The following is a 123135-nucleotide window of genomic DNA, read 5'->3' as shown; positions in this document are numbered from 1 at the left end:
CTTTATGATATATGGTTTATTTAACATGTATACAACCTGAGCCTTCGTTGGAGGGGTTCACAGCATTAACACCCCAAGAGGGGTCTTGCTTCTCCTATAGCCACAGAAGCCTTGGATTCAAACATGAATCCACCATTGTGCTCTTTCCCTCTCCAGCTTGCTGTGTTTAACAAACTGCAACCTCTTACCCCTAGGTCACATCACCACCACTGCAATCCTAAACTCAACTCTGCTATCTCAGAGCTGAGGGAGGGGTACCTTCCATTTTCCACAGGGCACAGAAAGCCATCTCTCTGACTTTCCTTTGTCTTTGGTTAATGACTGATTTACCAGGTGATTTCCTGAATATGGGAAGTTAGTTCAATGGCTTAGCCTGTATCTTAACACTTGGCTAAATCCACCTATTAGACCCAGGAAATTAGGGAAATCTGACACTCCCAATCCCTGGCACCCCCAACTCATAACAGTACATAATAAAACAAAGCAGTATAAAAACATAAATAAAACTGAGGATTTAAACACCTTTTTAAAAAAAAAGTAATTTATCCTGCCTGACTGGAAATCCTGTGTACAGTCAAAGTGTGGAAAAAGTGGTAGCTTTTTAGCAGGGAAGAGAAAAATAACTACACATGCTCACTGACTTTATCATCACTTCAGCTGTTCCAGGAGTTTTTTTCTGGTGCTTGAGAACAGTAATGGGGCACAGTCACATCAAATTTGTCACGGTAGACCCCTTCCCTGCCTCTATGGGTGATGCAGACACACTGCTGAGCTATGAGCTATGAGCACACACTGAGGGCACTGGAAAACCATGGGCACAAAAAATATTTAAAAAAAAAATTGGAAAGAATTTGACACTTGATCTTTCGAAAGAAGCGCTGAAGGAGGCATCGTGGCAGAAACAAGAACTTGGTTCGACTTTCGACTTCCTCCCCTGCACACTCTTCCTTCATTTCCCCGTTCTTTTTATGACTTATCCCCACCTAAACCAGGGGGCGCCCCACCGACAGCAGATCAAAATAACGCCAGGAAGAAGGAAGAGCCCTGACAGTGTGTATGCACGCGTGCACATCTCGCCGTACATGCAAGTTTTGCGTCCTTGCAAAAAAACCCAAAACAAAACACCAGCAACGCGGCTTGCTTTTTTTGAATTGCATCGCCACCAATATCCTCATGTTGTTATTTGCATCCCTCCCACCTCACTGGCGTTCCTTCAGACGCATATTTTGCTTTTCCCCGGGGGTTGGTGGGGGGAGCACCCCAGTTTGCCCGTCTCTAGGGACCTTTCCAGGTCCGGCTCTGCGCACGACTCGTGCCAAGGAGGAGCGTGGGCGAGGACCAAGGAGCGCGCAAAGGCGCCCTCGCGCAAAGTCACCGCGCTTGACCCTGGCGGGGTGGCGGGCGGGACCAAGAGAAGGAGAAGGAGGAGCGCCGTCTGACATTTCCTGCCCAGGCTACCTTGCGAAGGGACTCCTGAGCCCGCCTCCCGCTCGCGAAAGCAAGGTGGGTTGGCCCCGGCCGGGCGCTTTTAGCCCTCCCGCCGTTGCCATACTGCTGCTGCTGCTGCAAGCCAAAGCCAGGCACCCGGGGTCTCCACCATGGAGCGCAGCTCGGCCGCCGTGGGTGCCGTGAGGCGCCTCCGCACGCATCCTGCTCAGCAGCACCAGCAGCACCCCCCTCGCCCAAACCAGCAGCAGCAGCCGCCGTGGCGCCCGGACCAGGAGCCCGACGGACTGGACGGGAAGAAGCCGGCGGGCAGCCGGGGAGGAGGAGGAGCGAGGGGCCTCCCGCTGCTGCCGGAGGCGCGCACGGCCCTGCTGCTGCTGCTCTACTTGCTGGCGCTGCGCGGGATCGCGCACCTCTCCCTGCGGAGGCTGGTGCAGCCGGCGGAGCGCCGCCCCGGCGAGGATTTCAGCGCCCCGCGCGCCAGGTAACCGCAGGTAGCGGCGGCGGCGGCGGCTCTCTCTCTCGCGCTTGCCGGGTCCCAGGTCCCTTCTTCCGTGGGGTGCGTGGGTGGGAAGGGTCCAGGGACAGATGCCCCCCCCATCAAGTACATAACTAACTGAGGTTCTGGCCCCCACCCCAACATAAAGTCTGCCCACCCCCTCGAACGTGAATCCTAGCTACACCCGTGGTTCCTTCCCCCGTCCTCACCGCGCACCTGCATCTCTGGGAGAGGGAGACATGGGCGTAGTCGGGGAGCGGGAAGACGGAGCCACAATACTATTGAAAAGCACTGAAAGTACACAATTATCTGAGGTCCTGTGTGCCCTCCCCTCCCAGCAGAAGCCCCCCCTCCAATGTCCTCAACAACTTAGGAGGATCCCCTAAAAAAAGCTTTGGCTGCCCCCCTCCCCAACAAAAATCTTGGCTCTGCCCATGGAGAGAGAGGTGGAATGCTCTCCTCCGGGAGGGCCAACTTGGCCCCACGCCCATGGGTGCCCAGGGCCATGGGTTCCATACAGTGTCTGGCCCCGGGGTGTTGGCTCCTACGCCTTCCTCCTGGACTAATTTACTGATGTACCCTGATGTACTTTGAATCTGATCTAGGTAGGAGTTTCAAATGTTGTGTCATTGTGTTCCCTATGTTCTTTTTGATTGTAGTAGCTAGCAATAAAGGATAGCTGCAGGGCCTGTGTACATGGGGGCGTGTTATACATGGAAAAATACAGTATGTCTTTTTTAGCTATTAAGGTGCCTTTAATGTGTAGGTAGGAACGAACAGGGAGCACTCGTGTTTTCAGAATCTCTGTGGTTTAATTGAACTGTGGCAAAGCCCCAGTCCCAGTTTCTGTAATAACAGTAATTTTATTATTTATATCCCGTCCGTCTGGCTGGGTTTCCCAAGCCACTCTGAACAGCTTCCAAACATATGTTAAAACATAATAAATAATCAAACATTAAAAACCTCCCGATACAAGGCTTCAGATGTCTTCTGAAAGTCAGATAGTTTTTTATTTCCTTGACATCTGATGGGAGGGCGTTCCACAGGGAGGTGCCACCGACAAGAAGGCCCTCTGCCTGGTTCCCTGTAACTTGGCTTCTCGCAGTGAGGGAACTGCCAGAAGGCCTTCGGAGCTGGACCTCATTGTCTGGGCTGAATGATGGGGGTGGAGATGCTCCTTCAGGTATACTGGACCAAGGCTGTTTAGGGCTTTAAAGGTCAGCACCAACACTTTGAATTGTGCTCAGGAACATACTGGGAGCCAGTGTAGATCCTTTAGGACTGGTGTTATATGGTCTCGGCGGCCGCTCCAAGTCACCAGTCTAGCTGCCGCATTCTGGATTAGTTGTAGTTTCTGAGTCACCTTCAAAGGTAGCCCCACGTAGAGTGCATTGCAGTAGTCCAAGTGGGAGATAACCAGAGCATGCACCACTCTGGCGAGACAGTCAGCGGGCAGGTAGGGTCTCAGCCTGCGTACCAGATGGAGCTAGTAGACAGCTGCCCTGGACACAGAATTGACCTACGCCTCTATGGACAGCTGTGAGTCCAAAATGATTCCCAGGCTGCACACCTGGTCCTTCAGGGGCACAGTTACCCCATTCACACCCAGGATCAGTTGCCCCAAAACAGTACTTCTGTCTTGTCAGTATTCAGCCTCCATTCTGTTAGCCACCATCCGTCTTCCAGCTGCCTCCAGACACACACTGCCTTCACTGGTTCCAATTTAAAGGAGAGGTAGAGCTGGGTATCATCAGCATACTGATGAACACCAGCCCAGACTCTGTATGATCTCTCCCAGCGGCTTCATATAGATGTTAAAAAGCATGGCAGAGAGGACACCCCACAAGTGAGCGCCATGGGGTCTGAACGCTCCCAACACAAGGGCTAGGATGTATGAGGTTAGTGGACAACCACAGCAGAAGATAAATTCCACTGAATGAAGTCGGACAAATCCTGCCTTGGCTTCCTAGAATTTGCTACCAGGCTCAGGTTAAGTTACTGACTTTGGTATACAGAGCTCTCTATACCCTGGGTTGCAAGTATTTGAAGAAGTGCATCTCCTGCTACCTGCTAACCCACACCTTAAGATCAGTGGAAGAGGCCTTCCTTTTGCCTCCATCAGGGGCTGTTTGCTGTATAACATCATGGAGCAAGCAAGGCCTTCTGTGCTATGGCCCCCTGTATGTTAAGCTCCCTCCCATTAGACCTGTGGTTGCCTACAGCTTTCAGATATCTGCTCAGGATATAGCTCCCCGCCTGCTCCTGCCTTCCTGTGGAAGTGGCTGGTCTTGTGACCGCCCGCTTTATTATTTTATTATATTTATTGTTTTAAGATGCTGCTAATGTTTACTGGTTTTATGGTTTTCATTTTAATCCTTGTAGTGCGTTTTATTTGATGAAGCGTTGTATACCACTACAGTGGTACCTCTACTTACGTGCACCTCTGGTTATGTATCCTTTGGACACGTACGCAGAAAACCTGGAAGTATTTTTCCGGGTTTCCTGCATGCGCAGAAGTGCTCTACTGTGTGCATGCGCAGAACAGGCACCTTCGGTTGTGAAAAACTCAGGATCCGACCGGAGCTCCGGAACGGATCGCTTCCGCAACTGGAGGTACTACTTTATTGGAGTCGAAAGGTATGTTATAAATACAATGCGTAATATCTGAGGGGTCACCACTGACTACCGAGAAGATTTGGGATGAAGCGGGCTGTACAGTGGGACCTCAGGTTACAGACGCTTCAGGTTACAGACTCCACTAACCCAGAAATATTACCTTGGGTTAAGAACTTCGCTTCAGGATGAGAACAGAAATCGTGCTCCGGCGGCATGGCAGCAGTGGAAGACTCCATTAGCTAAAGTGGTGCTTCAGGTTAAGAACAGTTTCAGGTTAAGAACGGACCTCCGGAATGAATTAAGTACTTAACTCGAGGTACCACTGTATCTCGCTTAGTTTGGGAGTTTTGCAGAAGTAGCATGAGGAATTGAGAAGGGAGCAGACAAGATCTTTTGCGCTACTATTTGGAGAGGAAAAGAAGCCGTACAAGAGCCTTTCATTACTTCACCTTTGGCAAAAAAAACAACAACTAGTCAGGCTGTATTTTTTCCGGCTGGTTAGTCATCCTAGCAAACGCTTCTGAGTAGGACACCTTGGGGGCATATTTCTGCTAGAACCTCTCTTTCCACATTCAGAAGATGTTAGATAGCAGGTGCATATCTGTGCAGACACAGTGTTAGAAACTCAGATATATAAGCTGGGGCCAAATGGCTCCTTGCACCAAGGTTGCAGTCTCCAAAATGGAATGTCTGTTTGCCATTTTGGGACAAGACGGCTGTAAAGTCTTATTTTTCAAATGGTGGACTGACTGTGATTGATTATCAGTTAGACAGCTGGCTAGCTCAGAAGACCTTGAGCTAGGTTAAGAACTTAAGAGAACTCCAAGAAGAAAAGTCACTTGATCCAAGGACTGTCCACATATATATTGGCTTATTCTGACCTTTTTTTCTTCCTGGTGACATTGCATTCGTAACGTAGGAATATTCTTCACAACGATGAGCAGGGCAGTGGGACGGAGCAAGCAAAGTCAAGCTATAACAGTTAGCTGTAACGGCATTCACTCCCCTTCTCAGGCTGTGCAGAAAAAGCGCTTTGGTTCCCAAAGTTCATTCCAATTGTGCGGATAAAATACAGTTGTACCACGGGTTACATACGCTTCAGGTTGCATTCGCTTCAGGTTACAGACTCCGCTAACCCAGAAATTAACCCAGGTTAAGAACTTTGCTTCAGGATGAGAACAGAAATCGTGCTCCGGTGGCGCGGCAGCATCAGGAGGCCCCATTACCTAAAGTGGTGCTTCAGGTTAAGAACAGTTTCAGGTTAAGTACGGACCTCCGGAACGAATTAAGTACTTAACCTGAGGTACCACTGTATAGCGGATAGAATTCTCCATGGTGGGGTATTAGTGTGTGTAAACAGTCCAGATCCTATTTGTCCCAGGCATGCAACTCCAAATGGTGGAGATCTTCACTTGGTCACAAGTGGCTGATAAGTCAGTTGGAAAATTTGCCTGCGCTTGTCTGGTTTCAAACTCTGACAGTGCAGGTAAATAAGTTTTACTTTGGGTATTTTGAGCCCATTCATGTTGATCATAGTTGAAATAGAGTAAGGCAAGAATCACATTGTTATTAGCCACTGTGGGTAGTTTGTGGGCAGTTCCTTTTATAACCTGCTAATCAGCCTCCAAAAATAGAAAAAGCTGTTATGGGATAAAAACTGGCTTGTGTTCCCACAAGGCTCGTAATTAATCAGAAATAAAAAACATGACTGAGAGCCAAGGGGATGATGATGGGAGGAGGCAATGGTTAGTGTATATTTCTATTCCCAAGGCAGATTACAAGCTGAAACAGACAATAAAATAGACAGCAAAGATCACGCACCTGATCACAATCTAATCCAATACAAAAATAAAATCATAATGAACGCATAACTATAAAATAAACAACTTATATCAAATATTAAATACCAGCAGTTTACACTTAACAGCTTACAGTTTACACTTTACTGCTACAATAAAGAATTACTAAACGACAGTAAAAATTACGAGCAATGCGTAAAATAGCACAAAACATACAAAACCTTGTAAAAGGATCAAATTGAGAGACAAGGGTACACAACTTATAATTTATTCCTTTAAAAAAAACACCTGTTGTTGTCCAATCCAGTGCCTTGTTTCTGTTATGGAAGGTATTTAGCTTAAACTTCTATTCAGAGCAAATCCAAAATATAGACACACAGTTGTGGAGTGTAGACAGAGTTTCAGCTGAAGTGGCTTTTATTTATTTATTTATTTCATAAAAAATTATATTATTTCTTGGTTATAGAAGGAACCTCCAAGTGGTTTACAAAGGCTGCTTTTCTGTAACAATTCAGTATTAGTATAAACAAGGGAAAGTGTCCCAATTTGTATTTATGGGTTCTAGCATTCATTTCATTTTCATTTTTTAATTTGTATACCGCCTTTCTATCTTACAGCACTCAAGGCGGTTTACAAGCTGAAGAAACAAAATGTACATCTTCTAACAATCTAATGCAATACAAAAATGTGATAATAAAACATAACTTTAAAATAGGCAACCTCCATCAAAAAAGTAACATTCAACAATCATTAGAATAGTATAAAATAATAATATCAGCATATAAAAGTTAAACAGAAATCCACTAAACAGTTACAATAATATCAAAACTATAATCAATAAAACAACGGCAAGCCACAGTACATAAAACAATACAATACACATTGAGAAGCGGAGGGTGGAGCAAGGCTTCTGTTAACATTTTCGCGTGGGACCCGTAGAAATGAGTGTGACTGTAAGGAACATGGTATAGAAAAACAACTTTTAAAATATTCTTATCACCTCCTCGTCTCCCCAACACCAACACTTTCCATTCCTTGAGTCAAATTTAGGAGAACCATGTGCTAAAAGTCTGTGTCACTTGTTGCTTCAGTACTCTTGAACCAATCTTGTGCAAGTCACTGCGAATAAATATTTCAGATTCCTAGGTGTATGCTCACATTACGGGCGACTTTTTGAAACCTGATTACAGTGGTACCTCAGGTTACATAAGCTTCAGGTTACAGACTCCGCTAACCCAGAAATAGTACCTCAGGTTAAGAACTTTGCTTCAGGACTTCCGGGTTAGCGCCATCGGCAATGGCAGAGTTCCTCTGACCGAGAGGAACCCGCTCCGCGAAAATCGGGTCTTGCCGCCGCGGCAAAGGCGGAGACCCCTCAAAAATCCCAGGCGGAGGAAGCCTGGGATCGTGGGGTTCGGCTGACATGAAGAGCGCCTCCCCTACTCGCAGGGAAACCCTTTTTCGGGGATCCGAAGCGAAGTGGGGTGAGTGGAAAGATACATATGGTATATTTAATACAGAGTTGGACCTACGGTAGGTTACACCCTCAGTTAAGTATGAAACTCACTGAGTGGGCTTGAGGTAGTCCACATTGGTGTGAGGATAAATCGAATAACCCCACATAGGTGGAAGATTGCCAGATTCCAGTGTTCATGAAATATGAATGGGTTTTAAAAAAATCTCTGGGCATAATCACTGTAAACATTGGGTGACATCCAAGTTTTGTGTGAGCTGATGTCTTCTTCTTCTTCTTCTTCCTCTTCATCTTCTTCCTCTTCTTCCCCCAGCAACCCTACAGCCACAAGATCTTCTCCATAGAGTTGGCAGAGGAGATTCTGGTGTGGGGGCACAGGAGGCTATGGGGCGGCCGAGGAAGAAAGGGAAGACCTATTTGCTCAGGCAGGAATCTGTTGCACAGTTGGGTGGGTGGGCATCACTAGATGTCCCTCTTGTTCCTTTGAAGTATTACAATCAGTAATGTGCCCATATTTGTACTGCTATTTAACATATTTCTAGCCTGTCTTCAGTGGTGCATGGAGACTAAGCTGCTAAACGGACATTTTGTTCTCCTCCTTTGGTAGTCAGTGGAACGTTAAGCCCCATTGGCCCTGTCAGGGGTCAGCAAACTTTTCCAGCAGGGGGCCGGTCCACTGTCCCTCAGATCTTGTGGGGGGCCGGACTATATTTTGGAAAGAAAAAAAAGAGAACGAATTATTATGCCCCACAAATAACCCAGAGATGCATTTTAAATAAAAGGACACATTCTACTCATGTAAAAATACGCTGATTTCCGGACCATCCACGGGCCTGATTTAGAAGGCGATTGAGCCGGATCTGGGCCCCGGGCCTTAGTTTGCCTACCCATGCCCTAATAGCTTAAGGAATGTTCTTGCAATTATGTCATTGTTCACACCAACAGATCTAGCTTTCTCTTCAGTGGCCTGTTAGGAGTAGCTGCTCTTTTGGAGCTGAGTTTGCATGCATTTGTGGGTTTTAATACATTATTCTAATGCCATGTTATGGTCTCCTACAGGACTTACCTAGAAAACATTACTGCAATTGGACCCAGAGCAGTTGGAAGTCCGGAAAACGAAATCTTCACAGTCAACTACCTCTTGGAACAAGTTAAAGCTATTGAAACTCAAAGCAGTCATGTCCATACCATCTCTGTCGATATCCAGAGGCCCACGGGCACCTTCAGTATTGATTTTCTTGGAGGCTTTACCAGTTACTATGACAACATTACTAATGTCGTGGTCAAGCTGGAACCCAGGACTGGAGCAGAGCATTCGGTGCTCTCCAACTGCCACTTTGACTCTGTACCACATACTGTCGGTAGGTAACGTCAGAAAAATTTTGTATAATGGGGGCAGGGGGGCTGCCACTTCGCAAGAAATTTGTGTTTCCCCCTTTCTTTAAGAGGTGGACCCCAGCGAAGGCCCAGATCTTTCTATTCACTGATTCTGGTGGAGAAATTTCTAAGAATTCTCCACAAATGCAATTTATTGAGCTGGCCGAAATATTTTATTTAAAGTTGCTTATGCTTTGTAAAAGGGACGCAAGTGGCGCTGTGGTGTAAACCACTGAGCCTAACGGCCAAGGGTCCCTTTACCTTTACCTTATATGCTTTGTAAGTCTTAGTTGTTGGGTACTTTGTAGACATCGTCAGCTTCACAGCACAATGAGAATATTTTTACTTTTCAAAAGCTTATATTAATGGGGTGAATTTGTATACATCCCCCCCCCCCACTTTTACTTTTTCTGCAGATTTAAAATTAGTTGTAATTTACTGGTTATCCAGCTTAACATTTTATAAAAGGCAAAAGACCTCTTACCTAAACGTAATTTTGTTAACAAGACTTAACCTGCCTACAAAGGCTTATCCCACAGACTTTTCTGAATCGGGGTAATGAAATTTTTGCACAGTAGTTTTTTGTTTGTTTGCTTTTTTGTTTTAAAAAACGCTCAGTAGTTTTATAAAACTATTAAAATGTCAAAGGCCATCCTGGCTCAGAACTCTCTTGATATTTTTGTGCTTTTACACAGTCATTTTCCTTTTGCTTTTTGAAATGCTAGCGAAAGGAAGGACTGCATCTGATTTTATGCCAAGCGCTTTCAAGCACTTACAATTGGCAAGGAGGGAGGAAATTCTTCGTTTCGTTTCCATAATCCTCTTAGGGTGTTTTCATGTAACAATACAAGGCTGAAAGAAAACCTTTTTTTAAGGCGTTTTACTCAAATGAGGTTTTAAAAAATTGTGCAGCAGTTGTGCATCAATACACATAAATTGATTGCGCTCTGTATATTTTCATTTTAAGGGGCCAGTGATGATGCAGTCAGCTGTTCTGTGATGCTTGAGATACTGCACACCCTTTCCAAATCACCCAAACCATTGCAGCATGCTGTCATATTCCTGTTTAATGGTGCAGAAGAGAGTGTCTTGCAGGTAAACGTGGATTTATGAAACAAAAAAATCAGTGAAAAATCAGAAAACAAAACAACTGCATTTCTTTATAGTATTGGTTTATATTTTGCATCTGAAGGTCCTCAGAGTGACTCAACAATGTGTATGAAAACAGTGAGATTGGCTCCCACCTGAAGCCAGTCAGTGAAAAGAATACAGGATGGCATTAGCAGCATCAATGCATTAAAAAAGTTTTCAGAGGAGGGGCAGGAGAAGAAGCAGAGGAAGGGCAAATGCAAGAGCCGCTTACTTTGGCTGCTGCCATGTTTTGCAGTAGCTCTGGTGTCCTCTACATACTGTTGGCACCATAAACCCCAAATCCTTTCCCAGCAGTTTCGTGTAGAGCAGTGATGTCCAATCGGTCGACCGCAATCGACAGGTAGATTCTTGGGCGATTGCGGGACCCTTATCGATTGCGGGAAGAAAAGTAAAGTATTTTGAATGTTTCTGACCCCTGCCTCCTTGCTCTGTCCCTACATAGCGTCGTAAGGTCAATCTTTTGTAGTCTGCTTTGCGCGCATGTTAGCGTTGCAGTTAATTGTTAGCCCCCAAGAAAAGTTGAAAAACTTTTAAGATAAAAAATTGGATTTAAGAATTTTGGATATGCTTTGGGTGAAGAAAGGGTAATTAATCTGCCAACTACAGCCACTGAGGTGCCAAGAGTGACGGGAGGAAGAAAGATGACATCAAAGAATAACATCTAAACTGGTATGTTGGAACGGAAAGGAAAGGAGGGGGGATAAAAGTTTTTCTTTTTCTACTACGATAATAGCTAACAACCCTCCCCCCCAGAAGAACCGTCTACATTACCTATACCAAGTGAGATTGGGAAATATAAACTGTGTGGAAATAATAACATTAACTAAAGCCTTTGCTCTTTGAAATACTTGGAAGAAGATAAAAGACTCTCCTGTGACACGCTATTTAATCGGGATCTGCCATTATGAGACAGATTGAGTTGCAGAGATTAATATTCATAGGGAGAGGCGAGCTCTTACTTTGTTATTATAGCTGTATTTCAAGTCCGATTTGGCAACCTGTCAGAGAAAATTAATGAGCAAACGCCTAGACTTTATTTCATCAGAACTGAGAGAAGATGGCGTCTGCAACCAGAGAAGGACTTTTGGATTGAATCGGCATAAATACCAGCGTGTGAGGACATACTGCAAATAAAAGACTTACCAGCTGCAAAAAAAAAAAAAGGGAGAGTCATACAATGTTCACACAGAAGCATATTATTGTTCCCTTCAGCTCGCCTGTGGGAGCAACTCAGAGGCTATGAAAGAAAGAAGGATAACAGCAGGAAGTTTTAAAGAAGGAACTATTGGAAACTCAAGGCAGTAGAACCTTGAAGCATGGGAAGCCCCAACAAAAATTTATAATTTGGCAAAATATTTGGACTTTATGATATGTATTTGTATAATTTGGAATATTTAATGTGATTTGATTGGATTGTTAAAATGGAAAACTTAATAGAAATTATTCTTAAAAAAAAAAAAGTTGAAAAACTTTGGCCTTCCCCCCTTCAAAAAGCTCAACAATTAATGCCCCCCTAAAAAAAGCTCGGGGCATGGGTGGCGCTGTGGGTTAAACCACAGAGCCTAGGACTTGCCAATCAGAAGGTCGGCGGTTCGAATCCCCGTGACGGGGTGAGCTCCCATTGTTCGGTCCCTGCTCCTGCCAACCTAGCAGTTCGAAAGCATGTCAAAGTGCAAGTAGATAAATAGGTACCGCTCCGGCGGGAAGGTAAACGGTGTTTCCATGTGCTGCTCTGGTTCGACAGAAGCGGCTTAGTCATGCTGGCCACATGACCTGGAAGCTGTACGCCGGCTCCCTTGGCCAATAAAGCGAGATGAGCGCCGCAACCCCAGAGTTGGTCACGACTGCAAATAGAACGTTTTAAGTGTGTGTTAAGTGCACATTGTACAAACGTGACACTAGATGGCGATGGGGAGCTTATGGCAAATTCAAACTATTTTTCAAAACGCTTAAAGCGTTTTCAATGCGAGGCCAAAATTTGATGCCCCCCCCAGCCCTCTTGCTGCCTTCAAAAGGAAGCTCCAGCAGCCAATCGGAAGGCACAGAAGCCCCGTCGGACATTTTGCAGTTTAGCTAGTTCTGTGCTCTTGCGACAAGTTATTTACTTGCCTTACAACACTGTCTCCTAACGTTTTGTGAGAACCAACTATTGCCCAGTCTCAAATCTTCCATTCTTGGGCAAGGTGATTGAGTGAGTGGTTGCTGAACAACTCCAGGCACGCCTCGAAGAAGCAGACCATTTGGATCCCTTCTAGTCGGGATTCAGGCCTCATCATGGGACTGAAACTGCCTTGGTCGCACTGGTTGATGATCTCCAGCGGGCTAGGGACAAAGGTGAGAGCTGTTTCCTAGTTCTGCTGGATCTCTCAGCGGCATTTGATACCATCGACCATAACATCCTTCTGGACAGTCTTGAGGGGCTGGGAGCTGGGGGCACTGTTATACAGTGGTTCTGCTCCTTTCTCCTGGGCCGTGTTCAGAAAGTGGTGGTGGGGGATGAGTGTTCAGACCCCTGGGCCCTCACTTGTGGGGTGCCTCAGGGTTCTGTCCTCTCCCCCATGCTTTTTAACATCTACATGAAGCCGCTGGGAGAGATCATCAGGGGATTTGGGCTGGGTGTTCATCAGTATGCAGATGATACCCAGCTCTACCTCTCTTTCAAATCAGAACCAGTGAAGGCAGTGAAGGTCCTGTGTGAGTGCCTGGAAGCGGTTGGAGGTTGGATGGCGGCTAACAGATTGAGGTTGAATCCTGACAAGACAGAAGTACTGTTTTTGGGGGACAGGAGGCGGGCAGGTGTGGAGGACTCCCTGGTCCTGAATGGGGTAACTGTGCCCCTGAAGGACCAGGTGCGCAGCCTGGGAGTCATTTTGGACTCACAGCTGTCCATGGAGGCACAGGTCAAATCTGTGTCCAGGGCAGCTGTTTACCAGCTTCATCTGGTACGTAGGCTGAGACCCTATATGCCTGCGGACTGTCTCGCCAGAGTGGTGCATGCTCTGGTTATCTCCCGCTTGGACTACTGCAATGCACTCTACGTGGGGCTACCTTTGAAGGTGACTCGGAAACTGCAGCTAATCCAGAATGCGGCAGCTAGACTGGTGACTGGGAGTGGCCGCAGAGACCACATAACACCGGTCTTGAAAGACCTACATTGGCTCCCAATACGTTTCCGAGCACAATTCAAAGTGTTGGTGCTGACCTTTAAAGCCCTAAACGGCCTCGGTCCAGTATACCTGAAGGAGCGTCTCCACCCCCAGCACCGAGGGCCTTCTGGCGGTTCCCTCACTGCGAGAAGCAAAGCTACAGGGAACCAGGCAGAGGGCCTTCTCGGTAGTGGCGCCTTGCCTGTGGAACGCCCACCCACCAGATGTCAAAGAGAACAACAACTACCAGGCTTTTAGAAGACATCTGAAGGCAGCCTAGTTTCGGGAAGCTTTTAATGTTTGATGTATTATAGTATTTTAATATTCTTTTGGAAGCCGCCCAGAGTGGCTGGGGAAGCCCAGCCAGATGGGCGGGGTATAAATAATAAATTATTATTATTATTATTATTATTATTATTATTATTATTATTATAACCAGAATTGCTTTTGTGTGATGAGAGGCTGATTCAAATGTCTTGCCATGTTTGACGTTTCTTGTTTTTGCTTCTCATCAAGGCTAGTCATGGCTTCATTACTCAGCACCCCTGGGCTAAATCAGTTAGAGCATTTATTAATCTGGAGGCTGCTGGAGTAGGAGGGAAGGAACTTGTGTTTCAGACAGGTAAGAGGCTCAATATCCCCTATCATGCTTTTTTTTTTTTAAAGAAAACAAACAAATCCAAAACCAAACTCTACTCGAATACAACTGGTGCAGAATCCATTGTTGTTATTATTATGTTTAAAAGGTTATCATATAGTTGAACTTTCATCGTGGCTCTGGCGAAAGCAAACAGGTGTAAAATTAAAGGTGGGGAAATCAGGTTTTTTTTCCCCCACAGTCAGAATAATTGCTGACTGAATTAGTTATCCTTGTTCTTAAGTCATCTGATCTGATATTCAGAGAAGGTTAATAGTAAACCGTTCAGCCCCTTGATGTTCCAGCTAGCATTTAAACTGGTTTGGCAACTCTAGATGTGCCCGAATTTCTGTATTAAACGGGAACATGTTTGAAAGATCAGCAAAAGTGAATGAATTTCTTACATAAGGCCTGTGTAAAATGGCAGAAATCGAGGCTGGATCTAGACGCGGCAAAGAAGCGTTTCGGTTTAAAGTGTTGTAAATTTAAACAGGGAAAACAGGTAGAGAAAAACCAGGACTCCATGTTGCCACCTGGTGGCACAATATTATCTCGCAATACAATGCATATAAATCGCTTTTTCTTTACCCGTCTAAACACTGGTCATTAATAGAGTTAGTTTCAAGTTCTATTCAGTTCGTATGCTTTTGGCCTGAAAAATCCCCTCCCCCCCTTTTGTTATAGCAGGAATCTACTCCTACATAGTAGATAAACCTGCAGTTGCAGTTTTGTGTATGCTTCTGCCTCGGGGTGATTACAAGAAGTTTAAGTATCAAAGAGTAACCTCTGCACATGCTTAACTTTTTTCTGAGTCTCACTAATAATCTCTGTATCTTTAACTGCAATTTCAAGTATTCTCTTCTCCTGCATAATTACAAGAACAATGTAGGAGGCATATTTACCAGCAGCAATTTGGTTTGGGACGCTTGCCCGTGTTCCACTATGTTAATATTTATTGCTATTCTTGCAAACACTGACTCAAAGAATGACACAAATAGAATTCTAGACACTAGAAATGCGTTCATCTTTCCTCCTCTGCTATTGGATTATTTTATATTGATTGAATTGCTTTTATTGTTTGTTTGTTTGTTTGAATGGATGTATGATTGCTGACTGAACACTGTTGTTTATTTTTATTATTACTGTTTCAGCTGAGCTTGTAAAGCTCTCTGGGGAAGGTTTTTATGGAGAGAGAGAGAAAAAATAGTCAATGTATCAAAACATTGCTCCCATCAGGCAACGACACAAAAGAGCAAGTAGTTCGTTCAGAAGTACTTCTGCCTGTGTTTTTAGTTCCAGTATTGCTAAAGATTAATGCAAATATCCCTGAAATTTGGATTACAAGGAAACAATTTGAGCATCGATACAGTTCACAGTTGATGGGGGGGGTTGCAGCTAAAGGCGTTGGGTTCAGTTCAACCCCTTCTTCAAATAGCAGGATCTGGGGCTCCCTTGGGAGGATCTATATTTAATAAAATAAAAATGAATAAATGAAATGTTTATGGAAGAGGCTGAGATCCAGTGGAAGCTTCTATGCAATTCCCATCTCCATCTGTTCCCAATGGTCTCCCAACCCTCTGAAGCAGATTTTTTTGGGGAAGCACAAAGGGGCTACAATGGGAAGCGGCTGTTGTTCGACCCTTCCTCAAGGTCAAAGGTCTCTGGATCCAGCACAAATTACTTCCTGTAAATCCAAATTTCGGGACTATTTGTATTTGCCTTTAGCTATGCTGGAACTAAAAACACAGGTGTCATCGACGCAGTTTCTTGCTCTGCATAATATCCCCACCTTACGGTTTCAACATTAAGATACGTAAAGGAGGTCCACAAAGGAAATGTTTCCTGACCCAGATTCCCCTGGCTATGACCTCTGAAGACCTTCTCTGGATAATCATCATCATCATCACCACCACCACCATTTATTATTTCTACCCCGACCATCTGGTTGGGTTTCCCCAGCCACTCTGGGCATCTCCCAACAGAATATTAAAAACACGATAAAACATTAAACATTAAAAGCTTCTCTAAACAAGACTGCCTTCAGATGTCTTCTAAAAGTCAGATAGTTGTTTATTTCCTTGGCATCTGATGGGAGGGCGTTCCACAGGGCAGGCGCCACCACCGAGAAGGCCCTCTGCCTGGTTCCCTGTAACTTCACTTCTCGCGGTGAGGGAACCGCCCGAAGGACCTCGGAGCAGAACATTGGGGTGGAGATGCTACTGAGCAATATGGGATCGAGAGGTCCAGGTAAATAAATGTAGCTGTATGAGTCAACCCTGTGTCTTTGTGATAGGTCAAGCTACAGATCAAATACAGAGCGCAAATTTAAAATCGGGCAATTCTTCATTTTTGCAATTGTTTCCTAATTATTCCAGGACCTGAAAACCCCTGGCTGGTGCAAGCATATATCTCTGCTGCAAAGCACCCTTTTGGTTGTGTCGTGGCTCAGGAAGTGTTTCAGAGTGGCATTATCCCCGCAGAAACAGATTTCCGCATTTACAGAGATTTCGGCAACGTTCCAGGTAGGTTGCTTGACCGTTTGGTTGGGCCTTTATTTCTGCTTCCTTGTGTGTGCAGGAGAACGAAAGAAAGAAGGTAGAAAAAGGTGGTTCTCTTCTGTGAGCCGTGCAAACAGAAACGTGTGGTCTGGAGCGTTAGGGTGCAGACTTAGCCATCCAGCGCTCGAAAGAATTTCAGGCATTTCTTTCCTGGGGCGATATAACTAATGGCAAAGGGGCACAGGGTGCACAGATTTCGAAGCAACAGCAATAAACTGCAACTTGAAAGCACTTAGAATCTTGATCCTGTTCCAGGACAATCCAGACCCATTCAGGGCAGTGGTGAGGTGTGATTCTGTGCCAGAGCTGCTGCTGTATCCAGAACCCTGTTGCTCGCACCAACCAGGGTGGAAGGCAGGGAGACATCAGTCAAATAATGACAGTGGGGTCAACTCTGGCTCTAGTGGCTCTGCCACGGGGGACAGAAATTCTGGTGCCTCACTGCAGGCAGAGGCTGGCAGAGCTGGGCAGAGGAACCATCCAGTCAATGCTCCCCCTTCAATTTAATAATAATAATAATAATAATAATAATAATAATAATAATAATAATTTTATTATTTGTACCCCGCCCGTCTGGCTGGGTTTCCCCAGCCACTCTGGGCGGCTTCCAACAAAGATTAAAAATACATTGAAATGTCACACATTAAAAACTTCCCTGAACGGGGCTGCCTTCAGATGTCTTCTAAATGTCAGGCAGTTGTTTATCTCTTTGACATCTGGTGGGAGGGCGTTTCACAGGGCGGGGGCCACTACTGAGAAGGACCTCTGCCTGGTTCCCTGTAGCTTTGCTTCTCACAGTGAGGGAACCGCCAGAAGGCCCTCTGCGCTGGACCTCAGTGTCCGGGTAGAACGATGGGGGTGGAGACGCTCCTTCAGATATATCACTATATCGTCAAAACTGGTTTGAGGTCCATATCGTGATATCAGTTTCTTAATTTTTGACCTGGCAATATATTGCAAATTATGGTGCATGTGTGCTATGCAAAAATCACAATGCAGGGAAAACCGCGAAGCCAGCCAAGGCTTCTCTCGATTCCTGCAGCCCCTGTTGATCTCTGTGCCGGGCACAGGAGAAATGAAGGGGGAGGCCAGAGGTCACGGGTGAACATGCAAATTTGCATTTGGGGAAAGAGATGGGTATATAAGCAATTCATTTCGTTTTGTGGAAAGTTATTTGGTTTAGTTAAATAACACCTTGGCTATTTTTTAGTTTGATCACATTACCATTAAATTATATCGACAGGGATAGACCTGGCTTTCATTGAAAATGGTTACATCTACCACACAAAATACGACACTGCAGACCGAATTCTGACAGATTCTATTCAGAGAGCAGGTTGGTACTCCGAGTTTCTCAGGGATTTTATAGCAATTTAAATCAAAACATTGCTTTGCACGCTGGTTGTTGCAACTCAAAGCCACAGGCGTGCTTTAGTATTCCAAAGAAATCAAACCTGTGGGGAAGGAAATCCAAAATATCACTGGGGTGGGTAGGAATTAATTGGCTCTATGAGTTGGGCAGCTTACACTACGTGGATTGTATACTTTAATCAGTGAAGGCAATTTATAGATTTCACACCCTGATTTTACATACTTTTAGCTATCTCCTGGTTACGCCTTCATCTGCTTTCTTTTATCATCCTTGGCATTGAGTTTCAGTTGGAGAATTATTTTTCCTTTTTGCCTTAGTTTGCTCTACATTTTAGAGAAAATACATAGAGTTTCAGTTTAAGAGTTTCAGTCTGTAATGTTCTTATAGTACTGAGAATGCTTGCATAAAGTCCGGTTATAGGGTCACTTTCCTTTGTTTTTTGTTTTTACTCCTTTTGATCATAAAGTTCCAATTCCTATTTTGTTTTGTGATGCCATGTGTGGAATTTTATGTGAAAACAATGTATGGGGGGGGGCGGGGGGGAGAGAGACGAATTCTAAATATATGCTCATATTTTTCCCCAAAGGTGACAATATTTTGGGTGTGCTAAAGTACTTAGCGGAGTCGGACAAACTGGCCAAATCTCATGAATATCGACATGGAAATGTTGTCTTCTTTGATATCTTTGGCATGTTCGTTATGTCCTACCCAGCTCGTGTCGGCTCCATTATGAACTATATCGTTACAGCCGTTGCGTTTCTTTATCTGGGGAGAAAAACATTGCAACTGAGAAAAAGAGGTACTGGTTATAATTCCATTTATGAACAGGCAAACGGGCCCTTTGAATGATTATAGCTTTCTCTTAAGTCTTTATTTACCATTTTACAGTGGTGCCTCGCAAGACGAAAAGAATCCGTTCTGTGATTCTCTTCGTCTAGCGGTTTTTTCGTCTTGTGAAGCAAGCCCATTGAAGGATTAGCGGATTAGCGCTTTTAGCGGCTTTTAGCGGCTTTTAGCGGCTTATCTGCTGATCGGATCAGCTGATAAGCGGCTTAGCGGCTTAGAAAAGGGGGGGGGAGGAAAAAAACCCAGCAGGAACTTGCAAGACATTGTCGTCTTGCGAAGCAAGCCCATAGGAAATTCGTTTTGCGAAGCACCTCCAAAACGGAAAACTCTTTCGTCTAGCGAGTTTTCCGTCTTGTGAGGCATTCGTCTTGCGGGGCACCACTTTGTTTATTTCCCAGCTTTCCCCCAAGGAGCTCAAGGTCCTATACACACTCCACCTCCCCCCCCCATCTTGTGAGGTAGGTTAGACTAAGGTGGAACCTAGACACATATTTAAAAAGTCTTGAAAATGCTTCTTTGAAAAAGGTTTCGGGAAATGTATGGAATTTGACATAGCTCGCCATCGCCACCTGGTGTCACACCTGTATATTGCACTTTACAACACTCTTAAAACATTTCGTTTGCAGCCATATAGCTGAGTCCTAAGAGGCAGTGAGTATCTCAAGGTCAACCAGCAGGCTTCATGGCTGAGTGGGGATTCAACCCCCTGGACTCCCATCTCCTAGGGCGATGCTGTAATCACTACCCCAAATTGGCTTTTAGTTTTCGTTGCTGCGCTTAACGCATTTTACCAAGAAAGCCGCTAACAAGTTTTAAACTGCAGGAGGTGGAGAGGATGCACTAAAGAGAGAGCATCAGTCAGTCAGTCAGTTTTATTGCACATAGCCAAAGGCTGCCACAATGTACACAGAATCATTCAACAATTAAAAGAAAATATACTGGATTGATACAAAAAAACTTAAAACATTTATGTTATCAAGACATTACCTATTCTAAACAGAGCTATAAAAGTACCTTAATATACAAATTATGACATTAAACAATAAAATTTATAAGCTAAAATTATCACATGGCCACTAATATATTAAAAAATAATGTTAATTAATACAATGTGCAATTATATTCGAAGTTTAGTGATAAAGATAGAATATAGCTTGATGTAGATAGGGTCAAATAAATTCATCTCCTTTACAGTTGGTGGCTACCTTGGCTATATAATTTGCTCTAAGTTTCCTAGCGGCAGTTGCAAAGAGTGCTACATGCCAGGTCACATACTTACCGTATTTTTCTCTCTATAAGACGCACCAGACCACAAGACGCACCTAGTTTTTGGAGAAGGAAAACAAGAAAAAAAAATTCTGAATCTCAGAAGCCAGAACAGCAAGAGGGATCGCTGCGCAGCGAACCCTCTTGCTGTTCTGGCTTCTGGGATAGCTACGCAGCCTGCATTTGCTCCATAAGACGCACACAAATTTCCCCTTACTTTTTAGGAGGGAAAAAGTGAGTCTTATAGAGCAAAAAATACGGTATCTGTGTCTGCAAGGAGATATAAAATCATGTCAGAGGGGTTCTGGCCAGGGGACCTTGTCATGATAGGTGCTAAAAATCTTTCTCTTGCTTCATAATACAAGGGGCAGTGCAAGATATAATGCATAAGGTCCTCTACTTTAGGACATCCCCTAATGTAAACACATTCGTGTGTTGGTTTGCATCAGAGAGAGCATCAGAAGTGTGTTAGCCTCATTTGAAAAGGAAACCAAAACACCTTGGCTGAGATGCAATTGTAGAGTTGGAAGGGACCCCAATGTCATCTAGTCCATTGCCGGAATCTCAGGCAGATCATACATTACAGATGGCCATCCAGTCTCTGCTTAAAAACCTCCAAGGAAGGAGAGTCCATCACCTCTTGTGGGAGTCTGTTCCACTGTCAAACAGCTCTTACTGTCAGAAAGTTCTTCCTGGTGCTGAGTTGGAATTTCATTTCTTGTAACTTGAAGCCATTGGTTCAGGTCCTGCCCTCTGGAGCATTGCGGTTTTGGCATTAAAAAAAAAAGTAAAGGACCCCTGGACTGTTAAGTCCAGTCAAAGGCAACTATGGGGTGTGGTGCTCATCTCGCTTTCAGGCCGTGGGAGCTGGTGTTTGTCCGCAGACAGCAGACAGGACCTTCTCGGTAGTCGCTCCCGCCCTGTGGAACGGAAATAAGCAGCTATCTTATCTTTAGAAGACATCTGAAGGCAGCCCTGTTTAGGGATTTTTTTAAATATTTAATGCTGTATTGTTTTTAACACTCGATTGGAAGCCGCCCAGAGTGGTTGGGGAAACTCAGCCAGATGGTGGGGTATAAATAAATTATTATTATTATTATTATTATTATTATTATTATTATGTGGCCAGCATGATTAAAGCGCTTCTGGTGCAATGGAACACCGTGATGGAAACCAGAGCACACTGAATCACCGTTTACCTTCCCGCCACAGCGGTACCTATTTATCTACTTGCACTGGTGTGCTTTTGAACTGCTAGGTTGGCAGGAGCTGGGACAGAGCAATGGGAGCTCACCCCGTTGGGGATTTGAACCACCGACCTTCTGATCGGCAAGCCCTAGAGCCTCAGTGGTTTAGACCACAGCGCCACCCGTGTCCCCAAGGCTTTTGCATAGCGTACGAATGTACACACACACATACATCAAGATTTCAACATATTACCAAGTCAAAAAATATGAAACTGATACCACAATATGGAAGAGGGGACATGTTTGTTTTCTCCTTCTCTGGAGAATAAATAGCAAAAAGGTGAGGCATGGCCATTTACCACCCAGTTCTGAAAAAGAGAGGTATCATTGTTCCTTTGGTTAGGTGTGCCTAGTTTGGATCCTGTAGCCTTGGCAGTTCCAGCTAGAAGAAATGTATTGATCTGGGCTTCATGTCTTTCTCGTCCTGCAGTGAGTTATCTGAAGGAACTTGCCATCGCCTTTGGCTTCTCAGTCCTCAGTTGGCTTGCTGTCTTGATTGGCGTCCTTATCATAGCTGTGTTCATCTCTCTCCTTGGACGCTCCCTTTTCTGGTACACCCACTTCCATGCCTCCGTTCTTCTGTATGGAACTGCAGCCGTGGCTGGACTGATTCTCTTGCATACATTAGCCAAGACATTCTATTACAAAGTAAGTGTGGCATGAAAAAATGTAGGACTTGAAATAATAGCAGTTCTCTGGTTTTCCTTTAATTATAAACATACAGTGGTACCTCAGCTTACAGACGCTTCAGGTTACAGTCGCTTCAGGTTACAGACTCCGCTAACCCAGAAATATTACCTCAAGTTAAGAACTTTGCTTCAGGATGAGAACAGAAATCGCGCGGCAGCAGCATGGTGGCATTGGGAGGCCCCATTAGCTAAAGTGGTGCTTCAGGTTAAGAACAGTTTCAGGTTAAGAATGGACCTCCGGAATGAATTAAGTTCTTAACCTGAGGTACCACTGTGTAGGCCTAAATCCAGCACAGAGTTAGGCGAACTTACCGTATTTTTTGCACTATAACACTCACTTTTTTCCTCCTAAAAAGTAAGGGGAAATGTCTGTGCGTGTTATGGAGGGAATGCCTATGGGTGGCATGCCTACGGATTTTCCTCCTCTAAAAACTACGTGTGTGTTATGGTCGGGTGCGTGTTATAGAGTGAAAAATACGGTAATCCCATTGAAACATGAGTTTGACCAAACTTCAGGAGGCAGTGGAAGACAGAAGTGCTTGGCGTGCTCTGGTCCATGGCGTCACGAAGAGTCGGACACGACTAAACGGCTGAGCAACAACAAATCCCATTGAAACCAGTGGATTTAAGCCTGCCTAACTGTGTGTTGGATTTAGTCACAAGACTGCCTCATTCTGACTTAGTCTGATGGTCTGTCTAATCCATTATTTCCCACCGACTGGCAGCAGGTCTGCGGGGTCTTTGGCAGTACAGTGGTACCTCGGGTTAAATACTTAATTCGTTCCGGAGGTCCGTACTTAACCTGAAACTGTTCTTAACCTGAAGCACCACTTTAGCTTATGGGGCCTCCTGCTGCTGCCGCGCCGCCGGAGCATGATTTCTGTTCTCATCCTGAAACAAAGTTCTTAACCTGAAGCACTGTTCCTGGGTTAGCGGAGTCTGTAACCTGAAGCATATGTAACCCGAGGTACCACTGTAGTTGTTCCCATCACCTGCTACCTGTTTCTTTTCATGGGAGATTTTTCATGTGCTGCCCTGCTGAGCTGTGCCCCTTCCCTTAAATTGGGCACAGATGCAAAACTCATAGCTTAATTCTGTCGGCTGCGCACTGAACTGCTTTCTTCTCCAGGTTGCAAGATTAGGGAGCCAAGTTCCTTTCTGTCTCCTCTTACACAGATTCAGCAATCGGCCTAATAATTGTTGATCCAAAAACTCCAGGTTTGGCATGCTGCCTCATGTGGGTGGGTATGAGAGAAACTGCAGGCAGTGCATTGGCAGGAGAAGCTCTGTGCTTTAAGCACCATTCATTCTGAAGTGGGGGAGTAAATCTAATTATGCTGTTCCAGTCTGGCTGTGTTGTATTAAATAAATTAGAGCCAGTTACTGTTCATAGAATAACAACTTTGGCAATAAGCATTGTGCAAAAATAAATAAAGACGTTATAAATTGCAACAAATGGGCTGTGCTCTTCATCCCCCTGGCTCAGGAATTCAAGCTTTATATTGGTGGTGTTTGGGGCAGCAGTCTTAATTATGTTCTTTCAATTTTACATTAGCAGAAGCATTTTGGCTTGCTAGGTGGAACAGTCCCCCCCTTTCGTCTCCTTGCACGCTGTTCCAGAAGTTCTCCTGGCCCAGCCCCCCAAAAAGATTTTTTTGAGTGTGTGTCAGAAAAAATAGTGTTTTGCAATTGGACATCCTTGAACTTGAGACTGTTGAATCCTGCCCTGTGTAACATAGCACATTTCTCTAGGCTGTTTAAGTACAAACATTAAGAAAAACACAGAGATGATTATCCGCTTACCTGAGAACAAGCTCCTTTGAACATGGTGGGACTTGACTTTTAAGCAAATATGCACAGAACTGCTCTGCCAGTCTGCTTCTTAAGAAACTTGGAACGTTTGTTGCTGACATTTCATAATGCACAGACATTTAAATTTGTTGCTTACATTTCATAATGCACAGACATTTAAATTTGCCTCTCTTTTCTGTCTGCTTGTTTTGTTTTCCCAGAATACAAGCGAACAGTTCCTGGGAGAGCTCTTCTTTGATGTTCCAGTTGTTTTTTGGTCAATTATGTTGGCTTTGCTTACTTACCTAGGACATTCCTCAGCATTTGTCAGTGCAATATGGATTGTGTTTCCACTGCTCACAAAATTAATGACCTATAAGGAACTGAAAGAAAAAGGTATGGTGATGATATCTCTGAGACTTGCCTTTGAGAGTTCTTGTAAGGATTGCAAAAAGATAATATTTGCAAAGAACTTTACATACTCTTTCTTGGCTTAAGCTTAGGAGACTAAGCCAATCAGTCTCCTAAGCTTAAGCCAAGAAAGAGTATTCTCTATAAGATTGAATATCAATATACGTATCAAGACTTTGAGATTAGAAACCCGGAAAACTACCTGGGGAGTGTGCTACCTGCAAGCCCCAGTAAAAGGGCCCCATCGGGAGCGAACAGCGGCCTCTTGATTACTTGGACTGCCAGGGCGAAACAGGTGCAAGACACCGGCACCCTGTGGTCTACAACTTCGTCTACAACTTCATTAACATCTATCTACAACTCCACTGGCATCTCTCGTTATTGTGAATAACACCGAGCTTACCTTTTGTTGGTATCTTCATGAACTTATCTAAAAGACTGAGTTAAGCATTTGAAAAATCTATTGAAACCAGACATTATAAGTTCATGTTAGGATGGGTAGTTTGAAGGTCTCTGTGGCTTTGTTTAACGTTTTGTATTTTTCTCAGAAGGTTGATAAAGAATATATAATTTACTATTCTGTGTACGGTGGTACCTCTGGTTACATACACTTCAGGTTACATATGCTTCAGGTTACAGACTCCGCTAACCCAGAAATAGTACCTCAGGTTAAGAACTTTGCTTCAGGGTGAGAACAGTAATCGAGTGGCGGCGGCGCGGCGGCAGCGGGAGGCCCCATTAGCTAAAGTGGTGCTTCAGGTTAAGAACAGTTTCAGGTTAAGAACGGACCTCCGGAACGAATTAAGTACGTAACCAGAGGTACCACTGTATATTGATCGCCAACGTGTTGCATGGGTCGCACAACCAATTATGCCGCCAGCTTTGCAAAAGCTTCTGTTAGTGCAACTTGTTGTGCACACAGTTATCTGCAAATTCACTTAGGCAGACATAAGTAATTATGCCCAAACCTCACAATCTACTCCACAGATTCAGACACCCAAAGAGCCAGAGTTTGCCTGTTTCCTTACTTGGTGTTCTTCGCTGGCCAGTGGCAGCCATTTTCAGACCGAAACCACAGAGAAGGGGGGGGGGGAGCAAGACTGGATGAATCAGAGAGCAGGAGAGATTGGACAGATCAGTCCTTCGTCTCTCTTGCTGGTCGGCTTCAGAACATTTTAGGAAGGAACCATGGCAGAAGGGGGAGGGAAATCGGTGGGATTCGTGGACTCATTGAGCGAATGCTTGCTTAACGGACTATTTCCAGGGAACGCTTTGTGGGTGGAACTTTGTATATTTAATTTCATATTCATCATGCTTGCCCATGCTTGCACAGCAGCCCTGGTGTTAGTGGTGAAAGAACATTAAATCTGAAGCAAGGTCTAGAATTCTATATAAAATATAAAATAAATAAAATTTTATTATTATTAAGGCACAGTCTGACCCCCTCCTTTGGTAATCCTCACAGAATGGTTGCCCAGTGGTTGCCATTAATTTGATTTTGAATTGATTTTAAAATGAATTGATTTTAGACTGCTGTGTTAGTTTTATTGTTGTTAGTCGCTCTGAGCCCGTCTTCAGCTGGGGAGGGTAGGATATAAATAAAATTTTATTATTATTTTTATTATATTGCTAGCAACTTCTTCTTTCCCCCCCTCTCTCTCAGTGCAGGTGCCACAATGAAATTTCTATCAGTTTACCTCCTTGGAATGTTTATTCCACATGTCTATTCGTTATACCTCAACTGGATTATATTTGAAATGTTAATTCCCATCTTGGGACGCAGTGGTTCAGAAATTCCACCCGATGTCGTCGTAGCTGCTTTTATCGTTTTGGCGACGATATTTCTGTCTTCCTACTTTGTAAGAATGCTTTCAGAAATACTTTGTGTTCTACTAATTCACCTGATTCACAGTGCAGTCCTAGGCATGCTTTCTCGGAAGCAAGTCTCGTTATATTCATTGCTGCTTACTGCAGAGAAGTAGTGTATAGGGTCCCAGCATTAAGAACCTTTGATCTGTAGGTTAAACAAATGCTGTGACAATTCTTGTGTTTTCAAAAAATAAAAATGCAAATACATATGGCTTCTTTGCGCATGTGACCATGAATTTTCCGAGACCATTTTTCTCAACATCTTTCTGTTTTAAGCTGCGAAACATGTATGGCCCGAGAGCTTGTGCGTGAATTGCAAATTGCCATGGGCTGTGCTTCAATTAGCTGCTTTTTAAGTTTTCCCTCTTGCGAAATAGAGTAATTAACATGTCCACACACAAAAAAAAGTTAGCAAGTTGCTCACGTTCACAAATTTTGGTTTTTTCGGCGGGACACTGGGAGGTCAGCAAATCTGCTGTTTCTGCTGGAATAGATGCAAATTATCTAGATGAATTAGCGTAATGAATTGTGCCCATTAAGTTATGTGGAAGGGGAGGGAACCGTAACCCCAACTTGCAACCCCTGGAAATTCTGCACAGAACTCCTCTAGCATCTTAGATTTCTCCAGTCATCGCCAATACTATCTTCACAACCCTTAAGGAGCAGGAACATTTTCTTATATTTTAACAAAAGCTGATATTTTCAGAATGTTTCTTTCCTCTCACTAGTAAATACCATGCTAGTTTGCTCCCTCCTGACCTTACTAAAGGAGAGTAAAGGCCCTGGTTCAGATCTCTGCTTAAATATGATACTTTATAAGTCAGATATAGGCAGACCAGATTTCTTTTATTTTCTTTCTGCTGGAACCCCAAAGCCCACTGAATGGAACCAGGTTCCTAGCCTTAGAATTAAGAAACAGGAATGATTTCTGCACATGTGCCCAGTAGTTCATTTACAGTACCACTCCTAGTTTTCCCCCAAGCTTTGTTCATTCGAGCGGCCTAATTTAGAGAGAAAAGCCTTTTTTTAAAAAAAAACAGTTGGGAGCTGATTTTTTTTCTTAATTGTCCAGAGATTTGCTGGTAGATCCCTTTCTCCCATCTGCCTGTCCCCTAAACCATGTGGTCCTTGTTACATCACAGGCCCTCATCCAGATTTGCCACGCAGAATTGTGTTTGGGAGAAGTCTTTGCGATTAAATAAACCTAAATTTCAAAAGCTTGCAGGTTCACTAGTTGGCTTTTCTGGATGTGTGTTTATAGATGAAGTATTCTTATCCTTGTTTTTTTCTCCTGTTCTTCAGCTTAAATTCATCTACCTTGCCAAAAGTACAAAGATGTCAATAATAACGTTAGCAACTGTTTCTGCAATCATGTTCGTCCTGGTTTGCAGTGGAATCTTCTTCCCGTTCAGTTCAGATTTTGCAAACCCCAGACCAAAGCGAATCTTTCTTCAGGTAAGGAACCCTTTAATGCTGCAGAGGGCGTATTCATGCAATTGTTAATGAAAGATGTGGTGAATGAGCGAAACTCAGCAAGTCTTTGAAGCTGTTGGCTCATAATGCTCTGTGTAGCCACTGAAATGGACCAGAGATAAACACAGGAAACTTGGGATGATGCTGTAGTAGTGAAACACTTACCTTCCAACCCTTAAAATCTCTTATGTATTTATCATAGCCGTCCATGACTTTTTGTGCAGTTCTGTGTTTGAACTGCAGTAGTTTGAGTTTAGAAACTAACATTTGGTTCCGTTTGGGAACAAGTTGGAATTTCTTCCTTGATATATTCTTCAGAAGTTGATAAATGTACATTTATTGCTCGTTAGAGTCTGAGTAAGTTCCCATTGATCCCCGAAGGGAAAGTATTTATTGACACTTCTCAGACTTATGTTCTCATGACATCTAGTCTGCTATGATTCTTTGGAGCTATATGTCAACCCTGAAGGTTGATTTGTATGTCTTAATTCAATCGTTGGAGTAATAATAATTATTATTTATACCCCACCCGTCTGGCCGGCTCCCAACAGAATGTTAATAATAATAATAATAAAGTGATAAAACATCAAACATTAAAAACTTCCGTAAACAGGGCTGCCTTCGGATGTCTTCTAAAAGTCATATAGTTGCTTATTTCCTTGACATCTGATGGGAGGACGTTCCACAGGGCGGGTGCCACTACTGAGAAGGCCCTTTGCCTGGTTCCCTGTAACCTCACTTCTCGCAGTGAGGGAATCGCCAGAAGGCCCTCGGAGTGATGGGGGTGGAGACGCTCCTTCAGGCATACTGGGCCGAGGCCATTTAGGGCTTTAAAGGTCAGCACCAACACTTGGAATTGTGCTCAGAAATGTACCGGGAGCCAATGTAGGTCTTTCAGGACTGGTGTTATATGGTCTCGGCAGCCGTTCCGAGTCACCAGTCTAGCTGCTGCATTCCGGATTAGTTGTAGTTTCCGATATACCTATAGGGCTCCATAGTGTCTCTGGGTAAACTCCCAAGTACATTCTTAGCTGGCCTTTCGCTCACATTCAGACCCACAGAGCATTCTGTAATGCCCTCTTGCAAAATATTTTGGACGCCACCCAAGTTGGTAGTTGGTTTTCCCTTGAAGATGGAAAGTAAACTCTCGTCTCGCAAAATTGTTGCCTCCATGGTACCACATGGGCTGTGTACACACCATAAACGTAAAGCACACAGCTTTCCCCAGAGAATCCTGGAAACGGCAGTTTACCCCGCACAAGAGCTACAATTCCCAGAAACCTCAACAAACTTCAGTTCCCAGGATTATCTGGGGGAAGTCATGTGCTTTAACTGTATGGTTTGTGCAAATCCTTAAGGCTGGTCTTTGTGGATTGTCATAATAAGTCCACTGAACAGATAACCCGGAATCAAAATTTTATGCTGAGCCTTTTAGGGTCACTTTTCCAGCACATGAGTCGAAGATTTCATAACCTGGACGGGCAGTTGGCGAAAAGTGATTCTGGAATATGGATTAATGGGCTCGACTATGGCGGGATATCTCATATCACTCCTCATATACCTGAACTCAACGATTCCATTAGAACCAAATGCGAGGAAGGCGCACCTCTCTGTGGATTTCCCTGGATCCTTCCCGTGGACTATTTATTCAAGTTGGTAACATCGTCTCCTCAATGTACTATTTAGTGTTTTAATAAGATTGAGAGCGGATGTAATGCTTTTAAAAACAAACAGACAGTGAACTGGTATTTAGGTTAGGTTTACAGTCGTCCCTTGGTTCTCAAACATAATCCGTTCTGGAAGTCAGTTCCAAAACCAAAGTGTTCCAGAACCAAGGCGTGTTTTCCCTAGAAAGTAATGCAAAACGGATTAATCCATAAGCTTTTAGGAAAACTTTGGATTTTTTAAAGTAGAATTCTTTTTTCTTTTGGGCATCTGCCAACCAAAACGTTGATTTATTCCAACACGTTTGGTTTTAAAAGTTTGTTTTTGTTTTTTTATATGACAAAGATAGTCGTTTGGATTTACTTTATGTGTTTGTGGCTGGCTGTAAGGCCATAACTTTAGTTTTCAAACCTATCCGTGTTTGACGCTGTGATATGACCAGTTGTGTTGTGCAGAGTCTTTAAGTTGGACAGATTCAATACCGAGCAGTAATTTAAAGTACTTTAGAAATGCCGTTTTGGAGGGTCACATTAATCTTAAACGCAACCTCTTCTTGCAGGAAAAATTGGTATCTTCCTGCTCCAGCCATCACTCCCAAGAAACCAGCTCACTTTCAGCTTCTCTCCAAAGAGCGAACGCCGTCAGATTCTACAAAGTTCACCTTTGAAATAACCGGTGAGTTGTGTGTGCTATTGTATTTTTATTTGCCGTTTACCGTTGGGGAGATGTTCTGGTTTCTGCAGGTGGCAATGCTAGTCCTAAAATACTGAGAGGAAGGCTGCTGACAAACAATTCCCTGTCACTGGCGGCCTGGATAGGTCAGCATGGTGCTGATAACACAGAGGTTGCAGGTTTGGTCCCCATATGGACAGCTGCATATTCCTGCATTGCAGGAAGTTAGGACTAGATGATCTATGACCCTAACAGTCCAGTTTCCCAGATATAGGAAATTTTGCATGCCACAGTTGCAGTATGCATGAGAGAGCTTCTGCCTGTAATAGGCTCTTGTATATGAAAAGTTATGTCACAATAAATTAGTTGGTCCTTACAGTGCCACAAGACTTTGTCATCTCTGCAGCAAGCAACTAAAGGGCTACCTTCTGGCGATTTGTTTAAATTTTTATGCTGCTTTTTAGGCCTTCAAAGCAGCTTGCAGATTAAAGGCAAATAAGCGATAAGAAGCTCAGTGCACAGCTTTCTATATAAATAAATATGTATATGTATGTTTCTATTAGGGTTTATAAAGAAGAATACAAAGATTGTTGTCAGATATATTTTTTTGTCCAAAACCAAAACATTAAAGGCAAAAAAGAGAAAGAGAATAAGAGGAAGGAAGGGGAAGAGATAGAGAAAAAGGAATAGAAAAAGACTGAAAAGAGAGAGAAAAAAGTTAAGAAACTAAAGGACTTCTGATTCCTTGTCTGTCTACTATATAGCTGAAGTATAACACCTAATAAAGACACTTTCTATAAATCATTATCTTCAATCCTCAAATCCAAACATCATTATTTCTTCTTCTTTTTCATGCAAAAAGTCTGTGAGAGATTTCCCATCTTTAGTAAACGTTTACAATGACTTTTCTCTGATTAAACATGTCGACTTTGCCCTCTCAGCTAAGTCCGTTAGTTTTAACAGCCGCTCTTCCATCGCTGGCAATAATGGGTCATAACATCTTTGAATGCACAACTTCCCGAATAAAACACAGGACCCACATACGCTACTGATTAACACTGGAGCACCTTTGGAGAGAGTTGGATGTGCAAATCCTAGACTCATACAACCAACCTTTCTAGTTGTCCTTTGGCTGAACGAACCAGTTTGTTGTATAAGGAAAGGTAAAGGGACCCCTGACCATTAGGTCCAGTCGTGGCCGACTCTGGGGTTGCGGCGCTCATCTCGCTTTATTGGCCGAGGGAGCCGGCGTACAGCTTCCGGGTCATCTGGCCAGCATGACTAAGCCGCTTCTGGTGAACCAGAGCAGCGCACGGAAACACCGTTTACCTTCCTGCCGGAGCGGTACCTATTTTTCTACTTGCACTTTGACGTTCTTTCGAATTGCTAGGTTGGCAGGAGCAGGGACCGAGCAACGGGAGCTCACCCCGTCCGTCGCGGCAATTCAAACCGCCGACCTTCTGATCAGCAAGTCCTAGGCTCTGTGGTTTAACCCACAGCGCCACCTGTCCCTTACAGTTTGTTGTATAGTCATATGCTAAGTTTCATGGTGAATGGGTTCCTTCTGAGGAACCATGAGCAGCTATTGAGTTCAAGTCTTATTTGTGGACTTCTCAAAGCATGTGGCAGGTCATTGTGGAAATTGAATGCTGGACTGGACTGACTTTTTCAGCTGATCCAGCTTCATTTTTTTGCCTTAAAGCAAGCAATAAGGGACATAAAGAAATTCAGGAGAAAAAAGAAATTCACGATAGTTCTGGGTACACCTGAAAAAGTTCCTGTGCTCTTCATTCTGTGCTCATGTAGAAATCTCTGTCTGCCGTCTACTTTAGGTCCAAGTCACATGTCAGTGTTTCTTCGGCCACATGAAGGTTCAACACTGTCCAGGTGGTCTCTGGGAGATGGAATTCCTCTTGCTAATAATGTAGGCAGAGATTATTTTATATATTATACACATGGACTCCAGGCCTCGCCATGGCGCTTCTGGATAGAAATGAAGGTGAGGCTATATCAAAAACATGCAATCGTACTTCTCAGAACTCTGTTAAAATGATTTGCTTTTTCGGAACACGGTTACCAATGGTTCATCTGTGTGTGTGTGTGTGTGTGTGTGTGTGTTTGTAAAGAAAATACAGGCTTTCTATGCTGTACATTTTCGAACTCAGTTCCCTCCTGCCCCTTGGCTTGTAAGTCTACTCTTCTCCTTTGCACACACCCTAAAAGGTTTGCTTCCAAATGTGCTTCATAGGCAGACCATCTATTTCAGGGATGGCTCACCCATGGGTCACCCGTAGAGCTTTTTTATGGCCCTCCCCAAACCCCTCTAAAATCATCATTAACACCCACTCGCCCACACCTGCCCACAAGGATGCCAGCTTGAAGAGGGGAGCCCTTGCCCCCCAGTTTGATCTCCTGACCATAGCGAAGAGAGCCAATATTATCTGTACACTGGGCCTGACGGTAAAATCCCAAATTATGGCTCTTCTATTTCTTGTTACAAGTAGAGACGCTTTTCTTTCTTTTCTTTCTTTTAAATTTTATTTATACTTTTCAAATACCTTGGTGCTCAAACTTAACCCGTTCCGGAAGTCCATTCCAAAACCAAAGTGTTCCAAAACCAAGGCGCGCTTTCCCATAGAAAGTAATGCAAAACGGATGAATCTGTTCCAGACTTTTAGAAACAACCCCTAAAACAGCAATTTAACATGAATTTCACTAACTGACAAGACCACTGATCCATAAAATGAAAGCGATAAACAATGTACTGCAGTCACACAGTCAATCCATCAGTAGCTGAAATGGGTTCCACACAGTCACAAAAAATTAAACAGAAAATGCTGCAAAAACAAAAACCGCAAAATAAATAGCAAAGATAGACCTCAGCATAACACTGAGAATGGAAGTGTGGCACTCAAATTGGAAGTGTAACACTCAAAATGGAGCACGTTCGGCTTCTGAAAAAAGTTCGCAGATCGGAACACTTACTTCCAGGTTTGCAGTGTTTGGGCTCCAAGTTGTTTGAGTACGAAGGGGTTTAAGAACCAGGGTACTACTGTATAACTGATTTTACATTCATTTCGACATTTTAAAACTTGACTTCCTTCCCACTTTCTGCGGTTCCTTAAATTTATTTTTACTATCTTCTGCATATCCAAATTAACTTAACTTGCTCATTTTTTTATCTTCTACATATATATTTTATACCCTTATATAGCTGCAGGTTATTACAATAATCCTGCCAGTGTTTTTATCTGTTTACAATTTATCCGTAAATATTCAATAAACCATTTCCATTCTTTTATAAAAAGTTTGTGATCTGGATTTCTTATTCTTCCAGTAAGTTTCGCCATTTCTGCATATTCCATAACTTTTCGTATCCATTCTCCCTTTGCTGGGGCTTCTTCTTCTTTCCATTTTTGGGCAAGTAGCGTTCTTGCTGCTGTAGTTGTATACATAAATAAATTTCTATATAATTTAGGTAGTTCTATCATTATAATTCCCATACTTGTGCTTTTCATACCTCTAGCACAATCTGTGTAGTCATAGCTGTTTTGTCCCTCATTTATTAACCTGTTTTGTTTGTTTGTTTGTTTGTTTGTTTGTTTTACTTCTTTTAATTTTCTACCTAGTCTGATATTTAATAGGGAGAAAATTCCTTCTGTATCCCTGCATGGCATAGAATGGCTTCTGTATAGGCTGTTTCTTCATACTGGATTCCCTTTTTAGCAAGCCGCAAAAATGCACATCTGCTGTATATCAGAGGGTGCCTTTGGAAACTTCAGCCCATCCTAGAATGTGCATGTGATTACAAGCCTAGTGTTTCTAATTGTATTAAAAGGTCAAACCCACAATTTTCCTATGAACCAACATTTCTACTTTTGCTTTTTGTGAGCCTTTTTAAAAAATGTGCACAGATTGCTCCACCTCCATATAACTTGTTTGTTGGATATGCTGCATAGCTCCCATTTCAGTATGCTTCCTCGTAACGTGTGTCTTAGTTGTCAAATTGGTTTCAGTATCATTTGTGAGCTTTCAGCCTGCTAAATACCATTTTCCCTTCTTTGTAGTCTCTGTGAAGAGCACACAAGCTTCTGTCCTGTTTGCAGGCCCCGAGTCCTCTGGATCTGACACCCTACCGTATTTTTTGCTCTATAAGACGCACTTTTTCCCTCCTAAAAAGTAAGGGGAAATGTGTGTGCATCTTATGGAGTGAATGCAGGCTGCGCAGCTATCGCTGAAGCCAGAAGAGGAAGAGGGATCGGTGCGCACAGATCCCTCTTGCTGTTCTGGCTTCTGGGATAGCCATGCGAAGCCTCTTCAGGGCAATGGGAGGAATGCTCCTCCTGGGACTGAAGAGGCTTGACACGGCTGTCCCAGAAGCCAGAACGGCAAGAGGGATTGCTGCTTTCGCTGCGCAGCGATCCCTCTTGCTGTTCTGACTTCAGCTGGAGTGGCGCTGCACAGCTTTCCCTCTCTGCGCAACGACCCTTCAGCAAAGCGGGAGGAGAAACGGAGCCCCTTCCATTTCTCCTCCCGCTTTGCTGGAGAGGCGCTGCGCAGAGAGGGAGAGAATTTTTCCCCCCTTGTTCTCCTCCTCTAAAACTAGGTGCGTCTTATGGTCCGGTGCGTCTTATAGAGTGAAAGTAATTGTGCAATGATAATAAGGGACTTAGAAGTTTCTAGAAATCATATTTAGCATGACAGTGATCAAATCTTTGCTTAATCTGGCTTTGCCTTGGCTGATTTTTCAGGCTTCTGAAGAGCCCACTAAAGGAATGGTCACCCTTTCTGTGGTTTCGCAGTATTTATTTGAAGAAGATCACAACTCTCCTCAGTTGCAGGCCTTAGCTGAAAGATTTCCCAACTGGACTTTTACCTCAGGCTGGGTCTCCACCTATGATCAATTTATCTTTTAACCCAGAGATAACACAAAGGTAAATTGTTTCCCATACATTGGATGCAGCTTTCGCTCATAAGGAGTTGGGAAGAATGAGTATTGTTGACAAAATATACTGTGTAAAATACTTCAGCCACAAAGGTATTTCTATGGCAGCTTGAATACGTAAAAGGGGGTAGGGGCATGGGGAGAGAGAAGGAAACCTTTGTGGTTTTTATGCAAAATATCACCTACTTGAAAGCTGCCTTTTAGGAAGTGGTTTTGGAGTTGCCGTCCTGGGCATCTTGCAATAAAAGGGGCTTTGCACAGGCATTCCAAGCACAATGTAAAACCCTCCGCAGGCTTTAAACAACCCGAGTTCTGCCTTCCAGTAACATTTTGATTCGTTGTGTTCTTAATCGGCTAAAGTAAGGCTTTGGGTTGGAGACTTTTAAGACTGTACATCATGGAAGATAAAAGAAGCGCCAGTGATCGTTACAGTTCCAAAGTATTGATGCCCATTTAGAACACCATCTATAATCAAAGCTCTTTAAATTCCTAACCACAGAGACCTTGGCTATTGCTAATTCTTGCCTGCTCTGATTTTACGGTTTTTCTTTCTAAAAACTTCTGTATGTCCCTTTTGGGGCATTGTACTGATGCTCGACTGCAGTGTCTCCGAGTAGAAGTTGGACCAACCCCAAAATGCACTCACTTTTCTATGGGGATCAAGTGGAACGAAGGCCAGGCTGTATCGGTGTAGCACAGTGCTATTGTCTCTTTGGACTTCTAAGCACTGAGCTAGCCACTTTCGCCTTTTGTATGCAGGTGTCTTATCTGTGTGTTGGGTTTTCATTCTTGGCAATGCCAACTATTCAGCAGTTGCTAAAATTGTCAATGGTCAGTTCCTATTCTTTAGTTGCTTCCTTGCAAGTTAGTAAAAACTACACATTTCCACTGTGTTATTAGAAGCTTGCAGGAAATCAAGTTGCACATGCATAAAATGTGCTCCTTTAAAATATGTTGGAATGAGGAAACTCTTGTTCAGAGAGATTTTGAACACAGTATGCTCATCTGTAATTCCTTCCACTTAAGATTACATTGCTCTACTCTGTTTCTATCGAACTCAATGGGACTTGCTTTTGAATAGGTACATGTAGCATTAATGCTATTCATGTTTGGGATTTTGCTATTAATGACTTCAGCTTCCAAAGCCCAAATATTTTAGTGCATCGGGGGGAAAGAAACATGTTCCAAAAGGAAACATGTTGGGAAGAATTTGCCTAGGAGGAGGCTGAGAACAGCCCGCCATAAATTAGAAGCCATTTGCAGGTGAAATAAGCAAAACATGAAGTGATATAAAAAAGAAAATTTGTTTCAGATCCACACAGTAATAACTTCGGACAGAAGGTTGAGGTCCCATCAAACAGTTTTTTGGGGGCAGGTTTTTAGTCAGATCATAGAAAGCACTTCCAGTGGCAACCAATATAGAACCCTTTCCCCTTCCTACCTCTTCTGCTTCATTTGCATAGCGAAGGAAGGGGGGGGGGGGAAATGGCATTTTCATCAAAATGAGTAACATAGGCTGGAGAGTCTCTCTGCTGGAGGACATGTAAAAGTGGCATATGCCAGAATGTTCAGAGAACTTAATTGTATAAAATACTACTTTATTCTCTAGAGCAGGCGTCCCCAAACTTGGCCCTCCATATGTTTTGGGTCTACAATCCCCATCATCCCTGACCACTGGTCGTGTTAGCTAGGGACGATGGGAGTTGTAGTCCCAAAACATCTGGAGGTATGGGTTTGGGGATGCCTGCTCTAGAGAGTATAGGAAGAAAATCAGTGCTGTGGGCAGAAAGCTTCCATTTCCCAGTTAAGCTATAGTAGGAGGCTGTAAGGCTATGTTGCCCCTTTGAGCTCCTCAAGACTCAGGTTTGTGGTGCTGCTGCCAAGATGCCAAATCACACAGCGTACAAAGCATGCCCTGTAGCGGCTTTCACACAGGTGGGGTAGGAACAAAACCATATGCAAAGGCCAAGATGAGAATTAGCTTACTGCAATTCTACCGTGAAGTAAGTTCCGTTTAAGGGAGTTACCTCCCAGTAAAAATAATTAGATCAGGATGCTATTTAAAATCCCTGGTTCTTCAGCTTTACTGTCCAAATATTTTTTGATTTTTTCCATTCAGATGACTTCTCAACATTTCCATTTGCCTCAATTTTTTAAATGCCAGTAATCCTGCATTGCGTTAATATTACCTTATTAATGTCTTGGAAAATGTTGCATAATTATAATTTGAACGTTAAGGTCAACGCCAGCCTAGATGCCTGCGTGCCACTGAAACTAACAGCTGTGCATTTAGCTTCTCCTTTGCTCTCTGTAGCTTCTTGTATAACTTGTGTCATGACATTGTGGGCTGCATTTTCCTCTCTCCGTTCTAAATCACTGAACGGTGATTGGAAGGAAATTGAGAATCCTGTGATATCAGAACACAAGGCGTGTTATACTCCCCGTTACAGAGGGGTGGGGAACCTAAATATTTGGCTGCTCTATTGTGAGAAATGTTTAGTGGAATGAATCAGCTGGTCCTAAGTAACAGCACTGCTTTGTACTTAGAACTCAAATATTTCAAGCAAAGTCCAACACATTGCCTATATTATTACTGTCTTAATTGTTGTAGCTACAAACCTGCATTAATATGTTATATTAAAAAGTGCACAAACTCTTTGCACTAAAAACAACTGGTTTTGCATGTAGTATTTTCCATTCATTAAAAAAAAAAAACTGCTCGCGAAAATATAGTGTTTATCTATCCTAAATCTCTTGCGGATCTTAATGTACTGCATCTCAATGTACTGCTTTTGCAACATGCGTTTAAAATCTCAGTGCACCTTTTGCACATAGTGTGTGTTCTCCAATAAACTGAGATTGGAGAAATTCAGAACTCACCAAGCCTTCCCCCCCAACTGATTTACATTGTGCCTCAAAACTTACATAACGGTTTGAAAATGACTCTGCATGATGTAAATATGGAGTAATGAAAAATACCTACATGTCTCAGAGCATGCTTAGGAACATCAGGGCAAGTAATAACTATTTTGTTCCTTGAAAGAAAAACTTTGCCTAACTCAGGTTGTATATTTTATTAAGTAGCAGAATGAAATAGTGGGATGCCTTTTTTGTGAACTCCTGCCTTTTTTAAAAAAGTACTTAATTGTTCAGCACATGAATTCTCTTGTTGATCATTCTATCTTGTCTTCCCTTGTTCTAGCATTGCACTGAAATCCCCAGTATGGCATTCTTCAGCTTAAAAGTTCTCAAGGATAAATTGAGTGTGTGTGGAACAAAAATCCTGCAGTTATTGCTCCTTGCTAGCCTAACTATGGGCCTGGTTTTTGTCATATACATTACAATATAGCTGATGAGTTGTTAAATGTGTGCTTGGGTGTACCACTTCAGACTGCATTTATGGAGCTCATAGGACTGTCGTATTCTACCACCCCAGAAACACCCCTCTTTGGAGAGGGTGCCTGCCAGGGAGATTGGTCCTAGCTTTGCCTTTTCCCAGCTGTGCTAATCTTCCACGCAAGAATCCTTTCTTCTTCTTCTTTTTAAAGGAAGCAATCTATCTATGAGCCCCTCACCTGCTGCCTAAAGCGGTACATATATGCTTACCTTTGTCTTCTGTTTGAGAACCAGGCCCTGGTTACAGATGTTGGAAGAAACACACAAGAGCTCAGAGAATGGAATGTATGTAAAAGATAACCAATGCTAAATAAATTGATTTTATGAAAAGGTTTTGTTTTCTGGTCTAATCTGTTTAGGTGCCTCTGTAGCTAGAGTCAAGGATGGGTATAGCCAGTAGATTCGTTCTTAGGTTTTCTTCCCAGTTTCAGGGGCCATGGAAGGATAAGGGAAAATACACCTTTCGTCAGCATAAGTCATTGCACAAGCATGACCTTGCTAAGACAGGCTCGTCTTGAGGTCAGTGGTATAAGCAGCAGGGAGCAAACAGAAACCTGGGCGAAGCGTTGAGCAAAATTAAAGGTAAAACCCTGCAGGGGGTGGGTTGGCGCAGTACTCATCAGCATGCCTCTTAATGCAAGAGAGGCTTTAGTGAATGGACATTACATATTAAAAACAGATTAAATATTTCTACCTGGAAAAAATAAAAGCAGATGCTTATTCCCTTCATGTTACACAATGCAGCATGTCAAGCTAAAAAGAAGTATGGATTGTTACCTCATTTCCACCCTTCGTCATTTATTTGAAAGTTATTGCACATGTACCAGTACTAATGGCAAAGTCTAAGCAACAGTAATAAAACTTATCTAGTTACATTTATCCATTAAAAGACCATTTGATCTTGTCCCCTGGAAAAATATACAAAGTTATAATCTGTATTTCTATGCTCCTTCTGAATGTTCATAACACATTACCAGTTCAGAATTCATATAGAGAAATGTATGAACAAACTGAGGTTGTGGCAGACAGTGATGCTTCTGCATAATAAAATGGTTTTGGTCCATATCAGTATTCATTATACCCCACATTATAAAAATAAGTGTTAGTTTTTGTATAAAAAGTAGAAGTGTTGCATTTCTCTTTTTTTCCTGTAACCCCAATTGCACAGTAGAAACCAACCAATGCCTACATTTTAATACTGTTACAGGTATTTAATATTATACATATTGGGGGCAGCAGATAAGGGGAAAAATAAGTACCTCAAAGCAACCATGAGCCTCTGCTGCAGCCAGCTTCTCTTAACATTGTTGTATGAAAGTTAAAATAAACATTTGCAATTAGTTACAAGTATATGCATTATAAAATATTTGCAAGGTGGTAGTTTAAGTATATACACTGTACATTGTCACTAGCCAGCCTTAAGAGTAATAAGGTGGTTCTATTTACATAAAACTAGTCTTGAGAGAGAAAATGTACAAGTGAAATAAATAAGAACCTTCCGTTATTTGTTTAAAATCTGCTTAGGATACACCTGAATAGGTCCGAAAACAAAACGATGTCCCTAGCAACTGTTTCTACTGCTGTGGAAGAGTTCGGTGAAAGTCTCGTTGCATCCTGATGGAAGTGCAACTATGCTTCAATTTTCCTGGAATTAAAGGTCAAAGCATGCAAGAGAGAGAGGGCTCGGCTCCCCTTCACTGCAATACAAGCACCAGAAGCATGAACAGAATATACAGGAATATTCACAAAACATACAATGTATTTTACAATTATTTAATATAAAAAGTCTAGTGATATCAAACAGCATAATCTATAAAACAGACAGAGCCTAGCTCCATCAAGCCATCGTTTCCGGCAATCAAGCTAAGCAGAACATACGAAGTTGTTATCCTAGTTAGCTTCATTGTTGATTTTTTTTAAAGTTTGGGTTCAAAAACCAGGCAAGCTGAACATTAGACAAACACTCCTCTTAAATATTGTCTCGTTTTCCAGAGGGGACCAGTTTAATTTAGAACCTCCGGATATTAGGTCGCATTCTTCTTGCATCCCAAAGGAACTCAACTTGTGCACTGATATATATGTCCTTCTGCATGATCAGTTATCCAAAACAACAGGAAACTTTTTGAGGACAAGAGGGGGGGCAGGGCGGAAAAAACCAAGATCTCCAAAATAAAATTATCTTGGTATGAAAACTACAAATATGATATTCTTGCTTTCCACATAGCGAAGTTTATAGACGAAAGAGCCAAGACTGCTTACTAGGAAGTTTTCAGATTTAAGAAGGTTCTTTAGTTAATGCATTTTTAAAAAAACACACCAAAAAAGCATTAAAAAAAAGAAAAGTTTAACTGTTGAAGGCTTTGATTACTCCCCCCCCCCAAAGCAATGTTCTTAAATGCCATTACTATGATGCTGTGCTCTTATTCATATGATCAGCCAAAAGTTTTCAGGCAGTGTTAGGACACAGTGCAGTCATAACTGCCTTCTGGGAGTGGGTCCTCCTCTTCCTCCTCTCCAATCATGTCCTCATCGTGCCGCGTCATGGTGCTACTGCCAGGGTCAGTTTGAGGACTGACACTGTGGCCAGCTGAACTTCTGTTTTCTTCTGCCCTCGGGCTGGCTTGCTCTGCTGCTCTCGAAAGGTTTGCAGGCTGAAAGGCTTCCTGCTGCACTTGTTCCTCTGCTATCTCGCTCAGTTTCTGGAGCTGGGGCTTGAGGACGGTTAAAAATGGCTTGTACCCAAGGCTAAAGGACATAAAAGAGAAAAGTCATTCCAGTTAATTATCTTAAAACTCCTAATTTGGGCTTTGACCTTCTCCTGGTCATTAAAGTTCAGAACACGATGTACCTCGCACTAAACATACTCAAAACGTTTTGCTCATAAATTAATGGCTGTGGAAACACTTTTAACAGTAAAAGCCTGTATTTACTCATATGGTGTCCCAAGTTTCCCTTATTACCCTGAAGGTGCTCCCACCATATCCCAAGTCACTGTGATTTGAGATATACATGCATACCCTGCTTGTTCTATGGATAGATACAACCTATTCTCACACTACTGTTTAGTTTTTTATATCATGCCGTTTATATCATGCCTATTATTGAGGTCACTGAACAGCTCCTGGTTGAGATAGGTCCAACATTAAAAATTCATCCTTTAATCACCAGTGTATTTCAGTGCTATGTTGAACTGCATGCGGATTTATTTGGCAGACAGTGGGAGGGGATAAGGCTCATGAAACTTACCAGTCTGTAGAGGCCCATCTATCTACTGCCTGCAATCCCATCTTTATGTTCTGCAACATCTCTCCATCAACCTCTGAAGATTGCATTAGGCTAAAAACTTGACTGATTATTGGAGATTCCCGGAGAATAAGGCCTATAATAACGCACCAGTCCAGACATCCTGCTTCCATAAAAATATGAAGCAAATACCTACAGAAGAGCAAAAAGTTGAAGCAAACAGGGTAAGGCAAAACAAACTTTTTAACACCACTGCAAGACTGCTGTCCCCTCTAACCCCAACCTGCTAAGATTGGCTTCAAGGAGACATAGCAAATACTCCTCACCCCTTTACTACAAATTTCAACCTAACTTACCGCAGCTGAACCTGTGATTTATGTGGCCCTTTACTGGCCAGCTCCAAGGAGATATGTTCCAGCTCAGATTGTGTTAAACTCAGTGTTGAGAAGTTCTCATCCACCATCGTCCAGTCTCCGTCCACGATAGAGCTTGTTTCCGTCAGGTCTGTTGCTGAACCAATGCTACATTCATCACCTGTTGAAACACTTTCATTTTAATGCGGAACTTAGAAAATCAGTACAGTACTGATCATGTCTGTTATAGCGAACCCAACAGAATGGCAACCTTGAGATCTGTGGTTTCCAAACTGTTAAAGGGAAGCCTTGGCTTTCCCTTCAATAAGATCAGGAATTAAAACAACAACTCTGAAATAAAGCTTGCCAACCATGGCTGATTTCCACCCGTAATACTGAATAGGTTTTAAAAGTGTGCTCAGACTTCATACAGACTGTTAGTGAGGCCTGTTTAATACCCCAAGTGAAATGAGTGAACATTCTACAATATGCCCTGGAATTCTCCACGGCACACTATGGCAGTCATGCTCTAAGCATTTCTAAGCCATTATTACCAGCACTGTTTTTGCTTAATCCATTTCCTTCTGTTCTTTAAGAATTCCAGAGAAAGACTAGAAAGCAGAAGGGAGCCGCGAGATGTGCCAAGTATTCCCTGCTCCCCTTTTTCCCTCAAGAAAATGTGGAACTTAAATGTATTCTCAAAGGAAGCCGATAGCGGGGATGAAGGATTCACATACCTTTATTTAACAAAGGGGAGAGAAATGCCTCCTGCATGTGAGGACCATGGGAAGATGCTGCATCCATCTCTCTTTGGGAGGAACTAATGGCACCGAGCCAGCTGTGACTTCGTGGCACGTTTGGAATGCCACTGTCCACTTCCATGTTCAGAAAGCTGTCAGCAGACTGGGATTTTAAGAGTTGTTCACCTATTACTGGAAAAGAAAGCACATTAATAAACGATGGCTCCCGTTAGCCAATGAACACGTGTCAAGATTTCATTCTGAGAGCCAGTGTGGTGTAGTGGTTAAGAGAGGTAGTCTCGTAATCTGGGGAACCGGGTTCGCGTCTCCGCTGCTCCACCTGCAGCTGCTGGATGACCTTGGGCCAGTCACACTTCTCTGAAGTATCTCAGCCCCACTCACCTCACAGAGTGTTTGTTGTGGGGGAGGAAGGGAAAGGAGAATGTTAGCCACTTTGAGACTCCTTAGGGTAGTGATAAAGTGGGATATCAAATCCAAATTCTTCTTCTTCTTCATTCATACAATAGGACTTTGAATCTAAGCCAGGTTTTGTGTGTGTGTGTGTGTGTGTGTGTGTGTGTGTGTGTGTGTACACCAAAACAATTAAAATTGCCTATTGTAATTATTTAACTGCAATGTAATTTGTATGGAAACTGATCTCTGAAACTCTCTGAATAGTGAAATCAACTTTTGATTTAACACAAATACAACCAACTTGGGAATACGAAGGAATAAAGAAGCTCTAGGCAATTGCACTTCTGTTCCTTCCAGATGTCGGTCAGGCCTAGAAGCTGCTTTTACTTCCTAGTTGTGGAAACAAAAAAAAACACATTGAGGATACAGTACCTGTCCTGTACTTTCCATTCTTGAGAGGAGAATTTATGGAACAAACTGGAATAATTGGAAACGGCCAGAGAAAGTCGTTGTGCAGTTTCTTCAAAGCTGTTACAAAATCCTCTACACGGGCAGCTCTGGTGCGCTCCTTACACAACCAGCCTATCAGCTCAAAGCCCAGCTGGACAGCAAAGCAACCAAGGTCCTTAAGCCTGATTTCTTCCAGGAGGCGCCGGGCGTGTCGCCATAACATCATATCAATGTACATATTCTCGGCACAGTCGCTGTCTTTACTCCACCTATGGAGAGAATATCAGGGCACATGACTAAAACCCAGTTAATTTGAGATTAGTTTCTACGGTGCTTCTTTGCTGATCTATGCCATGTCTTCCAAGGACCATGTTGGACTACTATTCTCACTGTGAGAATAGGATACTAGGAGGCCCATGAGCTTGATCTAGGATGGACTTCTTAGGTTCTCAAGAGACTAGGAAGAGACCTTGTACATTCCGTTCTACCATCATGAGGATTATAGCCTCTGGTATCACATTACCTTTTGCCGGATGGACCAGAGGGCATGCTCAAGGTTTTCTGCAAGTTAAACTTGCCAGGAGGAAGGCTTTCTCCAGATTGGGACAAACTAATGCTGCGATTTCTGAAGAATTCAAAGCCACCACTTGAACTAGGTTCCTACATGGAAGAAAGCATAAAGAAAAATATTATACAACAGCAGGGTGGGACAGGAGGCATGGCCCGAGAGCTAAGAGAAGACACATCTTTTTTTTAAAAAAATCAGAATTTACAATATTTATTGATTATCTCTTGATCAACAACTATGTAAGCCATATAAAGTTATTACTTCCTTATTTCATTTTAATGTAAATTGCCAATATTAAAATAATATGGTTTGTTCTCTTATACAGCTGTAAAGGTAAAAGGAGGTAAAGGACCCTTGGATGGTTAAGTCCAGTCGTGGCCGACTCTGGGGTTGCGGTGCTCATCTCGCTTTCAGGCCGAGGAAGCCGGCGTTTGTCCGCAGACAGCTTTCCAATTTATGTGGCTAGTATGACTAAACCGCTACTGGCGCAGCAGGACACCGTGACGGAAGCCAGAGCGCACGGAAACGCCGTTTACCTTCCCGCCACAGTGGTACCTATTTATCTACTTGCACTGGTGTGCTTTCGAACTGCTAGGTTGCCAGGAGTTGGGACAGAGCAACAGGAGCTCACCCATTGCGGGGATTCGAACTGCCGACCTTCTGATCAGCAAGCCCAAGAGGCTCAGTGGTTTAGACCACAGCGCCACCTGCGTCCCTGTACAGCTGTAGATTGAACAGATGATACCCTTCAGTGTCACAGGGAGCACATTCTTTCTGCTTTTAAGTATATATTAAATTACTCTTTGAATTAAATTACCCAGTAACATATATGACAGATCTATCGTGTTCATCTAACAAACCTGAGTTGTTGGTGTAGGAGGAGGTGTCTCTGACTCCCCAGAGCCAATGGCTTTCAGAAATCTGATCATGTGACGACAGAGATCCCACTTTCCCTGCTCCAAGGCGGTATTGAATAGCAAAGTTGCATGCTGCCTGCTAACTGCTGGAACTTCCATGTTCTAGAGGCAACACAAAACACTTTTAGATGGGAGCCACTGATGTGAGAGTTCGTATATTATTTCTCTTACAAGGTTCAAGAAATAGCTCCTGTGGAAGAAATCTTTTTTAAAAAATGAGGATTGTGGATGGAAATGCACTTTGGACCATATGTCCTTCATTCACTGTGGAAATCTAATTTTACAAGGACAGGAAGAAACACCAAGGACAGAATAATTGTGACACAGGAAGAACAAGGATATAGCTTGAGTGCCTCACTTATAGTTTTAGAAATCATTTAATGTGTCAACACAAATAGAAGTTACTAATATTGCAGTTGTTGTATAAGGGATTATTATTGTGACCAGACCAGTCAACTGTTGAAAAAACATTAAGGTCTGGGAGGACTCGGCAGCAACCCAGGAGAGGCTCAACAACAGGCCTCCCTGCTTCTTCTGCTGCTGATTCTGCACCACTACACTCAAAACCAAAAGGAATGTTGACAGAAGAGGTTTTAGCGGTTGCATTAAATAAGATAAATGACTCACTGGAACAGCTGAACAAGAAAGTGGATGTTACAACTATTAAATACAGAAAGTATAAATAATCTGAGACAAAAGGTGAACACCAATACAGAAACCATCCAGAAATTGATACAGGAATCTACTTTGACACGGCAGACTGCGGAGGAAGCCAGGGAGAAAGCAGCTGCTGCTGAATGTCCAGCCCTACAGAGGCAACTTGATGAACATAAGTTGACGCTTGCTATGATTGAACCTAAAGAAAAACAGATGAATCTGAGGATTAGAGCCCTACCTGAATTGGAAAAAAGTTTGACAGACTTTCTCACACAGGAATTTGCTGACTTTTGGAATGTGGACTTGGGTCAAGAAGAGTTTAGAATTGTGAGGGCCTTCAGACTTGGAAGAGGAGGAAGAAAAGAGAAGAATAGATTCTTTCACCTTTGGTGGACATGCCCAAGGATTAAGACCTTCTGGGAGATGATATATAACGAAATGAAAAAGGTATTTAAATATACCTTCCTGAAGAAACCAGAGGCCTTTCTCCTGGGCATGGTCGGCCAATTGGTGTCAAGGAAGGATAGAACCTTTTTTTGTTTGTTTGTTTGTTTTTATGTATGCAACAACAGCAGCAAGAATACTCATCGCAAAGTATGGGAAGACACAAGATTTACCCACCCGGGAAGAATGGCAGATGAAGTTGATGGACTATATGGAACTGGCGGAAATGACTGGCAAAATCTGAGACCAGGGAGAAGAGTCGGTGGAAGAAAACTGGAAAAAGTTTCAAGACTATTGACAGAAATACTGTAAAATTAATGAATGTTAGAAAAATGTTGGAATGAAGTTACATGGCTTTAGTAGAAATGTTATAAGGAATTAAGTATAAATAGATTAATAGGGTATTAAAGGAAAAAAATAAGGTTAGAATGTGTTAAGATAATTATAGGATAGAAAACAGAGGAAGATGGAAAGGAATTGCTGAAACAAATTAACAGAAGTGGAATACAAAAAGGGAGACATGAGGAGGTCGTTGAAATAAGTGAATGAAAGATAAGATATTGAAACTGTTTGATGTGTTTTAAACTGTCTTTGTTTTGTTTTGTTAGTCTAATGTGTTAGTGTTATGTGTCCGTGTTAGTTATGTAGTGTTTTTGTATTGTATTGTTATTGTATTGTATTGTCAATTTTTTTTGTAGTGTTTAAATTGTTGGGAAAGTAATAAATATTATTTTCCAAAAAATAAAATAAAATATTATTGTGACCCAAATGTAATTGAAATTAATATTTTGCAATGCAGAAATAAAGAAATAATCAAACCATCAATTCTAGCAAGCGAGGGGGCCACCTAAATTATATAATTCGGTATTTGAATGATTGGTATTAGTAATGGAATTATAAATTGCTTTTGTTATAATGAGGCTATTATTGGATTGTAATTGAAAACTAATAAAAATTATTATCAGGGAATCTAAATCACCACAGCACCATTTAAACACTCCCAGGCCTATCACAGAAGAGTCAGTAGGATGGCCTGGAGGCAACTACTGTAAGGATCAATGCCTCCATATATGGGAACTTCCATAGTTGAGGAATGCATGGGAGCCATTAATCATGTTTGTTCCCTTAAAAAAAATACCACTCATTTCATAGTCCTCCCCCTCCCACCTCAGAAAGCTTTGTTTTAGTTGTTTCTGTTGAATTCAACTCTAGTCATACTCGTGAGTAGACCCTCTGAAATGGGCATGACTTACTTCCATTCACTGCAATGGGTCTATACTCTGAATAGAACTTAAATGGATATAACGCATACTACAACAACAAGTAAAATGGCCCATTGCTTTTGTGCAGCAAGCTCGCAGCATCTCCCTTTGGAATAAAACGAATGAATGCATTTACCTGTAGAATAATAAGGTAAGAAGCAGCTGTGTCTAAGTCCTGGGCCATCAAACACTCTTCAAACAAGTCTTTCGGGTTCCCGACAGCAGCAAAGAGATAATTCCATAGGGCGTATTCTGTCTTCCTAGCACAATGAACAACTGTCTGCAGGAAGAGGGGGAACTCTGTGATGAATTTAGCCACAGTGGGAAGCAGAGGGTCGGGAATGGGATCCCGCGAGGTAGCTTCTTCTTCCAGCACTTCGTGCAGCATCAGTTCGAGCACGTGAGGAAAGTACGGTAACGTGGCACAGGAGTGAGCCAAAAGCAAGGCTTGTTCGCCCAGGTTCCTCACCAAAAGCTGGCGTAAAATGTGATGGAGGTAGATCTGAGATGTTCTCTCGACAATACAGAAAGGGAAGAGAACCTCTAAATGTTCTGCGGCGCTGCTGTGAGTGTATAAACAGTCATAGAGCACAGTGTCATTCACAGCACCAAGAACCAAGGCATCTTCAAACAGGACGGCCAAGGGGTATATGTTAATATGGAAAGGCAACATGATCCGTCTTGAAAGAAAGGAATGCGGTTTGCGGTGGTCCCTGGGAAACAAAGGAAGCCAGACTTTCATACCTGAGCCACCGCAGCTGAGCCACAGAGCCTCCAGTAAGTGTCGTTTCTGTTTGTTAGAACGGCATGTAGTCCAAACATTTTCAACAGACTGGGCAAGAACAACTGGAGCACAAAATGGCAGCTAAAAACAAAAGCACAATTCCTTTAAAAACTACTTTCTTTTTACCTTTTCATACAAGTTTATTCTAAAAGTCTGGTGTGAGCCATTCCTTTCCAGACTCATTTTCTATCTCGTAGTGAATATGTGTAAATATTAGATTACTAGTTCACCCAGATCTCTCCTTAACTAAACAGTTTTTACATTTCTCTTGTTACCCCCTTAATAGTATTATTTTATTTTTAAAAAGCAAGCAAGAGCAGAGTTCTAACCTGGAAAGGTAGCATTCTTTATTATTCACCTTGTTAATCATCAATAGTAACATAACATGGCTATAAGTATACAGAGGTGAAAACACAGTTTGGTAAAGTACTGCAAAACTAATGTCCAATTTGCTAGGAATTCCAGAGGCTCATTTTAGTCGCCCTTTTTCCTCCATTGGCAAAGAGACCAGAGTGTTTCACACAATTATTTATGTTTTGCGACAAAGGAATGTGTGACTATATATACATTAATCAGAGTCAGTCTCCCTAAGTAGCTGTGGTAGGCAGGCATGTGCTATTTAAAAACAAAAAATGAAACAGTTTACAGTGAGAATCTGTGCACAAAGCAATTTTTTAAGATGGTTTGGAAATCAAGTACATACAAAAGATGGAGCTATCCATTCAGAGAGAATCTTAGATGGTTTAACTACACGGTTCATGCTGTGTTATAAACCACTGCTACACATTAACAATGCATATTCTTTATACTGTTTTAGAAAAATATATTCTCATAGGTTAACTCACAAGTTTCCTTTGGTTGGGATTACTCTCCTTCTCTCTTATCTGTGGACCAGATCGATCCCTCTGCACCATAATTAACTGTCCTGCTAAGTTTAACATGATGCTCTCTGCTTCACAGGCCTTAAAAAAGATAAAGCTCTATTACTTCCTTCACCTCTACAGAATCTATCCCCTTTATCCTGAAATGTGAATGGGTTAACACCACAGTAATAATAAAAGCATCTTAATGTAGACTTGTTTATTCATCCTCATCCAGTCCACCACTGATCACGGACATGAAGGACCTCACTGGCTCACCTGGATTAGATGAAAAGTGAAAAGAGAGCTGGGTGTCTTCAGCCCCTGGGTGACACCCATTCCTGTTAGTCCCTCTGACAATCTCTCCCGGTGGTTTTTTTTTGGGGGGGAACCTTTTTGGCCCAGTGGGCCAGGTCCTTATTTGTTTCCACCCCATGGGCCAACTCTGACATTACACCATCAAGTGATAGACAAGTGGGTTGTTCTGCCCACCTGTCAAAGTCCCTTGTGCAGTGCCCCCCAAGTGCCCCAAAGCCAGCTGGAGAAGTGCAGTGCAAGGGGCTCTGCCATCGCTATGCTCTGCATATTCCCATCTAATTGAAGGGGCCAAATGTTAGCTCCCCAAATCAGAAGAAACAGTCATCCCCACCTTTTAGGTGCCTATTGGCCACTTCCTAACTGGCCTTTGATTCTGTGGGGAACACGACTTCACAGCCAAATTCCCGTAGAAGCAGCTTTGCTAGCCCAGCGCTTGGCATTTGGGAGGTGCTGAACACACGCCGTGCCTCCCAAACAGTTCAACATTTTGAAGATTAAAAGCAGCCGTTCAAATTGGGCCCAGTTAAACTGGTACAGAAACAGTGTAATAAGCTCTGATCATCCAGCCCTAACAAGCAAGATTCCAAGTTATCTCCAAAAGCAGCTCTGCTTATGTCTCATGGGTGTCACTAGTGCCTGCCTTTTGCTATGCAGGGTCACAACTAGTGTACCAACCTGAGCTGGTAACACACCCCTGGCTGCCATCACCACTCATGCTTCCACAAGCAGAGCTGAGTACAGAAGAACTCCCAAACTGTTAACATAGCCTTCAGGGAGGGCTGAGTTTGATTCTACCCAGAAATGGTTCCACCCAGATCAAGACTTTTTTCCTACCTACAGCACTTAAATACCCCTTGGCAGATTTAGTGAGCGGTAGGCTTTAGAATCATAGAATCACAGATGCTGAAACTTTGCTTAAAGGTCATGAAATCACATGCTGCTGTAGTAAATAAAATTCAAGCATCTCTCTGGACAGTTTGTTTAGTTTCAAACGATGTCTTAAGCATTGTACCAAGAGTTGTCTCACTGATGAAACAGCCCTCAACCTGTCGCAGTTTACACAGCAGGGTTAGTGTATATTTCCCCTGCAGTCCTCAAAAACTGTACCTGTACATACCTGCTGTGGCATTTTCAAGCTGATGCCGGTCTCTGTTCTCACGGATGTTAAAGTAACAGACACAACAAGGAAAGGGTGAGGGATATATCGTGACATAGAAACCTCCTGAAGAACCTGAATACTGGTAGTAGGATTGGGACTGAAAGGCAAAGGCAAAAATGGTGACAACGCTCCTAGCCGTACAGAATAATAATTTCTGCCATCTGCTGAACTTAAAGATCAGGATAGGGAAACGAGAGCCACCTTCCACCAGGGGCAACTTTCCAAGAGCCATGTTGCTTGTGGTGGGTGGACCTTGAAGCAACAGTGGGTGAGGCCAGAGACTACCTTGGCACAGTCAGAGACATCCCACCTGTGAAAGGTCTGAGGTTTATGCGTTCGCTCCCCCTCCATCCAGGTAAGAAGGATTATTACAGCTCAAGGGCATGTTCCAACTAGGCAAAGGCACTTCCGTAGGACACGGAGCAGGGTAAATGAGGGGTGCAGCCTGGGGATAGGTGTGTGTGATTTGGGGGAAAGAGTCCTGAAAGCCACATTTGGCCTCCAGGCCTGAGGTTCCCTATCACTGTTATAGAGATCCTCCAATATCTTAATTCATCTGTTTGTTAATTTACAGATAATGAAAAAGGCTCCTATAATTAACAATGCTATAAATATTTTAGGTAGCTGTTCCCTATGGGCAGGATTCAACTAAGCAGTTGTGTGCATAGAATGAGATCTACTGGTCTTCTCCCCTGCTAACACCCCCTAAATCTGCTTTGGAGGTTTCAGGAAAAACCCAGGACAGATTTCGGGAAAGGAGATGGGGAGAAACCCCATTGTGTGAGCAGGCCTTGAATTCCACCCCGGGTCTTATTCAAGCAGCAAATAAAATTGAGGAGTGTCTTATTTACTACATTTATGCCCCACCTTTCTTTCAAGGAGTTTAAGGCTGCACACGCGGCTTTTCGTTTTATTCTCACAACAAACCTGTGTGGCAGTTTAGGCTGAGAGAGAGAGAGACTGGCTCAAGGTCACCCCAATGAGCCTCGTGGCTTAGTTATCACTCTCACCACAACTCCACAATAGGCTATAAACTTAGCAACTACCCAAAATTTTAGCTTGGCATGTGAATTTTCTTGGTGCTAATGCTAAGGGGAAATGAGACGTCACGTTTAAAGTCTGCTTCCTTGGGATCTGGTCCTCGAGGGAGTTGCACGGGTGAATGGGGCATGGCGACAGAAATGGACACAAATATTCTTTGTCTCAGTGCTAACTACAGTATACAACTGAGCTTGTAAAAAGCTGCCTGGTTTTCAAGATGTTCCAGGAAGGGTTACTAAATTTTATCCCGCCCACCCCTTTCCTTCTCTTACACACAAACACAAACTAAAAGCAAAAATGGGGGAAAAGGTTATAAATAATTGTTTTCATAATATACTTACCCATTAGGTTTTCTTTTAATACTATAAAGGCAAATAGAACAGTCTGCTCTAAACAAAATTACAATGTCCCGAAAGACACTGAGTAATAATGTTTCTGCCTGCACTTTGGTGATATGGGCAAACGCGTTGTCCAGATTGGCTGTTCGCAAATACACCCTAAGCTGAAATATAGAAAAAAAGCACCCCACTATTATGAATTGCATGATAATGAGTCTAAGCAGAAAATGAATTTACGAATACTCAAGACCCACCCGCAAGAGAAATTTGTTAAGCAGTCTGCTCTTGACCTACAGGTTCATCAACAGAATCCATGGCCTCGTTATTATGAATTGGCATTTCAGGGTGTGTGTGACTGCAAATGTCCCCCTAAGCACCCATTACTTATCCCCCACCTCCATTCTTCTACTATTAGTGGTGGGGCAGGCCAGGTAAGGGGCACATGGCACAGGTAACTCAGAGTACAAACTTTCAGTACAAACTTAAGAACCATGAAGTTAAAAGGAAAAGTTTCCTTAGAAAAGTACAAAATAATACGATTTTCAGGAATTAAGTTTTCAGAGCTTAAGTGAATTCTACTGGTAGATGTAACGAAATCATCCTTCCCTGACTGACAGTACCATTAAGCACAACAACTAGCAAATTGTCAATTAAAAAACCCCATGCCTTACCTCTTCTTGGCGGTCACTTAAGTTATAGCATGCAATAACAACAAAATCATTCCACCAGGCTAAGCCACCAGTCACAGTCATGTTTTGTTCCTTAAAGTTAAAAAAAAGCAAGCATTAAACAACATTTCTTAAAAACAACAACTTTCATTCCCGCAGTTTATCCATAAACGCTAAATGCATTTCTAAACTTGTGTTTGCAACAGGAACATAATTTGTAAACTATGAAGCAATAAAAATCAGGTTCACAAAGGCTCAGCTAAACACTTTACGGTTTCAGCATCCTACATACTGTTGTTGTTCAGTGTGGACATGGCTCACATAAAAAAAAGAGAAGCAGCAACACGTACAGGAAAAAAATGCCTTGTGTTTAATCAGACTTTTTGTCCATTTGGCCTAGTATTGTTTACTCTGACAGCTCTCCAGGGTCTCTTTCGCATCAACTGCTATAAGATCCTTCTGACTGCAGATGCCGCAGGTTGGACCTGAGGCCTTTAGCATACAGAGTATGAACTCTACCAATGACCAGGCAGCATTCCACTCCATCCACAGTATGTGGAATGTGTGATGCTGCTGCCTGGTTAAGAGTCAAACCAGGTGTGTTCATATGGCTTGAAAGTCGTGGTGGGGAATTAACAGAACGCAGAAAAACAGGGAGCAAAGACCTCCCCCTCCTTATGTGATTGCATTCTGCTGCTCTGAGCAGTTTTATTCCCGCCAGCTCATTTCTGGTATCAAAACTGAGCTGAGGAGCAGCAGCTTAAAGCAGAATAATATTGCAAGCAGGAGGGTGGGTGGGAAGAGTTTTACTTCTGCTTTTCTTATGCACTCCACTTAGTATACAAAGTTAAACCTCTATATCCCTACTTTATAGACAAAAGAGACAAGACTGGTTTTGGTAAACGTGCACATTTGCTTTGGCCCCCAGTGGAGAGGTGATCACCCTGTGCCTTCCTTAGTCATCTCTGCACCTCTCTTCCAAACTGAACTCCATCAGAACTGTCTGCTGATTTAAGGTTACAGCAAGAGCAAGTTGCGAGGCATCTTGGCCCTATCAACTGCCCACATCTTCTTTTTGCATCACATATTATCAGCGAGAAGTCTAAAACTGTGCAATCTATTCTGTCAGCGAGAACGGTGACAGCTCCCCTCTTTGCTAGATAAAAACACCACCACTATTGCAGCAGGTAACTGTTCTCTGCTTCTGCAAACAGCTCTGCTGTTTGGATCCTTTAGGAATCACTATAGGAAAGCTCTGTTTTTCCCCTCGAAACATAAATTTTATTTTATTTATTGCATTTATATCCCACCTTCTTCTGCAAGGAGCTCAAGAGTCTTTCCCGCCTCGCTTTACTCCCCACAACAACCCTGTTCAAAATTATGCAGAATGCCTACATTTCACAAAATCTAATTATTCAAAATTATTTGAATTTAGGAAAGCATTTTTTTAACAGTCGCATTTCTTTATTCCTTCACATATATTAAAAAACCCACTACTCACCTGGGTTATGTTTCCAAACAGTTTCCATTTTTTGGAAAGCAAAGAGTAATGTGCAAAACCAAACTTGCCAACTACAGCTACATTCTGCCCCATCTTATCAATAGCTGAAAACTGTTCACAGGAAGGAAGGAAAGAAATAAAACTTTGTTAGAGCCTTAATAGGAACAATGAGACACTGGTTCACTACTTGCTTTCTCTACCCCCACCTCTGTAATGACAGCTAATGTAAATTTCCTCATGCTATATCATTCCTTTAAATTTAATCTTTGCATTTATATATAATCCAAAGTTGCAAAATAAATATTTTAAAACAACTCACCCTTATAGGCCAATTGATCTCTAAGTAAGTATTGTGTATCTTAAAAAGAGAAGGAGGAAAAAGAATTAACAATCATAATAAAAAATTGCTACTATTTAGCATGCTTTTCTTTCAGGTATTTCCAGTTTTCACCTTGTAAAATCCTACATGGCTCAAATGCAAAACTTATTTGCAATTTGCTTTGGAAACAATGGAGGTACCATTCAAGAGCAAGGAAAGACAATGTATATGTACAAGATTAGCAGTTTATTTTTCTTCCAATGTCATAAAATCATTTTTAATTAGGAAGGTACTGTCCAAGTAAGACTTATCATTATCAGATTCTTTGTTCTTAAAGAACAATAGATACCACTGGATAGGATGTTGGATTTTGATATACAAGACTCAGGCTCAAATTCCAACACAGCTAAGCGGCTCATGTTTTCATCTTGGAAAGTCATTAGTTTTCACCTGATCCTCTCCTATTGCATTGCAACAAGCGTATAATAAATAAATAAATGACGAGACGAAGAAAACAGTAACAATGCCAACAAGGCACCTTACCTGTACAACATGCCAATGTCTATGCCCTAATAAAGTGCTTAAACCCTGAGAATCTAAGCTCCCATCTGAAAAATGGCCTCTTTCTCTGACAGCTTTATGTTCAGAGTGTGTTGCAGAATTTCTAGGATTCTGAGCTTGTATTGCATCGCCACAGTTCAAGTACAAGCGATCTTCTCCCTGAAGGAGGACCTGCTCCTGGTTGCTCTACGAATACAGGAATAAATGCTTCAAGTCAGCAAACAATGAACAGTAAGAGAGATCAATAAAATTCCAATTAAAATGGATTAAGTTACTAAAGAAAATTGTTTTAAAATGGAATCACTTTCATTTTTGAAAGGCTTTAGTTGGAGAGTGACTCTTGCATAGTAGTGTTACAAGGGGAAACAAGGAAAACTTTTGTTCTGTAACCAAAACAAGAATAAACCTGGCCAAAAATGCACGAAAAGTTACTTAGAAGTATAATACATTAACAAGAAGATTTAGGCATACTTACTATGCAAGGGTTAACTGTGAGTGCACTCTTGATGAACTGAAACTGTAAGATACCAAAATGCTGGGATTCATTTTTGTCCTCTCTCTCCATCCCAGAGCTATTTGCATCAATCACCCATAGATGATAGCCTTCTGCTCCCCAACTCTGAAATAAATAAATAAAAACGATCAATTATTTAAAACTAATGGGGAAAAAATACTGGAGGGGAAAACATTTTGTAACAATTTCCATGCAATAATCCAGGAGTCTATTTTAAGGCAGTCCAAAAATATGGGTTTGTTGCCTTCCTCCTCCTTCTCCACGACCCCTTTCTTCTGCTGTTCCTATGCTTTCCCATTTGTTACTGTGGTCTCCTCCCGACCCCTCCAATGGCCTAGAGGTGACACATACAAGCTTTCGTCATGCCAGCAGAAATGGCAGATAAGACCACTGCACAAAAGTTAGCCCACCAACCATATTATATAGCACTTGCCTTGCCCATCATGATCACACACTAGAACAGGCATAGGCAAACTCTGGCCCTCCAGATGTTTGGGACTACAATTCCCATCATCCCTGACCACTAGTCCTGTTGGCTAGGGATGATGGGAATTGTAGTCCCAAAAATCTGGAGGGCCGGAGTTTGCCTATGCCTGCACTAGAAACTATACGACCACATTTGCTGCTACTTTTGCTAGAGGAAATGCAAGGTGGTGCCAAGTGGGGCAACAGCTGAAAGATTCACCCAGACAAAAATAATTTTGGGGAAGCCTCAATGGACTGGAATGCAATTCCTTGATTAAACTGGGTGGCAAAAACTGCTAAACTGAAACAGAAAGGGAAAGTGCTAGTCGAATACAATGGGTTAAATCTAGGTAGGTTTATATGGGATGTGCTTAAAATAAAATTTGACCATGCCACATGCATGTGACACAGATAGATGCTCAAACAGTGCTTACCATAGAGCTGATCTTCAGAGGGTCTTTTTTGGTACCATCAGACCGATTACTTAAAATGAAAACAAAACAGATTCAAATGAGGCTTTTTAATGTGTTTATATGCGTGTTACATGCATGTTAACAAGAAGGGATTTTTTTTCTGTACCCAGATATAGTAAACTGAAGGAAAGGCCCTGTCTTTGAGAAAGTACATACCTCCTATTCTATTTTCAGAATATCTATATTTCCTTCTCCCAATTCTAGTGATTCTTAGCAAATGACAAACGTTTTCTCTGATCCACCAGATATTTAAACCAGTGTTTCCCAACCACTGTTCCGCGGCACACTAGTGTGCCGCGAGATGTTGCCTGGTGTGCCGCGGGAAAAATTAAAAAATTCGAAAGATTTGTTTTTTTAAAAAAAGTCAAATTTTCGATTGCGGCGCCGCCACTAGATGACCCCTGGGGTTCCCTCCCTCCCTCCCGCTCTGCGCCTCCCTCCTCCTCCTCCTCCGGGGAGGCCCTTCCTGGCTCTCGGCCAAGGCTTGGCGGCTGCCACTCACTCACTCGCTCGCCCACCCGTCCCTCCATCCCTGCACCCAGCCTCTCCCCCTCCGTCCCCGGCGCGGGGGCTGCCGGGATCCGTAGTCCCCTCGCCCTTGGGCTCCGCGCCCGCGCGGGGTGCGCAAACTACCTTTCCCAGTGTGGCCTGGCGGGCCGGGCGTTTTGTTTGAAGCGCTCTTCTCCCAGCCATGGAATGAGCGCGGCGGCGGCGGTCGGGCGGGCAGGGGCTCTTCCGCGCAGACCCCGCGCAGCCTGCCTGCGCCCCCGCGGAGATCGGGCGGCAGGATGGAGCCCGGGGATCCCCGCGGAGGTGGAGCGGCGGAGGCGGAGGCTGCCCCCCAGGTAGGGCTGCGTCGGGGGGGTTTTATTTTTGCAATGCTGCATCCGCACCGGAGGGGACGCATCGGACTGCGGGGAGACCCCTTGGCGGGCGTGCAAGGCAATGCATGCGTGCAGGCGTTGCATGGAGTGCAGTGCAATGCAATGGCAACGCAGCGCCCTGCATGCATGCATGCAACTTCCACCGGCGCTCCGGACTTGGCAGGTGAGGGGGGTCCCCAGTGGGCGGCAGAGAGAGCCGGGAGGGCGAAGGGGAGCCGGGGGGGAGCAGCGCTGCTCCCCGATCCGAGCCCGGGGGGAAACTTCGGCGTCGTTGCGCCGGGTGTTGGAAGCGGAGGCTGGCAGGGGCCCCTCACCTGCAAAACCTGGTCGCCTCTCATATATTTCGTGCATTGCATTCATCGCCCGCTTTCTCCTCCAAGGAGCTCCCGGGGGCGCGCGTGGTTCTCCCCGTGTTATCCTCGCAACAACAGCCCTGCGAGGTGGGTCAGGCGAGTGGCCCAAGGGAGCACCCAGGGATTGTCCTGGCCAGGTGGGGTGATTTTAACCCTGCTCTCTGCCCGGTCTTCGTCCTCATTTAGCCCCCACATGTGCATGACTGTGCATGACTGAGGTTTTCCCCCCTCGTCTTGGCTATGGTGTGAGTCTGTGCTGTTAATTAATGGGGTTCTGCCTTCGGAGAAGATGAGCCAGCCCTCAAGGAGGTGATTATGTAATTTGCTAGCAATTCATGTCCCTCCCGGCTTGACGCTGCGCGCTGACGTCACGGGGCTGTAATGGTGGTGTGCCTCGAGATTTTTTTCATGAAACAAATGTGCCTTTGCCCCAAAAAGGTTGGGAAACACTGCATTAAAAATCTATTTTAAATGGTTTGTTGAGCTACCAGAAACAACACGACTATGGTCATGGAAGTGTTGCACAAAATACAGAACAATGCACAACAAATAAAATGCTAAACAGGAGATGCGTCGGGCCGTTTTGCTAAGCTTCCTCAGTTACAACATTGCTTAAAAGATACTTACGCAAAGTCTCCTCCTAGAGTACAGATCAGCTGGGCACCAAATACACTCCATAAGGAGAGGCCTCCACATTCCCAAGTCACCATAACAACACAACTATCAGGAGACCATCTGATTAGTTTAACAGCTCCGGTTTTATTCCAAATGTCTATTGAAAAGCAGAAAAATCCACAATGTAAGATCATGAAAAGCTATGCATTTGCTTTTTAATCATTTTTTAGTCATTTATGGTAAATTATTTAGTTATTTAGTCATTTGTGGTAAATTATTGATACTCAAAAGGCACAATCCAGTCAAATCAGGTTCAGCTACGCATAGAGAGCTCCATCTCCCTCCCAATCCCTAACAGTATGAGGACTCAGAAGATGAGTGGCAGATGCATGCCTTTCATATTCCCGTTCTTACAGGACACGCACAGGCTCTTAGCTTTTTGGATCCCTGCCACAATTCCTTTCAGGTTAGTAAAGTAAGTCAATTTTGCAACCAGAAATTTACAGCTGTCGCCCAGGCACATGAGACAGCAAAATGAGACTTCCAACTTTGCATGACACACTTGGTCTAAACACACTGGTGCTAGGTAGCTGCACTGTGCGTATTTTAATCACCAAAACACAAATTCTATGTGCCTGTGCTGTATAAATAGTAGAAGGAAATGAGGTCAGCATGCAGAACTACTAATCTAGAACTGGGAGATTCTATAGAATTCTATGGCAAGATTGTAAGCGTCAATATTTTAAGGCAAAGACCAATGTTCCACTGGTTTTCAACAGCAATGTATAGACAACTAAAGTAGGTTTTTAACAAGGAGTAATTCAGAAGTGATTGGAATAGAGAAAGCATAGTTGTCTATGGGTTAAAAATTACCGGTAACCCATACTTAAATATAGTGCTGCCTTTAAAGGTAAAGGTACCCTTGACCGCCAGGTCCAGTCGCGGACGACTCTAGGTTTGCGGCGCTCATCTCGCTCTATAGGCTGAGGGAGCCGGCGTTTATCCGCAGTTTCCGGGTCATGTGGCCAGCATGACTAAGCCGCTTCTGGTGAACCAGAGCAGTGCACGAAAACACCGTTTACCTTCCCGCCGGAGTAGTACCTATTTATCTACTTGCACTTTGACGTGCTTTCAAACTGCTAGGTGGGCTTATTGCCACTTGCCATCATTTGCCAAATGACGGACTTGCTACATTGAATCAGAATGGGCTATATCAGGGATGGCCAAACTTGGGTCCTCCAGCTGTTTGGGGACTACATTTCCCATCATCCCTGGCCCCGTTAGCTAGGGATGATGGGCGTTGTAGTCCCAAAACAGCTGGAGGGTCAAGTCTGGCCAACAATGAGCTATATTAATAAAAAAAAACCTTTAACATTCCATATCCATCTTGGCATGATCAGACTTACCAGGATATTGTTTTGGTGTTAACTCCAGTTTATGAGACAGCTGCATGGCCCCCGTAGAATGATCAATTGTATAAACTTGCACTGAACCACTGGAAAAGAGCAGTTTTTCAGCATTTAGAAATCTGTATTTTCCATGGAAAATACATTTTCCAGGAAAGTAAGTATTTAAAAATAAATCCATTGTGTTAGTTTGTGCGCAGCATTAGACTGTAAACAGAAGTTGCAATCCTACGTAGAATTACTTGGGAGTCAACTCTGTTGAACTCTGTGACTAAACTGCAATAACCAAATACAAAAGAAAGCAGTAGCAAATTAAAACTGATACACCCCAAGAGCCAGAATTAAACAAAACAATTCTATAAAACTGTTAATCCGAAAGTTCAATGGAAAAGAAAAGCCTTGAGAACTTCCACAGCCTCTCAGACGGAGTTGGTGAACAGATTAGAAGGAATGAATTGCTATGCAGTTTTGCCCCACTAATCAGGTCTAAAGGCAATGAAAGATATTTTAAGGCTGTGTACTAAGTATATGTATATTTATTTTGGGTTTCTCAATATTTATAAATCAAGTGAAACTGCGTCTAACAATAGTCAACCTTCGCATTCCAAAATCCTGTTTATTCTTCAGGGAAGTGTTTACATCTGCTTGCTCTTACCAGCTCATTCACTAGGCATTTCTCACACTGCTTTGCCATTTCCATCGCCTTCAGTAGTATCTCTATATAATCACCTCCCAAGCTACAAAGGGAAGTGCTAGTGCCACAACTGCTGAGCATCTTGTATCTTTAAAACATGGTTTCAATAGGTTGGTAACCCTAATAAGCAAAAGCACTAGGTCCAACCTGTGTACTGAACAACCTGGTAAACCAGGGGTTGGCAACCTAAGGCCCATGGGCCACAAGCAGCCCATGGGGGTCGTTTAACTGGCCCATGGGCACCTGCCACCCGCACAGTCGGCTCCCGTGCGCCACGCTAAACTGACGAGGAGCAGAGCAGGGACCAACTTCTGCGATGCTGGCCAGCTTCCCATTGGCTGTAAGAAGCTCTGCGGAGACAATTCAAACCTGGATCTTGGCAGAGAATAATTAAGTTTTCTCAAGCCGCTTAGAATTGTGGATTCAATGGGAAAGAGTTTTTGTTGCAACTATAAAAACGGTTCCCTCGCCAACTCAGAGAAGGCAATATAGTACGGGGTGGAGAAGCCAATAAAGGAGAAGATCCAGCAGAACTGAGAAAACCAATTCCAATTGGGAAATGGTTTACAATTCCAAGATGACTTAAACAGCAGAAATACAATAACGGCAACACATGTTTACAGGCCTTACCCTTTTCCTATTTTTTGCCTGTTACAAGATCTGTAGCCCAGATCCTTGGTATGTATGTGTGTGAGTGTACTCCTCTGTGTATATTAACTTAGGGTTAGAATGTAAGGTAGTGTAACACCTTAACGATGTTAAGGAAATATAGCTTTGAATCTACATTTGAACACACACAGCAACATTGCTGTTTAAGTTCACTATCCAGTTCCATCCCCAAAACTGAACTGTGACACAAAAAAGCCTTATATGACAGGACTATCTAGACTGTACACATCCTGGGAACACAAATAAAACATCAACCAGCTCAGTTAGGGTTTTAGAGATCCCTTAAAGAATATAACTTTTATATATTCAAGCTAAGAGTTAGCACCTCAGCTTTCTAAAGTGGGACTGTTTCACGTATGTATTTCGAATAACCAACATTCTACCAAAGACACTCAAGTTTTAGGATGTCAAACCATACAGTACTATTAATAATTAGGGCTAAGAATTTCCAGCAACCACCTGTTCCTTAGTTTTCAAAGTTAGTGGAAAGTAGCTTATGATATCCCTCTGTTAAATGTTCCAATAATCAAAATTGGGGAAATAAAAGTGTCTGCCTGCCCCAGAAATGTACAGCATCAATTAATTCTGAAGCAACATTAGGGGTGAGGGAGGATAACGTGGAGAGAGAATGAATATTGGTGGGAAGAAGACCAGACATATGTCATGAACAGCCACATATACGTGCATCGCACAGGCATATTCCTGACAAAACAATCATTTACTTGAAAAGTCCTAAAAAAATTAATAATAAGAAATTCTGGACAAAGCAGAGTACTCTACTAAGTGAACAGGTAAAAACAGGAAGCTATTGCCAGCACTAAAACGGGAATATTTTCCAGATCTGTTATTTTTACATATTTAGACATTCTGAACTATGTAAAGAATGTTAAGCATTTACTTATGGTGGCAAGATTATCTATAGCAAACAACAGAAAGCTCAGTATTTCTCCAATATGGCATGTAATTTCCTAGGTGCTTCATTTCATGAATGTGTCTCAAGATATAGTTTCCCCAAGATATAACATGTTTTGTACTTTTCTTTAAAGAACAATACAACATTTTCTAGGACACCTCAGAAACTGTAAGTGCAGCAACATTTTCTAGGACACCTCAGAAATGTAAGTGCAGCTTTCTTTAAGAGTAGATACTACAGGGGATACTAAGTTCATTCCTTTCAAATTCCACACGAAGACATGCAACTTACTTTGTGCATCCAAACGCCATCAACCTGTATTTGTTATTTACAGCCACACAGGTTCCATCCAAAACATCTTGCGCCCAAACGCCATGGAGCTGCTGCAAGAAACATTACAAAGGATTTTATCCCATAAACCTGTTCAGTGTTGACCACAGGCCATGTTTGTGCAATCATGCAGCCCCAATCCCTACTGCTTTGCTCCTTTATTTGTGTGAGCAAGCAAACCAGCTAGAAAGGTACACTTAACCATAGCATCCTGCTTTGTCTGAACTTGAAACTATGGTTAATATCTTCTACATAAACCATGACCGGGAAGACAACTTTAAACTACAGCTTTCAGATCATGGCTTGGAGGCCATTAACCTTAGTTTCCTGGTTTAGACGTAATGGGAAACCGTGGCTTACAGGCTAGTTTCACCAACTGCACGGAGGGACGAGCAAAGCAGTTGTGGGCTGATTAAGCATTGGCTTAAGAGGTCAGCCATGTGAATGCACTCATAATGTGCTACATTTTGAAGCTATGCATATTGTACACTTGAAAATTAAGTGACAAAGAGCATTCAAATCACTGGGGGTTCAGCATCTAATGGACATGGGAAACCCATGGCCCTCCAGATGCCACTGGACGGTGTAGCTCTTTCAAAAGATATCTAGACTGAATTATTTAGCATAAAAGTCAGCAGCTGAAATAGTTTCCATATTTGCATTTCAAAATGCAGCCAGGCATCACTGATAATAGGAACCCCATAGCCATTCTGCAAGATTTACAAAAAAGGAACATAACAAATAACAAGTTAAAGTAACCAGTAAAAGGGCAGTTTAGTTCAATACAGGACTGAATCCGTATGGTGCTAACTGGCATGCTGCTTTACTTTAAAAGGACAGTATGTACAAAGGATTTGAAAATAATCAGTTCACATAATGCAAAATGTGAGAGGAAAACTATAAATCAAATTTAGGAAGATAATGCAGAATTAATTTTAGAAATTATGTGTAGTAAGATTAACTGTACATCCGAAAGAACTTATTTTAATGTCATACATGAAATATTTTTTCTGCCCAAAGATTCCTCTCAGTTATTTTCATCAATGGCATGTTCAGGGGGGGATGGGACGACACTCTCATACAGCATTCCCTAAACCATTTCGACCATATGAAGTTTCATAATTTCTCAGCTGTGGCTGATTAATACAAAGTCTAATGCATGGCAGCAAACATTTAGCTAAATCTGAAAAATGCAGACAAGTAACTAATCAAATGTTAGAAAATTATACCTCTGCTGTGAATCCACTTGACATTGGTGTAATGAAACCAACTCTGCCATCATTAAAGACAACAGCAAACCCATCAAGAGTAGCACAGTATTCCATGTCTTTGATGTGCACATCTTCAAATCCCAAATATGAACCTGATAGTGAACAAGATCAATTATCAAAAAGGCTATTTGATACTGCAAATTATTTCTTTCTTTCACCAGCACAAGACGTGGTACTATCCACAGCTACAGAATAGGGGAAATGTTCATGTCAGCTGTAAGGACCGAGAAAAGTAGATTTCATTTTAGTGAAGTGTTTCCTTCCCATTTACGCCCAGGCAGAGAAGTAATACCTCTAGAAGAATGCAGATCCACCGAAAACGGGACTGTGCAGAGGTTTATGGCTTTCCTTCCATTCATCATGCCATCCCAGTGAATAAGATGCAGGAAACCATCAATAGTAGCAACAAGGAGATCCTCCAGCATGGACTGTAAGCTACAAGAAAGACACATCATTCCCCAGACACTGAGGCTGAAAGAAATAGGTCCATTCACTCTCTATAAGACGCACCAGACCACAAGACGCACCTAGTTTTTGGAGGAGGAAAACAAGAAAAAAAATATATTCTGAATCTCAGAAGCCAGAACAGCAAGAGGGATCGCTGTGCAGTGAAAGCAGCAATCCCTCTTCCTGTTCTGGCTTCTGGGATAGCTGCGGAGCCTGCATTCGCTCCATAAGACGCACACACATTTCCCCTAACTTTTTAGGAGGGGAAAAAGTGAGTCATATAGAGCAAAAAATACGGTACTTTTCAAGGCTTATTACATTTTTTTTGTTGATTATTCCAGTTTCCTAATGAGAATATTTCTACCAACTTCACCCAGAGTGACAGATAAATTGTTTGTTTTTTACACAGATAAATCTGAAAATAAAAGCAAGCATTCCTCTAATATGGGGAAGATTTGGGGAAAGGAGGCAAACCTTCTCCCCTGCACATTTACCCTCAAGAGCACACAGTTATTACAGTGTTATTTAAAAGACCCCAAAGACAAAAAAGATCCTTTCGGTACTGATTTAATATTGAATGTATCTAAGAGCAAGTCTTTGAACAATGCTATCAGTCTCCTCCAACTGCCATACAAAACCTGAATATCATTTCTTAATTCATTCCAATTTTCCTTTCTAGAGGAGCAGAGTATACCCTCAACTTTTCCAAAGTGCGGGAATGGGCTTTTCGCATAAATATCAGAAAACAGAGGGCTTGCTAAATCATAGAAAATGTACAGTAATAATCCAACAGCTAACTTCATCTAATGGCAGAATAAAATATTCCATAGCTGTCCTCACTTGTCATGCAAAACCATGGTTTAGTGTGGTGTGCATGAGCAAGAATGAGTGGCCGTGAGCCTCTGACTTATGTGTTCTCCACCCCACCCCACATGGCCAGGAAGAGTATGGTTTTAGGATGGTTTGTTATGCTACTCTGACTGACAAATTGTGGTTAATATTACTTAAGTTGAACTTAAAACAAGCCAGATTCAATTATAGCTTATTATTCTAAACAGTTAATGCTGACAACAGTTCTTGGATCAGACTGTAGTTAACCAAAATTTAAAGTAGGAGGGGAAGAGAGTGCATGCATGGTTTGGTGCAATTTCATAACATATCTTATGTATATCACAGCAAGATTCTCCTAGGCCATTTTTCTTTGAGAGCACCACACAGTCCCATATTCTCAAGGCCTCAAGTGTTGCATAAATGATGATTCGCCATACCTGGTTATAGATGCTTGCAAATCCAACACTTGCTTCTTCTCTAGATTTAATGATGGGGCACATTGCTCTTCCTTATAGTGTGGTGTTCCTTTCATATGGGGGCTTCCTCTTTAAAAAACAAACAAACCCAGAACATAGAAATTAAAAAATATATCAAAGTGTGGCATACTGTAAATTTCATATTTTAGGAGAAAAACATGGTGGTGGGACCTAGGGATTTTGAAAGTCTCCCTCTATCTTAAGTAGAAGTTACTTTAAATAGGGACTATTTGCACTAAAGTGAATCACTGCTCAATCAAATGAAGAAAAACAGCCAAAATGATAGTTGCCACAGCAATCTAAACTAAGTTCTGCTGTGTACAAGAACTGAAGGCTCTGTGATCCTGTGGGTAGAATGATCAGGAATGCAGAAATATAGTTCTAGGAGTGGTCCCTCCTAAATAATGAGGGTTTGGTGGAAGAGAGGAACTCTCAAACCTCTCCAAAGCAGGCTTCCAGAGTCTCATTATGTAAATAAGGAAGGAATGCCCACAACAAAGTAAACTTGAAATTTGCCAGCCTCCCTCTCTCACCCCCAACTCCTAAAGCAAAGCTCAGTTTGCTTAAAAAACACTCCCATACACACCCCTTCTCTTCTTTCAGCTCTTCTCTTCTGAAATAAGGCCTAATCCACCCCTCTCTGAAAATGTGCCTCTTTAACAGAGGAGCAAAGCACTGCTGGCTTAAACACAAGCTGCTTTGGAGGGGAAGAGTGGGCTGAAAAATCAGCTGCTTGGGGCAGAAGGACCAAGGCTGCGCTGCAGCTGATGCAAATAGTACCACAATGGGGGTCAGATTCACTCTTTAGTACATCAAAAGGTCTCATGGGGAGGGGCTAGAGGCTCAATAGATGATAACTGCTTTTCAACTTTTGTGCTGCCTCAAGTCAGGGACCTTGCCCTGCCTCTCCCTAGCAAACCTTGCAACAGGAAATCTCCACTAGGTTGCAAGGAGGTGCTCCTGAGTTGCAAAAAGCGATGTGCGACCAGTTAATTTTGAACACTGGGAATAATAATGGGTGTGGTCTACAACACCTGGAAGCTACCCCGGTCCCTGAGTTCTCTGGAATATAATCAAGCTAAGGAGAATATTTCTGGAATGGAGAACCAGTGCCCCCTGCAACTGATATTGTTGGACTACGTCTCCCATCAGCCCGAGGCAGCATGGCCAAAGGACAGGGACATTTGCACTTTTATTGTATGGTTTTTATCTTTTTAATGCTGTAAACTGAAATGATATATTTGTATGATTTAGCAGTAAATATTTTTATAAATAAATTGATTTTTTTTCTAGCAATGTCTGAAAGATCACAGTTTCACCACTCTTCTTGTATCAGTGTAGAAGTATATAATACTAGACTCAGAGGGGTCAGAACAGTACCATTGTAGCACTTTGCTTCCACCCAGTCCCCCCAAATTAGAAAAAGAATCATCATGCATGCTGCAACATGCAAAATGCATTCTAGGCAAAGGCAAAAAAACTAAACAAAATCAGGACCGAAGTCAAGAAAACCTGTTGGGGCGTGTACACTAAGGTCTCCTCAACAAATTTGCCCGTGTGACCTCATCTCAAAGAAGACTAGATAAGCTTGGTTTAACAAGTTTGGTGCACAGCAGAAGAATCATAAAAAATACACAGTCCATGTCAGTTAAGGTAGTCATACACTTTTCAGCTCACAGCATCATCACAAATTCTTGCCCAATATGAACTTATCACAGAGTTTCATTTTGACAGTGACAATGTAAGATAGAACCAACACTGCAAAATACTTAGATATCTGCAGGTAGGAAAGGAATGATCACTGGAAGATGTTTTTAGGATGTCTTGAAGATCTAGATGATGGAAAGGCAGTATATAAAACTGTCAAAGAGCTTCCAAACTGCATAGCTGCTCCTTCAGGGGGAAGTGCAACCCCATCAAGGGCAGACAATTGACTGATTTTTCGGACATGGGAACCACTCATCCACAGTGCCTCCACCCTGTCAAGATTCAAGAGCAGCTTATTTTCCCTCACCCATCCCACCACCGAATCCAGGCATTGGTTCCAGGGCCCACACAGCCTCTTCTGATTCACTTATAGAGGAATAGACCTGTGCCAGCAATATACCTATGCATGTTGCCCCAAAGCTCTTAATGTCCATATAAATATTAAATAGCCCTGGGGACAGAATAGTGCCCTGTCGAAACTCAGAGCACAACCACAAGGGGGATGGAAAGGACTCTCCCAGTGCTACTCTTTGGATTTGGTCCCATAGGTAAAACCAGAAACACTGCAACACAGTGCCCCCAATTCCTAATCTATGGAACTAGCTCAGGAGATTACCATGGGCAATGGTATCGAAAGCCACAGAGAAACTGAGGAGCACTAGAAAAGCCTCTTGTCCCATTCTCTAAAGGTCAACCAAGGCAGACTCAATCCCATGGCCATGCCTAAACCCCTCTTAATCTCTGGTGTCAAATCATTACAATCTTACTAGGGAACAAGAGCTCCTAGGAGGACAAGGGGAGTGGAAACCTCTGGTGCTTCTGGAATCACTAGGCTTGAACCAAGAGGAATCAGAATGCAACCAAGGAAAAGCAGAGATCCAAAATTCTTTCCTGCCCTGTTCTTCCCCCACTCCAGCCTCAGAACCCATTCCACTCTGTTCTTCTCCTCCCCACAAATCCAATTCATTAATCTGCCTTCCCAGATAAAATTCATTCTTCCTCAAAAGAAAACTGCACAGCATTACATTTAAAGTCTTAAATGCCTGAAATGACCAGCCATATTATGGCATTGCTCTCTAGCAGTTGCCTGAAAACTGCTTTATTTCCTGTATAATCTTACTAGGAGGGAAGTGGACCAGAATTCAGCCCCAGGCAGTGGCAGTTCTTGAATATTCAGGCCAGGAAGCAGGACCTCTCAATTTCTATTCTGCCTCCTTTGGCAGCTACAACTGTGAGAGAAACATGTGGCATATGCAAGCAAGGTGCTCACAGAATTGTGAAGTGCTTAAATGTGCCATACAGCCTTGTTGTGAGCCTGTTTCAATATATTGATTGCTTTGACCTTTAATCTATGAATGTATGCTGTGACAGAAAGTGGAAGAATGTTTCATCTGTGCTGCCACATCAGCAATTGCGGCACTTCTGTCCAAATTAGACATCTAAAAGGGCACCAGGAAGGTCAATGGGAAAGGAAGTCATGAGGAAAGTCCTGCTTATAGCGAATAAGAGACCCATACCATGCAACATCTCAGTATGTTCACAGTTTTATTTCATTTATTTAACAGTTAGGTTCTAAGTTCTTAACATCAGCCCAACTGAAGTATAACCGGTATAAAAGTGTCCCTACTGAATTTTCCTGAATAAAATTATGAATTTCCACATGGCATACTCAAAACATTTTTGCCTAACATTAATTTCTAGTGCTATTTTTATTTGGCTTCTTTTACATTTTAATCAGCTTTCCATCACCACATTAAAACTGAACAGTGCTCTTTATGCTCACACTGAACATGGGCTTAAGGCCAACACTGACAATCTTCCAAGTTCCACTCTGAAATGGAAGAAAGACTATGCAGCTGGAGCAGAGCCACTTGGCTTCTTTCAAATATCAACTACTATTCATTTTTCAGTTTTACTCTAATGCAGAATAGCTGAGGAAGTCAACACCCCCCCCCACTTAATGTCAGTTCTGTAATTGCCAGCAAGAACACTCTAGGAAACCAGTTTCTACATAGGACCTTTCTAAACAATCAACCAAAACACTGAATAGGTGACTTTATGTAATTCTTAAACAAGAATGTTACAACGAGAAAGTCTGAAGCGATTCTTAGCCATATACAATGTAAAGAAGTGAAGCATTTATTGGAAGACTTACTTGGGATAAACTGGCTCATAAAGATACTTGTCTCTTGCCAACGGAAGATGAAAAAACATGATGTATCCATTTTCTGTCTGAAAGAGATAAGATATAAAAATCAAAGAAGTACACACGTAAAAGTTCTCACAGGAACTTCGAGCTATTTCAATACACTGTGTGTTCGGTATGTTTTATGGTTTTTCATGTTTTCAACATCTTTGCTTCTATTTTATTTTTGTTTGTCACCCTGGGAGGATGGGATAAAAATCTTATAAATAATAATAGTGAATTAAAGAGATGCCCATGGATGAGACCCGACAGAAGCTCTGATTTCCCATTCCCTTCCTCCCCACAGCAGTCCCAAAAATGCCTCTTCTAGGGATTGGGGACCCTTCTGAATGGAGATGCCTGTGGTGCAGGGGAGCTCTCCAAAGGGACAATGCCCATATAAGTACTTTGATAAATCTCATGAAGTGACATTAATAAGAAATGAAAATATGTTTATTTATGACTGAGACATATTTGCTAAGGATCTGAAATCAACCCTAGGTCCGGAGAAGCTTCTTAGCTAGCGATCAGGGTGCAAGGGAAAAAGTTCATCTTAGCTACTGTTGCAATTTCAGTCATTTAATACTGGCCGAGGATGTTTCTCAAAGCGGCAAGGCTGAAGGAGAAAAATTGAAGGTTTCAAATTTCTTTCCAGGCATGGTTTCCTGTTTTTCAATTAAGGATACAGAAGCAGAAGGAGGCCATGCACTTGTTAGCCTATTTCTTTAGCTGTCCCACCTAGTCACATTTCTTCGGTTTTAGAAGCAAAACCAGTAAAAATCCAAGAGAAATATATTTCTTGAAGTGCAAAGTACGTACAAAATGAAAGTTAACACTATCTATTGCTAACCTGCCTTTACTGCTCGGTCATCTTTAAACAATTTGCACACACTAGCGACAGTATCTTATGCCAGAAGAAAGAGCAGAAAAAACACTATGTAGAACTCTCATTCTAACATTAACTTTCTTGAATTCCATCCTCAATCTTAGTCGATAATGTTACAAGGTTCATTTCTGTTCACACGGCCTTCAAAAACAAAATATAGCTATATTTTGCTACGCAATCACAATTCAATAATGCTCCACAACTCAATGATACTGGGTAGTTTTAGAGTTGCCACCAGTCACTGTGGAATTTGAGTCAAATAGCTAAATTTCACAACTGGCAAAATTCACAAAGATTTCATCTAAACGTGTTCCATCCAAATGAACTGAATATACTCACTTCATTCATCTGTATGAAACAAGGAGAAGAGCTTAAAACTGAGAGTGGAGGCCATGCTTGCATTCTGTCACAGGTCCTTCAGACAACAGAGTCTGTCACCTCAAGTTTCCCCAATTTCAACCCCCTTTCAGAGCCAGCTCCAAGCAACTTTTAGCAATAGCTTGGAGCGTCAAGGGGAAAAAATCCAGCTAGTTCAAACAAGACCCCCCCCAAACTTTTGTTAGTCCAACTGGCAAATAAGCTTCTATTATCAGCTGCCATTTATGCTTTTGTAACCTCAAGATTAGAAAACTGCAATATGCTGTTATGTGGCACAGCACTAAAAATTGTTCAAAAGCTTCCATTCTTGGTAGAGGTAGATCACTGATCACGTATTATTTATTCAGCATGTGACCTGGCTCTGTCTTGTCTTTCAAGCACGATGGAAAAGAGATAGTTTTAATGTATTTAAGACAAATAGGCTGACCACTGCAGAGTTTAACAACCCATTATCATGTTCCACTACACAGCTCATGCCTTATGTATAAGATCACAACTCTGTACTCTCTGAATAGAGCTTGGGTTGCATGCATTAACTAATTTGCCTAGCCATGGTAAATGAACAGCATAACATCTAAGTGCAGCCAGTCTGTGCTTTTATAAGAACAGTAACCACAGGCCAAATAGCAATAGACAAAAATGTTCACTCAAGAGTTACAGCTCAGTTTTGACAATCAAAAGGTTTAAAACATCTGGCCCAAAGGTACTATAACTGATCATGTTATCAGACAATATTGATACCAACATGTTCAAGTTTGCAGTTTGGTTTGGTGCTGCTAATATCATCCCTTTATGGTACATGCAGAGTGGATGTTTAAAGATATCATTGTTTACTATGTTTCAGTGTCTATTTAGTTATCACAAGGATTTCAAATTGTAAGTGGTTTCTGAAGGATATTCATTACCACTTGTTGCCAGCAATTTATTCAAAACCATTATTGAAACAGTACTTTGGAATTTACTAAAGGCCAACTTTGGTTCTAAATAAAGCCTGTGAAGAACCTGACAGTTGCAGGCTTAGATTTTTATTTTTATCTTTTCTAATAAGCATGAGATGTTAGTGCTTAATGTTACTTACAACGCTTAGGAGAACAACTTTCCAAAAGAAATTTACAGTCACAAAGCTAAAAACAGAACTTTGTGAACATGGAGAAGTTCACTGTCTTGTCACCAAAGAACAGAGGGACAATTACACAAAGTAAAAAAGTGAACAATGTAAGCATGTCTACCTTTTTTTAGAAATTCGCTTTAGATGTCAGTACTGCAAGCACAAGGTCTATGTGAAAATAGTTATTTATAAACTGGTTGGGGCAGGAAATCCTTGAAGAATTGAACATTCTTGTTTAGGCAAGTACATACTTGAACAAATTGAAAACATCAATGGTATGTATGAAGCTTTTGCATATTTAAAACATCCATCTTCAGTCAAATCTTCCAAATGATAGTACGTGTTGTTTTGTTTAGGCCTGTCATAAAGCTAACTTTGCTGTAAAAATGAATCTGTTAGAAGGGAAACCTAACCTCCTTGGTGTTTCAGAACTGAGCACAAGAACTGAGCAGTTTCTGGTGGCAGCAGCTAGATGCAGTGCATTAGCAAACACAAGCTACAAAAGAAAGCTAAGCATTTAGCAATTCAGAACTGGGTAAACATGGATTTCCTAAAACATTGCTCTGCAACTCCCAAGTTCTAGGCAGAAACCATGAAAATCTTTAACCAACATCGTTCGGAAGGAGGTGGTTGTGAATTTGAATTTTTCATATAAATAAGTAGGTGTTGTGTAGGGCTGTACGATAAATCCGGCATATCTACTCACAAGCAAGCCCTACTGGATTCAATGAGGCATACTCTCAGGAAAGTAGAAGTTTAGTTGAACTCATTGCGGCTTATGCATGCACAGATTCCACTTAAGACCTCTGAGTGGGGAAGCACATGTAACTTGGCTAGTAAATCACTTAAACTACTCTTAAATGTATTATCGGGAAGTTTATTTAATATTTTTATTAAATCTACTACTTCCTTACATTTTAAGGTCCTCCACCGCCGCAGGGAGCCTCGTCAAGGCCCTCGGCTGCTGTGGGGAAGCATGGTGCATCTTCTGCTGCCATGGGGAGGCCCAGCAAGGCCCTCTGCTGCTGCGGGAAAGCACGGCACACCCTCCGCTGCTGTGGGGAGGTACGGTGGGACCCTCCACTGTCACGGGGAAGTATGGTAGGACTCTCTGTCACAACAGGGAGGCCCAGCGAGGCCCTCTCCTACTGGCGGAAGTGTGGTGCACCCTCTGCTGCTGCAGGTAGGTATGGCAGGACCCTCTGCCACCGCGGGGAGGCCCAGCGAGGCCATCCACTGCCGCAAAAATATATTGTGATATATTGTGATATCGTGATATTTAGCTAGTAATATATCATGATGTTGAAAACCAGATATCGCTCAGCTCCATACTTATGGAAGACCCACTGAAATCAATCAGACTTATTATAAATACCGTATTTTTTGCACCATAACACTCACTTTTTTCCTCCTAAAAAGTAAGGGGAAATGTCTGTGCGTGTTATGGAGGGAATGCCTACGGGTGGCATGTCTACAGATTTTCCTCCTCTAAAAACTATGTGCGTGTTATGGTTGGGTGCGTGTTATAGAGCGAAAAATACGGTAATTTAAATCACAATGAAATCAATGGGGCAAATCTAAGTATAACTATGACAATATCAGGGCACTGAAGGGCAGATTCAATCAGAGTTAGCAACACCAGGTTCACCCTAGCTGATGGAAAGCTCAGCTGAAGATAGCATGAACTGTCACACATATTACCAGCATTGTTTCCTGGCAATAGTAAAATGACACATAATTACAGTAGATAATTATAGTAATTTAAAAACTCAAACAACCCTTAAGAACACAGTAAAGCCTGCTGAATCAGGCCAATGGCCCATCTCAAGATGCCTAATCTCAGGGTGTGGATTGAGCCCCATGTTGGGCAAAAGACACTGTAGGTTGGACTAGATTCCCCTCATGGTCCCTTCCAGCTCTACAATTCTACGATTCTTCTCCAGCATACTATTCTCCCAGTGGCCAACCATATGTCTGTGGGGAAACTTGCAAGCAGGACATGAGAACAGCAGCACCAAACCCACCTGTGATTCCCAGCAACTGGTATTCAGAGGCATACTGCCTCTGATAATGGAGGTAGAACACAACCATTGTGGCTCGTAGCCTTGCACTCCATGAATCTGTCTAATCCTCTTTTAAAGCCAGTCACGTTGGCAGCTATCACTGCCTCTTGTGGGAGTGAACTCCATAGTCTAACTAGAAGAATGTAAGAAAAACTTCCCTCTAGCCACTTTCTCCATGCCATGTATATAGACTTGTATAACGGCACTGAACTATCAACAGCTTTATTTCCAATTTCTTTCCTAATAATATGTAGCATGGAATTTCCCTTTTTCAGAGCTGCTGCATCCTGGGTCAGCAGTTTCACTGAGCTATCCACTACAACCCCAAAGGTCTTGTTCCTGGTCAGTCACTGTCAGTTCAGATCCCATGAGTTTATATAAAAAATTAAGATTTTTTTGCCCAACATATATCACTTCACATGTGTTTACACTGAACTGAATTTGCTATTCTACCACTCATTCAGTCAGTTTGGAGAGGTACTTTTGGAGCACTCCATAATCTCATTTTGTTTTAACAACCCTGAACGACTGAGTATCATCAGCAAACTTCGCCACGTCACGGCTCAGTCCTTACTCTATGTTGTTGGCCTTTGACTGTCTTAAAAGACAGTTTTGGGCAGTAAACTCCCTAAACGATGAGATCAAAGCTTCCCACCTCTCACTTACCTTTCATTTCTACCCTATTGGTTAATAAAGACCACATGTTCTGCTTATGCAGCACTTTCCACCCCCCACCCCTTACTACAAGATTTAGCTCTCCTGCCCAATTTGCACAGCAATTTGCTAACTGCTCAAGATTAGAATGTGGTGGACTTAAATTCTTATCAAGCAAAACATGCTCATTTTACAACATGCATACCTTCCTCAAAAGATTTCTTGAGCACAGACCAGTTTTACATTTAAGCCAAGCTCTCTGTATCACCATTCCCTTCTCACATTGGTAAGAAGCAGCTGGTAATATGAGATATATGCCATTGTAACACAACAGCTCATTTTACTCTTGTAGGTTTCAACTGCTGTACTTGCTGGTGCAAATAACCAGAAACTGTAGGGCCATGTCCACCTGGTCATACATTAAATGTCTTCTCAATCATTCTCTGGGTTTGGCTAATGTCAGACATTCATTTTTAATACATGAATAGGAAAAAGGTAATGTGAATAAATCCCCTTGAGCTGTTTCCACTTAGCAACATTATATCAGCACATATAAATTGTATGTTACTGTAATGCAAAAGCATATAGCATTCGCTACGAAAAAAGGATAATACTAGCATTCATGTAAATATAATTTCTCTTTTTAAAGCATGCTGGACTCCTTTGGACATTAAACCATAATTACCATATCATAAAAACCTCCACAACAGCTCCTTTACTCACCGAAACAGCTATCATGGTGCTGTCAGGCCTCCACTCTGCTTGGTCATAGGGTCCAAATTGCAATGCTGCTTTTGACGATTCTTTGTAGCTTACGATTAACACACTGGGCTGTGGGGAAAAGGAGATCCAGTTAAATTCTCATACATTCCAAAACTAACTTTTAAAACAAAACCAAGCTTATTTTTTTACAGATGCAAGTCTCTAAAATAGCTATAGGAAGTCTCTGGGAGACAGAAACATTATTTAACTGATTCACTTAAGTTTAGCGAGCCACTTTTCAGCAAAGTATTAACGACTGAGGCCAGGAAAAGATTTCAACTTTTCAAAAACTTCAAAATTTAGGATTAAATCCAAATGATTAATGCTTCTTTGGAGGGGGAAGATACCATTTGCCTTGAAGGAGGTGGACCCAGAGCTGTTAAATACTATTGTCCAGTGGCAAATATCTCCTTTCTGGACAAGGTGCTTGAGGTGGTGGTGGTTCAGCTTCAGGGATGCTTGACAGAAGCTGGTTACTTGGACAGATTCAAGTGCGGCTTCAGATCTGGTTATGGCACTGAAATTGCCTTGGTTTCTCTGGCTGATGACATTTATCAGGAGAGAGGTAGGGGGAGGGCAACCCTTCTTGTTCTCTTTGATCTCGCAGTGGCTTTCGATACTGTTGACAACAATATGCTTCTGAGGCATCTCAGGGAGGTAGGGGTTGGGACACTGTTCTACTTCCAGGATCGTTTCCAGAAAGCAGTCATGGGAAGCTACTGTTCAGGACCATGGGAGTTTTCCTGTCGTGTCCCACAGGTTTCCATCTTGCTCCCCTTGCTATTTAACATCTATATGAAGCTCCTAGGATCAGTCACCAAGAGATTTGGAGTGAAGCATCGTCAATACGCAGACGACACTCAGCTTGTCTCTCTGTTCCATCTTAAGTGTTGTGTTTTAATGCTGTTACCTTCCCTGTGACCTTAAAGTGAAGGGCATGTACTAAATACAGCATTTTTCGGCCCATAGGGCGCACCTAGTTTTTTTTGGGAGGGGGAATGAAGGAAAAAGATATTTCGGCATGCAGGCAGCTCTCCGCAAGCCGTGGGAGCCCAGCGGGAACTCCCACGGGCTCCCAAGGCTTGTGGATAGCTTCTTGAAGCCTGGAGAGCGAGAGGGGTCGGTGCACACCGACCCCTCTCGCTCTCCAGACTTCAGTGAAAGCCTGCATTCACCCCATAGGACGCACACACATTTCCCGTTCATTTTTGGAGGGGGAAAAGTGCGTCCTATAGGGCGAAAAATACGGTAAATCATAATTGTGTATGTGTGCTTGCGAGCAGATTTCCCCTTCCTCTCTTCCCCTCTTAGCCTCCTAGAAGCATCCCAAATCCGCTGGGGTGTGTGTGAGATAGAGTGGGAAGGAGAGAAAGGGAAAGTCTGCCTGCCCAATATTTAAATTTTACTCTTAATGTAGACGGGTAACAGTTTGAGCTCATGCCCACTAAACTCCAACTCTATAAAGTACTCATAAGAATACCCACTATAGGTTTTTAACTGCCCTCCAAAAATAGTTTGAGGGTGTTGTAGGTTATGTACCTGGCTCATATTGTTAGGCAGCCTTGTGAATAAATAATACATATTCCAAGGTAATGCTTTTCTTTCTCTATTGATGTTTGAATCAAGATGAAGAGTATCATGACAAGAACTTGATACCAAAGCATTCAAGAAATATATGGATTAGTGTCGTTTTCAAATTGTTAAAGTAATACTCTTTTCAAACCCAACTGAACAAATTTCTACCTTCCCCATTACAGTCCTCTAAACTAAAACCTAGCAAATTTTAATATCCCACAAGCACAGACATGCCCCCTAAGAGGAGCTGAAATGAAAAGAGAAGCTACTGCTGGCAAACATTAATTCTGCTCTAAAACCTGGTGCTCATTTGCATGTAAGAATAATGAAATCACCACAAGGTAACACTTGCATGATAAAGATTCCTTCAAATGCACACTTATGTTGCAATATCTGAGATTCATCCAAGTCTGGAGCATTGTAGCTTTTGATCCTCACATAGCTGTGCATAGCGCAATTCACAACAGAAAAATAACAAGTAAAAGAAAACTCACAGCTATGCTTCAAACATATTTAAAGTAACAGTATGAATCAAGGAGAAGGGAGTCATAATTTACATGCACTTCAAAGCTGAAATTAAGAGCATTTGCATGCCCTGATTATCAGGATAACTATTACTTGCACATGTTATTGTTTCAATCTTGTTTATTATTTTCTACCAGCCTCATAACCAGTCCTCCTCTGGAATTCTGGGAAACAAAAAATCAGTGCAGTTTTGAAAGCCATTAAAGTAATCCGTGCAGTCTGGCATCATAATTCAATATGGTGTCCAACTGTACCCAAACAGATGAAAGCCTGCTCCTTTATCCCAGAAGCCATCATGCAGAATTTGGTTACAGTATCTTTAAAGCTGTCCAAATGCATAGCAAACATATGAACAAGTTTTCAAAATATATAATAATAATAATAATAAATTTTATTTATATCCCGCCCTCCCCAGCCGAAGCCGGGCTCAGGGCGGCTAACAACAATAAAACAGTACAAAGGTACAACATAAACAACATTCTAAAATCATTCATTATAAAAATTAATTAATTCAAGCCACTAGCAACCATTGGGCCAGAGCTCTGCGAAGATTGCCGAGGGAGGGAGTCAGGCTGTGCCCTGGCCAAAGGCCTGGTGGAACAGCTCTGTCTTGCAGGCCCTGCGGAAGGATGTCAAGTCCCGCAGGGCCCTGGTCTCTTGTGACAGAGTGTTCCACCAGATCGGAGCCACAGCCGAAAAAGCCCTGGCTCTAGTTGAGGCCAGCCTAACTTCTCTGTGGCCTGGGACCTTCAAGATGTTTTTATTTGAAGACCGTAGGTTTCTCTGTGGGGCATACCAGGAGAGGCGGTCCCGTAGGTACGAGGGTCCTAGGCCATATAGGGCTTTAAAGGTTAAAACCAGCACCTTAAACCTGATCCTGTACTCCACCGGGAGCCAGTGCAGCTGGTATAGCACCGGGTGAATGTGATCTCGCAGCGAAGACCTCGTAAGGAGTCTCGCTGCAGCATTCTGCACCCGCTGGAGTTTCTGGGTCAGTCTCAAGGGCAGCCCCACGTAGAGCGAGTTACAATAATCCAGTCTGGAGGTGACCGTCGCGTGGATCACAGTGGCTAGGTCAGGGCGAGAGAGGTAAGGAGCCAACTGCTTAGCTTGGCGGAGATGGAAAAATGCCGCCTTTGTTATAGCTGCAATCTGCGCCTCCATGGAAAGGGAGGTGTCGAAGATTACACCCAAACTCTTAACGGACGGTGCTGGCACTAATTGCGCCCCCGCAAGAGATGGGAGTTGCCCCCCCAATCCCATATCGCCCCGTCCCAGCCACAGGACCTCTGTCTTCGAAGGATTTAGCTTCAACCGGCTCCCACGTAACCATCCAGCCACAGCTTCCAAACATCTGGTCAGTGTGTCTGGGGCCGAGTCAGGATGGCCATCCATCAACAGATAGAGTTGGGTGTCATCGGCATACTGATGACAACCCAGCCCAAAACTCCGAACAAGCTGGGCGAGGGGGCGCATAAAGATGTTGAAAAGCATCGGGGAGAGTATCGCGCCCTGAGGTACTCCACACACCAAGGAGTGGCGCGATGACAATTCCCCCCCAAGCGCCACCCTCTGTCCCCGACCAGAGAGAAACGAGCGCAGCCATTGAAGGACTGTGCCCTGGATCCCCACGTCGGTAAGGCGGTGGTCCAAAAGTTCGTGATCGACCATGTCGAAAGCTGCTGATAGATCTAGAAGAATCAGCAGCCCTGACCCGCCTCGATCCAGCTGTCTACGAAGGTCATCTGTTAGGGCGACCAGAGCCGTCTCGGTCCCATGACCAGCGCGGAAGCCAGACTGGAATGGATCCAGAGCCAATGTTTCATCCAGAAACCCACCAAGCTGTTCAGCAACCGCTCTCTCAATCACCTTACCCAGGAACGGAAGATTCGAAACCGGGCGGTAATTGGATAGATCTAAAGGATCTAATGATGTTTTCTTTAAGAGCGGGCGCACCACTGCCTCCTTCAGTTCCCCTGGGAATGTCCCCGTGCCAAGGGACAAATTGATGATATTCCCCAGGGGGGCCCGCACCTCGTCTGGACACGCTCTAATCAGCCAAGACGGGCACGGGTCGAGAGGACAAGTGGTGGGCTTTCCAGCTCGGAGGAGTCTGTCCACATCGGCTGGGGATATCTGGTCGAAGTGGTCCAATACTGGACCCGAGGACAGTCGAGGGGCCTCCAGTTCCTTTATTGTATCCAAATTGGCAGGGAGGTCATGGCGGAGCGACAAGACCTTCTCCGCAAAAAAGCTCGCAAATGCCTCACAGCCGTGTGTCAATTTGTTATTTAAATTTGGCTGTCCCTCAAGGGACGTTAAAGACCTAATAATACTAAATAATTGCGCTGGGCGAGAGCTAGCGGATGCAATGGAGGCCGAGAAGTATGACTTCTTAGCAGCCTTCACCGCCATCTCGTAGGTTTTCATAAAAGCCCTATAAGATGTTCTTGAGGCTCCGTCACGGGCACCCCGCCATACTCGCTCTAGTCGTCTGAGGTCCCGCTTCATTTTCCGAAGCTCCTCGGTAAACCAGGGAGCCCGGTTTCTGCGGGGTCGCAGAGGGCGCTTAGGTGCGATCTCATCGATGGCTGCCAGGAGCTGGGCATTCCAGCCCTCAACAAGCTCAGTCAATGAGTCGCCAGGGGGAGCAAGGTCCCGCAAGGCTTGGCGGAATCTCTCGGGGTCCATCAGCCTCTGCGGGCGAGCCCAAATTGGCTCGCCACCTAAGCAGGGTGGGGGTGGAAAGTCAATCCTGGCTTTCAGAGCGTAGTGATCAGACCATGGCACCTTCGTCGGAGGAGACATGATCACATCTATACCGACGCCAAAGATCAAATCCAGCGTGTGGCCTGCTTGATGTGTGGGGCCCGAAACAAACTGGGAGAGCCCTAGTGTCGCCATGGAAGACACCAGGTCCAGAGCCTGTGAGGAGGGAGTGGCATCGGCATGGATGTTGAAGTCCCCCAATACCAATAGGTTAGGGAACTCCAAGGCCCAGCCGGCCACCGCCTCCAGCAGGCCTGACAGGGTGGCTGCTGGTGCGCTAGGTGGCCGGTACACCAGCCAGACAGCCAAGCTCTCCTCGGAGCCCCACACTAGGCCAACACATTCGATGCCGGGGATCGATGGCGATGGTAGAGCCCTGAAAGGACAATCTTCCCGGATTAATAATGCCACCCCTCCCCCCCGGCCCACAGTCCGCGACTGGTGGAGGACAGAGAAACCCGGGGGCGCCATCTCTCGTAAGGTAACTGTTGCCCCTTCGCGCACCCAGGTCTCCGTCACACAAGCCAGGTCGACCCCCTGCAAGATAAAGAAATCTCGCAGGGTGGCGGTTTTATTGCCTATAGACCTGGCATTGCACAGCACCAGTGACGGAGGTGAGTAATCCTTGCTCACCCTACCCTCGTCCCTCGGGATGGGGCGCAGATTGGAAAGGGTACGAGCGTATCCATATCTCGATCCCCTTCGCCTGTAACATCTGCCCCCACCGCCATACCTCCCTCGCCCCTCCACGGTAGCAATCCCAGGCCTCATAGTGGATTTATTATACTTATATGCTGCCCATAAGCAATTTCTTGAGGTAGCATACAATAAATAAAAATTTCATTTTAAAAACTTACATAAAAATAATAAACATATATTGGGCAACTGAGAATAAGTCAAATACAGCAGAAATCTTCAAACAGCAAAGATTTTTAAATGTCAGAATTCCAAATAAGAGACCCTGTGGAACCCTCAATGCTATAAAAATGCTATAAAAAGTCCTTAATAATCTCTTTCTAAAAGTCAGAGAAAATAAAAAGGCCCCACTAGCACACTGTATTACTGTGGAGTTTAGAAAAATAAATTCAGGTATCAAAATATCACCTAGCAGAAGCTCACCGAAACCTGCTGTGATGATAGGAGAGGAAAAGGACAATGAGAAAACAGGGCTGCCACAACCATGAAACGGAGACAGGAAATTTGCAATATTAACTTCCTGATTTGAGACCACTGCAGTCCTGTTTGTCTATTCCAGGGATGTCCAACCCATCGACCGTGATCAACAGGTCGATCCCCAGGTGATAGCAGTCAATCTTGGTTGATTGGGGCGGGGGGAGAGCAAACACGCACGTGCTGCTGTGACCTGGCTAGAGTCGGTTGTTGCCCGGCTGCCAGCACCAGCCCCTGATATGCTGGCATCCTGGAAGCCCCTGCCAGCAGGCTGCATCAAGTTCACTCTGGCAGGAGACTTCGCCGGCCGTGCCGGTCTACCCATGCGATTGGGCGGTGGTAGAGTGCTCATTGCACCCGTTCTCTGCTTTCCTGCAACAGCCCGACCGGAGGGGAGCACAGAGCAGGAGCGTCACTGTAGACAAAGGCCCACCTAAACGCCATTTTGGATGCGAGCCAAGAGCAGTAGAGTGTTTATTGTTTCATTAGCAATTTATGCCCCCTGAAAATGCAGCAGAAGGGCCCCAAAAAAGCTCCACAACTTTGGCTTGCCCCCCTAAAAAAGCTCCACAAATTTGGGTTCCAACCCCTACTCCCCCAAATGGGTAGATCACTACCAGTTTTTAATTCCTGGAGAAAATTGCAGTCTCTTGAAAGTTGGACGTCCCTGGTCTATTCTTTCCTTCACTGAAGTGAAAGGAGCAGACCAGTTTGAACTCTTCCACTAGTGAAGTAAAATGATAGGATGTAGGATGCAGGGAAGAATCATACATTTTTAAGAGTACAGTGGTACCTCAGGTTAATTACTTAATTCATTCTGGAGGTCCGTACTTAACCTGAAACTGTTCTTAACCTGAAGCACCACTTTAGCTAATGGGGCCTCCTGCTGCCGCCATGCCGCTGGAGCACGATTTCTGTTCTCATCCTGAAGCAAAATACTTAACCTGAAGGACTATTTCTGGGTTAGCGGAGTCTGTAACCTGAAACATATGTAACCTGAAGCGTATGTAACCTGAGGTACCACTGTATATGCATTTTACTAGGGACTGCATTGCCACCCCTCAGCCATTCCCCCACATTAACCACCCAGACTTTTTCCTATGCCACTAAGATCACTTTTCACTCTCCCAACCCAATTTTGAAGCCACTTCCCCTTCCCCTCTTTTTGTGCATCCCCCTCCCTTGAACATAAAGCACCCCGTAGTAACTTTCTGCAATTTCCTCCTCTCTCATGTTGCAACTATTAAGCACCCTTTACCACTCCATCCCATTATGAAGCCACCATGGCCTCCTATTCTGCAGACTTTTCAATGCCCCTGGTTTCATCTTCAACCCTATTTTCATGCCCCCTACTCTCTCCTTTTAGCAACCCCTTTTGCACTTCCATTTTCACATTCACCCCCTTTTTCCTAGCCCCTCCTTACTCTTCTCAACTCTGCACACAGATCACCCACACTTCCATAGCTTCTCTCTATTCTGTAACCCCCTTTGTACACATACCCAGTAATGATGTATGTATGTCACAGTACCATTAAGGAGAACACTATCTTGAAAACAAGCCCATAATGTAGCTTGTTCAGTTAAAGGACGTTAATTTCGGTTGACGGATGTTGTATATCTACAGGTGTTTGCCTGCTGATGAAATACCTGTACTAAATTACTGCATTGAACCTGGAACTTCATGTTGAAGACAGCGCACATGGTACCAGGAGTGAAATACATTGTGTGACGGTACTTAGGAACATTTGAGGCCTCTACATCCTTTATCTCTCTCACGTGAGGAAACAGAAATAGAATAAGTTTGAGTACAATGAGGAGGGAGACAAGCTGAAAGGGGGGAAATTGCAATTTTAAACAATGACAGAAGTTAAAGTGGGAGGGACACTGAGAGGAAAATGGTGTCTTCAAACAACTGCAAACAAACAAGCCAGTTTTAATAAGGAAAAATAGCAGAGATGGGTACAACACAAAAGACAACACCAAAAACCCAGCACAACATAACCTTTCCAAATTCCTTTCTTGCTGCACTCAAACTGTCATTGCTCCCTCTGTGTCACTTTGCCCTACTGAAACATCTGCCATTGTTTAAAACAGGCACTTTCCCCTCTCAGTATCCCTCAATCCTTGTGCACATACAGACTCTCACAACAGAGCATCATGATAATTGTCTACAGTGGTACCTGTAGAACTTAATTCGTTCTGGAGGTCTGTTCTTAACCTGAAACTGTTCTTAACCTGAAGCACCACTTTAGCTAATGGGGCCTCCTGCTGCCGCCACCACGTGATTTCTGTTCTCAACCTGAAGCAAAGTTCTTAACCCAAGGTAATATTTCTGGGTTAGCGGAGTCTGTAACCTGAAGCGTATGTAACCTGAGGTTCCACTGTACTTTGGAAGTTATAAGCCTGTTTGTCCCCCAAAACCTGGGGATTAAATGTATACACTGCATGTGAATGGAAGTCACATTCAACTGTCATAACTAACAGATATTGACAGACCACTGAAACATTTTGCAACATAATAGTAAGCTTCTTTACCCATTAGTAAATCCTACTAAGTTCAACAGGGCTTATTCTCAGGTTAATTGTGTACAGTACTGTACCCTAACCTACTTAAAGTCATCTAAGCTGCTGGCCATCACTACATGCTGTGGCAGTGAATTCCAATTAATTACACCAGGAATGAAGAAGCACTTCTTTTTGCCCATCCTTAACCTACCATTAACTAACTTCACTGGATTACCCCAAGTTCTATTATTTTGCCAGGAAGAGAAACTCTCTCCCCTTGCTGTAATTTTAATAATCTCTCATGAGGTCCCAGAACTATCTTTAATTAAACTAAAAAGTCACAAAGGTTATCTAATCATCTTCATTTTTATTGCCCCTTTCTGCCACTTTTCCAGATCTACAATATCCTTTTTTTTTAATGGAGCAGTGAGAACAATAAAACGTTGCAGTTATGTTCCAAGTAAATAATACTATCACAAATTATTGGCATTAGGACTTTGGTCATAAACGTGTTAAAGGTTTTGAAATATGACAACATCACACAGAGAGAAAGACTGAAGCCGACCTACTTGAAGTCATCACAGGTGACAAAGGGACACTGTAAAACATTGCATCATAGGTATTAGGCACCAGCTGAACTAGAAGCTAAGCAATTCACTAGCATCTGAAACTTGCTTTCCTTTATTGCCATTTTTAAAATTGATAAAAGCTGCTTTGACCAACTTAAAGCAACAGATTGGAGTTTGGTTTTAGTATCCTATCAACGTCTAGACTAGAGGGGGGAAACACATTTCCCTGCAGCCTTTGAAATTTCAACTATAGAGCATTTTGCTAAAGCATGAACACCATATGGCAGAGACAGAAAACCTGTGACCCTCCAAATTGTTCAGTTAAAACTTCCATCATCCATAATCACTGGACCACCTTAAATCTGATCAGAGCTGATCAGAGTTGCAGTTAGTTCCAGTTCCCTGCCATATGGAGAAGCTGGTAGGTAACTATTGTCAGAAGAACTGTCATTGCCAAGCTGTGCTTGAAAGGTACAGACTCACTGTGTAAAATTGAAAGAAAGTATGTCTTTCCAGATCTAATGAATGGTACTTGACTCTTCCTGAATAGAAACCTGTGTAAAAACCGAACATTCAGACTTAAGGTGTATCACCAAAATTGGTCTTTGTGGATTTTCACACTGTATATGTGTAGAAATCATGAAAAAGCAATGATCATTTGGGGTCAGAATGTAGGTATAGGCTGCACTTAATGTTATCCACTGTTTCTTTTAAAAGTTTAGTGGACATATTATTGGAAATATTAATTTATATGTACCAACTATCATTGCTATAGTACAGCAGAAGATAGAACTGAAAAATAGATCAGATGTGCCAACATTTTAAACTGAAATAAGTATTTGAAAAAATAGGGACTTTAGCTTCAGCAACTAATTAACCTACAAGAGAACCAGACAATCAAAACTGTGGGGCACTGCCCCTATAAATAAGCATCATTCAAACCCAACTTTCTCATATTTTTAGAGTTATTTATGTCACTAACGAGCCCCTGGAAATCAATCAATCTGAAGGCTGCAGGCAAGAAGGCGAGGAGAACTATTGGGAGGCGTCCCTGAATTTAGAGGACCCTGCCCTATCGTTCAAAAGACCGCACAACACAATGATACTATGTATTTGCCGTAAGTCTTGCCGGCATTCCCTTTACTAAGGCAAGTTAACATGAAACAACTGTGAAGTAGGCCAATCATTTCCAAATTTGCTGTCAAAGAACAGAGGCTCTAACCAAAGTCACACATTGAAAACCCGACTGTGTAGGGATTTTGAAGTCCAGCTTTTATGCTTAGGGTCAAACCCATTAAAACAACAGCCCTCTGATCTCACTAAGCTCAGTCAAACCAGTGTTCAAAATTTGCCAGGCACATTTTGCACCTAGCTATTGACCACTTGCGACTAAGTGAGGATGACGCCTGACATCACCATCTGGATTCTTGGGGATTCTTGGATCTGGACTGTTTCCACACACTAATACCCCATCCTGTAGAAGTCTATCAGTTATATTTCATATGCACCCTCCCTGTGGAAACGCCCTCCCATCCCATGTCAAGGAGAAAAAGAACTACACAACTTTTAAAAGACACCTGAAGGCAGCACTGGATCGGGAAGTTTTCAATGTTAGACGTTTTACAATGGGGGGTGGGGTGGACTGGGTGCCACAGGGGAACGCTGGGTGCCACGAGGGGGGGCCTGCAGGGCATCCGAGTGTCACGGGGTGGGGTGGGGAGCATTGGAGCTGCATGGGAATTGGTAGGTCAGGCTTCCTCAAACTCGGCCCTCCAGATGTTTGGAGACTACAGTTCCCATCATCCCTGACCACTGCTCCTGCTAGCTTGGGGTCATGGGAGTTGTAGGCCAAAAACATTTGGAGGGCTGAGTTTGAGGAAGCCTGTAGTAGGCATCTCCTAAAAAGAGCTTGACCACTTTGAAGCATCTCCAATAATAATGATAATAATTAATAAATATTCTTTATACCCCACCCATCTGGCTGGGTTTCCCCAGACACTCTGGGCGACTCCCAACAGAATATTAAAAACACGATAAAACATCAAACATTAAAAACTTCCCTAAACAGGGCTGCCTTCAAAAAATCAGACAGTTGCTTATCTTATTTAAACCTCCAACCCCAGGCGTCGGCGGGGGTTGCTACGCCGCTGCGTTTTATTATGTTTTTATATTCTGCTGGAAGCCGCCCGATAATAATAACAACAATAATAATAATTGATAATAATAGAAGCGGGCGACGGCCCAGCGAGGGTTTCCTCCTACTCACCCTGTTGTACCAGATGCCGAGCTGGGAGCGGGACAAGACGGCGAACAGAGTCCGCTGCGGGTCGGCCTGGATGCGGAGCGGGGGCTCCCTGGCCTCGGCGGGGCACAGTAGCCTCTTCGGCCACCCGCTCAGGAAATACATGGCTGGCGAGCAGGCAGGAGGCCGCCTGTCCCGGCGAGGCACTAGCAGGCCGGAGCCAGGAGCTTTCCCCTCATGGGCCTCCTCGGGCGAGGGAGACTCTGCCCCGCGCGGCCTGCGGAGGAGCCGCGGAGGAGGAGCCGCGCATAATCCCCGCCTGAGGGGCGCTGGGAAGAGACTGAGGGGGGGGGGCGGCTCGGAAGAAGGGGCTCCCTCCTCTCCGCTGGGCCGGGTCGCGGGGAAAGGGCCGTTACAGCTCAGGACGGAGCCCTCGCGGCGTCGCCTCAGCCTCCCCCCGGGAGCCCTCGCTCGCTCTCCCCGCCAAGGCTCCCTCCGCCGGCGCCGACATCTCTTCTCCTCAGCCGCGTCAAGGCGTCTGGTCGCCGGAATATGCCGGCGGGTGGGAGGGAGGGAGGGAGGGAGGGAGGGAGAAGAGGCGAACGCGCACGCGCACAAGCCTCGGCAGCCCTCCGTTGGAACGACTCGGCAACCCCGCTGGGGGATAGGAGAGGGCGGGCGGGCTGGCGCGGGGGGAGGTGGGAGGGGAAAGCGGAGACCACACTAAAGGCGTCGCTATTGGTTCAGGCGCCGGTGAAGGGGAGGAGCCGGAAGTGGCGTCGTCGGAGCAATCGCGAGGCGGCCATAGAGAGAGAGCGAGAGAGCGCCGCTCGAAGGCTGGGGCTGGAACGCGCGCGCCCCCTGGCTTCCTGTTCTGAGCGGTGGAGGAAACGCGACGTGTCTCTGCCCGGAGCGGCTGAGCGGGCAGGCGGAGGGTCGCTGGTGGTGGGTTCATAAAGGAAGGTCGATAGCTGGATTCGGTTTATGCAATTCCTTTTCTTTTTTTCGAATAAATTTTTATCATGGCCTCCAATATTTCCCCCATGAAAATAGGGACGTCCTATATAATAATAATAATAATAATAATAATAATAATAATTTTTTATATGCAACCCATTAAACATTAAATAACTTGCCTATACTGGGCTGCCTTCAGATGTCTTCTAAATGTTATATAGTTACTTCTTTCCTTGGCTCGCGGTTGCATCACTCCATACCCTCCAACATTTGTTTGATGAAAATAGGAAAAGCAAGACATTCCGGGTATCATATCAGAAACCGGGATGGCTTCTGTAAATCCGGGACTATCCCTGGAAGATAGGGACACTTCGAGGGTCTGTTTTATTAGGAATACAAAAATTAATATCTTTCCCTTATTTTTTGCCCAAATTAAGACTTTGATCTAAATGCAATAGAAACACAAAGAGAAAGGAATAAATAAAGATAGAAGTAAAGAAAAAGAAATAGGGAATAGGTTAAAAGAAAGTGAGAAATGAAATTCAGAAAATAAGGGACTTCCGATTCTTCGTCCGTCTGCTATATATTGTCCACTATATATTCATTTCATCCACTCCAGTATAACACCCAACAAAACCACTTTCTGTAAACAAATAGGTTCTTCCTTTTCTGAGCTCTGATCTCCATTGTTGCACCGATCTCAGATGGTTATACACACGGGCTGTGCAGGTTCATGTGAAAAAGCTGAATACATGCAATTTTGAAACTCCTTGCTAAGTCTTGATACCGCAGAAGTTTCTGTAGCATTGAATTGGGCACCGGCAGTTTCCTTTTTCCCAATCAGTTTAATTAAAAGTTTTCAGATTTAAAAAACCAAGCCACACAGATCTAATATGAACAAACAATACAAAGAGAAAATGGAGGCAATAAAAGGAAAATGAAAGAAGAAGAACGGAAATTGTGTGTGTGTGCATTATCCCCTTCTATCACCATTCTGTCTTAATCTTCAATTCACATACAGAGAGAGATGTGAGTCCTTGCACCTCCCACCTGGGATAGCTTCCACCTTTCTCAGCCTCTCGCCTTGAGAAATACCACTCTAAGCTGTCTCCCACACAGGTCCCTTTCCCTTCTGTCCATCTTCTCTCTGTATGTATCTTCTTTTATCCCAAATATAAATCTTCATAATTCAAAACATACATGTAAGTGATAATAATAGTGAACTAGAGACCAGTGGATTCCCAACATGTACACTCAGGACTCTGTAAACACTTCTCCCTCCCAAACAAACCATTGACAGTCATTTTCTTGAGGTAAATCAGTTTCATTCTTGATTGAGAACTAGAAATGAAATTGAAACACTAATATGTGCTTAAGATCAGCTGTAGCCCTGTTGTTTGCTTTTAGCTTGAGGAACATTTTTTTAAACTCCCTTGCAGTCTGAAGTCCATCTCACACTTGACCTCTGATCTCCTTTAATGGAAATATGATTGCTCATTTATTAGTTAATTGGTTCTATAAAGAAAATTCTTAACAACTAGTCAAATACAGGTACCCGCAGAAGCATAATAGGTTTGACAATACAGTATCTGCATCTAAAGACATTTTTTCATGTTAGAAATTAAACTTTTGTGGGTTCATGTGTTTTGTAGTAAAGGGTAAAGGGACCCCTGACCATTAGGTCCAGTCATGGATGACACTGGGGTTGTGGCCCTCATCTCGCTTTATTGGCCGAGGGAGCCGTGTACAGCTTCTGGGTCATGTGGCCAGCATGATTAAGCCGCTTCTGGCGAACCAGAGCAGCGCACGGAAACGCTGTTTACCTTCCCGCTGGAGTGGTACCTGTTTATCTACTTGCACTTCGCGCTTTCGAACTGCTAGGTAGACAGGAGCAGGGACCGAGCAACAGGAGCGCACCCCGTTGCAGGGATTCGAACCGCCAACCTTATGATCGGCAAGTCCTAGGCTCTGTGATTTAACCCACAGTGCCACCCGTGTCCCTGTGGTTTGTATTATGCTTATGTAAACCTTGTGTTTGATAAACACAATTAATGTGTTCACATCAATTCAAACAGAAATGAAAAGAAAAAGCAATCCATACCTTTCTTTAAAATAACCAACAAAGATGAATAGAGCAAGAGCAAAGTCTGTACAGTGGTGCCCCGCAAGACGAATGCCTCGCAAGACGGAAAACTCGCTAGACGAAAGAGTTTTCCGTTTTGGAGGTGCTTCGCAAAACGAATTTCCTATGGGCTTGCTTCGCAAGACGACAATGTCTTGCGAGTTCCTGCTGGTTTTTTTTCCTCCCCCCCCTTTTTCTAAGCCGCTAAGCCGCTTATCAGCTGATCCGATCAGCAGATAAGCCGCTAATAGCGCTAATTCGCTAATCCGTCAATGGGCTTGCTTCGCAAGACGAAAAAACCGCTAGACGAAGAGAATCACAGAATGGATTCTTTTCGTCTTGCGAGGCACCACTGTATATACTAACCAGGTTCAACTGGTGCATTTGCATCAAAACAGCCCAAGTCATAAATATTTACTAAAGAAACAGCATTATCAAGTGCCTAAAGGTAGTTTCCAATGCTTGTCAATACAAATTTCCTATTTATTGAAGTTATAAAATGTGGCCACTAATCTGCCTCTTGCAAAAAGCTTACGAAGAAGGAAATCTTCCCACTGCTACAGTTGGTAAAACTGAAAGCTTAGATTGCCAAACCAGTCACTAAAGCGAGTGTTGGCCAATTAGACATGAACAGGTTGCAAAACACTAAGCCTCCATTATATTAGCATTCGGAAAACCTTGTCGTTGTCAAAGCCAAGTTCAGAAAAATACAATTTATGGAAAGAAACATGGCTTTCACATCATACTTTCTATTTTAAACAGGAGATATCACACACTGAAGACTGGAAGCCAATGGTTGTCACTTCTGAACCCTGATGTTGGTTGCGGTTTCTGAAGAACACTGGCAAATGCTCACCATGAGCAGAAAACTTGACTGCCTGTTTAGAAACATGCAAAACAGAAATACTTGGGAGTTGAGAAAATGAGATTTTGTCACATTCCACAAATTTGCACGCATGGCTGAAAAATGCACAAAAGTAAATGAGCGCCCAACCGTTGCAGTTAGTGGGACTGTATCCATTTGGCAAATTCATTCAACAAAATCCTTTGCATCCTCAGAAACAGAAAACTTGTCATAGCAGACTTTGTCTCTTCTGCATCTGCCCTGAGGTTTTGCCACTTAATTTTTTCACAGGCAAATGCATCTTTATTACTAAGAGTAAAAACCAGAACATCATTGCAAAACTTTTCTGTTATGCAGTCTATATTTTCCTCCAGGTACTGTGGTGTGCAGAATATTAGATTGGTGCATAAATCTATCTAGAGTCATTGTCAGACAGTATGTCCTAGAGAGCTGTGAAGTATAGGTATATAAAATTAGGATCATTACATATTCTGATGTAATTTTTTATATTTCTGGTGCAGAACCCCTTTGCTCAGAGAAACTGCTGCTGTGAAAACAGCAAATTGAGTTCCAACTGAACATGCACCCCAGACCTTACTTTGGAGACAAACACTTGTAGTGAATCTTAATGTTATTTTATTTTATTTGCTCAGTCATTTTCCTTGGCTTTAGCTAATGGGGCCTCCTGCTTCCGCTGCTGCACGATTTCTGTTCTCATCCTGAAGCAAAGTTCTTAACCCGAGGTACTATTTCTGGGTTAGCGGAGTTTGTAACCTGAAGTGTCTGTAACCTGAAGCGTCTGTAACCCAAGGTATCACTGTATTTGGTTTACGAACTCCGCAAAACCAGAAGTAGTGTTCTGGTTTGCAAACTTTACCTCGGTCTACAAACGGAAGCCAAATGGTGGAAGGGCACCGGCGGCAGGAGGCCTCATTAGGGAAAGTGCACCTTGGTTTAAGAATGGATTTGGTTTAAGAATGGACTTCAGGAACGGATTAAGTTCGTAAACTGAGGTACCACTATATTTTAAAACATGAGTGTATGATGCTTCAATGTAAATTAAAAAACAAACACAAGGGGGAGCTACAGAGCTTGATGTATTTTTGAGACTAAAATGCGGTTCAAAGCAGACATTGCAGCTGACTCAAAAAGCAGTTGGATATTTGCTTTTACATCCCAGGGCTCCCTGCAGAAGAGTTCAAGCCCGTGCCAGAACAGTAGGTTTGCACATTGAAAGTATATTAAAGTTCTTTGTCACCCTAGCACAACAAACCCACTTAAAAAAATTAAAAAGTGGGTGTTTGCAGTTTGAAAAGTGATGGGGGGATGCATTGGGGAAAAGGCTCTTGCTGTTTCTAAAAATGTAATTTCCATACCAGATTCTGGCTTTCAGGGAAATGTTCACATGTGAAACGGGGGAAATGAGAGGCTCCCTAAAGCCACATGTTTAAAGTTTAGCCTTGTTTTGACACCCAGGCACCATCCTTTATTTAAAGCATTTTAAAGAGTAAACCCTACTCATTCTTAGCCAAAAATACTCCCAGAGAAATTTACAGAAGTCAGTAGTAAGGACAATCCTTGCTCTCGGGATTATAGACATGACACATGAGGGTAAAGGGATGGTAGGGAAGAGGGGGAAGGGATATTTATTATTGTTGTTGTTGTTGTTATTTTATTTTGTATACCACCAATCTTCTGAAGATCACAGCAAGGTTCACAACCTAAAACTACAACGGAAACATTTAAAAGGACATAGAACGCTAATCAGCCGAAGGCCTGGGAGAACAGAAACATTTTTGCCTGGCACCTAAAGATACATAATGAAGATGATAAATGAGCCTCCTTGGGGAGAGCATTCCACAAATGGGGAGCCACTGCAGAAAAGGCCCCGTTCTCGTGTTGTTGCCCTCTGGGCCTCTCATGAAAGAAGGGCCTCAGATGATGATTGCAGAGTCTGGGTCAGTTCATTTGAGCACAGGCGGTCCTTAAAGTATTGTGATCGTCAGCTATTTAAGGCTAGTGGTCCCGGGCCCTAAGGAAGTTAGAATAGCTTCAACCAGAGCCAGGGCCTTTTCAACTCTGGCCCCGGCCTGGTGGAACGCTCTGCCTCATGAGACCAGGGCCCTGCAGGATCTGATTTCTTTCCGCAGGGCCTGTAAGACAGAGTTGTTCCGCCTGGCCTTTGGCTTGGAGCCAATTTGATTCCCTCCCTCTCTTTCTTTTTTCTTTTCCTTCTCCTGCGAAGAGGCTACATTTTAATATTTTAATGTTTCAATATTTTAATGTTGTATTTTAATTTTGTTTTTAAGTTGTAATCATTCAACTTGTTTTTATTATTGCTTGTAAGCCGCTCTGAGCCCGGCCTTGGCTGGGGAGGGCGGGGTATAAATAAAAATTATTATTATTATTATTATTATTATTATTATTATTATTATTAGGTGAAAAACAGCACTCTGATTTGGTCCCGGAATCTAACTGGAAGCCCGTGCAGTTAGGCCAGGATTGATGTCATATGTTCAAGCTGTCTTACCACAGTAACCAACCTGGCTGCTGAATTCTGCACCAGCTGAATTTTCTGAACCATCTTCAGAGGCAGCCCTGCGTGTTGCAGTAATCTAACCTAGAGGTTACCAGATCATAGATGACTGAATTAGGCTATCCCTGTCCAGAGCGGGGCACAGCTGGACCACCAGCCGAAGCTGATGGAAGGCACTCCATGCCACTAAGGCCACTTGAACCTCAAGTAACAGTGATTGCTCTGGAGGTATACCCAAGCTAGGTAACTGCTCTTTCAGAGGGAGTGTAACCCCATCAAAAGCTGAGCACCTCCCAGCCGCTCCCATACAGTTCTTCCTTTGGACAGTATTACATTGTGACGTAGTTTCAGACTACAGTGGTACCTCTGGATGCGAACGGGATCCATTCCGGAGCCCCGTTGGTATCCTGAGTACAACGCAACACGTGACTGCATGTCTGCACATGCGTGGGTCGTCTTTCGGCGTAACACATTCCGTTACTTCTGGGTCGCCGTGGAGCGTAACCCGAAAACGCTCAACCTGAAGTATATTTAACTCGAGGTATGACTGTATCAGCACAGATGTGTGTATCTAGAACAGGGGTAGGCAAACTAAGGCCCAGGGGCAGGAACCGGCCCAATCGCCTTCTCAATCCAGCCCGTGGATGGTCCGGGAATCAGCGTGTGTTTACATGAGTAGAATGTGTGCTTTTATTTAAAACGCATCTCTGGGTTATTTGTGGGGCATAGGAATTCGTTCATTGCCCCCCCCCCAATATAGTCCAGCCCACCACATGGTCTGAGGGATGGGCCGAGGGCTGAGATCTTCTCATCTCAAGTGTTTAACTGTATTTGGAAAATCGATAAGGAGGGACATATTTAATTTATTAAAATCGGGGTGGGGGTGGGGGGAGGGAGTCCTTCAAGGGAAAGGTGTAGGATTATGTTGTAAGCACCGGCACCTACAAATCTAGCCGTCAGATATTGTACAGTTTAAAAACCCGGGGCATTCTAAGCGATGCTGTTTTTGTTCGTTTGGTTTAGTCTTGGGAAATGTAAATACCATTCTTGGAATCATTTAGTCTCCGTCGTCTTGTCTTTGATCATTCTCCCATGGGAAAGAATTCAAGAGAACCGCAGGCTGGCTAACAAGGACGCTTCTTTGTGACCTTGCAGCACTTGGCGCATGGGGAGGAAGGCAAGAGCGATTGGCATGAGAAAAGATGTGCGAGAGAAGGCTATCTCTTACAGTCCACTTGATGGAAACCCATTTGTTGGATTGACGCCATTCTCCTTAAGCAAGAATATAAGAAGAGCCTGGTGGGTCAGGTCAATGGCCTATCTAGTCCAGCCTCCTCCTCCCAGGGCCTGTGGGATTCAAGCCCTCATATCTACGGGACCACCTCTCCTGGTCTGCCGCGCAGAGGACCTTAAGGTCCATGAATAGCCATAGTTTAGAGGTCCCGGGCCCTAAGGAAGTCAGACTATCCTCCACCTGGGCCAGGGCCTTCTTAGCGATGGCTCCGACCTGGTGGAATGCTCTGCCCCATGAGACTAGGGCCCTTCAGGATTTAACCTCCTTCCGTTGGGCCTGTAAGACAGAGCTGTTCCGCCTGGCCTTCAATTTGAATTCAGCCTGATCTTTTATTTCCCTTCTCTTCCCTCCCCCTTCCCTTTTATGAAGATCACCCGCTCTGAGACCCCACAGCTAATTCTCCCTTGGTCTCCTCCTGGCCCAAGTAGGACCAATTCAGCCAGCTAGCCCTGGAGATTATCTAATGCTTAATTCTCCTAAATTGATTTTTGATTTTTATTGTTATTCATGTTTTTATACTGTATTTTATGCTGCTTTTATAATTAAGTGTTTTAAATTTATTGTTAGCAGCCCTGAGCCCGGTTTTTGAATTGGGAAGGGCAGGGTATAAATAATAATAAAAATATTATTATTATTAAGAGCACTCTTCTCCTGTGGTTTCCGCCTGCTGGCATTCAGAAGCATTACAGCCTCTGCGCGTGGTGGCAGAGCAGAACCAATTACACTAGTAGCCACTGGCCCTCCATTAATTTGTCCAATTCCCCTTTAAAGCCACCCCAGTTGGTTCTAATAGTGTGTTGCATGAAGACCTACTTCCTTTTATCTAGCCTGAATCTTCCAACATTCAGCTTCAGTTACAGTGTTATGAGAGAAGCAGTGGTGTAGTGTGGTTTGCTGGCACCCGGGACAGGTGCGTGTAAGCACTGGGACAGCCATGGAGGGTGAATGAAGCCCACCGTACCAGACCAGCCCTTGCCACCGACACCACCGGGGCACCCCCTGGAGCCAAGTGGGGTCACGCTGCGCCGCTTGCCCAACTGCGCAGGGGGGCCCCTGGCCAGCCAAGGCAGCCCTTGGTGGGCAAATCCCCCTGACGCCCACGGGCAGGGTGAGGAGGACACAACAGTCACGCAGCCTTCGATCCCAGCTGCACAAAGCAAGGGTGAGGCTGGGATCGAAAGGTGTGTGGTTGTTGCGTCCTTCTTACGCTGCCCTGCTGGCCCTGTGCCACTTTGCGAGGCTGGGATCTGATCTGAGTGATTTCACCCGGTGAATCATTCCGGTCAGATCTCAGCCGTGCAAAGCAGAGCAGGGCTGGCAGGATGGCGTGTGGAGCCAAATGCGCAGTGTCCCCTTAAAATATGTGCTCAGGGCCATTGCCCCGGCAGCCCCTCCTGCCGGGGGGGGGGCAGACATGGGACTTTTCCTATCTGATTATGCCATGCAAAAAGGCAACGTTTATAAACTTATATCATGCCATCACTCACATTTTCTCCAAACTGAAAAGTCCCAAGTGCTACCAGCTTCCCTGATGCTAAGAAATTTCCTAGTAAGATGTCTGCTACTTCTTACAAGGAATCCAGGGTTTTGATGAAGTAATGAAGGGTGGCGCAAGTCCAGATTGGAGCAATATTTATAGCAGCAATATTTAACTAAAACTTCCTGTGGGAGCAAGGCTTACAAAGGGGCTTCCCAGCTCTCCTCCCCTGTTGAGCCACCGTAATCTGGTCTGGGGTGTTGGAACACCTTGAACAGATTTAGGGGGCAGGCGGAGGGGAGGGGGTGAAGTTCTGTTGCATAAGGAGAAATCCTTCCGCTGGTGTATCTAGTTCCTTAACCCAATATGTTGGTCTAGGGTTTGGGTTTTTCTTGCAAAAAAAGAGGGTTCACTTTCTCCAAGAACTAGGCTTTTGACATAGTTCCCTTTTAAAGCAGAAAGGGACTTTTCGTTAAGAAAAGGGGATAAATGGTTGTAGCAATGCTACTCCTACTCAGAGTAGACTCGGCAAAATTAATTGGCATGGCTAACTGAGGTCCATAGGTTTCCGTGAGTCTATGAACCTCAGGCTTCCAGAACTCAGGGAGGGTGGACCTACCGGAGAGCTCAGGTAGGACGCACACAGAAGTCTGGTAGACTGGAAAACGTGTATCTCATTTTTAAAAAAATGTACAATTTTGTACATACAAGTAAATAAATACATGCACACATGCCTGCAATGGGGTGTGGAAACGCCAGGGATATTTTTTCAGCCGGAACTCACTGGAACTCAATTCTTGTTGTTGTTTAGTCGTGTCCGACTCTTCGTGACCCCCATGGACCAGAGCACGCCAGGAACTCCTGTCTTCCACTGCCTCCCGCAGTTTGGTCAAACTCATGCTGGTAGCTTCGGGAACACTGTCCAACCATCTCGTCCTCTGTCGTCCCCTTTTTCTTGTGCCCTCCATCTTTCCCAACATCAGGGTCTTTTCCAGGGAGTCTGGAGGAGTTTGGATGAGGGGGAAATGACCATCTTGCTGGCCTCTGCTAGCGAGGAACATCCCAATTTGCCTGCCCATAAGGAAGGTGGAAGCTACTGCCAGTGCCATTCTTACTGGTAGCACCAACAGAACAACCCCAAAATGAGGGGTTTCAGGGGAGGGGAGGTTTCAGGGCTGGACTGGACTGACGCAGCATCTGCTACCTGCCATGCTGTCCTTGCTACCGCCACATGATGACAAGGGGCCTGATCCAGGCCCTCTCTGCTGCACCAGCCTAGAAGTGGTGCAGACTAACAAGTCCTCTTGCTGCTGGCCAGGTATTTGGATTGACCCTTGAGTGTATTGCACATCCGTGTTAGACACAGCCTGACATTAGGGAAGTGTGACTGCCTGGAACCAATCCTTATAAATAATGTTTACTGTTCCTCATTGCCCTTATAATTGTGTAAGCTAAGCAGATGGCTGTGGTTCCTTTGAAAAAGACCCTTGGTTAATTTTTGTGTTGCGCATTATTGCTAGAGTCACTAAGTTTGTTGTTCATGGTGTTCCTTTTGGAAAACCCCTGGGCTTTTGAATAAAGGTACACAGAACAGACAACAGGGAAGTCATTGCTTGTCAACAATATGCTTCTCATAGCTGGAAAAAGATGCCGTCAGATCATTGTGCAGCTGCTCATAAAAGCTGACCTTTGAAGTTTCCAAAGGGCCTCAGCCTAATATACCTGAAGGAGCATCTCCACCCCCATCATTCAGCCCAGACACTGAGGTACAGCGCCGAGGGCTTTCTGGTAGTTCCCTCCCTGTGAAAAGTGAGGTTACAGGGAACCAGGCAGAAGACCTTCTCAGTAGTGGCACCCGCCCTGTGGAACGCCCTCCCATCAGATGTCAAGGAAATAAGCAACTATCTGACTTTTAAAAGACATCTGAAGGCGGCCCTGTTTAGGGAACTCTTTAATGTTTGAAGTTTTATTCTGTTTTTAGTGTTCTGTTGGGAGCCACCCAGAGTGGCTGGGGTATAAATATTATTATTATTATTAATCGGTCAGGTGTTTTGGGTTTTTTTAACAGAGAAGTGACCCGTCACCCGAACCCCAACCCTTAAGTTGTGCAGCCTGGTGAAAACTAGGATTCCTTAACCTGGTGTGCTTTCAAAATCCTCTCCTGCTATTGTTGTCTTTCATCTGTGCTGTCCCAAGCCAGAAAATGCTTCCCACAGGTGCTTCGAAGTGTCCGCTTGTGCGAGATTAGGTGAAGCAGAAAGTGCATAAGAAACTTGTGTTGAACGGTTGTATCCACATGCTCAGGCAGAAATGACAGACTCAGAAACGGCTCCAATGAAACAGAAGCCTAGAGAGTTGGCACGCAACTACTTCCAGCTGCTGAGACCTGAGGGCTGCATCCCCCTCCTACAAAGGAGGAACAGCTGGAACAGAGAAGGACTTGGTGGAGAAGAACTTCAGCTCTCCTTCCTCACCTCCCCATGTGCTACTGCTGTTGTTCATCATCATTGCTGCAGGCCAGAAACTGACAAGAAGGGGAGGAAGGGAAAGCGAGGAATTCTTTTCCTCCCTTGGATATTAATCCAAGGAAGCAAAGAATTTGGCCTTTGACAAAGTGCCAGGGAGGGTCAGGAGCCACCGTGGTTCATTGGGTTCACCAGGACTTGAGACATGTGATTTGGCTCTTAGGATTTGTTCCCACGAGATGTCATGATAGCTACCAACTTGGATGGCTTTAAAAGAGGATTAGACAATTCATGAAGGATAAGGGCTTAGCCATGATGGCATTAGGATGGGCGATATATCATCCAAACCGGTTTGAAGTCCATATTGTGATACCTGTTTCGTAATTTTTGTCCTCGCCAATATATGGCGAATCATGATGTGTGTTAGAGCTGGGTGATGTATCATCCAAAACCTGTTTGAAGTCATGACACCGGTTTCATAATTTTGGTCGATATATCGTGAACCGTGGTGTGTGTGTGTATCTACTGTGCAAAAATCGCAATGTGGGGAAAACCATGAAGCCAGCCAATGCTTTTCTCGATTCCTGCAGACCCTGTTAACTCTGCTAGCTCAGCTCTCTCCTGCCTCATGCAGGGGGGCAGCGAATCACAAGACCAGGCACCGGCAAAAATCACGATACAAGGAGAAACCTTATTTCAGACACCTGATATATTGGTATATCACAGTGCTTAGCTGGTGATATATAACTATGTTGAAAACCAGATATCGCCCAGCCCTAGGCTCCAGTCCTGTACACAATAGGCAATATTCTGCCAACTGTTAGCACAACGATTCCCTCCAATACAATGGGACTTCCTCTCTTCCCCATGCATACTCTGTGTGCCCTCCCCAAATCTGCTTGGGGGGGGATTGGAAACCCCGGAAACCAATTTGAGGAGGTCTAGTGGGAGCAGGGGGGGGGGAGTTCTGTATATGCAGAATTCCTTGTACTATCAGAACCTAGTGCTACTTTGAATACAACCCAGTGGCTCTTACTTCTGAGTAAACATGTACAATGAATGCTCAGGTTGCAAACGTGATCCATGCGGGATGCACGTTCACAACCTGCAGTGTTCACAACCCGCGTCTGCACGTCTGCGCATGCACGGGTTGCGATTCAGCGCTTCTGCACATGCGCGACTGCCAAAACCCAGAAGTAATCTGTTCTGGTACTTCTGGGTTTCGGCAGTCCGTAACCTGAAAAAACACAACCTGAAGCATCTATAACCTGAGGTATGACTGTACAAGATTGTGCTGTTAGTCCCCCACATCTGTTCAGTCCAGCAAAAAATAATAATGCATCATGTGACTCCACTCATCATGTTTTTCAGCTGCAAGTTGCATTGGCTGCATTTGGATGGTCACAATCTCGGTTTGATAAGATGAGACATGGTTGAATCTTAAGTGCCCCCATGCAGATGCTTTGCTCTTCCCTTCGAGGAAAAGAGAAGTTAACTCAGCTTTTATAACAACGGGCGTTTAATGCATAAATTGATGTACATATCTATGCATGTACACATACATTTCGAGGAAATTAAGGGCAGGGAGATTCAGAGAAATGGTACACAAAGTCACAGAATGTGTGTGATGTACTCGGATAACCCCTTGAAGTGCTGACCAGCAACACAATTTTCTGTAGTTTTTAAAAAGACAGTGCTGAAGTGCACAAAGACGATCAGCAATTCACATGCTGCAGCGTTGACAAAAACCAGAAGTGTCAGCCCGATTTACCTCCGAAGCACCATTGCTTCCTCATATATTTCTAAAAGCGGAATTAAGTGGAAAGTGCAAAATTGCAGGCAGTTCAGAAGAACAGTTTCCCATCTTCATTTTATCTCTTCAGTCTGTAACAGTCACCTCAGTAAGATCCTTGGTTTGAAGATCCAAATCTCCTTGGAATAGCAGAAAGACAAAGAACTTTAGACAAGTGATAAACGGGAAAAGCCTTTGTCTCCTTTTCTTTAACCAGATGTTCCAGAGTCCCCCAAATTCAAGGTTCCATCTTTGTGTTTGGTACATATGACATTTCATAATTCAGAAACTGACACAGGGAGAACCCCCAGTTTCTCAGATTGATGGACCGTGAGTAATTTCTGGTCACATCTGTAGTTTTCAGGTTTGACACAGGAAATAGCGGGGGTGGGGTGGGAATTGTTCTGAGAGCAGCTTAAATAGTGAAGAGAGATGAGAATTACGATTCCTTTTCACAGACTTAATCACCGATTTGAACACACACTTTCAGTCCTTGAAGTAAATCTACTATGCCTTTCCTTTCTCTCTTGAGAAGGTGAGTGGACTGAACAGATTGATAGTTTGGATGGAAACAATGCCATGGATTTCAGAAGCAATAACATCACCATAGATATATTATGCAACACTTTGCTATACAATGAGGTCCAGCGCTGAGGGCCTTCTGGCGGTTCCCTCACTGCGAGAAGCGAAGTTACAGGGAACCAGGCAGAGGGCCTTCTCGGTGGTGGCACCCGCCCTGTGGAACAGCCTCCCATCAGATGTCAAGGAAATAAGCAACTATCTGACTTTTAGAAGACATCTGAAAGCAGCCCTGTTTAGGGAAGCTTTTAATATTTGTTGAAACATTGTATTTTAATACTCTGCTGGAAGCCTCCCAGAGTGGCTGGAGAAACGCAACCAGATGGGCGGGGTATCAATAATAATTATTGTTGTTGTTGTTGTATGAACTGGCCAGTATGTAAATACTTTTATAAACAGAGAAGCAGCTAAATAGCATTAGGATGGGCCAGACAGTGCTCCTGAAGGTAGGAGTCTATCAATTAATGAAGATGATCATCCAAATGTCATAGACCAAATGGAGCAAACAGCACGCGGACCTAGTGGTGGGAGGAAAAAATCCTTAAATAAGAGACACGGGGGAATGATTAATGGACTTCAATGTCTGTACACTAATGCGCAAAGCATGGGAAATAAACAAGATGAGCTTGAGCTCTTGGTACAGCAAACTAAATATGACATAATAGGCATCACTGAAACCTGGTGGGATAAGTCCCACAATTGGAATGTAATAATGGGGGGATACAATCTATTTCAGAGAAACAGACCAGACAAGAAAGGAGGAGGAGTGGCGTTATATGTCAGGGATGTGTATACCTGTGAAGAGATCCAAGATTTAGATCCTCAAAGCCAAAGTGAGAGCATTTGGGTCAAAATTAAGGGAGAGAAGAATAACAGAGACCTCATTGTGGGAGTTTACTATAGATCCCCAAGCCAAACGGAGGACATAGATGATGCCTTCCTGGAACAGATGGCCAAGCATGCAAAAGGAAGGGAGATAGTAGTAATGGGGGACTTCAATTACCCGGATATTTGTTGGACGTCAAACTCAGCCAAGAGCATAAGGTCAAACAGATTCCTCACTGGCCTTGCAGACAACTTCATTGTCCAGAAAGTGGGAGAAGCAACAAGAGGAACAGCCATTTTAGATCTGGTCCTAACCAATGTTGATGACCTGGTTAGTGGGGTAGAAGTGGAAGGATCATTAGGCGCGAGTGATCATGCTCTTCTGAAGTTTACTATACAGCGGAAAGGAGCAGCCAAGCATACTAGGACTCAATTTCTTGACTTTAAGAAAGCCGACTTCATAAAACTTAGGGAAGTGCTGGGTGAGATCCCATGGACAACAATACTAAAAGGAAAGGGAGTTCATGATGGCTGGGAGTTTGTTAAGAGGGAGATACTAAAAGCACAAAGTCAGGCAATACCAATGAGACGGAAACATGGAAGGTGCCTAAAGAAGCCAGGGTGGCTATCTAAAGAACTTTTAACTGAATTAAGATTAAAAAAGGATGTGTACAAAAAATGGAAAAGGGGGGAAACCACCAAAGCGGAATTCAAACAAATAGCCAGCACGTGTAGACACAAAGTCAGAAAAGCTAAAGCACAGAATGAACTCAGGCTTGCTAGAGAGGTTAAAAGCAACAAAAAAGGCTTTTATGGGTATGTTCGTAGCAAAAGGAAGAACAAAGAAACAATGGGGTCACTCAGAGGAGAAGATGGTGAAATGCAAACAGGGGACACAGAAAGGGCTGAACTACTCAATGCCTTCTTTGCCTCAGTCTTCTCCGATAAAGAAAACAATGCCCGACCTGAAGAATTTGGAGCAAATGATTCAGCAAAGGAAACACAGCCCAGAATAACTAAGGAGATAGTACAAGAATATTTGGCTAGTTTAGATGTATTCAAGTCTCCAGGGCCAGATGAACTGCATCCAAGAGTCTTAAAAGAACTGGCAGATGTGATCTCAGAACCACTGGCAGTCATCTTTGAGAATTCCTGGAGAACAGGCGAAGTCCCGGCAGACTGGAGGAGGGCAAATGTTGTCCCTATTTTCAAAAAGGGGAAAAGAGAGGACCCAAATAATTACCGCCCAGTCAGTCTGACATCAATAGCAGGGAAGATTCTGGAGCAGATCATTAAGCAAACAGTCTGTGAGCACCTAGAAAGGAATGCTGTGATCACCAATAGTCAGCATGGATTTCTGAAAAATAAGTCATGTCAGACTAACCTGATCTCGTTTTTTGACAGAATTACAAGCCTGGTAGATGAAGGGAACGCAGTGGATGTAGCCTACCTTGATTTCAGCAAGGCATTTGACAAGGTGCCCCATGATATTCTTGTAAAGAAGCTGGTAAAATGTGGTCTTGACTATGCTACCACTCAGTGGATTTGTAACTGGCTGACTGACCGAACCCAAAGGGTGCTCATCAATGGTTCCTCTTCATCCTGGAGAAGAGTGACTAGTGGGGTGCCACAGGGTTCTGTCTTGGGCCCGGTCTTATTCAACATCTTTATCAACGACTTGGATGATGGACTCAAGGGCATCCTGATCAAATTTGCAGATGACACCAAACTGGGAGGGGTGGCTAACACCCCAGAGGACAGGATCACACTTCAAAACGACCTTGACAGATTAGAGAACTGGGCAAAAATAAACAAGATGAATTTTAATAGGGAGAAATGTAAAGTATTGCACTTGGGCAAAAAAAATGAGAGGCACAAATACAAGATGGGTGACACCTGCCTTGAGAGCAGTACATGTGAAAAGGATCTAGGAGTCTTGGTTGACCACAAACTTGACATGAGCCAACAGTGTGACGCGGCAGCTAAAAAAGCCAATGCAATTCTGGGCTGCATCAATAGGAGTATAGCATCTAGATCAAGGGAAGTAATAGTGCCACTGTATTCTGCTCTGGTCAGACCACACCTGGAGTACTGTGTCCAGTTCTGGGCACCACAATTCAAGAAGGACACTGACAAACTGGAACGTGTCCAGAGGAGGGCAACCAAAATGGTCAAAGGCCTGGAAACGATGCCTTATGAGGAACGGCTAAGGGAGCTGGGCATGTTTAGCCTGGAGAAGAGGAGGTTAAGGGGTGATATGATAGCCATGTTCAAATATATAAAAGGACGTCACATAGAGGAGGGAGAAAGGTTGTTTTCTGCTGCTCCGGAGAAGCGGACACGGAGCAATGGATCCAAACTACAAGAAAGAAGATTCCACCTAAACATTAGGAAGAACTTCCTGACAGTAAGAGCTGTTCGACAGTGGAATTTGCTGCCAAGGAGTGTGGTGGAGTCTCCTACTTTGGAGGTCTTTAAGCAGAGGCTTGACAACCATATGTCAGGAGTGCTCTGATGGTGTTTCCTGCTTGGCAGGGGGTTGGACTCGATGGCCCTTGTGGTCTCTTCCAACTCTATGATTCTATGATTCTATTCTATGATTCTAGATGGCGATACCAATCTGGCCCATCCTACGGCCAATTTAGGAGGCAAATTCACCTCTGAGTGGGCAATTGAGATTGTGAGAAGGCATATCTCAGTCAAGCGCTTCAGTTCATAAGAATAACTAGGGCCAATTCACACACTTACCAGAAAAGACCCCTTTTTTAGTTTATACAACTTTTTTGCCTCTCAAAGTGGTTCGCATTTTTTAAAAACAACAACAACCACAAAGTGGTGAAATAAAAATTAAAACTCGAATGGAAAAGGAACAGAGTTGAAAACCTTCCATCTTCTTTTAACAACCATTAGAAGCCGTGTGGAATAAGAACATTAGCCTGGCTCAACACCATCAGGGATGGAGCTAGTCTCACCTCCTGAGGGAGTGAATTACACAACTTGGGTTCTGCCACAAAAAAAGGTCCTATCTTACATTTGCGCCCTCCGCAACCAAACATCTTTGGGTGGTGGTGGGATATACAACATGAAGGTGTGGAGAGAGCTTGTAACATGAGATGTGGGTTTCATATGATTTGTGTAATCATTCTGCCCCCAAAAGGGAGAAATAGCACACAAATCCACATGTACACAGCTTGAGTTTCATTTTACCTTATGCACATTCATACCGTAGGGAGGATACATATGGGCATCGCCTGATTCGTGGACCCAAATCCAAATTGAAACCCAAACTTGGAGCTCCACAGTTATTTACAAATAAGCATATACAGGTGCACAACACACAAACTAACACAGGCCTTTTCCTTCCAGTAAGATTCAGTGTGATGCAGTGGAAGCATACTGGATTATGACTGGTTTGAGTGAGATTCAAATCTCCGCTTAGCCGTAAAGTTCACTGGAGATTTGCTTAAAGCTGCAGGTGTGGTTGTTAAATTTTATTTTTTAAAAAATGTACCAGAGAATTATATCAAAATTACATACTCTTTAAAAACTGTCGGGATTTTCTTCGTTTTCCTGGGAAGAAATATGAAAAGCAAACAAAATGTTGGTAGGTGTTTACCTAGAAACATGCAAGATTATACAAAGAGAGCTTCCGAGCTTGGCATTTTGCAAGCAACGCGAGCTAAGGTTACCAGATTTTTTCCAAAGAATTTGGCGACACTTTTTTTTTTAAGGGGGCGGAGTTATTATTATTTTAAGAAGTAATATCTTCTCTTCTGTGGTCTCCTCTGTTGCGTGGCCTTCCTCTGGGCTTTTTTCTTGGAGCACTAGACGCAATGGAGTAGGCTTGGGTCGGGCCTGGGCTCAGCCACATGTCCTTGCCCTCCCAGTGCTCTCCTACCTCTCCTCCTCAGCAGCAGTGGCGCTGCAAGGTCAGGGCTCCCCTCTTTTTTCTCCTTCTCCTTTCTCTCTCTTCTTTCTCCTCTCCTCCTTCTCCCTGCGTCGACTCCAGGGTTTTCCTGGCCCTGGATCATCGCTTTGCAGTTGGCCGGGTGCTCTTGCTCCCGGCTCGATTTGGGTCATAGGGGGATCAGTGGTTCCCCCAGTTGACGCGCCAGGCATCCCCGGTTCCCCCTTGGCAGTGGTGGCGGCAGTGGCAGTCTCAGCAGCCCAGAGCCAGCCTGGTAGCGCAGTTGGCTCTGGCTGGCTTCAGGAGCTGCTCACTGCCATGGCACCCGCCATTTTGCCTCGCCGGAAGTCCCCATATGATGTGTCTTGTGCCGTTGAACCAACCACACAACATTCATTCCCTACTAATAAATCTACTTAAAATATAAGTCCGGGGACATTAAATGAAATCCGGGGACATTCTGGGGATGGATTTTGTCCCGGGGCAGATTTATAAATTCGGGGACTGTCCCCGGGAAACGGGGACGTCTGGTAACCATACGCTAGCAAATCTATCATCGTGCTAAAACATCAGTGAAGCTGTAAATCCCCACAATAGGAAGTATCTGTTCTTAGATATTTCCTGTTATCTATTGCTAGAGAAATCTGGCAATGCCCCAAAGCACTTTCGGTTTTATTAGCACTCCAAGTACTATCGCAAAAAAGGAGAAGGCAGAAGAGGAGGAGGAGGAGATCCTAAAACCAATTGTGGCTAAGAAGTTCCATTGAAAGCCAAGAGTCTGGAAATAGCCATTATTAAGTTGCTTTGTTTATTTCTTCTTGGGCAACCCTTACCAACAGATCCATTGGCTAGCGAGGGTGAGAATGCAGTAGTTGGTGCAGGGCCAGATTAAGGTTTGATGAGGCCCTAAACTACTGAAGGCAATGGGGCCCTTTATATGTCCAGCTGTCCTTTGTCAACAACAAATTGTCACTGTTTTTTGTGTTGAATATATGCCATATGGTAACTTATGGACCTCATAGATATCTAAAGCAATTTGCACATATTGCCCTGCAACCAGTCCATGCAGAATGTAGGCACTCTATATATAGAAATGAGCAAACCAGTGATATTTTAGGGAGCGGGCTAGCAGGCGGGGCCCATTACTCATAGGAGCCTACACAACAGGAAAAAAACTGTTGCTGTATATCAGTTTTATTTTCTTTGTTTTTTATCTTATATTTTGGAAATGCACATCCAGTTTTTCCCCCTTTAATTTTTTTTGGGGCCCCCAAGAGAGTGGGGGCCTAAGCTGTAGCTTGTTTAGCTTATACGTAAATCTGGCACTGAGTTGGTGGCCTGCTGGAAAGGAACACTGACACAACCTCTAGTCCAGGGGTCAGCAACCTAAGGCCCATGGGCCACAAGCGGCCCATGAGGGGTCGTCTAACCGGCCCATGGACCCCGCCGCCCGCTCGGGGACCCCCACCACCCGCTCGGTCGGCTCCCATGTGCCACGCTATACCATAGCTGTCAACTGTCCCTTATTTGGCGGTTATCCCAGCGCCGTGTCCCGCTTCTGTCCTGGACTGATGATGTCCCTTAAATTTCCCGGGTTTCATGCTCGCCCGGCTCGGGAGGGAAGCAGTGGCTCAAGGTCCTCTGCCTCAAGAGAGAGAGCGCACGAGGTGCCACATCTCCATCTCTCCCTTTTCCCCCTCAGGGGTGCGTCGTGAGGAGACGGGTGGCGGCGGGCGGGCAGGCAGCCCCTCTCTTGCGAGACGTCTGCCGTGCTGCCAGGGGAAGCCAGAGGCGACAGCGGCTGCAGCGGCTGAGGAGGTGGCCTGAGGGAGGAGGAAGAGGAGGGGATGGGGAGGGACACAGAAGGGCGGCGCTTTAGCGGCCACCGTGGCGCCGCAACCACCTCATGCGGGGCTCACGGGCGGCGTGGGCGAGAGTGTCTCTCCCTCCCTCTTGGGCGGGGAAGGGCTGATGGAACTCATAAGCTAAGCAAAATCCCTTATTTTGGCTGCTGCTCCCTTATTTTTGAGGCTGCTGGTCCCTTATTTTCAAATCTGTAAGTTGACAGCTATGCGCTAAACTGGTGCGCAGCAGAGCGGGGAATGCCTTCCATGATGCTGGCCAGCACACCTCTGTGCCAGAAGGAGCACCGGAAACAGCGTTTGCGCATGAGTGCACGCGCACTCCCGGCCCCCCGGGGCGTCTGCGGGACTGTGAACCGGCCCAAGCCACAAAAACTTTGCCGAGCCCTGCTCTAGTCAATCCCATTGCGGCTGCTTAGGTAGAAAGGGAGAACGGAGGACGACACAATACAAGTGCCCCAGTGGGAGCACCTGATTGTCTCTGCTTGTCTCTTTACGCTGCCAGCCTTGCCACCCCCTTGCCTCTTGCCCTGGTGTTTTTCTGCTGGGTATTGTGGGCAGTCCTGGGACTGCACCGTGACTCAACAGGAGATCTGACTTCTGAGTCTTTACCTGCAAATGTGTCTGCTTGCAACACAGAGAGACACAGACACAGAGAGATGTCAGCAGGCAGAGAAAGGAGACAGATGCATTTTGATTAAGTTCTCTCTGGGACCAGAGGGAGAACTACTGTATGGAGCTGAGCCATTGCTAGGTTTTGCAATGTATCTTTTTTTTTTTTTTTGGAGTTGTTTTCTAACGTTTAAATATTTAGGACTCCCCCACCCAACCCCCACAGTAAAGCTTTAAAACTCATTTCTTGTGGTAAATAAAATTCATTTCTGCACAAGATCTGGGAGTTTCGTTGTACAACTCTAACAACCAGAAGCAAACAAGGGCTGGCCCATACTTCTGTGTGTCCTACTGCTTCCCTCCAGAGAAACCAGCTCTTTGCTGAATATGGAACCAATGGCAATAGGGTTTTCCACGGAATGCTGTTTGTTCCGATTCAGCGGTAAAGAATGGGTTTTCCCAGGGAAATCTGCGAGGCAAAGGCAAAATCGCTTGGACCTATACTTTCTAGGCAAAGGGACAAGTGGAAGTGTGGACAACCCCCAAATTGGGTGGTGCTCCCCTAATTCATAAACAGAATAGACACATTTAATGTCAGTGTCTGTAGGACTAAAGTTAATTGTTTATTAGCTTTGATGATTTATACTCCACCTTTTGATTGAAATATCTCCAAAGCGGCTTGCAGTGGATTGTAAATATATAGCAAAACCCACACATACGGAAATAACCCCAAGAGCCCGAGTCTTGCCATAGTCTCTCACCTTTTCGGGTACTCAGCTTTGTGCTTGACTTACTCCTTTGGACTTTAATGGCAATTGCTATTAGTAAAAATAATGCCAGCAGACAAATTGGTAGGATGAATGAGAGGGGAGATTTCCCCCTGTTATGTGCTGGAGGTGTTTTATCTGTAAACAAGAAAATTAAATATGTATATTATCCCAAACACAATCTGATACATTCCCCAGTTTGATCAAAGAAGCAGGATATAATTAATTAGGATTTTTTAAAAAAATCCGTTTTCATAATTCTCCCTGCAATTGAAGCTGTTTCTTGTACGGACAGTGAGCTAACACTACAAAAATCACCAGGTGCTGTGATGCTACCAAGAGGATCCATTGGTACATCTTGGTGACAGTGCACATTGGTATTTAACTCACCCTTGGGACCAGCTGATTGTAGGAGCGTGCTACAGATTAATGTGAAACCACACAAGTTTTTACCTTGCAAAACCACTGATTTGTGGGCTGATGTCTCCTGATTCAGTTCCTGATTCCAGAATGCACAGCTGTAGTTTCCAGGAGTGCTTGGTCTGACTCTCAGGATGCTGGTTATGTTGAAAAGTCCATCCCTTGTCATTTCAAATGTAGTGTTTGCATGTATGCTGGCATTCAGATCCCTCTCATAGTGCCAAGAAACTTCAGCCAGAGGGTACCCTTCTGAATGGCAAGCTAAGATCAAGTCTTCTTCCTCTCTTCTTTCCTGTAGATTGATTCTTTTGTAGGGTGCTGCAAGAAGTGGAGGACAGTATCACAGAGCGCTTTGCAGTATTTTGGTGGCACTTTCCCCGTTTCTCTTCCTTTTGGTTGATTTACACAACCATCATATAAGAGAAGACACATGCTTTGAACTAAGCAAGAAGGGACATTGCCTACATCTTGCATTTAATGTGCACATCTTTAAAATACGTTGGAAGAAACAAACCAGGAGATTTAGTTCAGGCATAGCAAGAAGCCGAGGCTTTCTACTTTGCTTATCCTGCCTGGGCCAGGAGGTTAGCAGGGGGTTAGTTTTCCTGACGGGAAACAGGAATGCAAACTCTGCATACTTCTCTCAAACCTAGAGACACATACAGTACTAACGCTGCAATTCCAATAACACACACGTTGAAAGTTGCAGCACATGCAGAAGCCACTCTTTTTTCTTCTCCAAATTCTCACATAAATAACTGCAAATAATTAACTTTTTTAAAAAAGAGAGGAAAGAAGTATAATTAACTTTTTTTAAAAGACAGGAAAGATGTAGATCTAGTGGAACAACCACCATTGCATACAGCTGTATACACATAGGAGCCATTTTCTGTGAGTTCAAAGCTGTGGAAAGTGTTAATCAGTTCCTTTGTTAAGAAACAAAGGATTAAAATGACAGAGTGTGTTCAGCATTCTTGCCTCCAGAGGAAACTAAGGCTGCAAATCATTCTCTTAGATTCTCACTGCTTGGGTGCAATAATACAGTATTACAATATATATATTGTAAGTTCTGCAGCTACCAACCTTCAACTTCCAAAGTAATGTACTTGTAGTCTGCTCCCTCGTATTTAACAACACAGATGTAATCTCCTGCATCTGTGAGCTTTATGTTGGTGATAGACAGCAAAGAAAGTCCTTTGTCTAACTCCTCACGTGACAATGACGCTCTCCCATGATAATCAGAATCCTGATGGGTGAGGTCTTCTTGGCCATTGTTGAGCTTGTAGACTTCTTTGTCCCCCAGTGACAGCTTTCTTTGCCACGAGACACTTAGTCCCATCAAATTTAATGGGGAATGGACTGGAAAGCGACATCCCATAATCACATCACTCCCATACTCCGCAGTGTAACGTGGCTGAAGAACTTTGACTGTGAATAAAGCTGAGAGGTTGAAACAAAGCATGAGTATCTTATCATGCAAGCACCAGGATTTATGCGGAACAGAAGAAGTCCAGTAAGTCTGATACCAACAGTGTGTGGATTTCTGGTTGGTATGTCTTCTTCTTGTTCACAACTTACTGACATGACTGCTTTCTACATGGAGGAATCAAGTAGGGTAGCCCCTTTCCATGCCAATGTCACCACACTACAGTGAAAAGGAAATGAAGAATTGGGCCCTTTAAATGAGTTTCTGTAAAAACATGCCATGATTTGCTGCCATTTTTAAAGAAAGTATTTGAGTAAAGAAAGTATTTTCACACAACCAGGATCAAACTTTAAACTCCCATAAGACCAATTTCATGCATATTCAGTAACTATGCATTTAACACATTTAGGATGCTTATAGAGAGACGGGAGAAGATTGTAGACATCTTCTTTCTTTGTTGGACGCATAGGAGCCAACCTTTCGCCTGCCCTCCCCCCAAAAAGATGATGGGTATTGTCATCCAACAGATGTGCGACATGCTGTGCCATGTGATCGATTTTGCAGGGCAGGGCTCAAGTGGGCCCTCCAAAAAATTAATTCACATTGACACTCCTAGTTGGACGATTGTCTAGCCCAGGGGTCCTTCTCACACCACCTTCCCTAAACCACTCTGCGAGGCTGGGCTCACGTGTATGTCCTGGGCCTCATGAGGACACATTCCATTGCTGTTACTACAGACCAAAGGGACAACCCATTTGGGACACCAAACTGACGGAGACCTGAGTAAGAGCATCTCAGGGCTCAGGAATATTTCCTGCGGACTGCAAAGGTGCAAGGAAAGTGCCCAGCAGCCAAGAATTGCAATCCACCATCCACAATGGCTGAATATTCGTTAATGGTAGACTTTTTCTGACCCTGGCACTCAGGAACGTGTGACCCACCCAACCCTTCCAGGTAGCTCTGAAGCTCTTAGACTTCAAATCCAAAGGGAAATGTACAACTCTTTGAGGATTTCATTGTAAACCTGCCCAAATGAAAGCTCTCACCTGCAATCATATGAAGCTGGATTTCCAGTAGCACAACTGGCAGCAGTTTGGACATTTGCCTAGACATATCTGAAAAGCAATGTTGACATGATAAACATCCTACATTGTGGCATATAAACAACTGCTCTGCCAAAGAATGCATGTCTTTATGATTCAGTAATATACCCCTAAAAGAAGAGAATTCGACAGCTGAGATACATGTTTTGAACCTGACCTTATTCTCTGTTTTAAACTGTACTTTCGATGATGTATTAAGTATTAGTTTTATCTGATTTTAAATTGCCTCATTGCTTTGCTGTAACCCCTTCCGGGTGGGTAAGAAACACAATACACATGGCTCACAATTTGAAAAAGAACTTTTACAAAATATGGATAAACTTTTGTCTAAAATGTATAACTTTCTACTAGAATAGGAAACAAAAGATGAGCTGGTTAAAACTTCAGTGACACACTGGGCAATAGATATAGGACACAATATAGAGTTCAACCTCTAGGAGAAACTCTGGAAAAGCGACCTGAAATTTACTGCATGTTATTCATTGAAAGAGAATTACCTGAAAATGATTAATAGCAGGTACTTAACTCCGAGTAGGTTGGCTAAGATTGATGAAACAGAATCAGATATGTGTTGGAAGTGTAAAGAAACGGAGGAAATGTTTTTTCTCATGTGGTAGACATGTAAATGGTAAAAGTGCATTGGGAAATGATTTATAATGAATTGAAAAAAATGTTTAAAATTACTTTGCTCCCCAAAACAGAGTCCTTTTTGTTGGGGATAACCCAGACTGAAATTCCTAGATGTCAGAGAAAATTATTTATGTATGCAACAACTGCGGCCCATATTTTGTTAGCCACAAAAAGGAAAGTGAGTGAAGTCCCAACTGTTATGTACTGAAGTTCTTACCCTGGGCCAGCAGGGGGATACTGTAGATAGTTATGCAAATAAGGGATCGAAAGTGACGTTCAGTGATTGGATAGTTTTAGAAAATTGTTACAGTTACATTGTACTGGAGCTCTATATAAGCAGGCTGACTGGACCCTTCAGTTCAGTTCTGTCCTGGCCTGTGAATAAGCAAGAGCTGTTTGAAGAATCGCTGTGTCGTCTGATATGTTCACCCACAACCTAACACCAACTGAAGTGGATTGGCAGCTTAAATTGACAGAATTTGCACAACTTGCAGATTTGGCAGATAGAATAAGAGAGCAAGAAGAACATACATATAAAGAAGGGTGGAAAACATTTATTGAATATATGGAAAATAACTGTATACAGCTGAAAGCACTGGCAGCATTGAGATAAATTCAACAGAGCAAATAATTTTTGATGGATGTAAAAGTGGAAAACTGATTTGAAAGGTTATAGTAAAATATGCAGGGATGCATGACAGGTAAAATGAACCATGGAAAGAGAAAAAGGGAAGTCATTGTTCCATAAAATTTGCAATTTAAGTAATAAGGTGCCAAAGTTGCTAGACTCGCCCCCCACCCCCGCCAAGCTCCATGAACACATACTTGGCTAACTCCAAAATTGCATGTATACTTCATGCAGCCTTCCAAGAATAAATGTTCTAGCCAACAGGAACTGATCTAGCTGCATTACAACTGGAGATGTCAGCTAGTATAGGCTGTGACAACAAGGAATGGATGAATCAGCCTATTTTTCATCCATATCACTTGCATATGTGCTTAGTCGTAAGTCTGTCTCATCCCATAGCCACATTAATCACCATGTGTGTGTGATCTCTCTCACACAAAAATCACACTTAAATACATACAGTCGTACCTTGTTTTGCGGCCGGGATCCATTCCGGAGCCCTGGCCGCTAGCCGAAAAGGACGCAGGGCAAAGCGCCGCATCTGCACATGCGCATGGAGCGGTTTAAGCTTCTGCGCATGTGCAAAGTGCGATGTAGCGCTTCTGTGCATGCGTGAGCGGCAAAACCAGAAGTAACCGGTTCCAGTACTTCCGAGTTTGCCGCGAACATTCACTAGAATGGATGTTTGCTGAGATATTACTGTACTTTAAACTTAACTTTCTATATACTATATTTTTCCATATATAAGACACTCCTCCCATGTATAAGACGACCCCTAATTTTCTGGAACCCCAAATTTTAAAATAGTTAGGGTTGCCGTATTTCAAGAGCCAGAACCCGAACCCTTGTGCATTCACCATCCGTGTATAAGACAACTCCCAATTTTTGACTATTTTTTAAGCAAAAAAACCCATCGTTTTATACACGAGGAAATACGATCTTTCTTTCTTTTTTTTTTTTGAAGCATTTCTCTCTCAAAATATACATTTTAAAATGCATTTTGATATTGGTTTTGAGCCAAGAACCAACAACAGTGGTGTGGTCTCGGACAGGGGAGATGCAAAGAAACCAATTTGGAGGCTGAACCCTCACCACCACTGCAAGGGGCACCAATATTCGGGGCCAAAGGATGAGATCTATTTTACATTTTCCACCTTAATGCTACACCCGATATTTGCCATCTGAGGTAGGATCTTCAGAGCACATCCTGATCAGGCTACCTTGCGCTGAAAAGCAAGGAAATGCAGGACTGAGCTACGCTCATTTTCAATAGTTGGCATTAATTAATTAATTAATCTTAATTATATCATGAGCCTGCCCCATATCTTCTCCAGATGCAGCTTCTGCACATGCTGAGAAGCGCACATTCCTTGACTCAAATATGCTGCCATGAATGATAAAAAGAGAGAGAGAGCAGGCCAAGTAAGATTGGAAACTCATTTTTTTTCACCTCGACCGCTGCTTTGAATTGCCCAACCTATGCTTCATGCAAATACCCCACAGAGAACAGAGGGGACAACCCAAAAACAGAATCGATCTCACTCAGCAATTTGCCCACTGTTCTTACTTGTCACTTTTGAGTTTAAGGGTAAAAAGGAGAAAGGAGGAGGAAAGGAGAACTCCAACCAGGAGTTCTGCTGACTTGGCTGCCACCAACTCCCCTGACCTATCCCCATCAGCATAGGTACCCCCATGAAGGAGCCGGGCACCCACAAATTTTGGTGCCAGGGCCATGCATGCTGCATGGCAACCACGGCTGTGGGCACCCACGATCATGGGGCCAAATTGGCACTCCTGCCCATCAGCACAGAACCACTACTGCTTGGAGAATACCACTGCTTCCCCTTCCTTTTCTGAGCTGCTGCTGTGAGGCACCAGATTCCCATGCGCACAGCCCATGCTGCGGCAGATGTGTGCAGCAAGTCTTGAACTGGCCAGGTGGAACATTTAACATGGACAGCGGTCTGCAGCTTTACCTAGATGTATTGTTCTGCACAGCTAGCTTATTAATTTATCACCTTTGTACCTTGCCGTTCCATAAACAATGCTGACAACATGGCCGACAACAATAAAAAACCCAATTAAAAATGTACTCTGTGTGTGTGAGTACACACACATACACACATGACAACAATAAAGCTGACATGAGATAAAGAACTTTTGTTATGGGATAGTCTAAAAACTGGGAAGGAGGGGCAGACTTTGGACTTCGTTGGTTTTTTTGGGACTTCGTTGGGATTTTTTTTTACTACCACCCTGTAGTCTACCAATGGGAAAGAGCAGACATACATTAGGGATTAATGAAGATGCCCTGGGCACAAACTCAGGGCAAAAAGTTGTGACCAGTAGCAGAACCACAGGTCCTTTCCACCGCAGTCTACTCCTGATCATAGGGTTCTGTTGTGGCTGTGTACACCAACTTCAAAGCACATTCCAAATAAGTACACACTATTCTAGGGTTGCCATATTTTGAAGAGCAAAGAAGAGGCCTGGGGCAGGGGGCGGAGAGGGATGTGGGAGAGAAGATGCTTGCCTAGATAGCCCTATAATGCCAGTGTACTGGAAGAAGCAAAGATCACCATGAAGCAATGATTCTTCAACATCAACTTCGTTGGACTGGTCATGTTGTTTGGATGCAATGATTCTTCAACATGGTCATGTTGTTTGGATGTATGATTATCGTCTTCCAAAGCAACTACTCTACTCTGAACTTAAAAATGAAAAGCGTAATGCTGGTGGTCAACAAAAGAGGTTTAAAGACTCTCTCAAGGCAAATCTTTAAAAATGTAGTATAAACACTAACAGCTGGTGAAATATACTCAGAGTCGCAAAGTGATTTCATGCTCTTTATTCAGCTCATAGTGGTGAGGAGGAATGAATGAAAGTCCCCTCACAGTATCTGCTTTATATACATTATTTACACAATGGGCTGCACATGATTGGCTAATTCCGGAATTCTACTGTAAGCCAATCAGGTTGTGGATTCACTTCTATCTGGAGCAGGATTGGGTGGTTCCTGCCAACCAATCAAACTGCTGCATTGTTCCAGGACCAATCAGACTGCTGCATTCTGAATCCTATTGTTCTAGGACTAATCAGACTGCTGCAATTTGGATCCTATTGTTCTAGGACCAATCAGACTGCTTCAGTTTGGATCCTATTGTTCTCAGTACATAACACCCCTCCCCTCTAAGTTCCAGTCCTGCCCGGGAGGTCGCATTCATAGTCCTCAAGGTATGCCGGCGGCCTACGTGTGCGTTGCGGCCTGTGGTGTTCCCTGGTCCGGGCTCCAGGTTCTGGCTCATGTTCCAAGGATGCTGGCTGTGATGGGGTTGTTTGGTCTGGTGCAACCGGCTCGCTCAGTCGTGGTTCTGGTTCTGGTGTCCTTTCGGCCTCACGGGTCCTCTCTGTATTTACTGATTCTGCCTCTCCTGCTGGCCCCTCCTGCTCTATGGGCCTCACTGTCCCGCTGTTCCCTTGGGACTCCTCTGACCTGTCCTCCTCCTGGGTTTCTCCCGGGAATCGTCGCCGTATCTGGTCGCAGTGGCGGCGCCAGCATTGCCCCCCATCCGTTAGCACCTCGTACGACACTGGGCCAGTGACCCTGGTGACTGTGGCGGGTACCCATGCCGGGCCTGCCCCAAAATTCTTTGCGTACACTGGGTCCTGGGCCTCGAAGGTCCGGGGGTTCCTGCCTTCCCCCACCACTACCTCATCCTGAGCTCTATCGGGGTGAAGGCGGTCCAATCTGATTGCAAGGCGCCGACCCATTAGTAGTTCAGCGGGGCTCCGGCCAGTCGTTGAGCTGGGGGTGCTGTGCTGTGCTAGAAGGAATGTGGCAAGGCGGTACTCCCAGTCCCCTTGCGTCATGCGGCGAAGGGTGTCCTTGGTGGTCCGCACCATGCGTTCTGCTTGGCCATTGGTGGCAGGGTGGAACGGCGCTGAACGGATGTGGCGGATGGTGTTCTGTGCTGTGAAGGTTTGGAATTCTCCTGACGTAAATGCAGTCCCGTTGTCTGAGACGAGAGTGTCAGGGAGCCCGTGGGTTGCAAACAGCCTGCGTAGTACCCGGATGGCTGCGGACGTGGAAGTGGACGGTACCAGTGCGACCTCCAGCCATTTGGTGTAGGAATCCACCACTATGAAGAATGTTTTTCCCTGAAAGGGGCCAGCGAAATCCACATGCAGGCGTGACCATGGTGCTCGGGCGGACTCCCAGGACTGGACTGGGGCCCTTGGGGGATCTGGGCGGGATTCTTGGCAGGCCTGGCAGTGTTTGACCCAAGCCTCTATCTCTCCATCGATCCCTGGCCACCACACATAACTCCTGGCAAGGGCCTTCATTCTTACTACCCCTGGATGTGTCTCGTGTAGGGCTGTGAGGACCCTTTTGCGGAGGGGCTGGGGAACAACGACTCTGCTTCCCCATAACAGGCACCCCTTGTGGGCCGACAGTTCATGTTTGCGGGTTGTGTAGCCGGCGAATTCTGGCCCGGGGCTGCTGCTGGGCCATCCCCTCCACACCCAGTCCAGGACCCGGGAGATGACCCTATCTTTCTTGGAATGGTGTGCAACTTCTTGTGCCTGAATGGGGCGGTCAGGAAGCAGCTCCAGGCTCATAACCTCTTGTGCAGGTGCTGGGTCAGGGCCTGTTTCCGGTAGTGGTAGCCTGCTGAGGGCGTCCGCATGGCCCATTGCCTTCCCCGGGCGGTGAATCAGTGCATACTGGTAGCTGGCAAGGAAAATTGACCACCTGAGGACGCGAGGAGACAGCACTTGGGGGGTCTGCTTTTCGGGGGCAAACAAGCCAAGCAACGGCTTGTGGTCAGTCACCACGGTGAAGGGCCGCCCGTACAAGAAATCATGGAATTTTTTTACTCCCTTCATGATTGCCAGACCCTCCTTGTCAATTTGCGAGTAGTTCCGCTCGGTTGCGTTGAGTGTCTGGGAAAAGTACGCCACCGGTACCTCTCTTCCATCCGGGAGTTGGTGCCCCAGGACAGCGCCAATGCCATAGGGTGAGGCATCGCATGCTAGCACCACTGGCAGCCTCTCGTCGAAGTGTGCCAAGACAGAGTTTGAGACAAGCAAGTCCTTGACTGCCTGGAATGCGGCCTCCTGGCGCTGGCCCCACACCCAAGGGGCCCGCTTGTCCAGGAGTCTGTGTAGGGGCTCCGCTACCGCCGCCTTGTGGGGAAGGAAGGAATGGTAAAAGTTCAATAGTCCCAAGAAGGCCTGAAGTTCAGTCTTGCTCTTGGGCGCTGGGGCATCACAAATGGCCCGTACCTTGTCCCCCATCGGGTGGACCCCTTCTGCGTCCACCATAAATCCCAGAAAGTCCACCTGAGGCACTCCTAGTAGACATTTTTCTCGCTTCACCTTGAGACCCGCCGTCTGGAAACGGTGCAGAACGGTGCGGAGGCGGTCCTCAAACTCCTCTGGTGTGGGCCCGGCAATCAACACATCATCGAAGAAGGGGGTGACGCCAGGAATCCCTTTAAGGAGAGAGTCCATTAGATTCTGGAATATGCCTGGTGCCACGCTGACCCTGAATTGCAGTCGCTTTACCCTGAACGCTCCTCTGTGCGTCACAATCGTCTGTGCCTCTGCTGTGGCCTCATCTACTGGCAGCTGTTGATATGCTTGGGCCAAGTCCAGCTTGCCAAAAATTTTCGACCCAGCCAGGGTGGCAAGGACATGGCTGACCACTGGCACTGGGTATGCGTGGGCCGTGAGGGCCTTGTTTATGGTACATTTGTAGTCTGCGCAGATGCGGACCGAACCATTAGGCTTGACGGGTGTGACGATTGGCGTTTCCCAGGGGGCATTAGGCACCGGCTCCAGCACTCCTTGCTCCACGAGTCGGTCCAATTCCTCGTCTATACGGGGTTTCAAGGCGAACGGGACCCGGCGGGCCTTGAGCCTGACCGGTCGTACTGCGGGGTCAAGCTGTAGCGCAATGGGGGGGCCCGTATACTGTCCCAATTTTCCGTCGAAAACCCCTGGAAATTCCTTGCATATGGCGTCCACGTCCACTTGTAAGCTAGTGTGGTTCACCCCGGTGACAGCTAGCCCCAGTGGTCCAAACCATGCCAATCCCAGTAAGCTAATGTAGGGGCCCTTGACCACAAGCAAGGCCAGTTGTCGCGTCCGCCCTCGGTATTGCACCCTGAAGGTCCCCACCCCCATTGTGGGGACCTTACGTTTCTGGAAGTCCCGTAGGGTGAATGGGGCCGGCCTGAGTTTGGGACCCCCAGTAGGACACAGTTTCCTTAAGGTCTTTGCCGAGATTATGGATAGAGTTGAACCCGTGTCAAGCTCCATGCGGCATGGGGCCCCCTCTATCTGTACCTCTACATAAATTTTCTCTACGTTGGGGTGGGGCAACTGGTATACCTGGCAGTCCGTGAGCTCTGTCGAGTTGCCTTGGTGCGTTGGGCCCCGGGACCTGGGGCTCTTGGGTTGGTCATCTGATGCCTGGTGTCGGGTGGGCCGAGCCCGACACACCCGGGCGATGTGTCCCGATTTTCTGCACTGCCTGCACTCTGCGTTGCGGAAACGGCAGGTCCTCCTCTCGTGACTCTCCCCGCAGCTTGCGCAGTTTCCTCCTTCTCGTCGAGGCAGCTGTGGTCTGTGCGCTGCTTGAGTGCGCTGCTGTACTCGGTGCACCTCCTCCCTGTCGGATCCTGAGTGGTCGGTGAGGTCTTCATGGTGGACCCTCGGTTGGGATGGCAGGCTCGGCCGTGCCTCTTGCGTCGACCTCTCGGCAGCTTCCGTTGCCAGGGCCTCCTCCAGAGCGACGTGGAACGTTAGGTCCTTCTTAGCGTAGAGGCGTCGTTGCAGCTTCTCATCCTTCAGGCCACCGACGAGACGGTCACGAAGCATGTTCTCCAGCTCTGAGAAGTTGCAGAACCGGGCGGCTTGGCGGAGAAAGGTCACAAACCCAGTTATGGTTTCCCCAGGGGCTTGTCGCTTTGCGTAGAAGGCATTTCGACGAGCCACCACTGAGGGCTGCGGCGAAAAGTGCCCCTTCAGCTGTTCCATTATTGTTTTGTATGGAACAGTAGCGACGTCTTCAGGCGCAAGGAGAGCCCGGGCGATTTCAAACGTCTCCTCTCCGCAGACGCTGAAGAATATCGCCCTCTTCTTGGCATCTTCTTCGTCGGTGACCCCTTTGGCTTCTAGGAGGAAGGTGAAACGGGAGGCGTACGCTTCCCAGTCTCCAGATGCTGGGTTGAATGGCGAGAAGCTGCTGTTGGCTGCCATTCTGAGTTCCTTGTGTCCCGGAGCTGAAGCCTGGATACACGGTGCGAGGCAGCAGTGCGGCAGGTGGCGGTGCTGCGGTGCTGTGTGTGGCAGTCAGCTCAGCGGGATCCCACCTTCGTCGCCAGTGAAATATACTCAGAGTCGCAAAGTGATTTCATGCTCTTTATTCAGCTCATAGTGGTGAGGAGGAATGAATGAAAGTCCCCTCACAGTATCTGCTTTATATACATTATTTACACAATGGGCTGCACATGATTGGCTAATTCCGGAATTCTACTGTAAGCCAATCAGGTTGTGGATTCACTTCTATCTGGAGCAGGATTGGGTGGTTCCTGCCAACCAATCAAACTGCTGCATTGTTCCAGGACCAATCAGACTGCTGCATTCTGAATCCTATTGTTCTAGGACTAATCAGACTGCTGCAATTTGGATCCTATTGTTCTAGGACCAATCAGACTGCTTCAGTTTGGATCCTATTGTTCTCAGTACATAACAGCTGGGAAACACTGGCCTGCGAACGCACCAATTGGAGAACAGCCTTTACCAAAGGTGCCTTGGACTTTGAAGAAGCTCGAACTCAGGACAAAAGGGAGAAGCGTGCTAAGAGGAAGGCACGTTTGGCAAACCCTCACAGTGATCAACTCCCACCCGGAAACCTACCGGTATGTCCCCACTGTGGAAGGATGTGTGGGTCCAGAACTGGCCTCCACAGTCTCTTACTGACTCACTTTTAAAACCGTGTTTATGGAATGACTATTTTACTCAGCTACGAGTGATCGCCAAAGAAGAAGAAAGATGGCTTGATCCTGGCAGGTTCCTTGTTATGGACCTATGGGCTCAGCCCAGAAGCTTTAACCAGTGTCATGCTGGCTCTCAGCTTCATTATCGAGATAATCCTCTAAGGCCCTGTTCCCCCTCCATCTTAAGCACAGTATGTGTGTCATGGGATGGGGGCTTTCTGATGTTGACGACAAGAAAGGAACTTCAGCCTCACCACAGCACTCATTTTGATGAGCAGGTTCCCCCTCCAGCATATGACTTCGAGTTTATTGTTGTTTTTGCTTTATTGCAGGCATTTGATTGTTTGATATTGTTTTAATTTCCTATCATGTTGTTTGCTACCTTGATTTAGTTTTCTTTTATGGGAAAGAAGGAGACAACTGTTGAAAATAAGTAAAAGAATAACCAAACATGCATGTCTGAATCAGCTCTTGCCCAATTTAACACTCCCGGAATGGCAATTCCCAAGCACACACATGCTCCCTTTAGTACCAAAGAAAAAAATAAGGACGTTTTGGCAAATTCCAAAAATCCACCAGGACAGAAATTTTACTCCTGGAAAAGAGGACATGTCCTGGAAAAAGAGGACATATGGCAACCCTACATCCCCCCCTCCTAGAATACTGGGCACTGTACTTTACCCCTCACAAAGTTAAAATTCCAACCATCCCTTAACAAACTACAGTGCCCATAATTCTTTGAGGGAAATAATGTGTTTTAATGGTATAATGGACACACATCCCTACTTTAGATTGGGGGGAGGCTGTTAGACAACTGGGGGTCTGATCTACTGCAAATCACCTAGAGATCTACCAGTGGATTCTGATCTAGCTTCTGCCCACTGCATAATGTCAATAAACACATAAAAATTTACACACACACACACACACACACACACACACACACACACACACACACGTTGCTTTCCTTGTTTAAAGATTTGGCCATGATAAATCTCCACCAATTCCCTTCACATCTCATGTTTTCCAAGAAAGCTGCCTGACAATCCAGACAAATTATTTGTTCTAGAGCATATTAGAAATACTGATGTTCTGTATCAGAATTATATTCACCTCAAGATTTAAGGCCGATCTCCTTCTCAGTGGAATTTGTTGTCCCAGGCAAAAGCGTGCCCCTCCTTGATGTATGTGCCTTGAGACAGCCAGCGAGGAACAAGGTCTCATGCTTCATTGCCAGAGTCTTCTCTCATGAATAAAATGCTGAACTCCAATAACTAGCTTTTCTGAAGAAAGTGGTTGGATAGATGCCAGCCTTCTTTCGGGAAATGAAGTGCTTGTGGTTTCTCTTTCATTGTTACTGTTGCGGGCTGTACTTTTTTATTTAGTTGTTCTGCATTCTAAAAGCAAAACAAAGCAGCTGCATACTGTACTTCCTTGTGTACTAGGTCATGGCAATACATCTGACCTACATCTTTCTGCAGCAGGAGCACTGCTTTGTTTGAAAATAACAGCAAGCTGACAGCTCTTCAGCACCCGGAATGAAGAAGAAGAAGAAGAAGAAGAGAAGGAGGAAGAGGAAAAGAAACCCAGAGTGCTATAGTTTGTACGAGTTGGTGAAATGGACTGGTTTTAGTTGGATAAGAGTATGTAAACTTCTTCTTCTTTTAAATGGAGCCAAGAGCTCCCTTCTTCAAGTGTCTGAATGCAAATAACTGATGATGCAAATATGCAGACCAAATAATAAATGTATCACCAGAAAATACATCCTGATTCATGAACATGTTGTAATGAGCACACATGTCTGTTATCATCCTACTTTGCTGTCTCTGTCCATCTATGAAGAAAACACCAATAATGTACATATTTATTATTATCTAACAAAATTTATATACTGCTTGATTGTAATAAAACCTCTAAGCGGTTGACAAGAAATCCAGGCAGCTGACAAGAAATAATGATGATGAATCAAACATTCCTGATATAAATCCAGTTTTTCACATTATACACCCAAATTAGGAAGTGCACTGATACATAAATAACCAATCTTTTCGTATACCATAAAATAAGGACTGTGAAGTACAGATTTTCAAAGTCCTGAAAATTTGGACCCTTGTACCTTAAAAAACAACAACAAAGTTCTAGGTCTCATGGTAGCATGCATATATTTGAAAATATAATGGGACACAAAGGATTCTCTGTGGCAAATTTGCAAAAAGCCCAAATCCTTAATGATTCAGCTTTCATAGTTTTGGTCCCCAAAGATTTCTCAAGGGCTCACAAGTGTTTTGAGAAGAAATGTTGTCCCCTCTTTTAACCCAAGTATATTTTGGCAACCTAGCAGTTTGAAAGCACACTAGTGAAAGTAGATAAATAGGTACCACTGCGGCAGGAAGGTAAACGGCGTTTCCGGGCGCTCTGGCTTCCGTCACAGTGTCCCGCTGCACCAGAAGCGGTTTAGTCCTGCTGGCCACATGACCCGGAAAGCTGTCTGTGGACAAACG

At 44.0% G+C, this 123135-nt stretch overlaps 3 protein-coding genes across 9 annotated transcripts; 1 reads left to right on the top strand and 2 right to left on the bottom strand.

Moving 5' to 3' along the window:
- Positions 1 to 1561: 1561 nt before the first annotated feature.
- On the top strand, positions 1562 to 40694 carry ERMP1 (endoplasmic reticulum metallopeptidase 1). Of its 5 annotated transcripts, none has more exons than XR_014214777.1 (16): positions 1562 to 1930; positions 8894 to 9195; positions 10179 to 10306; positions 14026 to 14131; positions 16522 to 16668; positions 17948 to 18040; positions 18663 to 18875; positions 21866 to 22083; positions 24137 to 24311; positions 25995 to 26185; positions 27498 to 27650; positions 29118 to 29320; positions 29893 to 30008; positions 31838 to 32004; positions 34757 to 36108; positions 36249 to 38676. XR_014214777.1 is itself a non-coding variant. In XM_082204703.1 (16 exons), exons 1-15 carry the CDS (start codon positions 1599 to 1601, stop codon positions 34919 to 34921), a joined length of 2709 nt encoding a protein of 902 aa, XP_082060829.1. In that variant the 5' UTR covers positions 1562 to 1598; the 3' UTR covers positions 34922 to 34939; positions 39871 to 40694. The 5 variants fall into 5 exon arrangements, 4 of the variants coding, with proteins under 4 accessions (XP_082060829.1, XP_082060828.1, XP_082060827.1 ...); XM_082204703.1 differs by lacking the exon at positions 36249 to 38676 and adding an exon at positions 39871 to 40694 and having other exon boundaries at positions 34757 to 34939; XM_082204702.1 differs by having other exon boundaries at positions 34757 to 34939; positions 38499 to 38676.
- RIC1 (RIC1 homolog, RAB6A GEF complex partner 1) lies at positions 39113 to 86944 on the bottom strand. Of its 2 annotated transcripts, none has more exons than XM_082204564.1 (26): positions 86407 to 86944; positions 74989 to 75096; positions 69147 to 69223; positions 65246 to 65353; positions 63823 to 63965; positions 63489 to 63622; positions 62221 to 62312; positions 59654 to 59742; positions 58260 to 58404; positions 56357 to 56405; positions 55419 to 55562; positions 54926 to 55129; positions 54383 to 54421; positions 54064 to 54174; positions 52566 to 52655; positions 51898 to 52058; positions 50474 to 50612; positions 49024 to 49140; positions 47531 to 48259; positions 44975 to 45133; positions 44070 to 44206; positions 43529 to 43815; positions 42680 to 42874; positions 41946 to 42123; positions 41593 to 41781; positions 39113 to 41091 (listed from the first exon to the last, which is right to left on the bottom strand). In XM_082204564.1, exons 1-26 carry the CDS (start codon positions 86545 to 86547, stop codon positions 40803 to 40805), a joined length of 4254 nt encoding a protein of 1417 aa, XP_082060690.1. In that variant the 5' UTR covers positions 86548 to 86944; the 3' UTR covers positions 39113 to 40802. The 2 variants fall into 2 exon arrangements, with proteins under 2 accessions (XP_082060690.1, XP_082060691.1); XM_082204565.1 differs by having other exon boundaries at positions 62221 to 62309.
- Positions 86945 to 99578: 12634 nt separating this feature from the next.
- LOC309522586 (programmed cell death 1 ligand 2-like) lies at positions 99579 to 121897 on the bottom strand. 2 transcript variants are annotated; one of them, XM_082205964.1, is made up of 7 exons: positions 121748 to 121897; positions 111314 to 111382; positions 109925 to 110281; positions 108875 to 109159; positions 108416 to 108559; positions 104811 to 104843; positions 99579 to 100009 (listed from the first exon to the last, which is right to left on the bottom strand). In XM_082205964.1, exons 2-7 carry the CDS (start codon positions 111378 to 111380, stop codon positions 99957 to 99959), a joined length of 939 nt encoding a protein of 312 aa, XP_082062090.1. In that variant the 5' UTR covers positions 111381 to 111382; positions 121748 to 121897; the 3' UTR covers positions 99579 to 99956. The 2 variants fall into 2 exon arrangements, with proteins under 2 accessions (XP_082062090.1, XP_082062091.1); XM_082205965.1 differs by lacking the exon at positions 104811 to 104843.
- Positions 121898 to 123135: the final 1238 nt, after the last annotated feature.

The sequence above is a fragment of the Podarcis vaucheri genome, assembly GCF_965113315.1.
Source record: "Podarcis vaucheri genome assembly, chromosome: 17".
Lineage (NCBI taxonomy): Eukaryota > Metazoa > Chordata > Lepidosauria > Squamata > Lacertidae > Podarcis > Podarcis vaucheri.
Note: the sequence above shows the minus strand (reverse complement) of the source record. Positions and strands in the feature narration are given on the sequence as shown.

Coding starts and splice junctions, on each gene's coding strand:
- LOC309522586 (XM_082205964.1), bottom strand. CDS start 111,380: ATGTCTAGGCAAATGTCCAAACTGCTGCCAGTTGTGCTACTGGAAATC. Junction 110,282..111,313: donor CCAGCTTCATATGATTGCAG/GTGAGAGCTTTC, acceptor TCAACCTCTCAG/CTTTATTCACAGTCAAAGTT. Junction 100,010..104,810: donor ATCCCGACAGTTTTTAAAGA/GTATGTAATTTT, acceptor TGCTATTCCAAG/GAGATTTGGATCTTCAAACC.
- ERMP1 (XM_082204703.1), top strand. CDS start 1,599: ATGGAGCGCAGCTCGGCCGCCGTGGGTGCCGTGAGGCGCCTCCGCACG. Junction 10,307..14,025: donor CAGAAGAGAGTGTCTTGCAG/GTAAACGTGGAT, acceptor CTTCTCATCAAG/GCTAGTCATGGCTTCATTAC. Junction 30,009..31,837: donor GTTCACCTTTGAAATAACCG/GTGAGTTGTGTG, acceptor CGTCTACTTTAG/GTCCAAGTCACATGTCAGTG.
- RIC1 (XM_082204564.1), bottom strand. CDS start 86,547: ATGTATTTCCTGAGCGGGTGGCCGAAGAGGCTACTGTGCCCCGCCGAG. Junction 55,563..56,356: donor CTCTGAAGATCAGCTCTATG/GTAAGCACTGTT, acceptor TATTTATTTCAG/AGTTGGGGAGCAGAAGGCTA. Junction 54,175..54,382: donor AGATCAATTGGCCTATAAGG/GTGAGTTGTTTT, acceptor TCCTGTGAACAG/TTTTCAGCTATTGATAAGAT.